Genomic DNA, 141,379 nt, shown 5'->3' on the forward strand with positions numbered 1-141,379 from the left:
CTCTCTGGAGGTGAAAGTCATCAGTGCGGGGTGCAAAGGGAAGTGGCCGTCGAAGGAGAATGCAAGGCATGTGGTGGGCAGGCCAGGGATTTCTTTGTCCCCCCTTCAAAAGGGGTCACCCTCCCCATCAGGGAATCAAACCCCGGTCTCCCACGTGACAGGCGGGGATACTCACCACTATACTAACGAGGAAAGGGGCACGGTGAATGGCCCCAGCTCCCTCAGACCAGCTACGGTCAGCGTACACCTACACCGTCGCATGGGCCCCAGAAGGCATCAACACCCCTGGCCCTCTTCTGCTTCCCAAAGGCTTTGGCCGCAGCAACAGCCCTGGGAAAAGCCCTGGCCCTCCTCACCTGCCCTTGCCCAGCACGACGCCTTTCCGGGCCTACACAGCTCCTCACACAACACCCGCCTGGGGCCTTGCCCTCCCCTACCAGCTCAGCAGCACCTTTTTTCCTCTCAAAACCTCCTCTTGACACCGTCCCCCTTCCACACTTCACACTCACCTCATCACAAACTCACCCACGGCCCCTTTGGCTTCTCAAGCGCCTCTGGAGGGACGCAGCTTCCCAGGCATGCAGATCCGGCTGATGGCTCCCAAGTGTGCAAGTCCGTCCCCGCAGAGCTGCCCCATAGGGTGACATTGAAGAAACTGGAAAACGGGACAGGGTGGGGGGTAATAGGCTCCTATATAAGAAAAAGTCCTCCCAGACCGGCCTGTCCCTTTAAACATGGGACATCTGGTCACCCTGGAGCAGCCCCGCACTCCTGCTCCCCGGTCGGTGCCTTTGTAACCCGGGGGCTGAAGCCGACGTGAGAAAGGGAAGTGAGCGAGCTCGGAGCTCTCCGGCGCCACCTGCTGGGAGCAGAGGGCAATGACTGAGCGACGTCCTGGCTAATTTAAATATCACCTGGTTCTCTGCTGTGTGGCTCCACTGGAGAGCTGGGGCGTGGCCTGAGCGTGGCAGCACATTATTTGCATATATTAAAAGCGGCAGTTTGCGGCCATTGGGGTAAAATATGAGTAAGTTTTGGGGTTGGGCCCCACATGTTTAGTGCAGGCTGTGGGGAGCCGGGCTGAGCAGAGCCTGCCCCGACGGGGAGTGTGTGGTCACCCTGAGCTGGGACCGTGTGGCCAGACATGGGGAAGGGGCTGCGCGTCAGGGAGTTGGGGGGGGGGGGTTGTGGAAAGCAGAAAGGGTGTCCCTCTTTTTGGGTGTCTGGGCGGGGTTCTCGTTACCTAAGGAAGAGCAGCAGTGGGGGAGGGGAATTGAGACTCTGCTTTGGAGGTTGCTGTGGGGCGCGACAGGAGCCACCCGGTGCTGGCTGCTGCTGTGGGGCATAGGACAGGTCGGGGCGGGGCTGTCTGGGTGCTTGAGATGAGGGGCGGTTCCTGGTTGGCTGATGCTGGCCTGCCTAGTGTTTTCTGACAGCTGGTCTCCCATTGGCCCTCGTTCGGGGCGGGTCTCTGAAAGCTGGTCTCCCATTGGCCCTCGTGCGGGGCTGGTATCTGAAAGCTGGTCTCCCATTGGGCCCTCCCCAACTGACGGTTCTGACAGGCTCATCTCCCATTGGTGACGTTGTCGGACAGCGATGCGGGGCGGAGCCGCCAGGGCCTTGTGCGCTCAGAGCTCAGCGCCGCCCGCGAGAAGCGGCGCACGGGGCCGGGTCCTGCTGCCGGGCGGAGGAACCGAGACCGCCTGGCGAGAAGCCGCAGCACCGGGGGGGGGTCACAGGGCGTGAGGCGCTTCCGCGCGCGGCTGTTTCCTGCCGGTCGCGGGGTGACGGGTCCTGCGCGGGGCGGCCGGGGGGTCCCGATGGCAGCTGGGGGCTCTGGCGTCCGCCCGTGGCGGCTGGGAGCTGCGGGGCCACCTGCAATGGCCGGGGGCTGCGGCTTCTCCTCACCCCCCCCCGCCCCCGGTGACTGGGAGCTCCCGGCTCTGCCTGCGGTGTCTGAGCGCTGGGGGCTCCTCTCCTGCCTGGGGCGGCCGGGAGCTCCAGGGGCTTCGGCACTGCGGGGTCTGTTCGCAATGACGTGGGGCTGCAGGGTCCTCACGCCATCAAGGCCTGTTGGGAAACCCTGGGTCCATCCGCAGCAGCTGGGAGCTCTGGGGTCCACTCGTAGGAGCTGCAGGGTCCATACGCAGTGGGGTGGGGCTGTGGGGGCTCCCCGGCCACCCATGGCTGCTGGGAGCTCCAGGGTCTGCCTGTGGGAGCTGTGGGGAGATGAGGGGTTTGGGGTGGAGGAGGGGGCTCCAGGCTGCAGGGTGGGGCCGAGAGATTCAGAGTGCAGGAGGGGGCTGTGGGTTGAGACAGGGGGTCGGGGTCCAGGATGGGGTGATGGCTCTGGGGTGGAGACAGGGATGATCGGTTCCAGGTGTGGGAGGAAGCTCTGGGCTGGGGCACGGGGGTGAGGGCTCTGGGGTGCAAGAGGGGGCTCTGGGTTTGGGGGGGTTCAGGGCTGGAGCAGGGGGTTGGGGTGCAGACTTACCTCGGGCGGCTCCTGGTCAGCGGCGCAGCAGGGGGGACCTACTGGCCACTTCCAGGGCACAGTGCGGTGCCCTAGGACACGTAGGGACCAGCCTGCCTGAGCCCCGCAGCATGGCTGACCGGACTTTATAACCCAGTCACCCCACTGGGAGCTCTAGGGTCCCCCTGTCACATGTGGTGGCTGGGAGCTCTTGGATCCACCCACAGCAGCTGGGAGCTGTGGGGTCCATCCGTGGTGGCATGGGCCTGTGGGAGCCCCTTCCGGCACTGGTGGCTGATAGCTGTGAGGCCCCCACCGGCCGACAGCTCCAGTCTTGCTGCCCCAGGGCTGAGGTGGAAAATGTCACTGAGATCTCTGAAAGTCACAAATTCTGTGACCCCCTTTATATAATCTTAGCCTTAATCATTGTTGACTGTCTCTCTCAATCTAGTGGTCTGCTCTAGGGCACATGGGACAGGGAAGACAGACGCTCACCCCCCAGCACAGGTTTGGGCAGAAATGGCTCTTGGGCTATTTGCTGTGCATGCAGAGGACTTGTCCAGGCCGGTGGAGCAGCTCTGCCAGATGAGAGCTGGAAGAAGGAGACCTGAGCAGCCTGGACAGCCCACTTTTTCTCCACAGCCACTGCCTGTCAGCAGGATTCCTCCTTCTCCTCAGTGAGACCAAATCTAAGCACCTAGATAGCTGGTCTGGCTGCAGCACCCCAATCCCTCATGCCTGAGCCTCCCTGCCAAGTCCTGTACCTGGCTCCAGAGAATTGTCTCACATCTCGCTGGGAACTCGACTTCTTGTGCCCAGAGAGTCTCGGCCACACTCAGTAGAGGACCTGAGAAACACAGTGTCTGCCTTTTCCAAAGAAGTGCTTGGAGAGGTTTTGTTCCTGTGACCACGTGGCCTAACGGATAAGGTGTCTGACTTTGGATCAGGCGATTGAGGGGTCGAGTCCCTTCGTGGTTGTGTTTGTGCAGTTTTAGCTTTGTGCTGAACGTCCTGCTCCCTTCAGGGCTGGAACCTCTTCTTGGCCACTCAGGCCAGTGCTCTGGCTTCAGCTAGAGCCCCGGGAAGGAGTTGGGGGTTGGGTGTCACACAGGCTGGGGCATGAGCCCCAGGTGCTTCCAGTCTCGCCTTTGCCCTTCCTGACTTGCCAAAGAAAATGGGCGGCTGCCCGGGCTAGCGTGTGGAGCAGTTTCCCTCTTCCAAGTGTGCGCCTGTCCCTGTGCTGGAGGGGGTTGCTACATAGCACCTTTGGAGCCTGGGTGTTTCTCTGCTTCTCGACAGCTGGGGAAAAGCCTCTTGGGGTAAAATCTCCTGCCCCACTGCCAAAGTGAGCACAGAGAGTGGGAACGGTCAGAGGCCCCACCAGGGGGCTGGCCCTGCTTTCCTGCCATCTTCTGATGTTGGCCACAGAGCATCAGCAGCCACCCCGCATGAACGAATGCTGGTCTGTGGGTGGCCTTCAGTGGGGGTTTGGCATGGAAGGGAGCAGGGAGCAGGCTGGCCGGGTGTCTTTGTGCCCATCTGCTGGCCACACATAGGCATGGTCCTGCCCTCCTCTTGCCCTGACCTCAATTGTTCTGTGGCTTTTAAGCCATCCCTTGGAGCCATCTAGGTGCCCAGAGGAGGAGAGGTGCTGGGCTCCATGTGGGAAGAGGAAGAGTGTGGCAGCTACAGGGACCAAAGTTGTGGGTATCAGGTGAAGCAGCAAGAAACCCAACCATCAGGTCAACCCGCAGGAATCTCTAGCCAGACTGTTAAGTTCTAGGACCCCACCCTCTAGCGGCTAGTTGGACCAAAGACCTATCTCCAATGGGCACCAGTGACCCATGAGGAGGAGTAAAAAAACATCACTCTAGTTCAGCCAGGGAGAGAGTAACAAAGCACATTAAGCTCCAGGGCTTGGCAGCAAACTAATATATCTCCAGGAGGTCCCAGGAAAATTTGAACTCAGATTCCAGGAATCAAAGTCCTGAGCGCTGCCCATGGGACCTGCTGTTGTTTTATTTTCTAGATCCCTGTGACTCTTGGCTGGTTTGCACTCTGCACTTATTGCTTCCCACCAGCAGCTTCCTCTCACAGGACTCTCTCTCCTCCTCCAGCAACTGTGGTCCTGCACTACCGGATCCGTGGGTCCTGCCCTGAGTCCCCGCATGCCCCTGCTTTGTCTCCATTCCCTGCAGGCTGCAAAAATGTCAGGGGAGGCCGCCCCTCCCTTCACTTGGTGCTCCCGCTCATATCGGCCAGCTGCAGCCTCATCTCCTGGAACTCGGCCAGCTGTCGCTTGATCCGATCGTACAGTCACACGCTGACTGGCTCCCCTGCCTGGATGCTCTTGTGGAAATCCCACAGGCGACGCTGCAGGACTTGGCACTGCTGGTTTCTTTAATGTTGTGGTGTTTGCCCGACTGCTGGAACAAAGCCGCCAACTCCTCCCTCACCGACTCCCACCAATCCCCCTGGTTGTCATAGAACCCTCTGATGCTTTCCCGTTCTGCCAACACCGCCAGGCCTCACCCCCTGCTCCTTTGTCTTGCAAGCTCTGGATGTTCAGCTTCCAATATCCTCTGCCCTGGGTCAGGGACAGGGGCGGCTCCAGGCACCAGCGCAGCAAGCTGCGGAGGGCGGCCTGCCGATCGCTGTGAGGGTGGCAGTCAGGCTGCCTTCAGGAGGTCCCCTGGTAATGCGGATTAGGCGGCATGCCTGCGGGAGCTCTGCCAGTCCCGCAGCTTCAGCGGCAATTCGGTGGTGGTTACGCCGAAGGCGCGGGACCGGCAGACCTCCCGCAGGCATGCCACCGAATCCACCTTACCAGAGGACCTCCGGCAGGTGTTGGGATAGATCTGTATTACATTATATACTAATGTTAGATGTGTAGAAAGTGTGACTAGAAAGGAGCAGTGTGACGGTGCTGCCCGTGGGAGCAAGCTGAGGTCACTCAATCAGGGTGAACTGCAAACAAAACGGGGCAGACACACCCCAAACGCTGGTGGTTATTCTAAAACTTAGATTTACCAACCAGCACAAAACAGCTTCTGTAGCACCTCACTGGTTACTCAGAAGTCCAAACCACGCAGTTCCCTTAAAGTGCCCAGCCTCAGGCCTCCGTCCAGACACACATGTCAGATATGATGATAATCCCTGAAAATCTGATCTCATCATATCAAAGAAAAGGTTCTTCCAATCCCAAAGGATCAGCCACATACCCAGGTTCAATTATAACTTAGATCTTACCCCAAATACACGCTACAGCCAATTCTTATTAACTAAGCTAAAATTTATTTAAAAAGAAAAGAGACAGAGAGAGTGTTGGTTAAAAGATCAATATACAGACAGACTTGAATTCAATTCTTGAGGTTCAGATGCATAGATGAGGTGAGCTTGTAGTTGCCAAAAGTCCTTTTAGAACTGGTTGAGAGGTTATAGTCCAATCTCCATATTCAGGGTGACTCCAGTCACTGACGCGGGATCTCAATCCTTATGGCTTAAGGTTTCCCCCTCTTGAAACCCAAAGCAGATCTGAGATGAAGCAGGATCATGTCCCAGGGTTCTTATACATTTCCAGCAGCCTTTTGGCCTGTCATAAACAGTTAGTTAAGGGTTAAGGTTTTTGTCTACCTGTAAAGGGTTAACAAGCAGTACCTGTGGACACCTGACCAGAGGACCAATGAGGGACAAGATATTTTCAAATCCCTGTGGAGGGAAGTTTTTTTTTCCTGTTCTTTGTTTTAGAGAGTCTCTCTTGGGAATTAAGAGAGTCCAGACATCTTAATCAAGTCCTCCCAGGTTTCTGCAATAAATTCTTCTATTCAAGCTAGTGAGTATTAGCAAGGAACTAGTATTCTTATACTTTTATTTCTGTATTTGCAATTCTGTGTTTTGCTATAGAATTTCTTTAATTCTGTACTGTTATTGCTTTTACTGAGAAAGAAAGGAGGGGGACTTCTCTCCAGAGATTGATAAGTTTAGACCCTGTATATTGTTCCATCTTGGTTACAGAGACAGTGACTTTCTTTTTATTCTTTAATAAATCTTTTCTATAAAGGACTTGGTTGATCTTTCCTTGGGTGGATTCTCAGGGAAAGGGGAGGAGGGAGGCATCCCTCTGTAGTTAGATCCCGGTATCTCTCCTAGGAAAAGGGAGGGGGAGGAAGCAGGGGGGAATGGTTTATTTCTCCTGGGTGTAAGAACTCCATGGATTTGGGGCTCTTGGGATCCCCAAGGATTTGGGGGAAGGACTGTGTCCCAATACACGTACCTTATTGGGTGGTGGCAGCTTTTACCAGATCTAAACTAGGATTTGAGTTTAGAGGGAAACCAAGGCAGGTCCCCATTTTGGAACCCAACAGCTCTAAGTGGGGGTGAGACCTATGACATGGCCTGATAAAACAATGGGCTTAACTCCTTCTCCCAAACATCCTGGCAATTAGCACAGGGTAATTTATCCATTAATCAGTTCAGATCCAGGTTAGCACAACCTTCAAAGAGACACAGAGACAATAATACTATTTCACTCAAGTATCATCATAAATATTAATATTCCTTTTCTGATCTTTGAATTAAAACTACAGCAATAGACAAGACTTGTTTGCTGACACTACAAGTCCTGAGCAAACATCTCCCCTTCTACCTCTAACAATGCAGACTTGCATTTCAAAGCTCTGTTCATTTATAGATCTTCCTAACCAGTCCTTAAGGTTCACCCATGGGTCAGGTCAGTGGGTGAGGTGAGTTGATTAACTCTTTCTGGCCCTGTCACCTTTCAATGAAATATTATATTATACTCATACCGTCACAGGAGGTCAGGAATGGGATGGCAGGGGCTGCAGGTCGGGAGTGAGGGGCACTGGTAGAGCTGGGGGAAGCCCAGGGAGCTGCGGGTCGGGAGTGAGGGGCACCGCTAGAGATGGGGGAGCTCAGGGAGCTGTGGGTCGGGAGTGAGGGGCATCAGCAGATCTGTGAGTCTGGAGGTCAGGGCTGTGATAGCAGGGGCTGCGGGTCAGGAGTGAGGAACACCACCAGAGCTGGAGGGAGCCCAGAGGGCTGCTGGTCGGGAGTGAGGGGCACTGTCAGAACTGGAAGGAGCGCAGGGGGCTGCAGGTCAGGAGTGAGGGGCACTGGCATCGCAGTGACTGGGGAGCTCAGCGGGGAGCCTAGGGGGCTGTGGGTCAGGAGTGAGGGGCACCAGCGGACCTGTGAGTCTGGAGATCAGGACTTGGATAGAAGGGGCTGCGGGTCGAGAGTGAGGGGCACCATCAGAGCTGGAGGTAGCCCAGAGGGCTGCGGGTCGGGAGTGAGGGGCACTGGTAGAGCTGGGGGAAACCCAGGGGGCTGCGGGTCAGGAGTGAGGGGCACCAGCAGAGATGTGAGTCTGGAGGTCAGGACTGGGATAGCAGGGGCTGCAGGTCGGGAGTGAGGGGCACCGTCAGAGCTGGAGGGAGCCCAGGGGGCTGCGGGTTGGGAGTGAGGGGCACCAGCGGACCTGTGAGTCTGGAGATCAGGACTTGGATAGCAGGGGCTGCGGGTCGGGAGTGAGGGGCACCATCAGAGCTGGAGGTAGCCCAGAGGGCTGCGGGTCGGGAGTGAGGGGCACTGGTAGAGCTGGGGGAAACCCAGGGGGCTGCGGGTCAGGAGTGAGGGGCACCAGCAGAGATGTGAGTCTGGAGGTCAGGACTGGGATGGCAGGGGCTGCAGGTCGGGAGTGAGGGGCACCGTCAGAGCTGGAGGGAGCCCAGGGGGCTGCGGGTTGGGAGTGAGGGGCACCAGCAGAGCTGTGAGTCTGGAGGTCAGGACTGGGATAGCAGGGGCTGCGGGTCGGGAGTGAGGGGCACCATCAGAGCTGCAGGGAGCACAGGGGGCTGCGGGTCGGGAGTGAGGGGCACCACTAGAGCTGGAGGGAGCACAGGGGGCTGCGGGTCGGGAGTGAGGGGCACCAGCAGAGCTGTGAGTCTGGAGGTTAGGACTGGGATAGCAGGGGCTGCGGGTTGGCAGTGAGGGGCACCGGCAGCACAGTGACTGGGGAACTCAGCAGGGAGTCCAGGGGGCTGCAGGTCGGGAGTGAGGGGCATCAGCAGAGCTGTGAGTCTGGAGGTCAGGACTGGGATGGCAGGGGCTGCGAGTCGGGAGTGAGGGGCACCAGCAGCGCAGTGACTGGGGAGCTCAGCGGGGAGGCCAGGGGGCTGCAGGTCGGGAGTGAGGGGCACCAGCAGAGCTGTGAATCTGGAGGTCAGGACTGGGATAGCAGGGGCTGCGGTCGGGAGTGAGGGGTATCACAGAGTCCGCGGGCGATGCTCTGGAACTGCTCCCCACAAAGCCAGGCAGGACTCTGGGGAGCCTCCTCTCCCTTGGAGCAGACTGTCTGCAGGGTAAGAAGCTCCCACGGCTTCACCTCCTGGGTCTCTCCTTGGAGCATTCAGCATCCTCTGCCCCTCCGTGCGCTTCCCACAGTGAGTCCGCCCAGGCGGAGTCCTGGGGAAGCCAGAGGTTCCTGCCCCCCACCACTGCGCAGTCAGACGTGACTCTCAGCCAGCCAGTAACACAGAGGTTTATTTAGATGACAGGAACACTGTCCAAACCAGGTCTTGCCGGTACAGACAACAGGACCCCCCTTAGCTAGGTCCATCTGGGGCCCCAGGGAGGCCACAGCCCCGTTGGGAGGCCCGAGCCCCATGGGGGCTCCCCTCCATTTCCCAGCCAGCTTCCAAAACTGCCAACCCCCCTCCAGCCCCTCCTCTCTGGGCTCTGTCTCCTTCCCAGGCCAGGAGGTCACCTGATCTCTTTGTTCTCCCCCCCCCCTTTAGCATCCCCCTGCAGGGGGGAAGGGCCTGGCCATTAGTTGCCATGGAGACTTCGTCACATGACCCACTCTAGATGAAGTGAGGCAGAGTTTGGGCAAACGTCAGTTTGGAACAGCCCGTCTGAGCCCGGCAGTTTTCTCAAAGTATCTGCTGCCGTAAACCGCATGTAGTGTGGACGTGCGAACCCCAAAGGTATCAAACATGAAAGACACATAAGGCCAGTTACGGGGAGGTTTCCATGGCCAGGCCTGAGGGTTAAGCAGCTGGGCTCTAACAGCTGCCTCCTCAAAAGGAAAAGGGACCTCAGCACCCATAAAAATAACTGGTTGCAAAAATCAATCGTCCTGCATCCATCACCACTTTAAATTCTGACGTCTCCTGCCCGACGTGTCTTTGTTTAGCAAACAAGCGAATTGGGGAACTCTGTGGCTGTTACCCTCTAACTCAGTAGAAGGTTACACATCTTGACTCAAGCAATTTTCCTCTTGAAAAAAAATATTTTAAAGTTTATCAAAATAAATTCCATTTGATATAGAAATAATTACAGTCTACACTGGGGCTCTAGTTTCATACATGCTATTTCTCTCCCATGTTCCCCCACTCTAATTCCTTTGGAGTGAGGTTTTACTTTTCAAGATTAGCCACCATTTCCGATATAGTAGGAGGGGCAGGGAGAGAACTAGAAGAAAACCTGAATTATATTGTAACACTGAAAGTTATCACATAATCAGCCTCTTACTTTACACTAATTAACTTCATGTTTAATTTCATTGTTGTTGGTAACAATTTATTCAAAGATTATAAAATACAAACCTATAGGGCAGCTTTCTCTTAATTCCGATTTCCACCAGTGAGCTTTGTGTGAAATCACATTCTACAATAACCTAGGAGCCTTCCATTTCTGTGAGTTCATTTCGTCCTGGGTCTTCTCCCATGAGTGTGGGTGGAAGGGCTCTCACGCTACGTGGGTAGGTTGCATCACGAGAAAACCACCTGTGCTCTATTTCCACACTTTCTAATCTTTCAAAGTAGCAGGAGGTGGAGAAGTGATACAAATGCTTAAGACTTAATAGCAAAACTAAGAGACGAAACCATGGAGTCAAGACTCAGCATTCATATATCCTGTGGTCTGAACTTGGAATCTGATACATTCCCTCATTGGCTACCATCATTTGCCCAGCATGGAGCTGCTTCTTGTCCAGCAAGTCAGCCAGATAGGGACCCACAGGCATGGAATGGCTCGGAAGGAATCAGCTGTTTCTCTCTGTGCTTCATGAAACTTTGGATCCAAATGGTAAAAGACAGTTGTTCCCAATTTAATCATGGCATCCTTTAGGAGTGTGATCAATGCCACTTAACTAGGGAGCAGCGTTCTAAAAATAGTTTACCTGGGCCACAGGTCACCATAGCTTCCATCTCTGGGGTGAAAATCAAAATCTGCAGTTTCTCCCTGAGTTCTTGTTGAATCTTTGACCTTTCTTGGAGTAATTTTACACGTCTCTGGTGTAGAATTCTTCACCAACCACACAATGTATCAATACCGATAGTGAGGTACAACTCCCCCAAATATGCCCTTTCATTTCTTTAATCTGGTGGCACAGATTTAAGTTAGGGACTAAATTCAGGTGAGGCTTAGAATCCTTGTAAAACACCAAATGTCAGGTCTCTATGGAAAACAGGTCTCTTTCTGCAGCTATGTCACATTCAACACGGATTTCATTTTCTGCATATTTGCAGCATCTCCCAGGGGTGAACTGAACAGAAACATCACTTCCATTTTCCCCATCCCTACCTAGACAGGAATTGCATTTCCCAAATAATCGGCAACACGCACCTGATTAGGAAGGCGATATCCTCAGGAGTCACCTCCTGCAGGGCCCGGGCCACAACTGCTTTGGTAGCCAAATGCAGGGGTATCGTGCTTAGTTCCAAGCCATTTGCTAGGGACTCGTCTTCCCAGCCCTTTAGAAAAAATACTGACCTAACGAGCTGAACAACAGGGGGATTGGGACGGTGATGGGGAGTAAAGAACAGGGAGCTGCAAAAGGCAGAAGCAGGCAACTCATCTAGGGGAGCTGAGAGACCACGGGGAACATGGTGCAAAGGTCGCTCTGTGAGAATTCGCAATTGTGATTTTTTTAAAAACAATCTTTGTCCAGCCGGAATCAAGGCATTTCTTACAGGTCTCTCATATGTGGATTTTCTGATGTCTAACAAGGTTTGAGCTCTGATTGAAACTTTTCCCACACTCAGAGCACGTGTAGGACGTCTCTCCACTGTGGATTCTCTGATAAGAGACGAGGGCTGAGCTATAACTGAAGCGTTCCCCACACTCAGAGCATGTGTAGGGCACCTCCCCTGTGTGGATTCTCTGATGTGTGATCAGGGCAGAGCTCTGCTTAAAACTCTTCCCGCACTCAGAGCACGTGTAGGACTTCTCTCCCCTGTGGATTCTCTGATGTGTGAGAAGGTCTGAGCTCCCATTGAAGCTTTTCCCGCACTCATGCCATGTGTAGTGTGTCTCTTCCAAGTTGATGCTCTCGCGTGTAATAAGGGCTGAGTGGCTACTGAAGTTTTCCTCTGGACTCTGCTGAGTCTCACAGGCTTTTGCTTTTTCTGGGAGTGCACAACTCCCGGAAACATTTCCTTTGGATCTTTCTGATAACGTCCCATGTGGTTCTACTTGCTCAGCATCTTCCTGCTGGGGTGTCTCCTCGTTCCCACTCGCCATCCCATCACCTGATGGGAGACAGAGAGAATCCAGACATAGGTCACTCCCTGTGCCGGAGAGAAAAGAAATCTCAGAGAGAGGAATGGAAAAAGGTGTGAACAAACCAAAATACGTGCGGGAGAGATCAAAGCTATCAGGAGCTGATTTTCCCCAAACCATTCCCCAGAGCAGAGAGAGGAAGGGATCCGTTCTGGGTCTGCATCTCACCAGAACTCTCAGGGGAAAGTGAGATTGGGGAGGGACCTGCTGCCAACTGTCAGTCAGGATAGGAGGGAAGCCATGAGTGACATCTGCCTAATGATTCCACATCTGCAGGGAACAATCCTGAACTTGGAGCGCTTACAACTTGCAGAGTCTGTGTAGGGCATCCCAAAGGTTTCCTGTATTCACAGACAGTTGTTGAGATGGTTCACCCAATTCCTCACCTGTGCACACAGCTCTCGGGAGCACTTTTTTCTAGAGCCATAGAGGTCTGAGACCCACGGCTCTTCCCCTCATTCCAGCTGCGAGATCACATCAGGTTTGGAAACTGGAAACCCTGGGAAGGGAAAGAAAACAAGGGAGGTCAGTGGAATTTGTGGGATACTTGTCACAAGGAATATTCCACGGTTTTAACCCCAGCTCATTTTTAAGACGTAACACCCCAAGGCCGGCTTCCTTGACTCAAAGTGGCAGGAGAGTTATTATTATAACTCACATTCATGACCTTAGTGCCTAAGATCCAACAAACCATGGGCCCCTGTTGTGCTGGGCACAGCACAAACCCAGAATAGAAGATGGCCCATGCCCTGAAGAATTTACAGTCTAACTAGACAAGACAGACACAGATGAGGGAAGAGGTGGAACCCACCAGCAGAGTGAACTATGTGAAGGCAGAGGGACAGATCTGATGAACACAGGTATAGATCTTGAGACTATTGTATTTAATGTTATGACTAGGGCCAGTGTTTTCCGGAAATTGCTGCTATTCCTCTGGCTTCAACACTCCTATTTCCACCTGTGAGCTCTGCCAACAGGCCCAGCTGAACGACACTCCTGTTCAGAGACTGTTCCTCAGTCAATGCACAGAGCAAGTTTGTGCTGTGACACTGGGCAGACTGTTAAAACAGAGCAGGGTTTATTAGTCAACTGAAACACAGCATGGAAAGTCCTTAGATTAGCACAGAGAAGCAAAGACGACAATATAGTCCATACAATATAGTCCATGTGTGTGTGTGGCTGGATACATATTTGTTTCTGTATGTTTGCAATTGTGTGTGCGTGTATGTGTGTGCGAATGCTCAGCTGCCCTCTGCCGGTGCAACAACCGTTTCTCTGTATGTCACAGCCCCCATACCGTCGACCCCAGTGGTGATTTCCCCATCTTACAAGGGCTGGCTGGCCTGACCCTTCTCCCCTCTGCGGAGTGTGGCGGCGGCTGCAGCTCACCCCCTGTGGGGCAGGAGGGCCCAGGTGCGGGGCACTGGGCTGCGATGCACCTGGAGAGCAGTTCAGGTGAGGTGGGGCAGGACCTGTGGTTTACATTCTGCGTTGCCTGGTGCTGGGCCATTGCACAATCCCCAGCCACGCCGCACAGCGCGCCCCGAGAGGGGGCAGGGGGCCAAGCAGATGATCCAGCACGAGGGGGGAGAGGATGTGTGGCTGGGGGGAGGAAAAGCCTTGGGCTGCACTGGGGGAGTGCAGAGCAGGGGTGACACCCCAAAAACCTGCAGCAAAGGGATGGACAGGTGGGGTGGGTGGATAGAAGAGGCAGCGGGACTAAAATCTAAAAGGGGAGTGTGGGGTCTAGTGGTCAGAGCGGGGGAGGGGGGCTGGTGGTCAGAATTCCTGGGTTCTATCTCCAGCCCTGGGAGGGGAGTGGGGTCCAGTGGTTAGAGTGTGTGTCGGGGGGGAGCCAGGACTCCTGGGTTCTCTCCCTGGCTCTGACTCTCTCTTGTGCAATCCCTCGGCAGTTACCCAACTCGCCAGCATGTGGGAGCGAGGGGCTGGGGCCGGGTTGTGACACGGCCCAGAGTCCTGTACTGCCCCTTTGTTACCCAACCGGGGCAGGGTGGGGGATGGCCTGGGAGACCCGCTAAGAAAGGCACTTCTGGTGGGTTTGTGTGTGGGTCACGCTGCCCCGGCTGGATAGACCCCTCTAGGTAAGAACCAGTCTCAGCCCCGGTCAGACCCTGGGAGCCAGCCCCCTCTGTCGCCACGGCCATGTCTATTGGTCTCCTGGAAAGGTCCATTCTCACGGGTAGCAGTCCAGTGGCAGTGAGTTCCACAGGCCTCGGCACACGCTGTGTGGGGCAGGAGGTCCTTGTGTTGGGAGCAGTGGGAGTGAACTGTGTGCGGTTGTGTCTCTGAGCACAATTGCGAATATTCTGGTGTGTGTGTGTCTGTGTGTGATTGTGAGTGTGGCTGGGGGTGTGATTGTTTCTCTCTTTGCGGGTTGGGCTAGCATGCCCCTCAGGGTGTGTTGTGTGTGAGTGTTCTTGGGATTGCGTGAGTCCCTTTGTGCATCAATGTGTCTGTGTGTGTGTGTCACTTGCTGCAGGATACAAAATCCTGCAAAGCCACCACACACACAGCGGGGCTCAGCCCCACCAGCAGGGGGCAGCAGGGACACACACGTCTCTCCTGGGCCAGCTTGGACAATTTCCCATCACGACCCGGCACAGTGCTGGTGCCCCCACACGGGGGTGGGCAGTGACCGGGGGCGGGGGGGGGGCCAATGTGCTGGATTCAGAAGGAAGCACTTTGGGAAAATCAGCCAAGGCCCTTAGCAGAGCTGGGACACAGACCCGCCTCAATTCTCTTTTTCCTGGCCTTGTTCCAGAGCCCTCACAGCCCAATTCTCTGCCCTAACGTTGAGCCCTCTACTGCACCCTGAACCTCTCATTCCAACCCCACCCCAAAGCCTGCACCCCCAGAGCCAGTGCTCTCATCCCCCTGCACTCCAACTCTCTGTCCCATGTAGCCTGATTTAGGGTGTACTAATAATATTAATTTGGAAAATATGATGAAAATTTAATTTATTAGTTTACATTTTATTTAATTTAATTGAGTTATAAAGTTACAGTTGCATTACTGCTATTCAAAAGATACATATGGCATTATATGCAACACAGTTTTGGTTAATATACTCACACCCTTCCTTGATAACCTGGTGGTAAGAGACACAGAACCAGCCTTGCAGTTCAGGTTTCTCAATTCTTGAGTGAAAGATGCAGTGCTTAGAAAAAGCTAATGTTACTTTGGGTTTACTTGAATAAGTTAAACTTAAAATCAAATCCTAATAAACAAAGAATAAAAACTTAGGGAAACCGAGCTTAGCCGAGTTACTTTGAAACTTAAAGTTTAAGAACAAGTACAGCCTACTGATATTAGATAGAGAGAGAGTGGAGGAAGTAAGACAGAATGATAGAGCGATGTGCTCTAGCGAGGTGGGTTACCTCTTTTATAGGGCACAAGTGCCGGAAATCCTTCCTCCTATGCCCAAATTTCATTCCTTACCCACAAAACGTTAGGGTACGCTTACTTCATAGGCTAGTATGTTTGTGCGTGTTGATGACATGTACATATGCACATAAGTTCCCTTGTGGTGTACATGTTAATTCTGTGGTGTTGTGGAAAAATCGACCACACCTTTGAATTTTGGATCAGGCAGCCGGAGGCACTTTTATTATAGTACAAGCATGCATGCAGGGAGAGGGTTAAGCTCCCCTCTGCCTGTTACAAATTTTACCAAGCTTATAAAGGTTAAAACCGCAAATTAGCATTTACTTAAAAGTTCCTTATTTGGGAGTATCAATTGTACCATTAGCAAGCTACTTCAGTTTTCTCCCATATATGGTGTTTCCTTTTATTGTTTCTGGGCAGTTTTCGTTGGTGGTCTGCCAGTCTTAAGACCCTTTCTTTGTGGTTACATTATACAGGCTAAAATTCATAAAGCAATCTAAAAACAAGCTGAACACTCCTTTCTTATTTCCTTCTTTTGGTTCCTCATTTTCCCTGAATGCCCTCTGTACAGATAAACATATTAAAAGCAGAAATGCAAACCTTGGCTTTATATATAACAGTTGTCTAGACTATAGGCCTTTGGGCCTAATACAATAAATGCTGCAAGCAAATAATAACCTAGGCTGGACAGGTGGGGCAAATTTTCCCTATCATTCCCTCCTTTTTGATGCCAATATTTCCTTTGGCATCAACATATTAAATTTGGATTTGCATTAATTCCTGAATTTCGGAATCAACGACTTCGGTTTCCCGGGGGTTTTCTAAGGAGTTACATTTATTAACGGAAGGCATGTTTAGGTAATTATAAAAATGGGAGTCAGGAGAACAGGGGTCTACATCTAATCCTCTTAATGGGACAAGGGCTATTTGATGAGGGGGTTTTAAGGGCCATAAAATTCATTAACAATCATAAGCTTCACTTGCTCTTATACATTAAAGCTAACAGGTTTAGGACTAGGCAAGCAATAATAAATGCATCCATTACAAAAGCAACAATAACATAACCCCATACCAAACAATAATAATAAAACAATAACATTCCTATGGCAATTAAAACGAGACACAAAACATCATATTTTGTATATAAAATAAAACCCTATAGGCTATATAAAAAGCATTATTTTTAATTTGATATATAGTCTAAAATATATAAATTTGCCATTGAAGTTCAGAAATTTTGTACTTTTGGTAAGACTACAAACAAATTCTGGAACCAGTCAGGCACTAGGGTAATCCAGCTAAAGGGCATTTAAGGATCTAAGGGTATCTAAAGGATTAGTTACAAAATTACTCTTTTTAGGCCAAATACAATATATGACTGCCTGCAGCAGTGATAAGATTAAATGTATGTCTTGTAAATGGTGGTCTCTACAAGCACACAACTATCATTAGCTTAGAGAAGCAGGTGTCCTGTCAGGATAGTTTCTTGTTCTATACCCTTCCAACAAAAGTTATCATTAACTGTGACAACTTCTCCTGGCTTCAGTTTACATACACACTAAAGCTGTGGGGGTTCTAATGGCGAGAGCGTCCATTGGTTTCCTATCCTAATCCAAATATTGTTATTTTACGAGCACTGACTATGAATTGGCTAGGCATATCAGGTGGCTTGATTTCCCAAATGTCTTGGTGAATCACCCAATCTTACATGCATCCTTCCCACGGGCCTGGCAGGATTTGGTATGTGGAAGCCCACACTTCCTTTAACCGGTCCATATGCTTGGAAGGAGCACTGTGAATGCACACACTTTTACCCAGAAAATTTCCAATTATGTCTCTATGACCACAGGTCAGATGGTACTCCTGAGATGTCTGTAAGGGCCGTGGGCCAAGCCTGGTGCTCAAGATCACTCTGAATGGCCATGAGCTGGTCATTCAGGAAATCCCGAACTTCTGAGCATGCCTGATCCCACTGCAATGCCTTCCCAGCATCAGAGACACGCTGGATCATACGGCTAAACACGCTTTGGGTGATGACACTAAGGGCGGAGATTAAATGCAGTTCTCCAACCCCAGCCCCGACCCCAGTGATCTGTGCCTCGGAAATAAATCCTGCCGCTTGTTCCAATTGTCCCAATCTGCTTTCATATTGATGGGGCTTATAAACACTCCAAGCGGAGGCAACACTAACTGCCCCTTTCCACAATGTGTTAGCAAGATCCCTCCTTTTTGTAGACTTACGAATCCAAACGCGTTGTAACAATAGTGGGACGGCCTCCCCCCCGGGAACAATTAGGATAAATGGCGGCAAATTGAAAATGAGTTAAAGGCAATATAAACCTAATAGTCCCTAATGTGGCATTAAGTATAGTCCATTTAAATCCCTCGGGGTCAATAGTTTCTAAGGTTTCATACCACAACTGCTGGGGGTGGACTTGGACACCCTGCTTGGATGTGGTCTTGTTAATAGTATGTGTGGGGGTCAACTGGATAAAAGTACATGTAATAAAATGGATATGTACAGTTCCCAAAGGTTCCCACTCCACTATCCGTTGATAGAGGTGGCCTTAAGCGAAAAAAAATAATTTGGTTGAACAATAAGAGAATAAATTGTTAATAAGACAGGGCCTAGGCCATGTAAAATTGTCAAAGGTCATTTTCTTTTCCCGGTGGGGATGGGGATGGAGTGTAGGAACAATTTTTCTAGTTGGGGCTGATGGAAGAGAAGGTTTAGGTTCTGACAACAATTCGGGGATAGTTTGATATGGGTATGGTACTTGGCCAATTTTTTATATCATTAATGGTCAAAGGCTTAGTTCCCTTCTTTACCTCAGCCGACCGCGCTATCCTTTTCTTTTTTCTAGGGCTGGGCATGGCTTCGTGGGTGGGGTTGGTTTTGTTTTGCACAAGGTTGGTTTGGTCTTCCGTAGGGGGGACCTAAAGATGTTATAGGGATCGGGGTGACGGGAGCACTAGCTTTCCCTGGTATCAAAAAAACCATAAGGGTATCATGAAAATTTAAAAGCAACAAAAAAAAAAACATGGTTACACAGATAAACCAAAGGGACGGCATAAGCTACTTTCGCACCATGGCTAATTCTTTGATTTTTGCTCTGGGATCAGCCATTGCAATAAGTCTTTTAACAGATCGGAAATAAGTCTTTTCCTAGTTTTCCTTTAGAGTCTTTTTCTGAGGTTATATCTTGGCTCCTTTTCCTGAGGCTCAGGTGTTAAAGGGTTTTCTACTAGATTATAGTCCCTTTTAGTGAATTGGTCTTGAACCTCAGGAACGAAGGGTGCCGTAGTGGGATCCAAAGGTGGGGTAACCTTTTTACAGTGAGAGGCGTGGACCCAACGTGGGAATCCCTGGTACTTGACCGCCATGTGAGTAACCAACAGCACCTGGTGAGGGCCCTTCCACCGAGGTTCCAGGGAGGATTTCCGCTGGTGCACCTTAAGGTAGACCCAATCTCCTGGCTGCAACGGGTGGCATGAAGTATCCGCAGGTTCAGGCAGGGTGTCTTTAACAAGTTTCATTTTCAGGTAGTTTTGGCTAGCTTCCGCAAGCTATTCTTCGAGATTTCGTAGTCTTAATTCACTTAGCTGTCCGGCAGTGAGGCGGCAAGGGAGAGGTTACTAGCACAATCACCTTGCTTGCTTGGAGGCTTTATTATGTCCTTAGGTGGAGAGGTTGTTTTCTCAGCAAGATTCAAAGGCTCAGTGGGTCTGTCAGCCGACAAAGGAAAGGTTGCCACATTTTTACCTTGTCCTTCACTCCTGCTGTTTAGAAGGAGCAACAACGCCAGAAGGAAGGATAGACCGATCATCAGTCGGAGAGCCATTACAGTGAGAAACATGGGCAGGTAGTCAGTTCTCGACACTTCACAGCGGTGTTGGCAATTAACAGGATTTGATAAGGGTCTTTCAGAATGAGGCCAGAGTAGTTTCTCACTGGTGGACCTCCATGTAGATTCAGCCTTCTGGTTTCAGCAAGCAGCAGAGCTACTGTATATAAAAAGCCTAACACATTTAATTAGTCTCTGGCAATAATTAAACATTGTGTTATGTATTAAATAAATGTCCATCTAAATCAAAGCCAGCAGGGCGCTGTTGATAGTTGCATTAGGTGCCCTGGTACAAATTGTAGAAAAGCTTAATTAGGCCTTTCAATTGGGAGTGGCCTTCAAAAGGCATGTTACCATACTAGATCTGTGAAGCTGCACATAACTTATTACAATTTGTCCAATATATTAAGTTCACAATCACTGTTGCAACTCACAGGTATGCCAAAGTTTTACAGCAGTTTTGGCATTTGTCTTTTTACAGAAAATACTTTACTAAAATTAACACATACTTACAATTACAACATTTAAACATATAATTAATCTAAATAATTTTCCTTTATAAATACCCTTACTGATTGTAGGCAAAACTGAGGAATTACTCAAATTACTCCCCATATTTCCTGTATTTGTTTTATAGACAGGTCAGGTTTTAATGGTTTTTATCTTTTAACTTCTGTTTTTAAATACATGTTGATTTTTAAATGGAAAACACAATCCATTTTGGCTTTCCCTTGACAACGTAACCGTTGATTGCATAGAGCCACCTTAAGGCTTAGTGTGGGGTACTTACTACAGCTTTTATTTGCTATTTGTTACCAAAACAGATTTAAAATCTTTTACCAAAATTTTATAACACATTACATTACCTTAAGGATTAAATACTAAATTCCAAAATTAACACTAGTTTCTGTTTGTTTGTTTTTACAACCCAAAACAACACCAATTTATTATAAAACACAGGTTGTACCTACCATACGTGGTTTTAACAAAATTTACTATCTTTTACAGTCAAATGATTTTACTTAAATAACCTCTTGCCTGGATTATTCACAGACACTCCCAAAGGAATGACTGCAAACAAACCAAGATTTTTCTTTTCATAACACCTTCTTTTAATAATTGTATATAGTTTTATTGCTTAATTTCCTCCAATAACTACAGAGTTAAGTTCCAACTTTCCTTCTTTTAACTTCCTCAAACTACGGTTGCCTGCTTGTATGGGCCCGATCCTTTTTTTTTTTTGCTACGTTAGTTCTTTTCATGGGCACAGGCATTGTTTCACTACCAATTTAGCAAGGAGGGTGGGCCTTTTGACTGAACCCCCATTTATCTATTTATATACAGCTATTTACATACCCACATTACATCTTGATGCATTTTATTTAATAACAACATTTTTCTATGTCCGGACTTGATACAATCCTCTTTTGAGGCGATAACAACACCTCAGCACCGGTACATTATAAGAAAGAATAATAGCAGGGCTACAAACAATGGGAAAGGTAAAAAAAACAACAGCATCAACAGCATAGTAAAATTCCCTTCTCGGTCTACTTTGAGAGAGGGTTCTACTACACTTTGGGAAGTGGTCTTGCTGGGTTTAGGCAAAATTTCAGCCAGTTGGGCAGCCCCAATGTGCCCAACCTGGTTGGCATGATCAGCTCACAATGCCCGCAGGGAGGGAGAGACCTTCACCAGCTGTTCCTGTTGCAACGAGGAAGGGCCGGGGTCGGTCTGCTCCTGTAGAGTATCCTTCTGAAAACCTGCCAGGACCTCATTGTGAGCGGGATCAGACACATCCAGATATACACCATTTGGTGATTACAGAATTTAATTCACAAAACAAATCTTTTTGATATTTCTTACCCTCGGGGCCTGTGGGGGCTGGGCAGCAGCTTCCTATCTACTTCCTAGGACCATAATTTGGGTATATATACGTGGCAGGAGTGCCCTTCTCTGGCATGGGAATCTGCTTAGATTCCCCCATGCCCCCATTATGGATACCGGGCAGACAATTACAACCCAGCTGACAGGCATCCCTAAAGGGCTAAATATAAAACACCTAACAGACATGCTAGCACAGTAGACAAAACACACAATAAAACATACCACATTTACCATGTGCCCTTCCGCCCCTGTCACCATCAGTCAGGGTGTAACTCTTAATTATTTCAGGATTCACTGACACACCTACGGGCTTTTAGCTCCAATTACTGGCAGCTAGTTTTACGGCCCCTCCACTGTCTGCCTATTACTGACGAGAGCCTTGGCCAACCTTATCTCTAGGGCCACTCTGGGGTTACTCACTTCCCAGGGTCCATAGTGGCTTCTACCTCGGAGGGGGTTCTAACCCCAAACCTATAACCAACACAAAACAACCTTCACAACACAGGCATGGCGTTGACAAGGAGTGCACCCCTGAGGTGTACAATCTTGTCAAGGTCAAAACTTCCCTCCAGGGGAAACTGCAGGGTTGGATCATCTCTGGTATACCAATTCCATTTCTTTAAGTATTTAACAGTCGACTGATTATAATTTAAATACCTATATGCAGCAGGCGTGCCTTTGGGTGGGAGCGGAAGGTCTTTTGACCCTCGGTTCCCCATACTCACTCCAGCTCGGTTTCACGCAAGCCAATCACACAAGGAATGCTTATTAGGACTGCCCCGGTTCTATCACCAGTGGCCCACTGACCTGCCCATGGCAGGAACACAAGGGAGCAGGTTCCGAGGCTCGGCATACCGCCTCTGCCAAACCTACAGGGCAAGCGGGTAATGGGGGCGGGCTAACAGAAAAGCCCGTGGTCTCCGCACGTCTCTCTTCAGCCCTGAGCACCAGCCTTCAAGCCAACGGTGCTGCAGCAGCTTCCGAGCCGACGGTGCAGTTTCCCTGGGGCTTCCCTCCTCTCCGAGAAGGGAAGGGAGCTTATAGCTCCGGGGAGGAAACAAAGGGACCCTGCGGCCTTCGGTGAAGGCAGTGCTCAAAGAGCGGTCACAGGATCATGGGGACGTGGAGAGGGAAAAGGGTAACGGGACGGGGGACGTACATGCACCTCGACTGGTTAGCCACTCACCAAGGCCTGCCAGTCGGGGAAGCTTCCACAGTCTCTCTTCAAGCAGGGTTGTGGGGCTTGCTTTCGAGACACTCCCGGTCATGAGCTTTCGCTTCGCAGAAGGTTCGGGGCATCTTCCCACAACCGACAATCACACTGGCCGCATGGCCTTCACACATACAGGCATGTTCCTGGCACAGTCGCCAGGGCGAATACTGCTCTGGTCCCTCCCGACCTGGCGGCTCCGGGACCCCCGAACCCCTAAAAAGGCGATCAGTTCCCTCGGACGAAAAGGAGCGCGGGTCCGAGGCTTGAGCTTGCCGGCACTTCCAAACAACCAAACAACCAACCAACTCCGGACCCGTTACCACACCGGGAATTACACGGGTCAAACCAACCTCAAGAAAAGGCGTCCGGCCTGCCTGATGTTAAAAGTTCAGATCCAGCTTGTGACTTACCCCAAGCCGGAGCCTACGGATCAGTCCTCCTCCAGACCCCTCCAGAGATTTCAAAAGGTCTCTTACCTTTCAGATGGGCCCGGGGTCTGGAAGGGAACCGCCCGCGGTCCTCCGATTCAGGGATGCCATCTGTGGATCCCGGACGAGCCCCCAAATTGTTGTGGAAAAATTGACCACACCTTTGAATTTTGGATCAGGCAGCCGGAGGCACTTTTATTATAGTACAAGCATGCATGCAGGGAGAGGGTTAAGCTCCCCTCTGCCTGTTACAAATTTTACCAAGCTTATAAAGGTTAAAACCGCAAATTAGCATTTACTTAAAAGTTCCTTATTTGGGAGTATCAATTGTACCATTAGCAAGCTACTTCAGTTTTCTCCCATATATGGTGTTTCCTTTTATTGTTTCTGGGCAGTTTTCGTTGGTGGTCTGCCAGTCTTAAGACCCTTTCTTTGTGGTTACATTATACAGGCTAAAATTCATAAAGCAATCTAAAAACAAGCTGAACACTCCTTTCTTATTTCCTTCTTTTGGTTCCTCATTTTCCCTGAATGCCCTCTGTACAGATAAACATATTAAAAGCAGAAATGCAAACCTTGGCTTTATATATAACAGTTGTCTAGACTATAGGCCTTTGGGCCTAATACAATAAATGCTGCAAGCAAATAATAACCTAGGCTGGACAGGTGGGGCAAATTTTCCCTATCAGTGGGTACAACACTGAAAAACCCCTTATGCCATTCTCCATTGTCGATTGGTCTAGGTAAAGGTCTTAGACAGGCGTGGGTACTTCTCTCTGTAATTAACAAGATAAAGGTCAATTTTCCTTTCTGAGTAAAAGGTCACACTATAGAGATGCTAACTTTGCCTTAGCTTAACATACAGGATATGGCCTGTAGGTCCTCTTAAGTCATGTGCCCCAGTCCCCTAATCATTTTTATTGCCCTCTGCTGGACTCTCTCCAGTTTGTGCACATCCCTTCTCATGTGGGTCCCAACCCCAAAAGTACTCACATTTAACCCCAATGGCTCCAAAATGTACATAGGGTGCTGCCATGGTCAAGTCACTCCCGAGCTCTCCAGTGGAGCCTGCTGGCAGAGAACAAGGTGAAAATTAGCCAGGATGTTGTTCAGTCAATTCCCTCTGCTCCCAGCAGGTGGTATCGGAAACCTCCAAGATCACTCACTTCCCTTTCTCTCATCAGCTTCAGGCCCCAGGGTTACAAATGCACAAACCAGTTGAGATTCTCCCCTGGGCTCAGGGTGTGGGGCTGCTCTGAGAGGATGGACTTGCAGATTTGGGATATTAGTGCAAAGATACAATTTCAATTTCTCATAGAGAAAACTGAGGGCATTGGGAAAAGTTTTCAACTAGCAATAATCACGCCTCGGATTAACCTCATTGGCTATGATACTGCCACTTCTTATTTAGTGAAAGGAAAGCTGCAGTGACAGCCTGGTTACTGAGATGCAAAACACTTTCCTCCTGGGAGAAACAAGAAGTTAGAATTAGAAATTTACATCGTTTGTTCCAATGTTGGCACATGTTTAATTTTGCTTCTGTGTAGGTTTGTTTCAGGCTGTGACTGTTTTGGTTTATTGGGTTGTTTTGTTTTTTTTAATTGGAATGGAACTTTTAATTGACATTTTCTGGATTCGAATGGCTGACCTGCAACACCAATTTTGACATAGTTCTGCATATTTTATACAGATTTGGCCAGTATTCAAGGATTTGATTCCTTTATAGGAGGTTTTAGTGGTCAGGCTTGTTTATTTTATGTTCTTTTATCATCCTGCTGTAGCACACCTTTTTGATAAAATGTTGAAATTATTAATTTATGGTATTTGTTAGTTTTTATTTTTAAAAACAAAGTTTTTCTTAATGTTTGGGTTTTAAATTAAGCATTGTTTTTTGTTTCAATTTTTCATGTTGGTTTTGGTTATTGATGGGATCTTTAAGAACTTTGAATTTAATACTAAAATTTGGACAGATTTAGATTATTTAAAGTAAACCCTGTTTACTACTTTATTTTAATAAAGGTTTTATTGCTCTAACCCCTGGCCGGGGGGGGAGAGGCGATGAGCTTGGCTTTTAACTGGGAAGGAGCAGAGGCATGGGAGGCATGGCCCCCCGTGAAGGGTGGGGCAGGTGGTGGGGGGGCACAGCCCCTCCAATTTTTTTCTCTAGCCCCCCTCAGTCCCCCACCCAACCGAGAAGAGTCTGATGCCACCTGCTGGTCACTGGGTGTCACTGCTGCTCCATGGGAAACATGCTCTGTGCATTACCCAGATTGGTGGGAAACACACTCTGTGCATTACCGTGACTGGTCCGTGGGAGTCACTGCTCCTAGAAGGCAGACACGCGCTGTGCATTACGCCACCTGGCCACTGGGTGTCACTGCTGTATCAAGGGAAACACCTTCTGTGCATTACCCTGAATCACCACGTGGTGTCACTGCTGCTCCAAGGGAAACACCTTCTGTGCATTACTCTGACTGCCCACTGGGTGTCACTGCTGTGCCAAGGGAGACGTAAGAACGGCCAGACTGGTTCAGACGCAAAGTCCATCTCACCCAGTATCCTCCTGTCTTCTGCCAGCGGCCAGTGCCAGGTGCTCCAGGGGAATGACCAGACCCAGGAATCAGCAAGTGATCCATCCCCTGTCGCCCATTCCCAGCTTCTGGCAAACAGAGGCTACAGGCACCATCCCTGTCCACTCTGGCTAATAGCCCTTGATGGACCTGTCCTCTATTAATTTAGCCAGTTCTTTTTTTTTTTAACCCTGTTATAGTCTTGGCCTTCACAACATCCTGTGGCAAGGAGTTCCACAGGTTAACTATGCAACTGCCCTGAGTTTACCCTCCTCACATACCCCGGGTTGTATATGGAAAAGAGGATGAGGCTGAGGAGAGCCATGATGTGTCTGTCACTGGCTGGTGCCTCAGTTTCCTCTAGGCAGCAGTGCTGCAGGCTCCTTTGGTCAGTTCCCATGCAGCTGTGTCGGGGGAAGGGGGAGTAGAGGCTCATGCTCCCCAGCCCCATGCCCCTCCCCCAGCAGCTGGGGAATCCAGGCCAAATTTAACCCTGGTAGCTGGGCCGGGGTTAGCCTGGGCCGGGGTAGGGCTGGGGAGGAATTGCGGGGGAGACAGATGCACCTGCTGTGAGGGGAGATCCTCCCATTCCCTGCCAACCCCCCTCACTCCTTGCAGCACGGCGCCCCCTAGCACTTCTTTCTCTGTCGTGGAGGCTGTCTGCTGCCTGCTTCTCCCTTAGCATCATCTCTCCCCACCCTGGGGCACTGGCATCGCCCGTCCTGTGCAAACAGGCAGGTCCCGGTGTGCCCCATGGCGCTGCCGTGCAATTGGGGGAGCAGCTGTTGAATGGAATATGGGAGTGGGCAAGGCTGGGGACCAGGACTCCTGGGTTCTCCCCCCAACTCTGGGAGTGGAGGTTAGTGGGTAGAGTGAGGGAGGGGCAGGGCTGGGATCCAGGGCTCCTGCTTTTTCTGGTTTTCTCCACCTCCTGCAGCTGCCTTGGTCCTTTCGGTGCATTTCCTGTTCCAAATTCATTTGCTGACTTGTGTAACTCACCCCAGAGGTGGCTGCATCTCAGTTTTGGGTGAGGCATCCTTGGCTGCATCACCCCCTAACCACGTATCTCTCCCCCCTGCAGGTGACCCTGCAGCACTCGGCAAACATCCGCAAGATCTTGGGGCGCTTTGAGCATTGGGCAGGGAGGGGCCAGGAGCCCTGCCCCCCCTGAGAATGGGACCCAGCCCCCCCTACTTTTTACAGGGATTAAAGAGGGGCAAAGGGGGTCAAATCAGAGGAGGGGGGTGGCCAGGGTCTGAGCAGGGGGTGGAAATTGACTGGTCGGGGGGGTCAAGCAGCTGGAGGCAGAGTTAGGAGAGGGGCTGAAGGGCAAAGTCAGGGAGGGGGGAAGGAGCCGGAGTTCAGCCCAGGGGGAGGCGCTGCCAGAGGGTTAAACCCCGGCACAGGCAGGGGCAGAGGGGTAACAGTTACCCCGGGGGGCTGAGACTCCAGTGTTTGCAAAAACAGGGTGGGGGGAGCAGAGGGGCTTTTCTATTTCCCCTCCCACAGGCAGCACCTCTCAGCATGGGCTTCCCAGGGCTGGGCTCTTAAAGGCACAGGCATCCCACTGCCTAGACACTGCAGCTCCTCTCTGATGTGACCTACTGAGGTGCTGCAGTAGGAGACTCAATTCAGTGAAACCGGCATTCCCTATACGCCCCCCAGCCAGGGGGCTGTGCACCCCTTCCCCGAATTTCCCCAACACCCCCCAGTGGTCAGGTAGTTACATGCAGCGCTGCCAATGTTGTCACTGGTTGCAAATCTGAATGGAAATTGAAACGTTAACACACAGTTTAAAAGCAGATCCAATGTATGAAAAATACTTTTACCTGAGAAAGTAAAATAGGTTTGAAAAGTCTGGACAAAGTCGGGTTTCCTCACCCAGCTGTTGTGTTTGCTGACAATGTCGGTGCATTGGCTTCGGCAATGTTGGCCAACCTCAGAATTTCAAATGTTGATTTGGAGGCAAGGTGTGAATGAGCTCTGCCCTGACAGCTAGTGACGAGCCAGGGTTGGGGGAGGCTTTGGGATCAGACTGTATTTACATCAACTCACCTACTCTGCCGAGGTGTCCAGCAGACAGAGCTGGGCTGCCTGTGCTCTAGGTGCCCAGAGGAGGAGGGAAGGTGTGTGAGGCTCCAGCCTGGGAATCTTCTTCCCTCCTGCCAAGCCCTGACTATCAATCCCGGCCCTGACCCTCCTTTCTTCAAGCGCCATGTGGGCCCCAGGAAAAGTGTGGCAGGAAGCACCAGGGCCAAACTTGTGGGCACCAAGTGAAGCACCAAGAATCCCAACCATCAGGGTAGCAAGTTCTAGAGCCCCAACCTATTGTGGCCACCCCAGCCAGAGACCCAGCTCTAGGAGGTGGGAGTCACCCAGCAGGAGGGGAAAGACTGGCTCTTGCACAGCTGGAGACAGGGAAGTTGAGTACTGTGAGCTCCAGGGCTTTACCACAAGCCAGCACAAGGTCCCACTGAGATTTGAACTCAGATTGCAGGATTCAGAGTCCTGAGTGCTGCCTGTTACACCATGGGACCAGCTCATGCTACCTTCTCTGCACATCAGTGACGCTCATGGGGCTGGTTTGTGTAAGGGGGCTCTTGGCCCTTTACTAAAACTTAGTGTGTGTGTGGGGGGGGGAGTTTGGTTGCCTAGTTCCCAGCACCAATAGAGGGGGGAAGGGCCAATGGGAAATCAGGCCCCTGAGACTGACAGTCCCCAGGGGCAATGGGGAGAGGCCAAAGCTCCAAGTTAGCTGCACTGACAGACCAGGCAGTGTAATGAGGGAGTCACCAGGCCAGGGGGTCCCGTCCAGGGAGCTGGAGCTGCCTGGGCCAGAGTGGGGCAGAGCTAAGGAGAGAGCAGGAGCCTGAGAAGAGCCGGGGAGCAGAGCTGAGCAGGTGTAGTGCCAGAAACTGCTCCCTGTAGGACTTTGCTACCTGTAGCAGTTACTGAGACCTGAGGTTGTTCTTCTTTGCTGCCTTGTCCTAATTGGCTAAAACTTGACAGTGGTTTCTCTAGCAAAGGCCAGTCCCTGGCCCCTTGGTCCAGACATCCTCACTCACATCAGGCTGCAAGTTAAGAATCATTTCCCCTTCCCGCTCTGTGGGAGGGGAGACTGTTAAACACGCTCTCTGTGCGACTGCACATGGCTAAGCAAAGAGAACAAACCCCCAATCCCCCCCTGTGCTTTGGGTGCCAGGTTTGCGGTGGGAATTCTGTAGTTCAGATGACTTCAGGCCTGGGCGTTGTGATTCTTTACCAGTTTCTCTGGCGTTGGGGTAGTTTTGTGCTCACAGCTGTGATGGCCGAGTGGTTAAGGTGTTGGCGTTTAACTCCAATAGGGATCCCCTGCTCAGGTTCAAATCCTACTCACAGTGAGGCCTGTGTTTTAGCCAGTCTCTCACCCGGGCAATACCTCTGTCCAACCCCCTGAGACACTCTCAATTCTCTCCCCACCCCAAGTAAATCCTGTTCTGCTCCTTTCACTGAGATACCTGGGACACCCCCTCACACTGTGTCCCTGAGGTGTCATGCAAACTCTCAGCGCTTGAAGCCTCTGCCACTTACCTAGTGCCCCATGCCTCATAGGTTAGCCATATTGATGTGCTCTCCTTCACGTAAATCCGCTCAGTGCGACTCCTGGCCTGTCCCTGCAGAAAGGTTTATCCCCTCTGCAGCTGCTGTGAGCTCGGGTCAGAGGACTAGGAGGCTACCGCCCACCCTCCACTGGTTCTGCTATGGAGAAACAAGTCCTCTAAGCCAACCTCGCTACAGACCTGCGCCAGGTAGTGCTCATTGTAAAAACGTTTCCTCTCACAGTCGAGAAAACGGGACCAGCGGTTCTCAGGCTGGCTGAGACAATTAAAATCCGCCCCAACACTAAACACTGTGTGGTCCAGAGGAAGGGAGCCAGTTCCTACCATAGATCTTTCTTTTCACACCTTAACATCAAGTGCCTCCTCTTGGGCCTCTGAATCCCTGCCACATTCCACGTGCCAGATGCCCCTTCCCCAGCACTGTCGTCACTCAGCTTTGCAAAGGAGCTTTCCTCACAAGTCCCTGCCCCCTCTGGCACCATCTCCGAGGGCCGTCCTGCCTAACTCTGTTCCCGCCATTTTGGGTCGACAAATAAGTCATGTGGGAAAGACAGCTCCCATCTCTCATCCTTATAGGTCAGGAGGGCCAACTAGGGGGAGAAGCCCCTGCTCTCTGTTGTCCTGCTAGGGAGCTCAAAATCAGGTACTTGCCCCAGATAAAGGTGCTGCTGCCACCCTCCCAGAAAACAAGCCCCCCCTGCACAAAGAAGGATCAAAGGGCCTGCCAAAGCCTGAGATTGAACCAGAGACCTTCAGATCTTCAGTCCAACACTCTCCCAACTGAGCTACTTTGGCAGTTGGGTAGCAGTGTTTTGGCCTGTTGATTCTCTGTTCGGGATGTTTTTGCAGCAGTTGCACACAAAAAGGACGTCATTGTGAGCGGCCCATGAAGACAAGACTTGCTTTTGCCTGCCTTGCTCAGCTTGACTTGCTGCCTCACCCCGTTCCTGCCCTAGTGCCCGGGTTGACCTGGTGGTGGAAGGGGACTGGGGGCCAGTGGTGCGGGGAGGAAGTTGAGCTGGACCCTGAGCTAGACTAGACCCTGGCGGGGAGAGTCTGGCCACCACCTGCCGCCCACCCTGTTGTCCTGGCTTTCCCCACTGGGCGTCATGTCGGGAGGGAAGTGGGGCTTCTGCCTCCCCTCCCCGATTTTCACACCGCAGAGGAGTGCGAACAGGAAAACGAACGGCTGCTCCACACCCCCACCGGAGGAACCCAACGCCCTTAGCTGCTCCCCCTGCTCCCCCCCAGCTATGCTACTGAGTGGAAGCGTCCTGTGCCCATCACACAGAGGTCGATTAATCAAAACCCTCTTCTGCCAGCACCGTGCCTCCTGCTTCTTACACTGGGCCTGCAAGCGAGGGGGCGGCTGGCACAGCGCCAAGAGTCTAACCTGTGTGGGAGGAGGAGGCTGACGCCCGCAGCCTGCTGGGGAGCTCCCAGAAGTTATTAAGGGACAGAGGCTCCTCAATGCCCTTAGTAACAAGGGTTTGGGGTCACCAAAGCCAGTATGGGGGTCACTATTTCGGCCTTATAACCCTGGGTGTCAGGTCGCTGTGCAGCTTTGATCTAGAGCTCGGATCCCAACAACCAACCAGCAACCCACAGCCTCCCCCTGGGTCTGCCCCATCTGGTTACTCCTTACAGGCCGACCTTACCCCCATTCCAGCCCCGGATTTGCCCCCAATCATCCTACTGCCACTCAGAGCCACAGACGTGGAGGTGCTGAAGGAGGGAGGGGTGACTCTAGGGTGGGGTTCTTCTCTAAAGATGGCTGGCAGAAAGGTGGTGCTTAGCTCTGTCAGTGACCTGCCCAGTTGCCTCGCTGCCAGGGGATGCAGACGTTTCTGTAAGGCGATTAATTGGGGTATTTGGCTTCTGAATGAATGTGAGGAATGTGCAATCCTGAGAGGGAATTTCCATCCCTCTTTCTATTGGCTTTCAGGGCCCCAGTGGCCTAATGGATAAGGCATTGGCTTCCTAAGCCAGAGATTGTGGGTTCAAGTCCCATCTGGGGTGAAAAACTCTTTTCTTCTTGTACATTGCAAAGAAGCCTTGGTGCTATTTTCACCAAGGAAGCTGGGAGACGTTTGAACCCAAAGTACTGGATCTTGGGAGCAATCCCCCAGAAACGGTATCTTCCACTTGACAAATGCTTTCTAGACCCATCAGTAGCAAACACTTAATACTAGTGTTTGTCTGAGAATAGAAGGAAGGGGAGTGTTTACTCCCACACCTCAGTGAGTGAAACAGACAGAAAGAGCAAGGCTGTCCTGAAAGAGAATGGATCTGTCTGGAGACAAAGCAGAACCTGAGAATGAGCAACAGTGTGAAAAGAAGAACTTCAAATGTGTGTTAGGTGTCAGTTAGGTTGGTCTGACAAATTTCAAGAAAATACCAATGCTCGCAGACTGATGCGGACACTGGCTGCTTCTGATGTTTTACTGAGAGGTCATTGAGAAATATTTTCCTTAATTATGTTATGGAATATTGGGTGGGCTATGAAGGCACCATTCCTCCTGCTTTCACCCTTGGAGACAACACGGCTACATGGCATGCGGCCAATGCTCACCTTCCAGTCAATTGCTAGAGAAGACAACACAGACAGGGATGGCAGCAGGGCAGCCTGGAGCTCCATGGCGATGGTGGGACCAGGTGTCATCAACAGGGAGGTGGCCACCCCACCATGCACAAGGCTGAGCCAGCAAGTGTGGTGTGTGCTTCACTGTGTCCCTACTCACTGCACATGGTGGTGGAGGGCTGTCCTGCCTGGCTGATGTCAGCATCTCTCTGTGAGGTCACCAGCTCCCCACCACCTTTGACCAATAGGCTGAGGTCCTGCAAAAGGCCTTTGTGATGTCACTGCCACACCCCTCCCTTGCTGTGCTAATATCCTGCCCCTGCCCAGGCACTTTGGAGGTTTGAGCTACTCCCTGTGGATCACCCCACTCAAGGAGCGTTCGTTCTAGGCAGCAAGCCGGCTAGACAGGAAAACATCAGATGCTGCTCCCAATGCTACACTCAGTATGATGACTTTCACCTCCAGAGAGACAATTACCTCGCAAGGACACGCTCACCCTAGCCAAAGCCTCCCCTGGGGCCTGCACGTGGGGGCACGTTTCAGAGCGGCAAAGGGAAATAGGCTGGCCAGGGGCATGAGGACAATGGCACAGACAAACGGGGAGGGACTTGGTCCAGCGGTGGAGGAAGACAGAAAAAGGGACAGGCATGGGATTGGCTTCCTGTCTTTTTTCCTTTGCTCAGCATTTGACCTGTGACTGTAATGGGGAGACTTGAGAAATACCTGTGGCCGCCGGCGAGGTAGGTGGCTGCCCCGAGAGCGCAGAGCTGAGCATTTTCCACTGGGTTGCTGCCTGCGCCCCCAGCGCCTGGCCGTGATCGTATAGTGGTTAGTACTCTGCGCCGTGGCCGCAGCAACCTCGGTTCGAATTCGGGTCACAGCATTGCTTTTTGGTGGGGAGGGGCTATCCTGCAGCGCGCCTCGTGGCTCAGTCTGATGGCGTCCGTTTGCAAAGAGAGCCATCAGCCGGTCCTTAGTTTCTGCTTGGTAAAGGCAAGTCAGTGGGGTCCATCCATCAGAAAAAGAGTCCCAGGACTTCTTGCTGGGCGCCAGGGTCCAAAAGCGGCACATTCCCTCCTGGAAAGGGCTGTGTTTCGAATGTCCGTCCAGTGCGTGTTGAAGGGAAGGATCTGCGTGCCTGGGAAGCTGCGTCCCTCCAGAGGCGCTTGAGAAGCCAAAGGGGCCGTGGGTGAGTTTGTGATGAGGTGAGTGTGAAGTGTGGAAGGGGGAGGGTGTCAAGAGGAGGTTTTGAGAGGAAAAAAGGTGCTGCTGAGCTGGTAGGGGAGGGCAAGGTCCCAGGCGGGTGTTGTGTGAGGAGCTGTGTAGGCCCGAAAAGGCGTCCTGCCGGGCAAGGGCAGGTGAGGAGGGCCAGGGCTTTTCCCAGGGCTGTTGCTGCGGCCAAAGCCTTTGGGAAGCAGAAGAGGGCCAGGGGTGCTGTTGCCTGCTGGGGCCCATGCGACGGTGTAGGTGTACGCTGACCATAGCTGGTCTGTGGGAGCTGGGGCCCCTCCCCTGCCCCTTTCCTCGTTAGTATAGTGGTGAGTATCCTCGCCTGTCACGTGGGAGACTGGGGTTCCATTCCCCAATGGGGAGGGTGACCCCTTTTCAAGGGGGAAACAAAGAAATCCCTGGCCTGCTCACCACATGCCTTGCATTCTCCTTCTACGGGCACTTCCCTTCGCACCCCGAACTGATGACTTTCACCTCCAGAGAGACAATTACCTCGCAAGGACACGCTGGCCCTAGCCAAAGCCTCTCCCTGGTGGCCCAGCTTCGGGGCCTGCACGTGGGGGCACGTTTCAGAGCGGCAAAGGGAAATAGGCTGGCCAGGGGCATGAGGACAATGGCCCAGACGAACGGGGAGGGACTTGGTCCAGGGGTGGAGGAAGACAGAAAAAGGGACAGGCATGGGATTGGCTTCCTGTCTTTTTTCCTTTGCTCAGCATTTGACCTGTGACTGTAATGGGGAAACTTGAGAAATACCTGTGGCCGCCGGTGAGGTAGGTGGCCGCCCCGAGAGCGCAGAGCTGAGCATTTTGCGCTAAACTGCTGCCTGCGCCCCCAGTGCCTGGCCGTTATCGTATAGTGGTTAGTACTCTGCGCCGTGGCCGCAGCAACCTCGGTTCGAATCCGGGTCACGGCATTAATTTTTGGTGGGGAAGGGCTATCCTGCAGCACGCCTCATGGCTCAGTCTGATGGCGTCTGTTTGTAAAGAGAGCCATCAGCCGGTCCTCTCAACACTGCTATTATAAGTCCTGTGCACTAACCCATTGCACCTCTGGTGCCCACCTGAGGGTCTTGTCTCCTTGATTCATGGATGGATTAGCGGAGTGGGGGGGTTGCATTAGCTAAAACAAATTCATATTAAAGGCTGCAGGATGGCAGCAGCAGAGGTGAGGAGCCTCCTTCCATGTGCTAGAGCTGGTTCCCCTTCCGTTGCTCAGGGGAAGGTTGGTGCTTTGAGCCCACCCGGTGCTGGAATGTCTCATGGGTGAGATTAACAAGACTCTTGAGAAGAGAAGAGAAGGGAGGGGAACTCTTTTCTATCCCTGCCTAGCTCCATTGGTCTCCTGTGGCCCTTTCGGCTCTCTGCTCCCCTGTTGGGGAGATGCAGAGACAAGCCCCCATCTGGGTGAGTCACCGAGAGGCTGTGTCCCATGGCGTGTGTGGGGGAGAGGGGGAGGGTTGAATGGGGCTCAAGGGGAGAAGGTTGTGTGTGACAGTGTGTGCGGGAGGGGGAGGGTGTGTTCCTTAGGATAGAAATGGTAGAAAACACAGGGGCAGTGACAGTGAAGCCCCGTGTCTGAGTGTTATGACCCTGTGTGGTGCTGCCGTTCACCACATGCCTCAGCTACTGAGTGTCCCTCTTAGAGATGCCAACCAGAACTGATTTCAGCTGCTGGACAGCTCTGCTAGGTCTTTATTCATTTGTACAGGAAAATGCTGAGTGTTTAAATTCATTTCAAGCCCCCTGCCCCCATTCGGCGAACTCCTGAACATACTGGAGAAAATCCTGCCCCCTGCTATTGGAACGATGTGCTGGAGATTTGACTAGGAAAGGGACTGTCTGAATTGTCAGAGTGGGGAATGAACAACAATCTACAGCAATGTCGTTCACACAAACACCCTCTAATCATGCTCCAACCGGAAGGGAAATGGGCAGGAATTCTCACTGTTCAGCCATTGACACACTTACACTAATGCACATCCATGAGTATGCTGGGGAAGTTGGTCTGAGCAAACAATTTGAAGTGACAATTCAGTGAGAACAAAATCATCATGCAGTAAAATGAATACACGTCAAGTAGTTGTGGCCGAGTGGTTAAGGCGATGGACTAGAAATCCATTGGTGTCTCCCTGCGCAGGTTTGAATCCTGCCAACTACGCAAGCGCTGTGCTGCTGTTGTTATTATTGCAGTCTTAGTGCCTGAGCATCCACAGTGCGAACTGGAGATAAATCTAGTTTCACTCTGTCTACACTTAAAACGCTGCTGTGGCACTGCTATAGCACTTTGGAGTAGACAGTGACTGGAGGGATTTTCCCATCCCTCTAATAGCTGCATGGACAGAACAATTCTTCCTTTTCTTTAGCACTATCTAACCCGGTCTTAGGTCACCTTAACTATATGGGATGGGATGGGATCGGTGGGGTGGGGGTCACACCCTGAGAGATGTCGCTTTGCCAGTTCAGTGCCCAGCATACACCAGCCCTTAGATCCCTCTGGGTATTTCAGTGCAGGCACTGACATGTGAGAGGAAAACATCAGCTCACAGAGACTGAATTCCCCACATTTAATCTCACTGCACTTTCCAGAAAGTCACAAAATTCAATTCATTCTTGCTAGGAGAGAGAAAAAATAAGTGATACTAAGTTTTTGGCTTGGTTAAATAAAATTAAGTGTTTAATTAATATAGTAAAAATCTGTACTGCTTCCTCTAACTAACACCACAGCGTGAAATAGGAACAGAGACAAAGCTTGTCAGTGACGACTAATTTCACAAATGATCTTCCCATTATTAATTTCCACATTGCCCCTATTGGAGGTCTGGGCACCTCCAGTGTCATTGCTCTGCGTTCACCTTCCCCTAGAATTGTTCTCGGACATTCGCTTTCCTCTGCAGCCTGGGGCTCGGGTCACTTGCTGGAGGATTCCCTGCACCTTGAGGTCTTAAAGCCACAATTTGAGGACTTCAATACCTCAGACATAGGTCAGGGGTTTGTTACAGGAGTGGGTGGGTGAGATTCCGTGGCCTGCATTGTGCAGGAGGTCAGACTAGATGATCATAATGGTCCCTTCTGACCTTAAGTCTATGAATCTATGAATCTAGTCCCAAATTTGGAAAATTGTGCAGTTCAGCATGAGAATAGTGACCCCGGCTCCTTCCTGCACCTGCTCTACATTGCTCCACAGCAGCTTCTCCCCCTGCAGAGTCACCCCAGCACGGCAGTGCAGCCGCCCAGGGTTTAGCAGGGGCCCCTGGCAAGGACAGTGGGTGCAGCTAACAGCCCAGTGTGCCTGGCCCTGAAGCAGCTGTAAAAAAGCAACCCCCCCCCACAGAAGTACAGAGACTGAATTCCTTAACTTTAACATCATGACCCCCTGTAGAAAGCCACACGTGTCAGTTGTATTTTCACAGGGAGATGCAAAAATCAAGTGACACCAATTTTTAAGTTGAGTAAATAAAGTTGAGGAGAGAGTTATTAACCTCACAAAAATATACTAAAGATCCCTCAACATAACACCTGAAGGTGAACTATGAACAGAGACAAACCTTGTCAGCAAAGGCTCATTTCCCAAACGATCCTCAAAATGTTACTAATTCCCACCCCTCCTCCACAGGAGCTCTGGGCAGTGTAACTGTTCTGCAGGCAGCTTCCCATTCAATGCTGTTGTGGGACATTCCCAGGCCTGGAAATGTACCAACGACAGAATTTGAAGAGCAAACCTGGCTCCCCGCACCAGGCGGGATTTGAGTGTTTTGTCCCTGTCACTTAGTCTTTGTCAATAGTACAGACGCCAGGGGCAGGACTCCAGGCTCTGCTTGAGGGATCCTGGCCCAGGGGCTGTGGGGGGAGAAAGGATTGTAGATTCTGACCTGTGCTCTTGAGAGGAGGTAATAAGTGAAGGGGCATTTCTGACTCCTCCCTTCCCTCAGTGTCCCCAGGGCTGGAATTCTACATTCCACAGGGCCAAACAAGGGGGTGATGCCACTTGGCTAATGAAAACCAGCGCTCCAGGTGAGGTTTGAACTCACAACCTCAGCATAGCTCATCTCAGCACTGCCCTATAAGTACTGTGCGCTAACCAATTGCGCCACTGGAGCACCTGTTAATTGCTCTTCTCCCAGTTCCCTAGGCTGATAAAGGCGAGGAGTGACCCCAAAACATTCTCAGTGGTGTTGAGAGCAGGTAACGACAAGTGTTGTACTCGGTGGGGTGGATTCTTCTTAAGGGTTCCAGGCCCCATTTGACCCTTTTGTTCTTCCCTGTGTAATAACAGAGCTGGTTAAGACTCAATGGAGCGTCCTGCTGCAGACCAACAGATCTCAAATCACTGATAACCAGCTCTAAGCGTTAGTCCTGCTTTGGGACAGTGTCTCTCATGCAACAAACTGCCCAATCTGCGCTAGCAGTGAGGCTCCCTCACTAACAGCTGAAATCAGGGAGAGCTGTGTGAAGTGCAGGGACCCAGGGTTGCCTGAACAGGGGAGAACAACACCCCAGGACTTTTAAAAATGGGAGGGCTCTGCCTTACCACTTTGTAATGACCGTAAGGGCATGAGGAAGGGGCAGCATAGGAGTCTATGTAGCTCTGATTTTTGTCTTCTGACAGTAGCCAATACCAGGTGCCCTAAAAGCCACTCCCCAACACACCACTGGGAGTTGAACCCAGGATCTTCTGTTTACAAAACAGGTGTTTTAACCAGCTAAGCCATGGTGCCTGCTGTTACTTAAAGTACCGTGTCTGTGCACACCTGACTCTGTGCCAATCCCCACTGGGCCCTGACAAGTGTTGCTCGTGTTTGGATTCTGTAAAGCAGAGGAGCAGGTGAAGTTTTGCTCCCAAGGTGGGTGTGTGATTCTTTGGACAGGTCTACACTACAAAATTAGGTTGGTGTAATTACATTAAGGTGTTGGAGTTGAAATCCACTAGAGTTCCCCTGCGCAGGTTCAAATTCTCATCACAGCGAGGCCTGTGTTTTAGCCAGTCTCGAACCCGGGCAACACCTCTGTAAAGCCCCCTGAGACACTTCTCACCCCAAGGAAATCCTGTTCTGCTCCTTTCATAGAGATGCCTGGGACACCACCTCACACTGTGTCCCTGAGGGGTCAGGCAAATTCTCAGCACCTGAACCGTCTGCCACTCACGTGGTGCCCCATAGATCAGCCATAGCCCTGGTTCCTCTCCTCTCTAGAGTGCGAAAGGAGCCAAGTCAGCGACTCCATGGGAGCTACGGGGCTGCAGAACCAACAGAGAAAAAATAGGTGCTCAGCCCCCACTGGCAGCCAGCTCCCCCCCCCCACTACAGGCCTTGCCGACAAGCTCCTCCTCTTCCCCTTCAGTGACTTCCACCTGCCAGTGATCAGCTGTTCAGTGGGGTGCAGGAGGCGCTGGGCGGGGAGCAGGGCCGGCTCCAGACCCCAGCACGCCAAGCGCGCGCTTGGGGTGGCATTTTGCCAGGAGGCCGGCAGGCGGCTCCGGTAGACCTTCCGCAGTCATGCATGCGGAAGCTCCACCAGAGCCGCGGGACCAGCGGACCCTCCGCAGGCACGTCTGCAAGAGGTCCCCCGGAGCCGCCCCCTGCAGCGTGCCGCCGTGCTTGGGGCGGCCAAATTCCTAGAGCCGCCCCTGGCGGGGAGGGGGAGGAGCAGGGACAAAAAGAGGTGGGAGAAGGAGAGGAATGGGGCAGGAAGGTGCAAGCTGGGAAGAGATGGGACAGGGGTGGGGGCTTGGGGGAAGGGGTGGAGTAGGGGCAGGGCCTAGGGTGGAAAGGGGAGGATTTGTCCTGGACCCCAGACCCCTCTAGGGCTGGCCCTGAAGGGAAGCACCGACTATCACAGTGACAATACAACTGACCAGCCTTGCGGGGGAGGCTGAGGGAGATCCGCACTCACCAGGTCTCTTCTCTCCCCCACGGTGAGCCAGACACTGCTCTCCCCTGCCTCTCACTCTAGCAGCTGGACGCCAAGGAGCCATTTCCCCACAGGAAGTGCATTGAGTGCCCCTGTGCTACTGGGGGGCTGGTGCTGCTGCTGCTGCTTCCCGAAATGACGCCCAGTGGGGGAAGCCAGGACAACAGGGTGGGGCGGCAAGCGGTGGCCAGACTCTCACCGCCAGGGTCTAGTCTTGCTCAGGGTCCAGCTCAACTTCCTCCCCGCGCCACTGGCCCCCAGTCCCCTTCCACCACCAGGTCAACCCGGGCACTAGGGCAGGAACAGGGTGAGGCAGCAAGTCAAGCTGAGCAAGGCAGGCAAAAGCGAGTCTTGTCTTCATGGGCCGCTCACAATGACGTCCTTTTTGTGTGCAACTGCTGCAAAAACATCCCGGGCAGAGGAGCAACAGGCCAAAACACTACAATGCAGCTGCCAAAGTAGCTCAGTTGGGTGAGCGTTAGACTGAAGATCTAAAGGTCCCTGGTTCAATCCCAGGCTTTGGCAGGCCCTTTTATACCTCTTTGTACAGGGATGGCTTGTTTTCTGGGAGCACAGAGGTGCCTGCACCCAAGGTGAGTCCCTGAGCTTGGGCTCTGCAATAGGAAAAAAAAACCTGTGGGCTTCTGCCCCTAGTTGGCTGGCCTGACCCTTAACAATGAAGGATGGGAGCTGTCTCTCCTATGTGAGTTATTGGTGGACCCAATATGGCAGGAACAGAGTGAGGCAGGGTGGCCCCCAGGAATGGTGCCAGAGGGGGTGCTGGGTAGTGACAGGCAGGAATAGGGGATGAAAACTCCTCTGTGCAGCTGAGTAAGGGCAGTGCCCTGGAACGGGCATCTGTGAAAATGGGAAGGTGGCAGGGATTTGGGGGCCCAGGAGGAGATGCTAGGTGTTCATTGCCTTGGAGCAGCTGGACTTGGACATGGTGGGTGTTGAGGAAATGCACATTAACAACTCTAGGGTAGCTTGATGGGCAGAGAATGATTGGTGGAAGGGCCCATCTCTCTGGTCCTCCAGGCCAGTGAAGAATGATGGGGTTGGAGTCTTGCTCTTCACATTCATGGTGTGAGTACAGAAGGGGCTGGAGCTCCCACCAGGGAGAGCATTACTGGTGGGCTTTGTGCTCTGCAGCACTGGTTATGGCTATATTAGTGTGTATGGTCCCCAGTTAAGGTGTAAAAGGAAAGTTCTATAAAGGAACTGGCTCCCTTCCTCTGGACCGCACTGTTTTTGGTGTTGGGGGGGATTTCAATTGTTGCAGCCGGCCTGAGGACTGCTGGTCCTGTTTTCCCGACCGTCAGAGGAAACTCATCTATGGTGAGCACTACCTGGTGCAGGTCTGTAGCAAGGTTGGCTTAGAGGACGTGTTTCTCCACAGTGGAACCAGTGGAGGGCAGGCGGTAGCCTCCTATTCCTCTGATCTGAGCTCACACCAGCTGCAGAGGGGATACACCTTTCTGTGGGGACAGGCCAGGAGTCGCACTGACCGGATTTACATGAAGGAGAGCACGTCGACAGCCCAGTGCAGGGTGGTGCCAATGGACTGTTTGGATCATGCAGCTCTCACCGTGTGCTCAATGTGGGCAATTCCCTGATCCAGGGCAGAGGATATTGGAAGCTGAACATCCAGAGCTTGCAAGATAAAGGGGCAGGACGGCAAGTCCTGGCGGTGTTGGCAGAACGGGAAAGCATCAGAAGGTTCAATGGCAACCAGGGGGATTGGTGGGAGTCGGTGAGGGAGGAGTTGGCGGCTTTGTTCCGGCAGTTGGGCAAACACCACAACATTAAAGAAACCAGTGGTTCCAAGTCCTGCAGCATCGCCTGTGAGTTTTTTTTCCCTCACGCTGGGTGACTGATGCCCACTGGAGACAGGTCTTTGGTCTGGCTGGATCAATGGGCTGGCGGCTATAGGTTGGGGTCCTAGAACTTAACAGTCTGGCTAGAGAGTCCTGTGGTTTGACCATATGGTTTTTTCTCGCTGCTTCACCTGATGCCCACAACTTTGGTCCCTGCAGCTGCCACACTCTTCCTCTTGCCCACATGGCATTTAAAGGAAGCAGGGCCAGGGCCAGGCTTCATAGTCAGGGCTAGGCAGGAGGGAGGCAGAGTCCCAGGCTGGAGCCCAGCACCTCTCCTCCTCTGGGCACCTGGAGCAGAGGCAGCAGGTGCTGACAGCTCCAAGGGAAGGCTTAAAAGCCACAGAGCAACCGAGGGCAGGGCAAGAGGAGGGGAGAACCATGCCTATGTGTGGCCAGCAGACAGCCACAGAGACACCCGGCCAGCCTGCTCTCTGCTCCCTGCCATGCCGAACCCCCACTGAAGGCCACTCACAGACCAGCATTCGTTCTGCGGCCGGCCAGCATCACAAGGTGGTTGGAAAGCAGGTGGGGCCTCTGACCGTTCCCACTCAATGGGCTCCTTTTGGCAGTGGGGCAGGAGATATTTCCCCCAAGAGGCTCTTTCCCAGCTGCTGAGAAGCACAGAAGTACCCGGTGTTTGCTCTTGCGGTGAAAGGGGTTAATACATTTAGGCGGCCTGGCTAGCTCAGCTGGCAGCACCTCTGGCTCTTACTCTGAAGGTTGAAGTTACAATTCCCTGTTTGGGTGCTTGGGGCTCCTCTTCAACAATACAACACACAATCTGCTTAAGCCCCCACCCAGTAACCTGGGGAAACTAACCCTGGCCACTGGGTGCCTCTAAGAGGCGATACTTTCCCCACTCACATGCACTGAGTGTAGAAAAGAAACTTTAAGAAAAAGGAGGAAAATCACCTTGTATTAACTTGGGAAAACACCACAATCAGGATTCATAACACAACACTATGAGCAAAACACCCACCCACAGCGCGCTGGGAAGTGGCCTTTTGCCTCAGGCTCCTAAATCCAGACACCAGAAGCTCTGTGGATGTGCCCCTCCCTTCACTGCACCTCACCCACAGCTGCTGTCCTGAGTCAGTGAAAACCCAGAGTTCACCTCTCACCTCCTGGGGGGAAAGCCCCTTTCTCCCTCCGCTGTCTGGCCACATTGCCGGCCACTTGCCGTTCCCCCCTGTCACCGCTCTGCTGGCCACCCTCTCTGCTCTGGGGCGTCTTGTGGTCCTACCAGGAGCGGAACAGGCTCCCTAAAAGCAGCGCCGCCCAGAGGATTCGGGGGTCTGGGGCAAAGCGGGGGAGCGGACATAAAAAAAGGCGCCACCTGCTGCAGTGCTTGTACTCACTGGGCGGCATCCGAGTCTTCAGTGGCAGCGGGTCCTTCACTCGCTCCGCATCTTCAGCAGTACCGAAGACCCAGACTGCTGCCGGGTGAGTAAAAATTAAAAAGGTGCCTCTAGCCAGGGAAGGGATTCTAGGCCAGGGCTCACGGGGGCCCTGCGGGGTCGGGGCCTGGGGCAAATTGCCCCATTTGTGTCCCCCCCGGCAGCCCTGCCTAAAAGTAACATCCACCAGAGCCCGAGCAGTAGCCCCACCCCTTCCACTCGAGGCAACACCCCTGCCCCACCCCTCTCCCCAAGGACCCGCTCCTACGCTGCCTCTTCCCCCCAGACCCCTCCTCCCGCTCACTGCTCTCCGTCCCCTCCCCCCCTCACTCGCCCTTACGGTCATTACAAAGTGGCAAGGCAGAGCCCTCCCATGTTTAAAAGCCCTGGGGTGTTGTTCCCCCCTGTTCAGGCACCCCTGGGTCCCTGCACTTCACACAGCTCTCCCTGATTTCAGCTGTTAGTGAAGGAGCCTCACTGCTAGCGCAGACTGGGCAGTTTCTTGCATGAGAGACACTGTCCCAAAGCAGGACTAATGCGTAGAGCTGGTTATCAGTGATTTGAGATCTGTTGGTCTGCAGCAAGACTCTGCATTGAGTCTTAACCAGCTCTGTTATTACACAGGGAAGAACAAAAGGGTCAAATGGGGCCTGGAAACCTTAAGAAGAATCCACCCCACCAAGTACAACACTTGTCGCTACCTGCTCTCAACCCCATGGAGAATGTTTTGGGGTCACAACTTGGCTTTATCAGCCTAGGGGTCTCAGAGAATCACAATTAGCAGGTGCTCCAGTGGCGCAATGGGTTAGCGCACAGTACTTATAGAGCAGTGCTGAGAGGAGCTATGCTGAGGTTGTGAGTTCAAACCTCACCTGGAGCACTGGTTTTCATTAACCAAGTGGCATCACCCCCTCATTTGGCTCTGTGGAATATAGAATTCCAGCCCAGGAGAACCTGAGGAGGAGTCAATAAAGGCCCCCTTCAATTATTACCTCCTCTCCAGAGCTCAGGTCAGAATCTACAATCCTTTCTCTGCCACCAGCCCCTGTGCCAGGATCCCTCAAGCAGAGCCTGGAGTCCTGCCCAGGGCGTCTGTACTATTGACAAACACTAAGTGACAGGGACAAATCCCGCCTGGTGCGGGGAGGCAGGTTTGCTCTTCAAATTCTGTCTTTGGTACATTTCCAGGTCTGGGAATGTCCCACAACAGCATTGAATGGGAAGCTGCCTGCAGAACAGTTACACTGCACAGAGCTCCTCTGGAGGAAGGGTGGGAATTAGTAACATTTTGAGGATCGTTTGGGAAATGAGCCTTTGCTGACAAGGTTTGTCTCTGTTCATATTTCACCTTCAGGTGTTATGTTGAGGGATCTTTAGTATATTTTTGTGAGGTTAATAACTATCTCCTCAACTTTATTTACTCAACTTAAAAAATGGTGTCACTTGATTTTTGTATCTCCCTGTGACAATACAACTGACACGTGTGGGTTTCTACAGGGGGTCATGATGTTAAAGTTGGGGAATTCAGTCTCTGTACTTGTGTGGGGGGAGTGTTGCTTTTTCACAGCTGCCTCAGGGCCAGGCACACCGGGCTGTTAGCTGCACCCACTGTCCTTGCCAGGGGCCCCTGCTGAACCCTGGGCGGCTGCACTGCAGTGCTGGGGTGACTCTGCAGGTGGCGAAGCTGCTGTGGAGCAATGTAGAGCAGGTGCAGGAAGGAGACGGGGGTCACTATTCTCATGCTGAACTGCACAGTTTTCCAAATTTGGGACTAGATTCATAGATTCATAGACTTAAGGTCAGAAGGGACCATTATGATCATCTAATCTGACCGCCTGCACAATGCAGGCCACAGAATCTCACCCACCCACTCCTGTAACAAACCCCTATCCTATGTCTGAGTTATTGAAGTCCTCAAATCGTGGCTTAGAGACCTCAAGGTGCAGGGAATCCTCCAGCAAGTGACCCCGTGCCCCATGCTGCAGAGGAAGGCGAATGTCCGAGAACAATTCTAGGGGAAGGTGAATGCAGAGCAATGACACTGGAGATGCCCAGACCTCCAGTGGGGGCAGCGTGGAAATTAATAATGGGAAGATCATTTGTGAAATTAGTCGTCACTGACAAGATTTGTCTGTTCCTATTACACGCCTTCGTGTTAGTTAGAGGAATCAGTACAGATTTTTACTATATTGCTTAAACACTTACTTTTATTTACCCAAGCCAAAAACTTTAGTGTCACTTATTTTTTTCTCTGTCCTAGAAAGAATCAATTGAATTTTGTGACTTTCTGGAAAGTGCAGCGAGATTAAATGTGGGGAATTCAGTCTCTGTGTTTGCGAGCTGATGTTTCCCTCTCACAGGTCAGTGCCTGCATTGAAATACCAAGAGGGATCTAAGGGCTGGTGTACGCTGGGCACTGAACTGGCAGAGCGACGTCTCTCAGGGTGTGAAACCCCCCCAAACCCATAGAGTTAAGGTGACCTAAGCCCGGGTTAGATAGTGCTAAAGAAAAGGAAGAATTGTTCTGTCAATGCAGCTATTACAGGGATGGGAAAACCCCTCCAGTCACTGTCTACTCCAGAGTGCTATAGCAGTGCCACAGCAGCATTTTAAGTGTAGACAGAGTGAAAGTAGATGTGGCTCCAGTTTGCACTCTGGATGCTCAGGCACTAAGTCTACAGTAATAATAACAACAACACAGTACTTGCATAGTTGGCAGGATTTGAACATGCGCGGGTAGACCCCAATGGATTCCTAGCCCATCGCCTTAACCACTTGGCCACAGCTATTGGATGTACAGCTGTATCATTTCATGATGATTCTGTTCTCACTGAATTGTCACTTCAAATTGTTTGCTCAGACCAGCTTCCCCAGCACACTCACTGCTGCACATCAGTGTAAGTGTGTCCTTAGGTGAACAGCAAGAATTCCTGCCCATTTCCCTTCCGGCTGGAGCAAGATGAGAGTGTGTTTGTGTTAATGACATTGCTGTAGATTGTTGTTCATTCCCCACTCTGACAATTCAGACAGTCCCTTTCCCATTCAAATCTCCAGCACATCGTTCCAATAGCAGGGGGCAGGATTTCTCTGGGGCACTGAAATTTTTTCAGGGGGCTGGTGCATGAACTCAGCCTTGCATTCCACCCTTGATGTTTCATGGACTAACAACAGGAGCAGAAAGAAAGAGCCGAGCCAACATCTCCCTGGCAGGGATGCAGGTGCCACGTCCCCTCTGTCTGACCATCGCCATTGCAGGAGAGAAGGGGTCACTGGAATCGAAGGCCCTGGCTCAGACCAGAGACACAGGGAGGTTTTGCTGTTCACGGATCTGTGCAAAGGAAATTGTGTCTCTGTGGGAAATTGAGGCAGGAAATGAAACACCCATTGTCCTAAGGAATGTGGGTGAAGGACTCGGGCTGAGCAATGATTTAACAGGGGTTTGTTTCAATGTATTGGCCTGATTAAAACTATGGCTAAAAGCCCCCTGTACCAGGGGCTGCGGGACAGGACAGGCAGTTCTGTGCAGAGTGTTCAGAGCTGCCCCGTATCTGCCCTTTGTCTGCACCGCCCCTGCTCCCAGAATGCACCAGGCCCTGGACTGAACTCTTCCCCTGCCGGCCGAGGTGGTTTCGTTTGCTGTGATCCTGTTGGCTTGGCAGGGGGGGAAGTGACAGTCCCACCCCAGAGCCAATGCCCCCCTGTCACCCAGCCCCCTGACCCCCAGCAGTGCAGGTCAGCCAGGAGCTGGGCCCTGCCAGGCACTCAGGGGCGTCTCCCCTGCAGCTGGGGTCTCTCCCCAGCGTGGTCTGTGGGAGCTCGCGCACTAACAGGGCAGCGGCAGCAGCCGCGTGGTGGGTTGGGCTGGTGACCCGGGTCCATCTCCTGGGGTCGGCTGGGTTCATGCACAGGTGACTGGCCCCAGCCACCGGCCGAGCCCCACGGCCACGCTGCTGCTGTTACCGCACTAGCCCCTCACGCCCCCATTCCCTCACTGAAGCCAGGAGAAGGTTTGCAGCGAGGAGGTTGGGGGGAGGGGTTGACCCCAGTATCCCAGAGCTGATTCTCCTCACAAAGGGGTGTGTGCATGTGGTGGGTGCCGTGTGCAACGCCCTGTGCCCATGAGGAGGGGACCGGAGCTCTGCCAGCAGGAAGATTTATCCTGCAGGAGCCCTGCCTCCCTCCCCCAGGGGTTCCCCTGGAGCAGAGAAGCTTTGAATCCTTGCTGGAGACTAGAGACGCCCGAGCAGCACAAGCTGCCTGGCAGAGGTTCTGGATCAGGGCCTCACGGGCACATTGGGTTCATTCCCTCAGGGCTGCCCTGCCCAGTGCCAGGGCTGCTCTCACTCCCCAGCACAGAGGGGGCTGCAGGCTCTTTGCCAAGCTGGGTCCCAGCTCAAGGCAGATTTAACACTAGCAGGGGGCCCAGGCATGTGCTGGTGCCGCTCAGGGAGGGAATCTGGGCCAAAGACTGATTAGAAATTGGGTAACGCTAAAGTGGGACTAGAAAGACCCTTGCTGGGACGTGGCGGGTAGGTAGCCCCCATTGTGTACCCTGCCCTCGCCGAGAAGTCTCTGGGAGAGTGGATTCTTCTTAATGGGCCACCAGCACGTCTCGTTGGGCCTGATGTCGGCTGCTCCTTTGCTGATACTGACAAGCTAGTTGTGGGCCTTCCCCACTCACCCCATAGCTCCGGGATGCACAGACAGCAACACTGGTGTGGAAGAAACGAACGCCACTCTCAGGTTTCAAGATCCTTAAGATCACTGACTTGCCCACACAAATGTCAGGGAGTAGAACTCAGTGGTAGAGTGTTTGACTGCAAATCAAGTAGTCCTTGGTTCAAACCCAAGTATCCCCTTGAAAACCTGGTCCTTCAACAAAAACAATTATTTCCATTTTCATTATGTTCAGGAGCTCCACTGACTAGGGATGCCTGAAATGAACAGAAACACTCAACATTTTCCTGTGCAAATGCATAAAAACCTAGCAAACATGTCCCTCCAATGAAATCAATTCCAATCCTCTAAGTGTCTAGGTTTGTTTTCATCAATGAAACAAAGGCACATGAAGACACATTTGCAGGTCCTTGGCCTCCATGGGCTACAATGTGCAGAAGAACAAGAACCACGTCCACTTGGGAGGCATGGACTAGTCTGTGTTACATTTGGTAAGTAAGTTGCCATTGCGACTGAAAACTCTACTGGGGGTGGACAGGAGCCTGTTGCAAAACTAAAATAACCAAGATTTACCAAATTCCCTGTTACACATTCAATCCTCTCTTTTTTCTATTCTATTAAACTGGGAGCAAGTTACCAGTGACCCAGGGCTGGGGCGGAAGGAGGGTGCAAGTGGGGGGAGGAGCCCAGGGCTGGGGCAGCAGGGGGTGTGTGAGTGGGGGATCACTGGTAGTGGGGAAGGGGAGAGTCGAGAGCTGGGGCAGCACGGGGTGTGTGGGGGGGAGAGCCCAGGACTGGGTTGGCAGGGGGGTGAGGGTCAGGAGGTAGAGCCCAGGGCTGGGGCAGCAGGGGGGTGCGAGTGGAGGGAGGTCCAGAGCTGGGGAGGCAGGGGGTGCAGGTGTGGGGAGGGGAGAGCCCAGGGCTCAGGCAGCAAGGAGATGCGGGGGACAGACAAAAATTTTTTTGCTTGGGGAGGCAAAAAACCTAGAGCCAGCCCTGCCTCCACATACCGTGATGTAGGTAGGAGCCAGGGGTGGCTCTAGGAATTTCGCCGCCCCAAGCATGGCAGCACTCCACGGGGGGGCGCTCTGGCGGTCGCCGGTCCCACGGCTCTGGTGGACCTCCTGCAGACGTGCCTGCGGAGGGTCCGCTGGTCCCGCGGCTCCGGTGGAGCATCCGCAGGCACGCCTCGGGAGGTCAACTGGAGCCGCCTGCCGCCCTCCCACCAACCAGTGGAGCGCCCCCTGCGGCATGCTGCCCAAAGCATGTGCTTGGCATGTTGGGGCCTGGAGCCGGCCCTGGTAGGAGCGGATCATTAGTATCCCTACTTGAAAGAGGGACAAGCTAAGGCTGAGAAAGGAGAATTGACTTGTCTTAGGTCACACAGCCAGTCAGTGGAAGAGTTGGGAGTAGGACACAAGAGCCCTGATTTTCAAACTAACCATCAGATCTTGACTTTCAGACGTTGAATGACCTGAATAAAGTGCTCTCAGTTGAGCTCCAGACCAACAACAGTGCACAGTAATTAGTCAGCAAGTATTTGAGGAGAACTGCAATGTTAGAGAGAATCATGAACTGCTCAGAGACCATTAATGCAGCGAAGCAGCAAAATTCATCAAACATAGAACAGGTTATGACTTATTTCCTTGGTCTTAAAAGAGAACAACAAGGACCTGAGTCTCCTCCCTGTCAATAACCCCCTGCTCAGCCAATCAGGGTAGAGACTGAGGACGGGAGGCTGAGGGTTCTCACCAGAGAGCCCAAAGGATGGCCCAGGCCACCAGTGGGTATCACTGCCCGAGCACTATTTCAGCCCCACATTTTTGGGTGGGCCTCCCAGAGTGGGAGCTGCCGAGCACTCCCCCGCAACACACACACACACACACACACACACACACACACACACACACCTCGCTCCTGGTGTTGGGAGGGGAACAGGAGAAAGGACAAAAGAAGCAAGAGACAAAGAGAAAGGAGGGAGGGATGGATGGAGGAAAAGGTGAAACAAAAAGGACAAACCCTAATGTCCCCACTGATTCTATGGGACAAAATCCCAAGTGTGAAATAAAATTCTGCCTCCTTAAGCTCGTGTTTTCCATGCCTAGAATTCAACTGTCACCAGATGGATCAGACCGAAAAGGTTTCAGACCTCGAGGAGGCTCTTACCTTCTAAACAGGGACGGCTGTTTTCTAGTAAAATCACTAAAAGGGAAGGAGAAAAGTCGAAAGAGGTTCCTCCTGGCGCTCACGTCCGTGAACCCGAATACTCTCTCAGCCCTCAAAGAGAGACCTGGAGAAGGAGACTTGCTGAAGCAAAGCCACAGGGGTCTCTGAGGTTTCCCTGGCCCCTCGCCCCTGTCCTGCCTGGCTGATGTCAGCATCTCTCTGTGAGGTCACCACCTCCCCACCACCTTTGACCAATAGTCTGAGGTCCTGCAAAAGGCCTTTGTGCTGTCACTGCCACATCCCTCCCTTGCTGTGCTAATGTCCTGCCCCTGCCCAGGCACTTTGGAGGTTTGAGCTACTCCCTGTGGATCACCCCACTCAAGGAGCGTTCGTTCTAGGAAGCAAGCCGCCTAGACAAGAAAACATCAGACGCTGCTCCCAATGCTACACTCAGTTTTTCAGAAATTAGTCAACTTTATGGCCAGAAGAGACGATTAGAGCATCTAATCTGACCACTTGAGGATCACTTAAGCTGCAGTTAAGCACTCTACCACTGAGCTATACAGCCACAATGACCTGAGAAGGACAAACCCTGCTTCATTGAGGTCCTTTGCCATTCCCAGACCACAGGTGGTTTTAAAAATGGGGTTTGATTAAACTTCTTAAATGTGGCAAACACCACAGCTTGCGCACCCACCGATATAGCTTCTCCCACTGACACAGCTGCCACCTCTTGCAAAGTGGCTTAACTACACCCACAGGAAAACTCTCTCCCCTCAGCACAGAGCAGTGGTTCTCAAACTGTGAGTCAGGACCCCAAAGTGGGACGTGACTCTGATTTAATAGGGTCGCCAGGGCTGGCATTAGACTTGTTGGGGCCTGGAGCTGAAGCCAAAAGTCTGAGCCCCACCACCCAGGTCTGAATCCCTCAAGCTCTGGTTTTGCCCTCCCCTCACTGGGGCAGGGCTCAGGCTTTGTTTCCCCTGCCTCTGCCCAGTGTGGAGGGGCTTGTAGTAAGTTGAGGGTTTTTTTTGGCAGAAGGGGGATGCAGTGAAAGGAAGTTTGAGAAACCCTGGCATAGAGCCTCTGAATATGTCTAGACTTGGCTCCCTGTGGCAGATCAGACACTGAAAGTACAGCCATGGAGACACCACACACCACACTTGCCTAGCAGGCAAGAATCAAACCTCCACAGAAAGATGCCTGTTGCTTTCTAACCCATCTCCCTAAGCCCTCAGCCACCACCACTTAACAAAGGGCCTTTTCTACACTATGGTTCTGGTCTCACTGAAGGGTCATTTCCAATGGTTTGCTCAGACCAGCGTTAGGGGAAATGGTGCCCTGGGCAAAGCTTGTACTTTGGCACTTCCCCATTGCCCCTGGACGATCCCCACTCCCCCTTTACCGCTAGCTCCTGCACTCCCAACCCTTGCACCTCCTTCACCCCTAACTCCTGCCCGCTCCTGTGCCCTTAACTCCCTGGGCCACCAGCCATTGCCCCTCTCCTGCAGCCCCTTCACATGGCTCCAGTGCTGGGGCCCCGCACTTGTTCTCCCTTTCCCTGGGCTTTGGCATCACTAGCCCCTGCTTAGCGAGTAGGGTTCAGTGGTTCCCAAATTGTGGGGCATGACTCCTAGGGGGACACAGAGGAACATTCATGGGGGCACCTCAGGGCCTGAGCCAGCCCCCATGGAGGGAGCAGCACTCAGCCCCACTCTGTCCCAGCTCTTCCCCAACCCCACCCTCAGCCTGGGGCTCTGGCTCCCAGCTCGGCCTCCACCCCCTTACCTCTGTCTGCACCTCTCTCCCCAGCAAGCAACAGACCATCTCCCAACCCGAGATCTTGATCGCACCTTCTGAGGGTCCACAGCCATGGATAAGAGGGCACAGTGTGAAATGTTTGGGGACCACTGGCTTAGGGTGATGTTCTCAATCACATCTATGCAGTCCAATAAAAGCTATTCCTCACCCACCCAGCCCTCCATCAGGACGGACTAGGTGTGTTCTGCTGCCCTTCACTCATGCAGGAAGGATAATAACATTTCATTCTATTCACTCCTAAAGTGATTTGTAACCCGCCACCAGCCAAAAGTGGTCATTTTGGGAAAGCGGCCCCATCATGCTGCATAGCTAGGCAGAGTAGGTGTGTCTGTGCAAACACGGTCTGTTCCTGAAGTCTTTCCCCCAGCTCCTCACTAGATGTGAGGGGGGAGCTCATTCAGCCCCTGCTTCCGCTTAGTATTTAAAAACTCCTTATTGTCCCGAGCTCTGCTGGCCTTAGATTTCTCCTCCTGTCCAGTTTTCTAACAGCTCAGATGAGGTGGCCGAGTGGTTAAGGTGATGGACTGCTAATCCATTGTGCTCTACACGCATGGGTTCAAATCCCATCCTCATCGGATGCGTTTAGTTTTCACCCCTCCTTTGTAGACAACCATCTCCCCCTTTGGTACAATGACAGCTCAAACAATGTTGCTTCTTGCAAACAAAAACCTTCTCAGAAACTCAGAACTCCCTTGCTTTAAATAAAATGTCTAAATCCCAGATTTCTTTAAAAAAGAAATTCTCTAGTGCTGTATTTCTTAGTTTTTATCTCAAAAGGGAACATCCTCATCATCTCCCCCAAACACCCTGGGACCTGCCCAAATTATTAAAATACCCTCAACCCGAGCAAGGCCAGAGCAGTGAACCAGAGCTAGTGTCTAGGCCAAGCTGTTCTGAAGGAGGCAACTCCAACATTTTCTCCCTGCTTCCCTTGGCAAGGTCTGACTGAGAAAACAAAATTCCCCAAACTGAAAATTTTCTGCTGAAAAACTAATACTAGTCTGTTTGGGGACTTTGGTTTGAAAGTATTATTGTTATTATTCTCTTCTGATTTCTGAATCAGTTCAGTCTTTGTCCTCCAGGTGTGTTTCCACCTGCTGAGTTGTGGGGGAGAGAGGCCAAGTCATGATGTCTCTTCCCCTCTTTCATAGTTTCTTCCAACTTGCTAGGAAGCTCCTTTGTTACCATGTGAGTCAAGCAGTGTCCATTGTCTCTGTGCTATCTCGGAGAAGTCTGCATTGTACATGGTTCCTGGGATAGTCTTTGGGAGTGTGGATCCCTTCAATGGGCCAGCAGCGAGTCTGGCTCCTCCCTTGTCACACCTGAAAGGCTGGTGGGGGGCATTTCTCAACCTCATAACATATCTCAGTAACGCACACAGAGCAAAACTTCATAACTTCCCAACCAATGCGAGCACACACAATCCAACACGATATTAATGTTCAACAGATCAAGACTTTTGAAATGATACGTCACAAGGCAGACTTTGAACAAACCATGTCATCATTATATGAGAGTGGTGAATATGGGGCTTCCCGGTGCTGCTCTGAGCACAGCATGCCACACCTGGGCTTACACTGCAATGGAGACGTACCCTTAGAGTCCATCTCTCCTGGGATAAAGATGGCCCACACCTGACTCTCTGCCAATCCCCACTGGGCCCTGAGAAGTGTTGTTCATGTTTGTATTCTATAAAGCAGAGAAGCAGATGAAGTTTTGCTCCCAAGTTGTGTGTGTGATTCTTTGGACAGGTCTACACTACAAAATTAGGTTGGTGTAATTACATTACTTAGGCTGGCAATGCAGTTCAATCAAGCTAATCCCGGTATAGATAGTGGCTCAGCTGTCAGAACTTTCTGGAGCTATGAAAGGGGAGGGACCCAGCCTCTGTAGCAGGAATGCAGGGCAGGTGAGTTCACGGCAGGCATGGTGGAATACTGGTGGAGGCCAGTTATGGTGATATAATGACCAGCAGCATTTACACTGACATTTGTCACTTTAAGTTTGCTGCAAAAAGCACTAGGCCTCTCGTCGAGGTAGTTTTATTTTGTCACCAAAACAGGGCAATTTTGTCGCCAGACGTGGTATTGCAGTGTGTGCACCAGCCAAAAACTGCTGACCGAGGGAGCGTTGTGTGTTTTTCACACATCTGAGCAATATAATGATGCTGAAGTAACCTTGTAGTGCAGACCTGGCCAAAGATTCACACACACAAACACACACACAGCTTGCAAGGAAAACCTCACCTGCTCCTTTGCTTTGCAGAATCCAAACACAAGCAAAGCTTTTCAGGCCCCAGTGGGGATGGCAGGGAGTCAGGTGTGGGCAGACACAGTGTTGTTGCCACAGGCAAGCACCATGGCTTAGCTGGTTAAAGCACCTGTCTTGTGAACAGGAGATCCTGGGTTCAATTGCTAGTGGTGCCTTGTTGACTAACTATTGGGCAACCTAGTATTGGCTACTGTGGGAGGACAAAACACTGTGCTCTTTGGTCCAGCCCAGTATAGTTGTTTAAAATATATTCACAGGCACTGATAACAGACTTACTGAAAGTTTGGGAGTTAAGAGCTGATAGGTCAGTGTTCCAGCCTTTCACAGATGATCCTGCTTCCTCTGGGACAGGGGCAGATCTGGGCTCTCACACTGAATGGCTCGTTGTGGCTGCCAGAACCTGTGGGCAGCTCATTTAGTTTACACCGAGGGTTGAGTCCTGCTTTGTGCACCGTGTGTGAGAATGAAAATCCTAAACCGCCCTTTGAAATAACGAATGCAGCAGGACGTGTTATTGTCCCTGCCCCAAAGCAGACAGACCAATGGAGAAATGCCATTGAGTCCAGGGTAATACTCCACTGCCATTTTACCTTGTTTGCTTGCTAAACTCCCTCCCAACCTTGAGGGCTCCCAGAGCCCGGTATTGAGCCTGAGCCGAGATATCTACAGTGCAAATTTCCACCCCACAGCCCTAGCCTGGGAGCCTGCACTGGCACGGGACAGCCGTGGGTGTTTCATTGCAGTGTGGACATAGCCTAGCATTATGTCTACACTGCCATTAACACACCCAAGTCACTATTCTCAAACCCTGGGTCAGTTGATTCAGGCTTGTGAGGCTTGTGCTGCAGGGTTATAAAATTACAGCATAGACACTTGGGCTTCAGCCCAGCCTCCGAGACCCCACGAGGGGTGAGGGTCTCCGAGCCTGGGCTCCAGTCTGAGCCCAGATGTCTATGCTGTAGTTTTTAGCTCCACAACCTGAGCCCCAGGAGCCCAAATCAGACCATCCAGGCCAGCGGGATTTTGTCACAGTATAGATGCCCTCTCAGGATATGTCTACACTGCAATGTAAGCCCAGGGTTAGCAGAAGTCATGTCAGCAGCCCCAACACATAAACATAAACCACGAGGGAAAGACCCACCCCCCAGATAAGCTGGGCAGTGTCCTTCTCCCTATGGTTCGTAAGTCCAGCAACCAAACGTCCTTTAACATGAGCCATCCCCTCTCTGCACCCCACTCACAGCTGTTGTCCTTAGTCAGTGCAAGCCCAGAGGTGCCTCTGTACAGTTCACGCCCCATCCTGGGTGGAAAAGGGGGAAAATAAGAAGGCTCCGTACTCACTATGTTGTCTAGGGACTCACTCATCCCTCCACTGCCACCCTGTGTTAGGGTTGGTCTAACACCTAAATTTTAGTATTAGGACCCAGGACACAACCCCCTTGGCTTTGGAACCCCTGTCCCCTGCCTAGCAAGTGTTATTGAATTGAGGGTGAGTCCCTCCATCAGGGTCTGCCAAGCCCAGTTCTGCTGCCCTCGAGTCACACAACAAGGATAACAACCCTTTATTTTACTCCTGCCCCTGTAACATGGAGACTGGGAATCCAACACCAGCCACAAGTGATCATTTCGGCAAGCAACCCAACCTATTTCCAACATACTGTAAAATCCACATGCAGACTCATACACGAAATCTTGCAAGAAAATCTTCCTGAGGGGGTCTGAAGCACCTGCTGCTGGAGGGATGGAGGGAGCTGTGGGTTGGGATTGAGAAGCAGCGTGAGGAGGGGGGCCTGTGGGTTGGGATTGAGGGGCACTGGGAATAGGAAGGGGCTGTGGGTTGGGATTGAGGGGCACTGGTAATAGGAGGGGGCTGTGGGTTGGGACAGAGGAGAAGTGTGAAGAGGAGCAGGCTCTGGTTGGGAGTGAGGAGCAGTGAGCATAGGAGGGACTGAGGGTTGGGATTGAGGGGCACTGGGAAAAGAGGGGACATGAGTTTAGGCTGAAGAGCATTCTCGTTTGGGGATCCAGCAGGACAGGGGAAGGCAGCAGGTGATTCTAATTCCTTAGGGGTATTCTGTGTGTTTGTGTGTGTGTGTGTGTGTGTGTGTGAGTGTGCAGGGAAGGAACATGCTCTATGCACAGAGACCTTTATTCCTCCAGGCTGCAAGGACAGAGGGGCTGTCAGGAAGTTGCCCCTTCAAACCCACACACAAAAAGGCCCTTCTGAGGAAAGGGAAAATCCTGAAGAGAAAAAGTAACATCAAAGAGGACTCCAGCAAGACAGCTGAAGATCTTGGTGAATAGTTTATTACCTGACCAGGGACTTGAACCCTGGACCCTCAGATTAAAAGTCTGATGTTCTGCCAACTGACCTAGCCAGGTTCCCAAAGCAAAAGAGCAAGTTGGTGCAGAGGAGAAACTAGTCAAGAAAACAAGAGCAGGAAACAATATGGGAAACCTGCTGCTCTCTCTGGCCCAGTCAGGGGGCTGTGCCGATCGGGTTTCCACAGTAAGTTTGACATCAATATGGTGATCCCAGGGAAGCTTGGGGTCCCCAGGTTGCCTAAGGAGGGGTGAACCGGCCCAGGTCAGAAACGGAGCAGGTCAAAACTCCCGTGCTGATCAGTAGTGGGATCGCGCCTGTGAATAGCCCCTGCAACATAGCCTGGGCAAGGCAGTGAGACACGGTCTCTTTTTAGACACCTCCCCTCCCCCGCAGAGACTGTATGGGGGGATGGTAGCACCCACTGTGGGGATCCTGAACTGGTGGGAGGGAGGCACCATGGACCAGGGATCCTGAAATGCAGAACAGGGACACCCACACACCAGGTGTCTTGCAGCAAGAGCTGCAGTCTTGATTTACAAACTGCAAGTGATGGGGAATTTACCACCTCCCTTACGGAGCTTGTTCCACTAGATAATTAGCCTCACGGTTAAAAAATGGTCATTTCCAGTTGGGATTTTCTGGCATCGACTGCAAGCCAAGGGGGTCTTGTTCAGTCTTTGTCTGGTGAATTAAAGAACCCTTCAAATCACATATTCCCCCCTCTGGGAATTTGTAAAACGTATTTAAACCAGTGATTAAATCGCCTCTTAACCTCCAGTCAATGAAATCAATTGAGCTTCCTCAGTCTCTCGCTGCAGACATTTCCCTTGTTTTTAAAGGCAAAAATCCTGATCTTTCCAATGGGAGCTGCTGCTTCAATGTTCAGTTTGGGGAGGGAGTTGGCTGCACTCAGAGATCTGCCCGCGGGTTACAATCTGGGATCCGAAGGGTCGAACGCAAACAGCGTTTAGATGGGACCGTTAGTGCCGCCCCCGTGTGGCCAAAGATTAGAACTGACCAGCAGAGTTTACAGCTGGAGCCTGGGACGCTCCTGAACAAACTGGGCACGAAGCCTCTCGCGTGGGACCCTCGCTGTGCAGCAGGAGGCGGAGGGAAGCTGATTGTCAGGGCTCAGGGCAGCTCCCTGCCATGCTGAGCCGGTGTCTGTGCTAAGCTCGGCATCAATCAGGTGATTCTGGGCAGTTCGGGGTCCCCGGGCTCCCACAGGAGGGTGAAGCAGGTCACCCCTGGAGCAGGTTAAAGCTGCAGGGTGACAGTGGGGTTGCTGCCCCTGTGAACAGCTGCTGTAGCACCGCCTGGGCAGGACAGGGAGAGCCAGTTATACCCCCCCCCAGCCTGTAACGGGGGCTGGGAGCACTCACACCCTGGGGACCCACCCGCCAGGGATCTACTGGGGGGGAGAGTGGCACCCACACACCCAGGATCTTGTAGGGGGGGACAAGGGCATCCACACTCTGGGATCCTCTGCAGAGGGATGGACACCCACACATCCAGGATTCTGTATGGGGGGGAGAGGTACCCGGACACCTGGGCGGGGGAAGGGGGCACCGAAACATCCGGGATCTTACCTGGGAGGACAGCAGTGCCTGCACCCCGACATGAGACAGGGGCGGGGGAAGCAGGAGCATTTCCCAGTTCCAGGCTGTCCCCGTCTGGCCAAGGCACAGAGCTCACAAGCAGAGTTTAAAGCTCCAGCTGCCAGGCTGCAAAACAAGCTGGGCTCTGTGGCTGGTGCCTGTGATCCCAGCACCTGGGGAGGCTGAGGCTAGCGGATCGCTTGAGCTCAGGAGTTCTGGGCTCTAGGGGGCTGTGCCGATCGGGTGTCCGCACTAAGTTCGGCATCAATATGGTGAGCTTGGGGTCCCCAGATTGCCTAAGGAGGGGTGAACTGGCCCAGGTCAGAAACAGAGCAGGTCAAAACTCCCATGCTGATCAGTAGTGGGATCATGCCTGTGAATAGCCCCTGCAGCATAGCCTGGCCAAGACAGTGAGACACGGTCTCTTTTTATACAGACACCCCCCACAGAGCCTGGAGGGGGGGATGGGAGCACCCACACGATGGGGAGTCTGACTTGGGGGTAGGGACGCCCCCCTGCAACACGGATCTTGAAAAGGGGAACAGAGACACTCACAGATCCCGGATGGGGGCAGGCGGTGGAAACCACACAGTGGAGCTAGTTCATGGGGTGGGGGACAGAGACACCCACCAGAGATCCTGGATGGGAGCACCCACATGATGGGGATCTTGAACTGGGAGCAGGGAAGCACCATGTACCAGAGGTTCTGAAGGGGGAACAGGGACACCCACACACCAGGTGTCTTGCAGCAAGAGCTGCGGTCTTCATTTACACAGGGCAGTGAGGGGGAATTAACCACGTCCCTTGCAGAGCTTGTTCCACTAGATGATTAGCCTCATTGTCAGGGCGGCTTCAGGAAGTGCGGGGCCCAATTCGAAAAGTTTTGATGAGGCCCCGGAAGGGATGACTAAAACAAAAAAAACCCTTTAAAAACCCCTTTCATTTCTTCCATGTATTATTTACTTTCCATGACTATATAAATAATAACACAATTATCTATTACATACATTGCATCATATATTAATTAGCTGATTTGCACTTTCATATTAGGAAAATAATTTGTTTTGATAGTTCTCCAACTGATTTTCTTCACTGTTTATTTTATTAAAATTTATAAATATTTCCTTATTAATATAAAATTGCCCCCTCCCCCCCCCCAGTGCCACCCGGCCCCGTGGAAACAAACCCTCCTTCCCCAGCTCCGCCCCATTGAAACAAGGTTCGGTGGGGGCGGGGGGCAGGAAGAAACAGCACACATGGGGTGACCAGATCACAGCAGTAAAATAGGACCTGTCCCCTCCCTGCTCAGCCCCACCATCACACCCCTCTTCACCCCCTAGCCCCCCGCTGGCTTGCTGCATCCCTCCTAGTCAGTCCCCCACCCACCACTTGCCTCCTTTCACCTTCTCCCTCCCCTGCCAGAAACCCCCATGCCCACCCCTAGAGCCCCTGCTGCCTCACTGCTCGCCTCTGTGCCTACCCGCCACTTGCCCCCTCACCCTCCCCATCAAGTATAATGCCTCATTCAAAGCCCCAGGGTCACTATATTACTGCACACTGCAGTCAATCAATGCAGTTATAGATAAATCTCTGCATTATGCATTTTTGTGTAACTTTTATATGACTTTGTAGTGAACCTTGGTAATATGTTATAGCAGGCCCCAAATGTAGTGTAATTAAGGTAAAAGAAAAATGTCTTTTTGCTTGGAGTAGAATAAGATCTTCCCCCCACTTTGTAATCAATTGCCCTGTTGAATGGATGAGGTGTGAATTAGGAAGGTGTGGAAGGCAGCACTTCCAGACAGCTGCAACCCTTGGAGAGGGGCTGGGAGCCAGACGGAGGAGAGCTTTGCCCAGGCTGAGTGGGATGGAGTTTGGGTGCTGGGTGCAGGCTCTGGGCTGGGGCACGGGGTGGGGTGCAGGAAGGGTGGAGGGGTGCAGGCTCTGGGAGGGAGTGCGGAGGGCTGGGTGCAGGCTCTGGGCTGGGGCACGGGGTGGGGTGCAGGAAGGGTGGAGGGGTGCAGGCTCTGGGAGGGAGTGCGGAGGGCTGGGTGCAGGCTCTGGGACAGAGTTTGGGGGCCGGAGAGGGGGTGCTGGGTGCGGGAGGGGGAGGGGAGGGGACTGCCATCACATGTGGCTTCCTTCCTCCTCTGCTGCCCCTCACCACAGCCTCGGTGGGGAACGGGGCTGCCCCTTGCCCAGTGTTTGCAGGAGTGGTGGCTGGGGGGAAACCCAGTCAAACTCTGGTTTTACTCTTTCATTGATGGGTCACTTTAACCCATTACACACCCTTTCCCGCCTCTCTCACCCCGCTTTTCTACTGGGCTTGTTTGCTCTTTTCGGTGGAGCCAGATGAAAACCACAAACCTCAGTGAGAGCAACAGGCTGGAAGACTAGACTGAACCCACCACCCAGCCTAGTCCATCCCAGAGCCCAGGACTGAGGGCAAATGTCCCCCCACCCCCAGGCCACCTGTTTCCACTCCTGGCCTCTCCCAGCGCTGCCAGCGATTCTGTATGGCTGCATCAGGCGGGATTTCAACCGGACTCCCCCCGCTAAATTCACCCCTGTTTTGCAACCACTCTGCACCAAGAGCACCTTCCTTCCCTGCCTAGAGCTGCTGGATGGCTAGAAAGCTGAGCTGGGCATTTGATTGGTCTGGAATATTATCATGCCCCCCTCAAAAAAACCTTAATATCCACACAGCTTTGGGGGGGGATAGCCCCCCCCAAGACGGTCTAATTTATTGATGTAGGGCAAACAAAGGAGCCATAGTTTTATGGAAATATTCAGCCCCTACAGCGGTCTTGCAGCAGGGAAAGCAGAGTTGATGGGAAGGGAACTGGTCTGGATAGAAGCCCCAGTCCCCTTCCTGTGCAAAATAATTTGGAGAGGGGAATCAGATCACTCCGTGCCTCAGTTTCCCCTCTTGCCGGGGGGGGGGGGGGCGGGGGAGAGAAGTCTCAGTCTGCCGTGTTGCAGACCTTTTGCATTCTCCCCTCTTGATGTATTTGGTTTCCTCCTCCAAACCTCCCTCTCTCTCTCACCTGGAGTTCACAGCACTAAGTACCGGCTCGGGGCTTTTTTCCTGGGTTACATGATCCCGGCTTTAGTTTGGAACCAGACACAGACAGGCACCAACTCATCCTCAAACAGCAACACCACGAAAACCACAAAACCAGCCCAATATTACAAACCTGCGGGGAATCACAGGGTCAAACACTCACGGCTGGAAGCCCCAGCAGCTGCTCAGGTGAGTGAGGTCACGGCAGAGATTCCTGTCTCCCACCGGACCGGAAGCTCCCTCGGCGTCTCCTCCAGGTGAGTGCTGGGGGGAGGGGAGGGAAAGGAAGGCTGCAAAGCACATGTGCCTTCTCCCCCCTCCCCCCTCCTGACCTGCAACACCCACGCGGCTGCCTCTGCCTCAGCCCTCAGCCGGCCAGTGTCTCTGTGATTCCCTTTAAAAACTTTTCGAATGAAAATTGATTTCCAGACCCATCTCCAGTATGTTCAGGAGTTCGCTGAATGGGGGCGGGGGGCTGAAATGAATTTAAACTCTCAGCATTTTCCTGTGCAAATGAATAAAGTCCTAGCAGAGCTGTCCAGCAGCTGAAATCAGTTCCAGTCCTCGGCGTCTCTAAGAGGGACACTCAGTAGCTGAGGCATGTGGGACACTTCTGTGGTGAGGACAGGTGAAAAAATGCTGGATTCAATGAAAGCTGAGCCCATAGGAGGGGAAGGTGAACGGCAGCACCACACAGGGTCATAACACTCAGACACGGGGCTTCACTGTCACTGCCCGTGTTTTCCATCATTTATATCCTAAGGAACACACCCTCCTCCTCCCCCACACACTGTCACACACAACCTTCTCCCCTTGACCCCATCCCACCCCTCCCCCTCTCCCCCACACGCCATGGGACACAGCCTCTCGGTGACTCACCCAGATGGGGGCTTGTCTCTGCATCTCCCCAACAGGGGAGCAGAGAGCCGAAAGGGCCACAGGAGACCAATGGAGCTAGGCAGGAATAGAAAAGACTTCCCCTCCCTTCCCAAGAGTCCCGTTAATCTCACCCATGTGACATTCCAGCACTGGGTGGGCTCAAAGCACCAACCTTCCCCTCAGCAACGGAAGGGGGAACCAGCTCTAGCACATGGAAGGAGGCTCCCCACCTCTGCTGATGCCATCCTGCAGCCTTTAATATGGATTTGTTTTAGCTAATGCAACCCCCCCACACTCCACTAATCCATCCATGAAACATGGAGCCAAACTCCTGAAAACAAGGTCCAGTGGTGCAATGGGTTAGTGCCCAGGACTTACAGAGCAGTGCTGAATGGAGTCATGCTGAGGTTGTGAGTTCAAATCTCATCTACACCCCTTGTTCCATTTAAGCAAATGGCTTCTGCCAATCATTTTGCCCTGCAGAAAATACAATTGCAGCTCAGAAGACACCGAGGTCCCCTTGCTTTACAGAGAGCAGGGCAGATTCCACAGATCTACCAGGCTCTGCTCTCCACCAGCCGCCTGTGTCAGGAGGGGTCAGGCAGAGCCCAGAGCACTGCCCCCGAATCCCCCTCAGTCTTTGCTCCCCAAACCACCTGTGTGCTCATCCTCTTCGCTGTGAGACTCAAACCCTGCCTGGCTTTCTGTATGTTGGGGTTTTGTTGTCTGTCGTGTTGATGTGCATGTGGGTCCTGTGTGATTTTGTGGATGCCTTGCATAGTTTTGTGTGTGTGTGTGTGTCTGTGTGTGTGTGTGACTTTTGCATGCAGATTGTTTTTTGCTAAGTATTCTTTTGGTATGTGGTTTTTGTGCTTTCTTGTTGTGAGCTTTTGCTGTATTTTTTGGTGTGGATTTGTTCTATGTTTTGTGTGGCTTTCCCTTATGTGTCTATGGCTCTGTGTGCTGGGCGGGTTTGGTTTTTGTTTATGTCTGTGTGGGCCTGTGCAGTCTGTGATGTTCTCATTCTCTCTGTGTGTGTTTGTCTCTCTGTTTGTATCTTCATGTGTAAATTCACTGGAACTTTTCAAACTCTCCACAGCTTTGCCAATTTTCACCAGGAATTTTACTCATTAACAAATTCTCACTTGTTCCCTACCAGTTGGTGACCATTGCCCCAGGGGCCTGTCAGTCTCAGGGGCCTGATTTCCCATTGACCCTTCCCCCTTCTATTGGGACTGGGAACTAACCAACCTAAAAAACCCCACTCAGTTTTAGTAAAGGGCCAACAGTCCCCTTACACAAGCTGGCCCTGTGAGGGAGGGAGAGCTCAGTGGTTTGAGTATTGGTCTGCTAAACCCAGGTTTGTGAGCTCAGTCCCTGAGGGGGCCATTTAGGGATCTGGGACAAAAGTCTTTCTGTAGATTTGCCTTGCTTTGAGCAGGGGATTGGACTAGATACCTCCTGAGGTCCCTTCCAACCCTGGTATTCTATGATAGGGTCACCAATGTTCAGAGAAACTAGCACAAGCTGGGCCCATGGTGTAATGGTTGGCATGCTGAAATCTGAGTTCAAATCTGAGTGAGACCTTGTGGTAAATCCCTGGAGATCCAAGTGCTTTCCTGTCTACAGCTGTCTAAGAATGAGTTGTTTACCTTGTGCTGAGTGACTCATACCCACTGGAGCCAGGTCTTTGGTTGGAATGGGGTCTAGAAGTGACTATGGTTTGACTGGGTGTTTGGGATTTCTGATGCCCACAAGTTTGGCCCTTGTGCTTTCTACCACACTTTTCCTCTTGCCCACATGGCGCTTGAAGGAAGGAGTGCCAGGGCCAGGTTTCATAGTCAGGGAAAGGCAGGAGGGAGGAAGAGTCCCAGGCTGGAGCCCAGCACCTCTCCTCCTCTGGGCACCTAGGACAGAGGTGGCTGGTGCTGACAGCTCCAAGGGAAGGCTTAAAAGCCACAGAGCAACCAAGGGCAGGGCAAGAGGAGGGGAGAACCATGCCTATGCGTGGCCAGCAGCAGCCACAGAGACGCCCAGACAGGCTGCTCCCTGGCATGGCAAACACCCACTGAAAACCACCCACAGCCAGCTGCTGATGCTTTGTGGCCAACATCAGAAGATGGTAGGAAAGCAGGGCCAGCCCCCCTGGTGGGGCCTCTGACCGTTCCCACTCACGGTGCTCACTTTGGCAGTGGGGCAGGAGATTTTACCTCAAGAGGCTTTTCCCCAGCTGGTGAGAAGCAGAGAAACACCCAGGCTCCCAAGGTGCTATTTAGCAAGTACCCTCCAGCACAGGGACAGGCGCACACTTGGAAGAGGGAAACTGCTCCACACGCTAGCCCGGGTAGCCACCCATTTTCTTTGGCAAGTCAGGAACAGCAAAGGTGAGACTGGAAGCACCTGGGGCTCATGCCCCAGCCTTTGTGACACCCACCCCCCAACTCCTTCCCGGGGCTCTAGCTGAAGCCAGAGCATTGGCCTGAGCGGCCAAGAAGAGGTTCCAGCCCTGAAGGGAGCAGGACGTTCAGCACAAAGGTAAAACTGCACAAGCACAACCACGAAGGGACTCGAACCCTCAATTGCCTGATCCGAAGTCAGACGCCTTATCCGTTAGGCCACGTGGTCATAGGAACAAAACCTTTCCAAGCACTTATTTGGAAAAGGCAGATACTGTGTTTCTCAGGTCCTCTGCTGAGTGGGGCCGAGACTCTCTGGGCACAAGAAGTCGAGTTCCCAGCGAGATGTGAGACAATTCTCTGGAGCCAGGTACAGGACTTTGGCAGGGAGGCTCTGGCATGAGGGATTGGGGTGCAGCGGACGGACCGGCTGTCTAGGTGCTTAGATTTGGTCTCACTGAGGAGGAGAAGGAGGAATCCTGCTGACAGGCAGTGGCTGTGGAGAAAAAGTGGGATGTCCAGGCTGCTCAGGTCTCCTTCTTCCAGCTCCTCATCTGGTTGAGCTGCTCCACCGGCCTGGACAAGTCCTCTGCATGCACAGCAAATAGCTCAAGAGCCATTTCTGCCCAAACCTGTGCTGGGGGGTGAGCTTCTGTCTTCCCTGTCCCATCCGCGCTAGAGCAGACCACTAGATTGAGAGAGACAGTCAACAACTATTAAGGCTAAGATTATATAAAGGGGGGTCACAGAATTTGTGACTTTCAGAGATCTCAGCGACATTTTCCACCTCTGCCCTGGGGCAGCAAGACTGGAGCTGTCAGCTGGTGGGGGCCCCACAGCTATCAGCCACCAGTGTCGGAAGGGGCTCCCACAGGCCCATGCCACCACGGATGGACCCCACAGCTCTCAGCTGCTGTGGGTGGATCCCAGAGCTCCCAGCCACCACATGGGACAGGGGGACCCTGGAGCTCCCAGTGGGGTGACGGGGTTATAAGTCCGGTCAGCGGTGCTGCGGGTCTCAGGCAGGCTGGTCCCTACGTGTCCTAGGGCACCGCGCTGCGCCCTGGAACTGGCCAGTAGCTCCCCCCTGCTGCGCCGCTGAGCAGGAGCCGCCCGAGGTAAGTCTGCACCCCAATCCCCTGCCCCAGCCCTGAACCCCCCCAAACCCAGAGTCCCCTCTTGCACCCCAGAGCCCTCACCCCCGTGCCCCAGCCCAGAGCTTTCTCCCACACCTGGAACCCCTCATCCCTGTCCTCACCCCAGAGCCATCACCCCGTCCTGGACCCCGACCCCCTGCCTCAACCCACAGCCCCCTCCTACACTCTGAATCCCTCAGCCCCACCCTGCAGCCTGGAGCCCCCTCCTCCATCCCAAACCCCTCATCGCCCCACAGCTCCCACAGGCAGACCCTGGAGCTCCCAGCAGCCATGGGTGGCGGGGGAGCCCCCACAGCTCCACCCCACTGCCTATGGACCCTGCAGCTCCTACGAGTGGACCCCAGAGCTCCCAGCCACTGCGGATGGACCCAGGATTTCCCAACAGGCCTTGATGGCGGGAGGACCCCGCAGCCCCACATCATTGCTCACAGACCCTGCAGCGCCGAAGCCCCTGGAGCTCCCGGCCGCGCCAGGCAGGAGAGGAGCCCCCAGCGCTCAGACACCGCAGGCAGAGCCTGGAGCTCCCAGTCACCGGGGCGGGGGGGTGAGGAGAAGCCGCAGCCCCCGGCCATTGCAGGTGGCCCCGTAGCTCCCAGCCGCCGCGGGCGGACGCCAGAGCCCCCAGCTGCCATCGGGACCCCCCGGCCGCCCCGGGCAGGACCCGTCACCCCGTGACCGGCAGAAAACAGCCGTGCCCGGAAGCGCCTCGCACCCTGTGACCCCCCCCCCGGCGCTGCGGCTTCTCGCCAGGCGGGAGGCGGCGCCGCTGCTGCAGTCTCGGTTCCTCCGCCCGGCAGCGGGACCCGGCCCCGCGCGGCCTCGCGCAGCTTCTCGCGGGCGGCGCTGAGCTCTGAGCGCACATGGCCCTGGCGGCTCCGCCCTGCATCGCTGTCAGACAACGTCACCAATGGGAGCTGAGCCTGTCAGAAACGTCAGTTGGGGAGGGCCCAATGGGAGACCAGCTTTCAGAGACCCGCCCCACGCAAGGGCCAATGGGTGATTAGCTGTCAAAAAACACTAGGCAGGCTGGCACCAGCCAACCAGGAACTGCACCTCATCTCAAGCCCCCAAACAGCCCCCCCACCCCCCACCTGTCCTATGCCCCACAGCAGCAGCCAGCACCGGGTGGCTCGTGTCACACCCCACAGCAACCCCCAAAGCAGAGTCTCAATTCCCCTCCCCGACCACTGCTCTTCATTAGGTAATAAAAACCTCACCAAAAAAGACACTTTCTGCTTCCTACAACCAAGCTTCTCCCGCAGCCCCTTCCCCATGTCTGGCCACACGCTCCCAGCTCAGGGTGACCACACACCCCGTCGGGGCAGGCTCTGCTCAGCCCGGCTCCCCACAGCCTGCACTAAACATGTGGGTCCCAACCCCAAAACTTACTCATATTTTACCCCAATGGCCCCAAACTGCCGCTTTTAATATGCAAATAAGGTGCTGCCACACTCAGGCCACACCCGAGCTCTGCCGTGGAGCCACCCAGCAGAGAACCAGGTGATATTTAAATTAGCCAGGACGCCGCTCAGTCATTTCCCTCTGCTCCCAACAGGTGGCGCCGGAGAGCTCCGAGCTCGCTCAATTCCCTTTCTCGCGTCGGCTTCAGCCCCCGGGTTACAAACGCACTAACCGGGGAGCAGGAGTGTGGGGCTGCTCCAGGGTGACCAGATGTCCCATGTTTAAAGGGACAGGCAGGTCCGGGAGGACTTTTTCTTATATAGGAGCCTATTACCCCCCCACACCCCTGTCCCGTTTTCCACAGTTTCTTCAATGTCACCCTATGGGGCAGCTCTGCGGGAACGGACTTGCACACTTGGGAGCCATCAGCCGGATCTGCGTGCCTGGGAAGCTGCGTCCCTCCAGAGGCGCTTGGGAAGCCAAAGGGGCCGTGGGTGAGTCTGTGATGAGGTGAGTGTGAAGTGTGGAAGGGGGAGGGTGTCAAGAGGAGGTTTTGAGAGGAAGAAAGGTGCTGCTGAGCTGGTAGGGGAGGGCAAGGTCCCAGGCGGGTGTTGTGTGAGGAGCGGTGTAGGCCCGGAAAGGCGTCGTGCTGGGCAAGGGCAGGTGAGGAGGGCCAGGGCTTTTCCCAGGGCTGTTGCTGCGGCCAACGCCTTTGGGAAGCAGAAGAGGGCCAGGGGTGCTGTTGCCTGCTGGGGCCCATGCGACGGTGTAGGTGTACGCTGACCAAGGCTGGTCTGTGGGAGCTGGGGCCACTCACCATTCCCCTTTCCTCATTAGTATAGTGGTGAGTATCCCCGCCTGTCACGCGGGAGACCGGGGTTCGATTCCCCGATGGGGAGGGTGACCCCTTTTGAAGGGGGGACAAAGAAATCCCTGGCCTGCCCACCACATGCCTTGCATTCTCCTTCGACGGCCACTTCCCTTCACACCCCGCACTGATGACTTTCACCTCCAGAGAGACAATTACCTCACAAGGACATGCTGGCCCTAGCAAAAGCCTCTCCCTGGCCTTCCGCCCCCGGGCCCAGCTTCGGGGCCTGCCCGTGGGGGCACGTTTCAGAGCGGCAAAGGGAAATAGGCTGGCCAGGGGCATGAGGACAATGACCCAGACAAACGGGGAGGGACTTGGTCCAGGGGTGGAGGAAGACAGAAAAAGGGACAGGCATGGGATTGGCTTCCTGTCTTTTTTCCTTTGCTCAGCATTTGACCTGTGACTGTAATGGGGAGACTTGAGAAAGACCTGTGGCCGCCGGCGAGGTAGGTGGCCGCCCCGAGAGCACAGAGCTGAGCATTTTCCAGTGTGCTGCTTTCTGTACCCCCAGCGCCTGGCCATGATCGTATAGTGGTTAGTACTCTGCGCCGTGGCCGCAGCAACCTCGGTTCGAATCCGGGTCACGGCATTGCTTTTTGGTGGGGAGGGGCTATCCTGCAGCACGCCTCGTGGTTTTTCCATCCTGGTGTTACAGAGATAGTGTACTTTCTTTCTTTCTTTTAATAAAATCATTTTCTTTTTAGAACCTGATTGATTTCTTCCCTTGTTTGGATTTTCAGGGGAAGTGGAGGGGGAAAAGTGAATCCCTCTTGGTTTGATTCAAGGAGTTTGAATCAAGGTATCTTTCCCAACAACTAGGAGAGGGGGAAGAAGGTGGGGGAATGGTTTATTTCCCTTAGGGTTACGAGTCAAGGAGTTTGGATCTGTGTTCCCCAGGGAAGGTTTGGGGGAACAGGGCGTGTGCTAGACACTGGAACTTCTAGAGGGTGGCAGCTTTACCAGATCTAAACTAGGATTTAAGTTGAGAGGGGCCCATGCAGGTCCCCATCTTGTGGATGCTAAAGTTCGAAGTGGGGAATAAACATATGACGGGGCGATGCCCGCATTCTCCCAGCCTGTCGACTAAGGGCTCCTGATGAGCGTGGTGGACGGGAAATTCGGCCATCTGACTTTTGGCCTTGCTGTCCGTAGCGGTCAGGCCGAAAAATCAAAAGCCATCCTCCCCAGGCCCACAGCCACCCAGGGGCTCCTCTGCACCATCTTGCCTCCACGAGTGCCGCACTCTGACCAGCTGAACCAGGCAAGCCACGGGAAACTTCTCAAGGTCTTCCCCTGGTGTGGGCTTGGATGCGAAAAGCACCTGGCCGTTCACCAGCTGTTGCAAGAAGTGTGCAGAGTAGGAGTAGCGATGGGGCTGTAGCTTTCCACAGCATCTCAATTTGGGCAGCTTTCCATTCCCCTTTTCTGTGTAATGTCCCTCCCATGGGTTTCACTTGCGGAGCTGTCCGACTCTGGCAGGGTGGCCATTTAGAAATCTTTTCCTTGCTTTTCTTTTTCACCTGGCCCCAGCGTTAGGACCGTTTGGGTGTTTCAGTGTGTGTGTTTTCCCATTGGGAGGCATTTGGAAGTTTGGAAGGGGAGCCGAAAGAGGAGTCTTTTTCACAAGCAAGTTGGCTTTCTGCACAGGTAGGGCCCTTGGCCGTAAAGCTTAGCTCCGTCAGTGCGTCTGCATGGGGTTCCTCCAGTGCCTCAAGAGCCCGTGCTAAACTCTCGGTGTGGGCGTTTGGCTTGCGCCAGTCAGAGTGCCGTGCCTGCGTCTTCCCAGGGCCGGCTCCCATGAGGCGCGCATAACTTGTAAGGAAAGGGGTAGAAGAGAAAGCAAGTGAAGCTGACTTCAAGTGGTGGTGCCCCTGGGCGGAGTGGTCCTCCTGCTCCTTCCTGTCGGAGGGGTGGGCTTGGGGGGTCTGGCTGTGGGCGGTGGGAGGATGGTGTCCAGGGGAGTCCCAAAGGGGACACTGCGCCGGCGGAGTGTGAAGCCTCTCCCCTAGGTTGGGGTGCCGAGTATTAAGCCTTCCTCTGTGGCTTGGGCTGGGGAGCGTGATCCGGCGTCGGGTACATTTGGGTGGAGCTGGCGACCGGCAAGAATTCGGGCCATCAGGTCAACCCTCTGTGGACAATGGGGGCGAGCCGGCAGGCCTACGATTTTGGCTTCGCGGGCGGGCAGCTCAAGCCTGGCCTCCTATGAGCCTGGAAGGCAGCCGGCGGGGCCCACCCGTCTCCAAGTTCCTTTCAGGCAGCAGGTGGAGCGAGGAGCCCAGGGAGGGGAGCCCAAGGAGGTGTCAGGAGCTTGGTCCTGCCCGGCGCCTGCGCCCAGCAGGGCTCTTGCCCGCTCCCGGCCCACCTGGTTTTGGCCTCTGCCACCCCTAGCAGTCAGCCAAAAGAGCAGAAGCCACCCTCTCCCTCCTGAAGTGGCCAGCATGGGGCTTGAACCCATAACCTTGGCATTATTAGCACCACGCTCTAACCAACTGAGCTAGCCGGCCAACGGTGAAGGCTGCCTTGCCTGACCCTTTTGGAAGGAGTCACTGGCTGGCGCGGGGAACGATGTGGCCTCCGTTATCGAATGGATGGATCGAGACGCCACCTGCCAAGGTAGGGGAATTAGCTCAAGTGGTAGAGCGCTTGCTTTGCATGCGAGAGGTAGTGGGGGGCGATGCCCGCATTCTCCGAGCCTGTCGACTAAGGGCTCCTGATGAGCGTGGTGGACGGGAGAGTCGGCCATCTGACTTTTGGCCTTGCTGCCCGTAGCGGTCAGGCCAAAAAATCAAAAGCCATCCTCCCCAGGCCCACAGCCACCCAGGGGCTCCTCTGCACCATCTGGCCTCCACGAGTGCCGCACTCTGACCAGCTGAACCAGGCAAGCCACGGGAAGCTTCTCAAGGTCTTTCCCTGGTGTGGGCTTGGATGCGAAAAGCACCTGGCCGTTCATCAGCTGTTGCAAGAAGTGTGCAGAGTAGGAGTAGCGATGGGGCTGTAGCTTTCCACAGCATCTCAATTTGGGCAGCTTTCCATTCCCCTTTTCTGTGTAATGTCCCTCCCATGGGTTTCACTTGCGGAACTGTACGACTCTGGCAGGGTGGCCATTTAGAAATCTTTTCCTTGCTTTTCTTTTTCGCCTGGCCCCAGCGTTAGGACCGTTTGGGTGTTTCAGTGTGTGTGTTTTCCCATTGGGAGGCATTTGGAAGTTTGGAAGGGGAGCCGAAAGAGGCGTCTTTTTCACAAGCAAGTTGGCTTTCTGCACAGGTAGTGCCCTTGGCCGTAAAGCTTAGCTCCGTCAGTGCGTCTGCATGGGGTTCCTCCAGTGCCTCAAGAGCCCGTGCTAAACTCTCGGTGTGGGCGTTTGGCTTGCGCCAGTCAGAGTGCGGTGCCTGCGTCTTCCCAGGGCCGGCTCCCGTGAGGCGCGCATAACTTGGGAGGAAAGGGGTAGAAGAGAAAGCAAGGGAAGCTGACTTCGAGTGGTGGTGCCCCTGGGCGGAGTGGTCCTCCTGCTCCTTCCTGTCGGAGGGGTGGGCTTGGGGGGTCTGGCTGTGGGCGGTGGGAGGATGGTGTCCAGGGAAGTCCCAAAGGTCAACCTGCGCCGGCGGAGTGTGAAGCCTCTCCCCTAGGTTGGGGTGCCGAGTATTAAGCCTTCCTCTGTGGCTTGGGCTGGGGAGCGTGATCCGGCGTCGGGTCCATTTGGGTGGAGCTGGCGGCCGGCAAGAATTCGGGCCATCAGGTCAACCCTCTGTGGACACTGGGGGCGAGCCGGCAGGCCTGCGATTTTGGCTTCGTGGGCGGGCAGCTCAAGCCTGGCCTCCTATGAGCCTGGAAGGCAGCCGGCCGGGCTCACCCGTCTCCAAGTTCCTTTCAGGCAGCAGGTGGAGCGAGGTGCCCAGGGAGGGGAGCCCAAGGAAGTGTCAGGAGCTTGGTCCTGCCCGGCGCCTGCGCCCAGCAGGGCTCTTGCCCGCTCCAGGCCCACCTGGTTTTGGCCTCTGCCACCCCTAGCAGTCAGCCAAAAGAGCAGAAGCCACCCTCTCCCTCCCGGAGTGGCCAGCATGGGGCTTGAACCCATGACCTTGGCGTTATTAGCACCACGCTCTAACCAACTGAGCTAGCCGGCCAACGGCAAAGCCTGCCTTGCCTGACCCTTTTGGAAGGAGTCACTGGCTGGCGCGGGGAACGATGTGGCCTCCGTTATCGAATGGATGGATCGAGACGCTACCTGCCAAGGTAGAGGCATTAGCTCAAGTGGTAGAGCGCTCGCTTTGCATGCGAGAGGCAGCGGGATCAATGCCCGCATTCTCCAGCGCCAAGGCAGCCCCAGGAGCTTCTCTTGCCCTTCTTTTAGAAGCCATGGACAGTCAGCCGGCTCAGCTCCTCCAGTGGCCTCCATCCCTCTCCCCGCTTGGCTTCCCAGAAAGCCAGCCCTTGCGGAGCACAAAGCTCTTCCTCCCCGGCCCTTCTCCCCCTTGCGCTGACTGGGAGGCTGGAGACAGCTGGGGGAAGTTAGCTCAAATGGAAGAGCAGGGGAGAAGTAGTCAGACCCATACACACATTCTCCAGCCTGCTCTGCTCTGCTTTGCTCTGCTGGGCTGGGCTCTAGTGGGGGACCTGCACCTTTCTTTCTGAGCTCTCACTGGAGCACAATCCCTTTCCTCCTCCCTCCCTGCTAGTCACCGCCAAGCTCATTGGCCGGGAGGGAGAGCCACTCAAATACAGAATTACTCACATCCCAGGGGTCCATGAAGGGAATGAGGAGATGGGCGGGGTGGCACGCGATACCAGCTCAGCTGAGACCGTGAGACCTCGCAGCCTCCTGATCTCAGGCAGCATGGCAGCCGTGGAGCAGAGCAGAGCAGAGCACGCAGACAGCTTGGAGACAGGCAAAGCGGGGAAGGGCTGCGTTGGTCTGGAAGAGGGAGTTGGTGGCTGTCTATCCTGGCGGAGGCAGGGTCGCTTTGCTGTATGCTGGGCCAGGGGCCAGGGAGTCTGCTAGAGTTGCTGAGCTGGGCCTGCTCCTGGCTTTGCTTGGGTTAGAGGAAAGTGGTGAAGATAGGAACGGCCCTCCTGGGTGAGACCGATGGTCCATCTAGGCCACTATCCCGTCTTCTGACAGTAACCGATGCCAGGCGCTTCAGAGGCAATGGCCAGAGCAGGCAATCGTCAAGTGATCTATCCCTGTGTTGTCTTCTGAAGCTTGGTGCTTGTTTCAGGGGCTAACTCTCAGCCCAGACACACTCCAGGGAGGGAGCGTTGGTGTTTGTGCCGAGGAGCGTGGCTGGGACTCGGACTCCCTTCCCCAGCTCTGGGTAGCGCCCCCCTCTCCCCCATTTCAGGCTGTGTTCTGCTTAAGGCCACAGAGCTCTTGCCTTTTTTTGCCCGGTGCCTGAGAGTCAGGCCAGCTGCAGGGAATTAGCTCAAGCGGCAGAGCGCTCGCTTTGCATGCGAGAGGTAGTGGGGGACGCTGCCCGCATTCTCCGAGCCTGTCGACTAAGGGCTCCTGATGAGCGTGGTGGACGGGAGAGTCGGCCATCTGACTTTTGGCCTTGCTGCCCGTAGCGGTACGGCCGAAAAATCAAAAGCCACCCTCCCCAGGCCCACAGCCACCCAGGGGCTCCTCTGCACCATCTTGCATGAGCCGGTGGAAGTGGAGCCTGGAACTGAGCTGATGCGCTGAGGGTTATTTGCACTGTGCGCTTCACATGGAGGTGAAAACACGGGGAACAGATCTTTGAGCACAACCCTCATCCTGAGGAATGGTGGCGGGGGGGGGTGGGGCTGCATAAAGAGAGACCGGCTCTCCCTGGCGGGGCTGCAGTGGCTCTTCACAGGGGCAGTCCCACGGCCAATTGGTACCAGAGTTTTGCTAGCCTCCTTTCGTGGGCTGACCTGGCTCCTCTCTCTTTAGGGAGACTGGTAACCCCAAACTTTCCAGAAACCATCATAGCAAGGCCAACCTGAGCACAGACACCTGCTCAGCACCCCGGGTTGCAGCCCTGAACCCTGGCAATCAGCTACGCCCAGCTGCCCACCCAACAAGTGTTACACGCAGGAGCCTTCGTGCCCCGTGTGTTCAGGTCCTTCCCAGCGCCAGCTTTAAACTCCGCTGCTCAGATCTAAGCTTTGGCCACACGGGGGCAGCCTGGAGCTCAGCCAACGCCTCCCGTTGCTGGTTGCGTTTCCCGCTCCTCGTGGCAGGTTCACACCCCGCAGGCAGATCTCTGAATCGGAGCCGAACAGTTCCCCAAATCCAGCGCTTTAGCAGCAGCTTTGCTAGGAAAGCGCTGACGTCCCCAAGTAAAGTAAGAGCCAGAGCGCTGTGTCCAGGATCTTCTATTGGGCCCCTCACCGTGGTGTCTGTCAGGCGCAAGGAGAAACCAGGGAAATGTTTTCATGGCGTTTAAGGGCAGAAGGGGCCATTAGCTCAGCTAGTCTGACCCCCGAATAACACAGAATTACACCATGACACGTATTGATCCCACAGACCTTAGACAGATCAGAGCGTTTCAGCCCTCAGGAAGGAGGCTAAACTGGGTACCAGAGGCAGCGAACAAGGGGCCCCCAAGGCAATGGCAGGGAGATGACGAGGTGAAATATGCCCAGATGATCCCAGCAGGCGACCCACCCCCATGCTACAGAGGTGGGAGTCCCTGTTCCTCCTGCCCTTAAGAATCTCTGGTGGTAAGTGGGTCCCCCCAGTTCCCCAGGTAAGAATCCTCCATGTGATTTCCCTGGCTTCACCTCCAAATAAGAACATTGTGTGGAGGGGGTGGGAGGCAGGTTGTCTGGCAGATCTGTAAAGGGGAATTGTGTCTCCCTGTCTGGCCCATGCTCCTGGGAGGAAGTGATCTCAGTGTGTCTGGCTGTCTCCATTCCTCCCACCCATAAGAATCCCTGGTGTGTGGGTGCACCCTAGACCATTAAGGATCTCTGGGGGGTGGGTGTCTCTCTCCCCTAGTCAGGATCTCTGGGGCGTGCCTGTATAAAAAGAGACTTTGACTCACCCAGGCTGGGCTGCCATCATGGAACAGACCAGGTCCTTCTGTGGAGGGTTTACGTTCCTTCAAGGCCGTGATCTCAGTGTGTGTGGGTGTCCCTGTCCCTTCAACCCTTAACAATCCCCAGTGCGTGGGTGCGCCGGGCCCCATTACAATCCCTTCTGTCTTACTCCCCATGAGGGATCTGGTGGATGTCGGTGTTCCCCATGTTACTGGGGGTGTCTGGTGCCCCTGTCCCTCCTGGTTAATAGTGGAGTGTGTGGGTGACCCCCCGCCCGTTAAGGATCCGTGTTGTGTGGATGCCCCCGTTCTTCTCATTAAGAATGGTGCAACGGAGCATAAGGGTGTGTCCCCCACCCCATGAACTAGCTCCTGTGTGTGGTTCCCCTGACCCCATCCAGGATCTGTGGTGTGTGGGTGTCGCTGTTTCTATTTTCAAGATCTGTGTTGCAGGGGGTGTCCCTCCCCCCAAGTCAGAATCCCCATCCTGTGGGTGCTCCCATCCCCCCAGCCAGGCTCTGCGGGGTAGGGGTGTCTATGCATCCGAAGAAGTGAGCTGCAGCTCACGAAAGCTCATGCTAAAATAAATTTGTTAGTCTTTAAGGTGCCACAAGTACTCCTGTTCTTTTTGCGGATACAGACTAACACGGCTGCTACTCTGAAACCTGTAAAAAGAGACTGTATCTCACTGTCTTGCCCAGGCTACGCTGCAGGGGTTATTCACAGGTGCGATCCCACTACTGATCAGCACAGGAGTTTTGACCTGCTCCGTTTCCGACCTGGGCCGGTTCACCCCTCTTTAGGCAACCTGGGGAACCCAAGCTTCCCCAGGATCACCATATTGATGCTGAACTTAGTGCGGACACCTGATCAGCACAGCCCCTTACAGCCCAGAACTCCTGAGCTCAAGCAATCCGCCGACCTCAGCCTCCCCAGGAGCTGGGATGACAGGCACCAGCCACAGAGCCCGGCTTGTTTTGTGGTCTGGCAGCTGGAGCTTTAAACTCTGCTTGTGAGCTCTGTGCCTTGGCCAGACGGGGACAGCCTGGGACTGGGAAATGCTCCTGCTTCCCCCGCCCCCGTCTCATGTCGAGCTGCAGGTGTCGCTGTCCTGCCAGGTAAGATCCCGGCTGTTTCGGTGCCCCCTTCCCCCACCCAGGTGTCCGGGTACCTCTGCCCCCCATACAGAATCCTGGCTGTGTGGGTGTCCGTCCCTCTGCAGAGGATCCCGGAGTGTGGATGCCCTTGTCCCTCCCCCACAACATCCTGGGTGTGTGGGTGCCACTCTCCCCCCCAGTAGATCTCTGGTGGGTGGGTCCCCAGGGTGTGAGTGCTCCCATCCCCCGATACAGGCTGGGTGGGGTATGACTGGCTCTCCCTGTCCTGCCCAGGTGGTGCTACAGCAGCTGTTCCCAGGGGCAGCAACCCCACTGTCACCCTGCAGCTTTTACCTGCTCCAGGGGTGACCTGCTTCACCCTCCTGTGGGAGCCCGGGGACCCCGAACTGCCCAGAATCACCTGATTGATGCCGAGCTTAGCACAGACACCGGCTCAGCATGGCAGGGTGCAGCCCTGAGCCCTGACAATCAGCTTCCCTCCGCCTCCTACCGCACAGCGAGGGTCCCACGCGAGAGGCTTTGGGCCCAGTTTGTTCAGGAGCATCCCAGGCTCCAGCTGTAAACTCTGCTGGTCAGTTCTAACCTTTGGCCACACGGGGGCGGCACTGATGCTCCCATCTAAACGCTGTTTGCGTTCGACCCTTCGGATCGCAGATTGTAACCCGCGGGCAGATCTCTGAGTGCAGCCAAATCCCTCCCCAAACTGAACATTGAAGCAGCAGCTCCCGTTGGAAAGATCAGGATTTTTCCCTTTAAAAACAAGGGAAATGTCTCCAGCGAGAGACTGAAGAAGCTCAACTGATTTCATTGACTCCATAAATGTTCCTCTGTGTCCCCCTAGGAGTCATGCCCCACATTTTGGGAACCACTGAACCCTACTCGCTAAGCAGGGGCTAGTGATGCCAAAGCCCAGGGAAAGGGAGAACAAGTGCGGGGCCCCCAGCACTGGAGCCATGTGAAGGGGCTGCAGGAGAGGGGCAATGGCTGGTGGCCCAGGGAGTTAAGGGCAAAGGGGGCACAGGAGGGGGCAGGAGTTAGGGGTGAAGGAGGTGCAAGGGTTGGGAGTGCAGGAGCTAGCGGTAAAGGGGGAGTGGGGATCGTCCAGGGGCAGTGGGGAAGTGCCAAAGTACAAGCTTTGCCCAGGGCACCATTTTCCCTAATGCTGGTCTGAGCAAACAATTGGAAATGACCCTTCAGTGAGAACAGAACCATCGTGTAGAAAAGCCCCTTTGTTAAGTGGTGGTGGCTGAGGGCTTAGGGAGATGGGTTACAAAGCAACAGGCATCTTCCTGTGGAGGTTTGATTTTTGCCTGCTAGGCAAGGCTGGTGTGTGGTGTCTCCATGGCTGAACTTTCATTTTCTGATCTGCCACAAGGAGCCAAGTCTAGACATATTCAGAGGCTCTATGCCAGGGTTTCTCAAACTTCCTTTCACTATAACCCCTTTTTGCAAAAAAAAATTACTACATGACCCTAGAAAGACGCACCAAGCCCCTCTACACTGGGCAGAGGCAGGGGAGACAAAGCCTGAGCCCTGCCCCAGTTAGGGGAGGGCAAAACCAGAGCTTGAGGGATTCAGCCCTGGGTGGTGGGGCTCAGACTTTTGGTTTCAGCCCCAGGCACCAACAAGTCTAATGGCAGCCGTGGCGACCCCATTAAAACAGGGTCACATCCCACTTTGGGGTCCTGACTCTCAGTTTGAGAACCACTGCTCTATGCTGAGGGGAGAGAGTTTTCCTGTGGGTGTAGTTAATCCACTTCCCAAGAGGTGGCAGCTATGTCGGTGGGAGAAGCTATATCGGTGGGTGCGCAAGCTGTGGTGTTTGCCATATTTAAGAAGTTTAATCAAACCCCATTTTTAAAACCACCTGTGGTCTGGGAATGGCAAAGGAGCTCGATGAATCTGGGTTTGTCCTTCAAAGTCCTGGAGATCACAATTCCACACTCTTAGTGTCATGGGGATATTGCTCAGTGGTAGAGTGCTTAACTGCAGTTCAAATAGTCCTCAGTTCAAACCCCAGTGTTCTCTTATAACCCTCTTTCTTTTTTTAAAAAAAAGGAAAACATTTTCATTTCCATTGTCCATTATGTTCAGGGGCTCCTCTATACAGGAGTGCTTGATATCAATGTAAACACTCAACATTTCACTGTCCAAATGCATAAAAACCTAGCAAAGCTGTCCATCAGCTGAAATCAGTTCCAGTCCTCTAAGTGTCTAGTTTATGTTTTCATCAGTTAAACAAAGGTATCATATGAATGTACATTTGCAGATCCCTCTTCTCCAGGAGCTGTGCTGTGCAGAAGAACAAGAGCCACATCCAGCTGCAGTTCAGGAGTCTGATGACCAAAAAGCCACAAAGTGTTCTGAGGGCTGGAGAAAAATGCCTTCTAGTGAGCTATTGAATGAGCTCAACCTGTTTAGCTTATCAAAAGAAGATTGAAAGGTGACTTCATTGAAGTGTTGAAGGGCCTTAATGGAGACAAAAGATTGGGTATTAAAGGGCTCTTTAATCTAGCAGAGAAAGGCATAACAAGACCCAGTGGCTGGAAGGTGAAAAGAGACAAATTCATATTAGAAATAAGACACAAATATTCAACAACCAGGATGATTCACCACAGGAACAAGCTACCAAGGAAAGTGGTGGATTTGCCATCTCCTGGTGTCATCTAATGGAGACTAGATGCCTTTCTGGAATGTGTTTGCCCCAAAAGTAGCTCTTGTGTCATACAGGAGGCCTGTGATATGCAGGGGGTCAGATTAGATGCTCTAATGGTCTCTTCTGGCCATAAAGTCGACTAATTTCTGAAAAACTGAGGCCTGGTCTACACTAGGCGTTTAAATCGGTTTTAGGAGCATAAAACCGATTTAACGCCACAACCGTCCACACTAGGAGGCACCTTATATCGATTTTAATGGCTCTTTAAATCGGTTTCTGTACTCCTGCCCGACGAGAGGAGTAGCGCTAAAATCGGTATTAACATATCGGAATAGGGTTAGTGTGGCCGCAATCGACGGTATTGGCCTCCGGGAGCTATCCCACAGTGCACCACTGACCGCTCTGGACAGCATTCTCAACTCGGATGCACTGGCCAGGTAGACAGGAAAAGCCCCGCGAACTTTTGAAATTCATTTCCTGCTTCGACAGCGTGGAGAGCTCATCATCACAGGTGACCACGCACAGCTCATCAGCACAGTTAACAATGCAGTCTCCTGAGAATCGAAAAAGAGTCCCAGCATGGACCGCTCGGGAGGTACTGGATCTGATCGCTATATGGGGAGAGGATTCAGTGCTAACAGAACTGTGTTCCAAAAGACGAAATGAAAAAGTATTTGAAAGAATTTCTAAGGCTATGACGGCTAAAGGCCACAGCAGGGACTCCGTGCAGTGCAGAGTGAAAGTTAAGGAGCTCAGACAAGCCTACCAGAAAACCAAAGAAGCAAACGGAAGGTCCGGGGCAGGTCGAAAAACATGCCGCTTCTATGATGAGCTGCATGCAATTTTAGGGGGCTGCGCCACAAGTACCCCACCCCTGACCGTGGATTCCGAGGTGGGGGTTGTAATCTCTGCCATGTCTGAGGATTATGCAGACGGGGAAGATGAAGAGGAAGAAGAAGAGGAAGACCTCGCAGAGAGCACACAGCACTCCGTGACCCCCAGCAGCCAGGAGCTTTTTATCACCCTGACGGAATTACCCTGCTCCCAGCCCTCACAAGCAACTATTCCAGAGAATGATGCCCTGGAAGGGAGCTCTGGTGAGTGTACCTTTGCAAATAGCAAACAGTGTTTTTTAAGCAAGCCTTTTTTAATGATTGATTTGCCCTGAGGACTTGGGATGCATTCGCAGACAGTATAGTTACTTAGAAAAGTTTGTTAACATGTCCGGGGATTGAGAGGAAATCCTCCAGGGACATCTCGATGAAGCGCTCCTGTAGGTACTCCAGAAGCCTTTGCAGAAGGTTTCTGGGCAAGGCATCCTTGTTCCGCCCACCATGGTAGGACACTTTACCATGCCATGCATGTAGCAAGTAATCAGGGATCATTGCGTGGCAAAGCATAGCAGCGTATGGTCCCGGTGACTGCTGGCATTCAAGAAGCATCCGCTCTTTATCTTGTTCTGTTATCCTCAGCAAAGTGATATCGTTCAGGATAACCTGGTTAAAAATCAGGAATTTAAGTAAGGGGGGTGGCCATTTTTCTACTGGGTTCGTGGAATGCAGCAGCTTAAAAAAAACACTTTCCTGCACGTAGCGAAGCGGGGGGAGGGGAGGAGTGAAATGCCGATGATCTTTTCTGTTTGGTCACCGGCGAGGCGATCTTCCCCAAGCTACCGGACAAGCAGTGGGTGGGGGGGAGGGGGAAGGTTGTTGATTAGCAGGGAGCTAGCGTGGTATTAGCCATGCGTTGGGGGGGAGGGGTAAATCACTGAGACAGTGGCTTACCATGGCCGCATGCAAGCTGAATCCTGATGCCTGGACCTGTGTCTGAGATCTGTAACCCCAGAGATGCAAGCAGTCACTATTAAGATGAAAAATGCGACCTTGTAGGGAAATCACATGTGCTATGTAACGTGAATAGTGCTTTTCACTGTGAAAGAGTATAACCATTGTTCTGTAAAATGTATCTTTCTAAATATTTATCTCCCTCATGCAGCTGCAAATTTTTCAAGCGTCCCTCCTCCATCCCAAAGGCTAGCACAGATAAGGCGGAGGAAAAAGAAGACGCGAGATGAGATGTTCTCGGATATTATGGAAGTTACACGCAATGAAAGAGCTCATCTGAATGAGTGGAAGGACGTGGTTTCAAATTACAGGAAAGAGGCCAGTGAACGTGAGGACAGGAGGGATGAACGTGAGGACAGGAGGGACAACCGAGATGAGAGGTGGCGGCAGGAAGACCGGCAGGAAAATCAGCGGTGGCGGCAGGAAGATCAGCGGTGGCGGGATGCAACTCTGGGGCTGCTGCGTGATCAAACTGACATGCTCCGGCGTCTTGTGGAGCTTCAGGAACGGCAGCAGGATCACAGAGTGCCGCTGCAGCCCCTGTATAACCACCCTCCCCCCTCACCATGTTCCTTAGCCTCCTCACCCAGACGTGTAAGAACGCGTGGGGGGAGGCTCCGTGCACCCGCCCACTCCACCCCCGTGGACAGCCCAACCAGAAGGATGCCGTTACTCTGAATTTTTTTTAATGGCCTTCTCCATCCCTCCTTTCCTCCTCCCAAAGCACACCCTTACTTCTCTCCCTCTTTTTATAATGAATCAATAAAGAATTCATGCTTTTTAAATGAGAGTGACTTTATTTGCATAAGTAAGCTGTACTCGAAGGGGGAGGGGGAGTTGCTTACAGGGACTGAGTCAATCAAGGGGGTTGGGTGTTCATCAACAAACACAGCAGTCACACTGTACCCTGGCCATTGATGAAGCTCGTTTTCAAAGCTTCTCTGATGCGCACCGCTTCCTGGTGTGCTCTTCTAATCTCCCTGGTGTCTGGCTGCGCGTAATCAGCGGCCAGGTGATTTGCCTCAGCCTCCCACCCCGCCATAAAGGTCTCCCCCTTACTCTCACAGAGATTGTGGAGAATACAGCAAGCAGCAATAACATAGGGGACATTGGTTTGGCTGAGGTCTGAGCGAGTCAGTAATGTGCGCCAGCGCGCCTTTAAACGGCCAAATGCACATTCCACCACCATTCTGCACTTGCTCAGCCTGTAATTGAACAGATCCTGACCACTGTCCAGGCTGCCTGTGTATGGCTTCATGAGCCATGGCATCAAGGGGTAGGCTGGGTCCCCCAGGATAACGACAGGCATTTCAACATCCCCAACTGTTATTTTCTGGTCTGGGAAGTAAGTCCCTTGCTGCAGCCGTTTAAACAGAGTAGTGCTTCTGAATACGCGAGCGTCATGAACCCTCCCTGGCCATCCCGCGTGGATGTTTGTGAAACGTCCCTTGTGATCCACCAGTGCTTGCAGCACCATTGAAAAGTACCCCTTCCGGTTTACGTACTGGGTGCCCTGGTGCTGCGGTGCCAAGATAGGGATATGGGTTCCATCTATCGCCCCCCCACAGTTAGGGAATCCCATTGCAGCAAAGCCATCCACTATGGCCTGCACGTTTCCCAGAGTCACAACCTTTCGTAGCAGCAGCTTAGTGATTGCTTTGGCTACTTGCATCACAGCAGCCCCCACAGTAGATTTTCCAACTCCAAATTGATTCCCGACTGACCGGTAGCTGTCTGGCATTGCAAGCTTCCACAGGGCTATCGCCACTCGCTTCTCTACTGTGAGGGCTGCTCTCATCTTGGTATTCTGGCGTTTCAGGGCAGGGGCAAGCAAGTCACAAAGTTCCATGAAAGTGCCCTTACGCATGCGAAAGTTTCGCAGCCACTGGGAATCGTCCCACACCTGCAACACAATGCGGTCCCACCAGTAAGTGCTTGTTTCCCGGGCCCAAAATCGGCGTTCAATGGATAGAATCTGCCCCATTACCATCAGGATCTCCAAAGCGCCGGGGCCCGCGGTTTGAGATAATTCTGTGTCCACGTCCTCATCACTGTCATCGCCGCGCTGCCGTATCCGCCTCTTACTCGCCTCGGTTCGAAGGTCCTGGTTCAGCATATACTGCACGAGAGTGCGCGAGGTGTTTAAAACATCCACGATTGCGGTATGGAGCTGAGCAGGGTCCATGCTTGCTGTGCTATGGCGTCTGCATGGTTCACCAAGCAAAAAAGGCGCGAAACGGTTGTCTGCTGCTGTCAGGGAGGGAGGGAGGGAGGGAGGGGTGAGGCTGTACCCAGAACCACGCACGAAAATGATTTTTGCCCCATCAGGCACTGGGATCTCAACCCGGAAATGCCAAGGGGCGGGGAAGGCTGCGGGAACTATGGGATAGCTACGGGATAGCTACCCACAGTGCAACGCTCCAGAAATCGACGCTAGCCTCGGACCATGGACGCACACCACCGATTTAATGTGTTTAGTGTGGCCGCGTGCACTCGATTTTATAAAATCTGTTTTACAAAACCGGTTTATGCAAATTTGGAATAGTCCCGTAGTGTAAACGTACCATGAGTGTAGCATTGGGAGCAGCGTCTGATGTTTTCCTGTCTAGCCGGCTTGCTTCCTAGAACGAACGCTCCTTGAGTGGGGTGATCCACAGGGAGTAGCTCAAACCTCCAAAGTGCCTGGCCAGGGGCAGGACATTAGCCCAGCAAGGGAGGGGTGTGGCAGTGACATCACAAAGGCCTTTTGCAGGACCTCAGACTATTGGTCAAAGATGGTGGGGAGGTGGTGACCTCACAGGGAGATGCTGACATCAGCCAGGCAGGACAGGGGCGAGGGGCCAGGGAAACCTCAGAGACCCCTGTGGCTTTGCTTCAGCAAGTCTCCTTCTCCAGGTCTCTCTTTGAGGACTGAGAGAGTATTCGGGTTCACGGACGTGAGCGCCAGGAGGAACCTCTTTCGAGTTTTCTCCTTCCCTTTTAGTGAGTTTACTAGAGACCAGCCGTCCCTGTTTAGAAGGTAAGAGCCCCCCTCCACTGTAAAGAAGCTCCTGCTGCCGGCTCTGTGTTCGCAGTGCGGGAGAGAGCAGCATCCACGGCAGTGATTTGCTCCTGGCTGCCGGAGCAGAGCAGCAGGCTCAGCTGTCAGAACTTCCCAGAGCGATGAAAGGGGAGGGGCCCATGGCTCTGTAGCAGGAATGCAGGGCAGGCAAGTTCACGGCAGGCATTGTGGGATACTGGAGGAGGCCCGTTATGGTGATATGATATGTGTAAGATATGGCATCCTTCCACCTCCCTTCCCAGGGACCACGTAGTAAGTTTTTTGGCAGAAGGACTAATGCTTAGAGCTGGTTATCAGTGATTTCAGATCTGTTGGTCTGCAGCAAGACTCTCCATTGAGTCTTAACCAGCTCTGTTATTACACAGGAAAGAACAAAAGGGCCAAATGGTGCCTGGAACCCTTAAGAAGAATCCACCCCAACAAGTACAACACTTGTCACTACCTGCTCTCAACCCCATTGAGAATGGTTTGGGGTCACTCCTTGGCTTTATCAACCTAGGGAAGTGGGAGAATAGCAATTAACAGGTGCTCTAGTAGCACAATTGGTTAGTGCACAGTACTTATAAAGCAGTGCTGAGAGGAGCTATGCTGAGGTTGTGAGCTCAAGCCTCACCTGGAGCACTAGTTTTCATTAACGAAGTGGCACCACCCCCTCATTTGGCTCTGTGGAATGTAGAATTCCAGCCCAGGGACACTAAGGAGTCAAAAATGCCCCCTTCACTTATTACCTCCTCTGTAGAGCACAGGTCATTTTGAGGATTGGTTGGGAAATGAGCCTTTGCTGACAAGGTTTGTCTCTGTTCATATTTCACCTTCACGTGTTATGTTGAGGGATCTTTAGTGTATTTTTGGGAGGTTAATAACTATCTCCTCAACTTTATTTACTCAACTTAAAAATTGGTGTCACTTGATTTTTGCATCTCCCTGTGAAAATACAACTGACACATCTGGCTTTCTACAGGGGGTCATGATGTTAAAGTTGGGGAATTCAGTCTCTGTACTTCTGGGGGGGGTTGCTTTTTTACAGCTGCCTACGGCCAGGCACACTGGGCTGTTAGCTGCACCCACGGTCCTTGCCAGGGGCCCCTGCTGAACCCTGGGTGGCTGCACTGCCGTGCTGGGGTGACTCTGCACGGGAGAAGATGCTGTGGAGCAATGTAGAGCAGGTGCAGGAAGGAGATGGGGTCACTATTCACATTCTGAACTGCACCATTTTCCAAATTTGGGAATAGATTCATAGACTTAAGGTCAGAAGGGACCATTATGATCATCTAGTCTGAACTCCTGCACAATGCAGGCCACAGAATCTCACCCACCCACTCCTGTAACAAACCCCTAACCTATGTCTGATTTATTGAAGGCCTCAAATCGTGGCTTAAAGACCTCAATGTGCAGGGAATCCTCCAGTGAGTGACCCGAGCCCCACGCTGCAGAGGAAGGTGAATGTCCGAGAACAAGTCTAAGGAGAAGGTGAATGCAGAGCAATGACACTGGAGATGCCCAGACCTCCAATGGGGGCAGCGTGGAAATTAATAATGGGAAGATCATTTGTGAAATTAGTCGTCACTGACAAGCTTTGTCTCTGTTCCTATTTCACGCCTTGGTGTTAGTTAGAGGAATCAGTACAGATTTTTACTATATTAATTAAACACTTAATTTTATTTAACCAAGCCAAAAACTTAGTGTCACTTATTTTTTCACTGTCCTAGCAAGAATGAATTGAATTTTGTGACTTTCTGGAAAGTGCAGCGAGATTAAATGTGGGGAATTCAGTCTGTGTGTTTGTGAGCTGATGTTTTCCTCTCACAGGTCAGTGCCTGCATTGAAATACCCAGAGGGATCTAAGGGCTGGTGTACGCTGGGCACTTAACTGGCAGAGCGACGTCTCTCAGGGTGTGAAACCCCCCCAAACCCATAGAGTTAAGGTGACCTAAGCCCGGGTTAGATAGTGCTAAAGAAAAGGAAGAATTGTTCTGTCCATGTAGCTATTACAAAGATGGGAAAAACCCTCCCGTCACTGTTTACTCCAAAGTGCCATAGCAGTTTTTTAACTGTAGACAGAGTGAAACTAGATCTGGCTCCAGTTCACACTGTGGATGCTCACATACTAAGACTACAATAAAAGCAACAGGACAGTGCTTGCGTAGTTGGCAGGATTTGAACTTGCACAGGGAGACCTCAATGGATTTCTAGTCCATCACCTTAACCACTGGGCTACAACTACTTGCTGTGCACATGTTTCACTACATGATAATTCTGTTCTCACTGAATTGTCACTTCAAATTGTTTGCTCAGACCAGCTTCCCCAACACACACTCAGCTGTGCATCAGTGTAAGTGTGTCCTGGGCTGAACAGCGAGAATTCCTGCCCATTTCCCTTCTGGTTGGAGCATGATTAGAGTGTGTTTGTGTGAACGACATTGCTGTAGATTGTTGTTCATTCCCCACTCTGACAATTCAGACAGTCCCTTTCCTAGTCAAATCTCCAGCACATCGATCCAATAGCAGGGGGCAGGATTTCTCTGGGGCACTGAGGGCTGGTGCGTGAACTCAGCCTTGCATTCCACCCTTGATGTTTCATGGACTAACAACAGCAGCAGAAAGAAAGAGCCGAGTCAACATCTCCCTGGCAGGGATGCAGGTGCCACGTCCCCTCTGTCTGACCATCGCCATTGCAGGAGAGAAGGGGTCACTGGAATCGAATGCCCTGGCTCAGACCAGAGACACAGGAAGATTTTGCTCTTCAAGGATCTGTGCAAAGGAAATTTTGTCTCTGTGTGAAACTGAGGTCAGAAATGAAATGTCCACATGGTGGCCCAATGCTCTAGGGAATGTGGGTGAAGGACTCGGGCTGAGAAATGATTTAACAGGGGTTTGTATTTATTGCCCTGATTAAAATCTATGGCTAAAAGGCAGTCACTGTTGTTAGTACTTGTACCTGTGTAGGGACACCCCAGTGGGTGTCAAGTCCACTGCCTTCACCAGAGGCAGTCGATTATTTTATCAAGATACAAATTTCTTGGCCAAGGTCTAGACTCCAGAGAAAACAATACACTGCTGATAACAGGAAGTACATCAAAAGATTTTGCAGCCACCGTGGGCATAACTATGATGTGTCGTGTTTCACTCTTTATACCTGGTGCCACCTCCTTTCCCTTTAGCCTTGTAGTTGACCAAGGGCAAAGCTGAACATCTCCTCAGATACCAGGGAGTGTTTATGTCCATTCCTGTGAGCTACACAGGGGTTTGATGTTGCTGCTTTCAGTTCTCCGGCTCTGGCGGGATAAGGAACAATTCAGGGTGTCACTGAACTGAAGGAGGAAGATCAGTTTTTGACAGGGAGAGGGACGCCTCCTCTTAAAGGTGTTTGTCTGGCTGGCAGTCCTGGTTCCCAGGTCTCGCCCGTGGGGCTCCAGCAGTTTTGGGACCGGGTCACTACCTTGGCCCCACCTGCCACCCCCAGGCACTTCCCCCCAGGGGCCCTGTCAGTGCAGCGGAGCTGAGCAGTGTCTGCCTGCTCGCTCCAGTGGCTGCCGGCCCCTCCCCATGGCAGGGCGGGGTGGGTCTGTGCCTCCGCACGCTGCCTCTGCCTGATCACCCCTGTGGCCAATGGGACGATGTGGGGGTGATGCCTGGGGACAGCAGCATGCGGAGGACCCCCAGCCCACCCTGCCTTGGAGACCCAGGTAAGCGCCACACTCCTGACCCCCTTCCTGAGCCTGCAGCCCCACCCCCTCCTCACATATTCCCTCCCACCACCAAACTCCCTCCCAGAGCCTGCACCCCCTCCCTCCCTCCCTCCCTCCATACCCCCCAGCCCCCAAACTCCCTCCCAGAGCCTGCACCCCAATCCCCAGCCCCAACCCAGGGCCTGCACCCTAGACCTCCTCCCCCCACCCAAACTCCCTCCCAGAGCCTTAGGCAGGTGAGGGGCAGAGTTTTGGGGGGCGGGTTCTGGGCAGTATGAGTGACATTATTGGCCCACTGGGAGGACTGGAGGACTGGCACTGGCCCTAAGGTAAATTGTGGTTGAGACCCTGCTTTAAGGGATTGGAGCAATGCTGGAGAGACTGACGGGCAGGGAGCTGGGGAGCTGTGTGTGCCCCAAGGAGAGTTGTTGTTGTGCTCCGGTGACACAGAGCGGGGGTGGGGAGTTTGTAAGCTGTGGTGTTTGTACAGAGATAAAGTTTACTAACTGTAGCCCTGAGGATTAATCTGTTGGTCTGTATAAAATGTCTTTTTGATAAAAGTGTGTAGGCTGCATAGATTAATAGAATTTGCAATAGCTGTAAACGCAAGATACCTAGAAGCTTCTAAACCAGACATCCTGGCCTATTTCCTCTGTGACGCTGAAAGCAACCTTTAAGACCCTTACTCAGAAAAGTGATAATAGGAAACAAACCTACGCAAATTGTCTAGGGACTTTCTGAATATCTGCTAACCTTTCACCTAGTTAGGTGCAAAAGGACCTAACAAGTACACCACAAGATACGTAGATAGTTGTCATTAATACGTATACAAAGGTCAGCCTATGAAAACAGGTACCCTCACCTTTCCATGGGGAAAGCCAAATTTGGGCGTAAGAGGAAGGAGTTCTCCCTATAAAAGGTGTGATAATCCACCATTAGAGCAGGCGATACACCCATCCTTCTATTCTCCATCGCCTCACCCTGCCTACACCTACGAAAGCTGTCAACTACTGATAAGTCGTAGTGTTCTGTCCTTTCACAGCTGTAAGTATGAAATAATTCTTAATTTCTACTTCACCTCTAAAGCATCTATGCTAAGAAGGGTTTAAATCATAACCAGTTTCTTTATAACTATACTTCCTCTAGCAAAGGTGTGAAATCTTCTGAGTGCTATTGCTGCAGAGTGCATTTAGAACTGTGTAAGATCATATCATATCTCTTAAAGAACTGTGATATTTTGTAACTTTGTAATCTCATACTGCTTTTAACATTTTACATTTACTTCTTGTTTTATTGGTTTTAAATAAAAGGTCTTGTTTGACTAAACTTTGTCTCAGTGTAAATTCCTGTTATACCCCAATCTCCTTGTATTAAATTCTGTGAAGCCTGATTCAAGACGAACTTTTATCTTCTGATCACACATATTGGCGAGCCATACCCATATTATTAATATCTATTAATTATTACTAACATTCTTAATTAATTAGAAAATTAATTATTACATACAACCAAATTAAGTGGATAAATTCCACTGTCCCTACTAACCCTCCCCAAATCAGGCAACAGACTGGCGAGCCAGCCAGGAGGAGATTTGAGGAGTGTGACAGGAATCCAGAGATATTTCTGGACGCTTTAGAGAATTTTTCTTTGAAACGTAAGTAAATAGTTAACTTCAGTACACTCTGGAACTCTTAAACCAGAGACACCTTCCTGTGATTATTGTTGCTGGCAGTACGCCCAGTATTTCCGTTTTGTATTGTGGTTATACATCCGAAAGGTTTTTACTTTCACTTTTGCCTAAAGGATTTTAACTGTATTAGCTAACTGAATATTAAAGTAATAAAGTTTAAAAGTGATATATGTGCACAGAAAGGGGTTTTTATATGTTGAAGAAGTTAATGAATGGTACCGAATAAAATAATTTGCAGCCGCACCTGGATCCGGTGACCCACACTAGTGGTGGCGGGGAGTTAATAAAGCAAGGTATTCATAGCCGCCAGAAAGGCCGCAATCAGTCAGAACTTGAATAGTTCAAAGATACCTTATCTTAGTCCCATTAACTCTTCCGGACTGCACCTCTGTTCCGTCTGCCTCAGTATTCCCCGATATTTGGCAGGTCCCGACAGAGGGGAAAGACCTCTCGATCTGCTATAAGTCATCGAGAGAAGAGAGAAGAGAGTATCCCCACTCCCTCTATTTACTTGGGACTTTTATGATATATAGTGCTTAAACCGGTGGTTAAGGGGTATTATCCTGTTGTTTTCTGTAAAAGGGACGCCTTTTTGTGTATCAGAAGTAAATCGACAGAGGTTTGATTCTAGTGAATATACTAGACTATACTAGATTCTAGTGAATATACTAGGAAAAGAAAGAGATGAATTCTCTATTTCGTAGTAAGAGTGTTAAAAGTGAAGATAGAACAGGAGTGGAGTGTGTTGGAATTTCTAGCAGTTTAGCTTTGGAAAACTTTGCTAGGAAATATATTCAAGAACATGGTGGAGATTTGGAGCAGCTGAGAAATATTGAAATGATTTCTGAGCAGAGAAACCCGTGGGGTTTTGTGAGTAATGTATTTGAGGATGAAACAGAGCAGAAAAAGAAAAAAGCTAAGGTGGTGAAGGGAATAGCTGTCGAATGCTTGCTTGTAGCTTGTAGTTCATTGGGAAAGAAATTGGATAAAAAGATGGAGTTACTCAGGGAAGTTCAGCAGATGCTAGTAGCCTATAGAGTAGACCGTGGTCGGCTGTTGGAAAAGATTAAAGAACTAGAAAAGGGAGAAAATATAGCAGAGGAGGTTGAAGAATTGATTCCCATCCCTATTGGTATGGTGGATCCGAGAGATGTAGAAAATCCTATTGGACCAGTGACTAGAAGTAAAACAAGAGAATTAGCTCAAGCAGACACAGTACCTTCAGAAGCGAATTTGCAAGTTGAATCTGTGGAGTCAGAGGAAATTGGCAGTGCAGCAGTCACTGACAGTCTGCTGGTAGAGGACGGAAGTTCTGAAGTGACAGTTCAGGAGGCGGAGACAAGTGTCACAGTCAGTGAAGTAGTTAGTGACACAAACAGAGAAGCAGAGAAAGAGGAAAAGATTTCTGCTTCTGTAGAGACAGCTTCTGTGAGTGCAGAAGCAGTACCTTTAGAATCGGTCATTGTTCAAGGGTTAGAGGAGGCCGTATCACAGGTAACACAGGTAGCTAATGCATGTGATGTAGTGATCTCTAAGTTACAAAGAGAGCTACAACAACAAGCAGGGAATAGAATTCCTGCTCCTCCACCCAATGTTACATTAGCACCATATAGAGTAGAAAATCCAGTCCCTTTGGGTGGACATTTATTGGCATTTGGGCAATCAACATTGCCTAGACCCCAGGAATTTCGTGGGTCCTCTACACCCCCGTGGTATATGCTGGTATCACCTAGTGTATCGATAGAACGCCCTACCACACCAGACTTTAGTGGACTAAGGGATGTCCTGCGTCAGTGTGGAGACACTTTGAATGTAACCCATAGACATTTCATGGAAAATTATCCTAGATACCCAGGATTATCTCCAGTGGAAAGTTTTGATGGTTCAGATGAGGAAAATGTGAATCCAGGTAGAAGGAGGCAAGGAATAGAAATTGTAGATTTAAGCTCAGATGAAAGTTCAGATGAAAGCTCAGATTCAGATCCAGAAGAAGGAACTGCAGGTTCCAATTCTGATTGTCCTGTAGCAGTTGTTACAGATATTAAAACCTTAGACCTGGTAGCTAAGCAAGTAGGAATGATGGAGGATTCTTCAGTTGCTATGCATGCACAACGTGTGCAGGAGACAGCAAAAGTGTTTGGCTTACCAAGGGAGGATTGGGTTAAAATCTTACAACTCACAGTGAATCGAGCATTGTGGAGTACTTTGCCACTTAAGTATAGAGTAGGAGAGAAAACTTTTCAAGAGACAGTAGCCCTATTGGAACATAACCAGCACCCAGGGCAAGCTGGAGTAGCAATTCTGTCTAATTTAAAGCAGAAACCTAATGAAACTCCACATCAGTTTCATTTGCGGTTAAGTGCAGCTTGGCGGAGTCATATCAAAGAAGAAACAGATGAACTGCCATATATCAGTCTGCTTGTTAATAATTCTCTTCCTCAGTTAAGAGAAATGGTTAATATGCATATTACTGATGATATTTCTTTAAAAAGAACATTAGCCTTGCTGGCTAAAGCACATGCACAGGGAGGCTCTAAATTAGGTCGGCGTGGAGCCCCGGTTGCAGTACTTCAGGAACCACAAACTAATCCTACGGTGAGGATTGAGGGACCTCAACCTCAGCCAGGATTAGGACGAGGAGTTCCTAAATTCCCTAAGTATCAACGTTGGCAAAATGACCCTAACCCACGTAATAACCCTGGACCTTCGAGTGGCCAGGCCCCTCGACAGGGTTATGCGTTTGGATCCTATGCAGGAGCCCGGGATCGTGTTCCTTTCTTTTCAGATGCTGCACAGAACAGTTCACATCTGCAGAGACCCAAATCACCGCCTTTGCACAAAACTGAGGACTCAGTTGTGAAAATGTTTAAAACAGTGCAACAGACGCTTGAGGCTCAACGACGGGCTATCCGAGAACTTCATGCCCGTGTGAATGAGCTGATGATGATGGAAGGCCAAGGCTCAGCAACCTTGAACCGTCCAGTGGCCTCCGTTGATCCATCCCCTTTTCCCCAGTGGACAGCCACTCCTCCAGACTTGGCTGCCTCTGAGGAGATAGAGGAGGAACCCCTTGATTATCTGACAGCATATGCTGCATGACTACAAACAACCCCGAGTGTAGTCATAACCCCTTTAGACAGAGATACAAGTGGAAGACCCACAATATCTGCAGTGATAGAGGGACTAGACAGGAATCTCATTATAGATACTGGAGCAGCAATCAGTATTCTCCATGTCGAGGATCCTAGATCCTCTCCTCTATCATCAGGATGTACCAAGACACTTGCAACTTTTGCAAGTAATCAGGTTACTACCACACTTTCTACACCCCTTGAAGTACAAATAGGTCACCTAAGAAAGAATCATACTTTTGCATTAATGAAGTTAGCAGACCCAAAGAATTCCTTATTGGGAACTGATTTCTTATACAAACAGGGATGTGTTCTTGATTTGTGTAACCAATTATTGTGTCTTTCAGTAGAACAGGAAAAGGATGACTCTCCAGTAGTCATACCTGAGTGTGGCATGGTATCTCCAGTGGAGGACTTTGAACCTGAAGGGTATGATTTGGACAAAATAGTGGCTAAACATGCAGACCAACCTGAGTTACAGGCATTACTGTACAAACATGCAGATGCCTTTGCTAAACACAAACATGACTGTGGATGCATGGCCGTCACTATTGTTCTGGAAGGAGGAGAAATTTCAGCCCAAAAACAGTATCCTTACCCAGAACAAGCAAATCCATACATAGAAAAGACTATTAAGTCTTTGTTGACACAGGGAGTACTACAAAAATGTACTTCCACTGCAAATTCACCTATTTGGCCTGTTAAGAAACCAAATGGTTCGTGGCGTCTCACAATAGACTACAGACGCCTAAACCAGGTCACACCAACTAAATTGGTACAACCCAATATACCAGATTTAAAAGACATGCAAAAATTAGATAAGGACATAATAAAAGTAATTCTAGAGCATTCCAAATTAGACAAAGAGGGATCACTAACAATAGACCCTTTGTACAAACAACATGAACAGCAGTTACAAGTCGTAGATGGAGTTCTCATGTATACAGGAGGTCCTTTCCCTGTGTGGGTAGTTCCAGCTCACCTACGGAGGGAAATGATGTACATGGTCCATGACACTCCTACAGGAGGACATCAGGGAGTGGACAAAACTGTCCAGTGTCTTGCATCTGTAGGGTGGTGGCCACTTCTTAGGATGGATGTGCAACAATATTGTGAAAATTGTCTGGCATGTGCCCAAGCTAATCCTACTCCATCCAAAAGAAATGCGCCACTAAGATCCCAGGTGTATGAAGGTCCGTGGATGGCTTTGCAGATTGACTTTGTAGGTCCTTTGCCAAGGACCCAAAGAGGTAACCAATATTTATTGGTGATTATCGATCCTTTCTCAAAGTGGATAGAGGCATTTCCTCTTAAGGCCAATACTGCAAAAGCCACTGCCAAGGTCTTGGTAGAATAAGTCTTCTCTCGCTGGGGGATCCCTGCAAAGGTAGAGTCAGACCAGGGATCACATTTCACAGGACAGTTCTTTAGGGATTGTCTTAAATTGATGGGAGTCCCGCAGAGACTACACATCCCATACAGACCACAGTCATCTGGGATGGTGGAACGAACCAATCGGACTATAAAAGTGATGTTGAGGAAACTGGTTGATGCCAATGGACGTAACTGGGACACCCTCATGCCTTTAATTTTAATGGCATTGAGGGCGACACCGGCTGCATCTACTGATAAAACACCTTTTGAAGTGATGACAGGCCGAACAATGAGATTACCAGAACATTTAATTTGGCAAGCTAGTGGCACTCAATTAGAGGGAATAAAAATGGATACCTACCTGCAAAATCTGAAAAAACATTTAAATCACATTCATTTGCAGGTAGCTGCTAAATTGGGAAAATCCAGACGTAAGGCAAAGGCTTACTTTGACAAAAGCCAGAGAGAGAATACTTGGGAGGTAGGAGACCAAGTAATGTTATTGTCATATAAGTCACCAGAACATGGGTTGTGTAATCGATGGATTGGACCTTTCCAAATCATTGATAAACTCAGTTCAGCAGTATATAAGATCAGAATAACAGGAGGAAAGCATAATAGAGACAAGATTTATCATGCTAACCAGTTAAAGCTGTATCGATCGTCCAGGTCGCAGGAGCAACTTCCTCCTCAGGACTTAAGTGATCAGACGAAATCGCAACAACTGGAGCCCAGCAGTTTGCAACCATGAAATTGACATTGACATTTTTGACTTATTACACCCTTATTGTTGCTCTAAGGGTAGGACTATGCCAAAATCTTAAGTCTGAAACCGAACTATTGCAACCCCAGGAAACCAGACGACCGGATCGCACTCAGTTGTCTGAGCCCAAGCAACAGAACATACCAACAAAGAAGGAACGGACTATTATACTTAATCCAGAACTGGTCAACAACCCGATTCAACAGGTTAAGGGAATTCGGGGGGAGGATGTGACTTTTGAATATCAATTAGTAGAAGTAACTTCACTACCCTCTAGTGGTTGGAAAAAGATGTGTTAATTGCTTTTAAAGTTAATTGCTTTAAACAATGATCAAAAAAGAGATCAGCATTTGGGGAAAGAAATTATATGTTCTGCATATGGGGAATATGTTGTAAGCACAATTACTGATGCATTGCGATCCTTAAAATTAGGAGAAGTCTCTGACTTAATTAAGGATGAACAACTAATGAGTTGGTATTGTCCTAAATGTTTTCAAAAGCTGGAAAAGGAAAGATCCACTTGTTTGGATGCATGCCAGCATTTGTCAGTGGGTGCTATGAGAGAGATAGGATCTGTGACACCTCACCCCAACCGAGACAGTTGTTCTCTTACAAAAGATTGTATGATGGCACGGTCTTTGTATGTTTCATTCACGGTCTCGTTACCAGTGTTTGACCCAGACAGAGATGTGTACAGGCAATTGGCTGCTATCCATTCTATAGGTCACCTCGAAGATGACATCTACAGGGAACGCGTTAATGCACCTCCCCTGGTAGTCTATCACACTCCAACTCAGACTTGGAAGGTACCACAGATGGCCTGTTGTTCTGAAAAAGGACCCCAGTATATCTGTAGGTGTATTGTGTTTGAAACAGACACTGTTTTGTGTGGACTACAGGGAGAGAAAGCACAGAATTCATCATCGTCATGCCTGGTGAGGCTGACCACATGGAAGACTCCGATGGAGAGGGTGACCTATGCTGGAAGGAACCAATTTTGCGTGGTTACCAACCAAAAGAGGTACCAGTATGGTCCCTTGGAGTGTCCTGTCACAGAGCCAAATTTCTGTTTTACCCCAAAGCAACCCACGGTAATAGGAAATCAAGTTATTTCCCCTATTCCTATTTTTGAGAACATTACCATTATTCAGTCTAACCCTGATTACCAGAATTTAACTATTCAAAGTACACCTACTTTTCTGGCTTATATTCCACCATTAGGGTTGCAACTGAAATCCTTAATGACTCGTAAAGAGACTCACCTCATTCAAATTACTAACAATATGGATGAAGCCCAACAAGTTATTACCCAATTAATGAATGAAGGGAATGAGCCTGCAACAACTTCTAAAGAAAAATTCGGATTAGAAGTATGGATAATTATCCAAGGAATTGGGATTGTGATTAATTTCCTTATGTTAGGTTATATGCTGTATAAACGCAACAAACCCAAGCCAAAAACTAGGCAGAGACCTAGACAGACACCCAAACAATCACCTAAACAAATGCACAGACGAGCACCATCTGGGGATAAAGATGAATATATATACATGGTGCCCATTCCTGATACCTACCAAAATTTGCCCAGGTATGAAACTAAAAAGGGCCCCACAGATGTTAAGTCCTAGGTGACGGGGTTTCTTTATGTAAACCACCCCGTCAAAGGGGGGCGTGTAGCCCTGAGGATTAATCTGTTGGTCTGTATAAAATGTCTTTTTGATAAAAGTGTGTAGGCTGCATAGATTAATAGAATTTGCAATAGCTGTAAACGCAAGATACCTAGAAGCTTCTAAACCAGACATCCTGGCCTATTTCCTCTGTGACGCTGAAAGCAACCTTTAAGACCCTTACTCAGAAAAGTGATAATAGGAAACAAACCTACGCAAATTGTCTAGGGACTTTCTGAATATCTGCTAACCTTTCACCTAGTTAGGTGCAAAAGGACCTAACAAGTACACCACAAGATACGTAGATAGTTGTCATTAATACGTATACAAAGGTCAGCCTATGAAAACAGGTACCCTCACCTTTCCATGGGGAAAGCCAAATTTGGGCGTAAGAGGAAGGAGTTCTCCCTATAAAAGGTGTGATAATCCACCATTAGAGCAGGCGATACACCCATCCTTCTATTCTCCATCGCCTCACCCTGCCTACACCTACGAAAGCTGTCAACTACTGATAAGTCGTAGTGTTCTGTCCTTTCACAGCTGTAAGTATGAAATAATTCTTAATTTCTACTTCACCTCTAAAGCATCTATGCTAAGAAGGGTTTAAATCATAACCAGTTTCTTTATAACTATTCTTCCTCTAGCAAAGGTGTGAAATCTTCTGAGTGCTATTGCTGCAGAGTGCATTTAGAACTGTGTAAGATCATATCATATCTCTTAAAGAACTGTGATATTTTGTAACTTTGTAATCTCATACTGCTTTTAACATTTTACATTTACTTCTTGTTTTATTGGTTTTAAATAAAAGGTCTTGTTTGACTAAACTTTGTCTCAGTGTAAATTCCTGTTATACCCCAATCTCCTTGTATTAAATTCTGTGAAGCCTGATTCAAGACGAACTTTTATCTTCTGATCACACATATTGGCGAGCCATACCCATATTATTAATATCTATTAATTATTACTAACATTCTTAATTAATTAGAAAATTAATTATTACATACAACCAAATTAAGTGGATAAATTCCACTGTCCCTACTAACCCTCCCCAAATCAGGCAACACTAACCCTCAGGTTAAAAACTGTTCCTGCTCTGGGCTATACAGGACACTCTCTGTTGTGAGTGTAGGTCAGTGGGTGAATGTTTCCTTCTGGGATAATAGGTTTGTAGTTCTAATCCAAGTGATTCCCTTCAAAATCTTTTTCGAATGAAAATCAATTCCCAGACCCATCTCCAGTATGTTCAGGAGTTCGCTGAATGGGGGCAGGGGGCTTGAAATGAATTTAAACATTCAGCATTTTCCTGTGCAAATGAATAAAGACCTAGCAGAGCTGTCCAGCAGCTGAAATCAGTTCCAGTCCTCGGCGTCTCTAAGAGGGACACTCGGTAGCTGAGGCATGTTGGACACCTCTGTGGTCAGAACAGGTGAAAAAATGCTGGATTCAATGAAAGCTGAGACCATAGTAGGGGAAGGTGAACGGCAGCACCACACAGGGTCATAACACTCAGACACGGGGCTTCACTGTCACTGCCCCTGTGTTTTCCATCATTTCTATCCTAAGGAACACACCCTCCCCCTCCCCCACACACTGTCACACACAACCTTCTCCCCTTGAGACCCATCCCACCCCTACCCCTCTCCCCCACACACGCCATGGGACACAGCCTCTCGGTGACTCACCCAGATGGGGGCTTGTCTCTGCATCTCCCCAACAGGGGAGCAGAAAGCCGAAAGGGCCACAGGAGGCCAATGGAGTTAGGCAGGGATAGAAAAGACTTCCCCTCCCTTCCCAAGAGTCCCGTTAATCTCACCCATGAGACATTCCAGCCCCGGGTGGGCTCAAAGCACCAACCTTCCCCTCAGCAACGGAAGGGGGAACCAGCTCTATCACATGGAAGGAGGCTCCCCACCTCTGCTGCTGCCATCCTGCAGCCTTTAATATGGATTTGTTTTAGCTAATGCAAGCCCCTCACCCACCCCTCTAATCCATCCATGAAACAAAGAGACAATTCCTGAGCTGGGCTCCAGTGGTGCAATGGGTTAGCGCAGTGCTGAGCTGGAGCTGGTTCTCCCCGGTTTGCAGGAACCGGTTGTTAAATTTAGAAGCCATTTTAGAACCGGTTGTCCCAGGACAAATGGTTCTAAAAGGGCCACCCCGCCCCTGGCCCCAGCTCACCTCTGCTTCCTGGGCTCCTCCCCTGAAGGCTCTGCCCCTCCCTTCTCCTCCTCCTCCCCTGCTTCCTGCAAATCAGATGTTCACGCGGGAAGCCTGGGACTCGGGGTCTCAGAAACAAGAAGCAGCTTGGCAAGGTTAGCTGGGGCGGGGAAGCGAGGACGGCTCCAGGGAGGCATGGCAGGGCCAGAGCCACTCAGATAGGGCCTGGGCCGGGGCCGGAGGTGCTCGGCCAGAGCCGGGGCGCTCGGCCGGAGCAGGACTGGGTGTGTGTGTGTGTGTGTGTATGTGTGTGTGTATTGATTGATTGATTTCTGCATGTGGTTTTGGGCAAGGGTTTTGTGTGTGCGGAGGGGGTGTTTGTGGCTATGCAAGTGTGTGTGTTCATGTGGCTGGATTTGTGCATGTGTTTGCATCTGTTAGCAGTTGTGTTGATGTTGGCTGCATTTGTGCGGATGTTTGTGTATATTAGCAATTGTGTGTGTGTGTGTGTGTGTGTGGCTGGATTCATGCATGTGTTTGTGTATGTTTGCAATTGTGTGTGTGTGTGCATGCTCTGCTGCCCTCTGCTGGTGTTCCTGTGGGGACTGGGTCACAAATACCTTGGGAACCAAATACCTGGGCATTTTGCCTAGTTCCAAGTCACTTACTGTGGAATTCTATCCCTGGATCATCTGAGACAATATTGACTTAAACAATTGAACCACCCTGTGACCATGTGCACTTACTTCCGTCGGAGACCCCTCCCGCTGGCCTCCCCCCACAACGGCACAGCCCCCTGCACGCCGTACCCCTGCCCAGCTCCCCCTGCCTAGAGACCCATCCTGCTGACCTCCCCCCACAACGGCACGGCCCCCTGCACGCCGTACCCCTGCCCAGCTCCCCCGCCTAGAGACCCCTCCCGCTGACCTCCCCCCGCAACGGCACAGCCCCCTGCACACCATACCCCCGCCCAGCTCCACATACCTAGACACCCCTCCCGCTGATCTCCCCCCGCAACGGCACAGCCCCCTGCACGCCGTACCCCTGCCCAGCTCCCCTGCCTAGAGACCCATCCTGCTGACCTACCCCCACAACGGCAAGGCCCCCTGCACACCGTACCCCTGCCCAGCTCCCCCTGCCTAGAGACCCCTCCCGCTGACCTCCCCCCACAACGGCACAGCCCCCTGCACGCCGTACCCCTGCCCAGCTCCCCCGCCTAGAGACCCCTCCCGCCGACCTCCCCCCACAACGGCACAGCCCCCTGCACGCCGTACCCCTGCCCAGTTCCCCTGCCTAGAGACCCCTCCCGCTGACCTCCCCCCGCAACGTCACAGCCCCCTGCACGCCGTACACCTGCCCAGCACCCCCTGCCTAGAGACCCCTCCCGCTGACGTCCCCCAACAACGGCACAGCCCCCTGCACACCGTACCCCTGCCCAGCTCCCCCGCCTAGAGACCCCTCCCACTGACCTCCCCCCGCAATTGCACAGCCCCCTGCACACCGTACCCCCGCCCAGCTCCCCCTACCTAGAGACCCCACCCGCTGATCTCCCCCCGCAATGGCACGGCCCTCTACACGCCGTACCCCTGCCCAGCTCCCCCTACCTAGAGACCCCACCCGCTGATCTCCCCCCGCAATGGCACGGCCCTCTACACGCCGTACCCCTGCCCAGCTCCCCCTACCTAGAGACCCCACCCGCTGATCTCCCCCCGCAATGGCACGGCCCTCTACACGCCGTACCCCTGCCCAGCTCCCCCTGCCTAGAGACCCCTCCCGCTGGCCTCCCCCCGCAACGGTACAGCCCCATGCCCAGCTCCCCCTGCCTAGAGACCCCTCCCGCTGATCTCCCCCCGCAACGGCACAGCCCCCTGCACGCCGTACGCCTGCCCAGCTCCCCTGCCTAGAGACCCCTCCCGCCGACTGTGATGGAATAGGGACTGTCTGTGTGGTTGATAGGTGAGAGCAGGGACTGTCTGTGTGCTTGGTAGGCAGAGACAGGTCTGCAGCTGTAACATGAGCCTGGCCTGGGGGAGGGGAGGTCTCACCTCTGGCTGTAGCTAGACAAAGGGAGGGGGGAAGTGGAATCAGTCTTCGGTGGGGAGCTGGGAGGTGGGTTTCAGGGTATCCTAGGCTGGGATCCAAGCACCCTGAACCCCCCAGAAAGGCCAGATTGAGGGGTCCTGGCTCTGAACCCAAGCTGGGCTGTATCCTGTGTTCCTGTTGTTCAATAAACCTTCTGTTTTACTCGCTGGCTGAGAGTCACTGTGAGCCCAGGAAGAGGGGTGCAGGGCCGGACTCCCCCACACTCCGTGACAACTGGTGGCAGAGGTGGGATCGACTGCACCCCGCGGACGGCGCTTCCTGCAGTAAGTGACTGGGGAGCAGTAAAACGAAGGGGCGATTCACCCCTGGGCGAGTGTGGCCAGAGAGAAGGACTTTGCAGTAACAGGGTCCCCCGGGGGATCACAGCGAGCGATCCCAGGGGCGGAGGAGTCTGCAGCTCGACCCTGGCAGAGAGGGGGTGACCTCAAGGACTGGCACACTAGGGGTCCCCCTGGAACCCGTGGGGAGCGGCGAGCACCCCGGCCTGCGAGCGGCCAGCAGGAAGATGTATGCCCAGCAGCGCAAGTGTGACCTGGTGGAGCAATGTAAGCAGAGGGGGCTGCACTATGGGAAGCTCACCAAGGCCCAGCTGATTGCCCGGCTGGAGGAGAGAGATCGAGTCAATGAACCGGACCCGGTCTCTGAGGGAAGCAGCCCGGCAGATGCAGCGCAGACACCAGTGTCTGTACCCGCTGGGAGTGGTCAGCCGGCTGCTGAGGGCTCCTCGAGACCCCCCACCCCTAGGCCTAGGGGAAGGGGGAGGAGGAGCCCAGCTACCGAGGGCACCGTGACCCCCCCGGCCGGCAGGGGATCGTCCCGGCGACGCTCGGCCTCCGTGGAACTCAGGCGGCTGGACTTGGAGAGAGAGATCAAACGGATGGAGATGGAGGAGCGTAAGGAGCTGAGGGAACATGAGGAAAGACAAAGCCAGCGTGAATTCGAGGAAAGGGAAAAGGAGAAGCAACGTGAATACGAGGCGAGAGAGAAGGAGAAGCAACGTGAATTCGAAGCGAGAGAGAAGGAGGAGCAGCGCAGACATGAACTGGCCCTGGCCCAGCAGAACAACAGTAAGACCCCGGCTGCGGTGAGTGAGGGGGGGCCCAAGCCTACAAAGAGCTTCGATACGAACTTCCTGGCCCCGCGTAAGGAGGGGGAGGACATAGACACCTTCCTGACGGCCTTTGAGAATGCCTGCGAGCTGCACCAGGTTGACCCTGCAGACAGGATCCGGCGCCTCACCCCCTTACTGGACTCCACCGCCGTGGAGGTGTACAGCCGAATGAGAGGGGCGGAGGCGCGGGACTACAACCTGTTCAAAGAGGCCCTGCTCCGCGAGTTTGGGCTGACCCCGGAGATGTACCGGAAGAGGTTCCGGAGTCAACGTAAGACCCGGGAGGGCACCTACCTGCAACTGGTCAACCGGGCGCAGGGGTATGCCCGCAAGTGGACAGCCGGGGCCCAAACCAGAGAGGACCTGCTTGACCTATTCGTACTGGAGCACCTGTATGCGCAGTGCCCATCCGACCTGAAGCGATGGTTGATGGACCAGAAGCCGGAGAACCCGCAGCATGCCGGCCAGCTGGCCGACCAATATGTGGACAGTCGGGCAGGGGATGGCAGGGAGGAGTCTCGAGGGGGCAGGTCTGCCTCAACGCAGAGAGAGAGTCACCACGGGACGTCCCAGCGGGGCCCTATGGAGAACCCCCACCAAAGGGGAACGTCCAGCGTCAGATCCACCCGACCCCCTCGAGGGGACCCACGAGACATGGGCTGCTTTCACTGTGGCCAACAAGGCCACATACGGGCCCAGTGCCCCAAGCTCAGAGACAGACCGAGCAGACCTAACCCGCCGAGGGTTGACTGGGTACAGACCCAATCGGAGGAGGGGCAACATGCCCAAGAGAGGGGGGCTGGCAGCGTCCCACCTGGGGAGGAGGGAGGAGGGCCCCCGGTCAGCGCCTCTGGGGGGCTGGATGCTCCGGTCCCAAGGGGCTGCTACAGGGTGGCCATGGGGCTGCCCCTCCGGAAACAGTGCCTGGTTCCCCTGGAGGTGGATGGGAAGAAGGTCACTGGGTACTGGGACACAGGTGCAGAGGTGACGCTGGCCCGGCCCGAGGTGGTGGGCCTAAATCGGATGGTGCCTGATACCTACCTGACCCTGATGGGCGTGAGCGGGACCCCATTCAAGGTGCCCGTGGTGAGGGTGCACCTGAAGTGGGGGGTCAAGGAGGGCCCCAAGGATGTGGGAGTGCACTCCCATTTGCCCACAGAGGTGCTAATGGGGGGGGACCTCGAGACCTGGCCCGGCAATACCCGGGGTACCCTGATTGTGACCCGTAGTCAGAGTCGGCGCAGGGCTCTGCACCCTGACAACGGGGAAAGTACTCTGCCCGAGTGCCTGGTGGGGAGGGAATGCCCAGAGACACGACCCAGAGAGGCTGCGGCCTCAGACCCAGCCGGTGAGAGAGAGCAGGGCCCCATCCCTGTCCCAGCTGCTGAGTTCCAGGCCGAGGTGCAGAAGGATCCCTCCTTGCAGAAGCCCAGGGAACGGGCTGACCTCAATGCAGCGCAGACCATGAGGAGAGGTTGCAAGGAGAGGTTCCTGTGGGAGAAGGGGTTCCTGTACCGGGAATGGGCTCCCCCCGGGGAGGTGGAGTCATGGGGGATTAGGAGGCAGCTGGTGGTTCCTCAGAAGTTTCGCCACAAGCTGCTGTACCTGGCCCATGACATCCCCCTCGCAGGGCACCAGGGAATCCGGCGCACCAGGCAGAGGCTGCTACAGAACTTTTACTGGCCTGGGGTCTTTACCCATGTCCGGCAGTACTGCCAATCCTGTGACCCCTGCCAGCGGGTGGGGAAGGCCCGGGACAAGGGGAAAGCAGCTCTGAGGCCTTTGCCCATCATAGAAGAGCCTTTCCAGAAGGTGGCCATGGACATGGTGGGGCCTCTCAGCAAGGCGACCCGGTCAGGAAAGAAATACATCTTGGTGGTGGTAGATTTCGCCACTCGATACCCCGAGGCGGTGGCCTTGTCCTCTACCGAAGCAGCCACCGTGGCGGATGCGCTGATGACCATTTTCAGCCGGGTGGGATTCCCCCAGGAAGTCTTAACGGACCAGGGGTCCAACTTCATGTCAGACCTGCTCCAGTCCCTGTGGGAGAAATGTGGGGTCCGACCCAGCTGGGCCTCAGCGTACCACCCCCAGACCAACGGGCTGGTGGAGAGGTTCAACGGGACGCTAAAGATGATGCTAAAAACATTCATGCACCAGCCCCCACAGGACTGGGACAAGTACTTACCTCACCTGCTGTTTGCGTACAGGGAGGTACCCCAGGAGTCTACTGGGTTTTCGCCTTTCGAACTGCTATATGGAAGGCGGGTAAGGGGGCCCCTGGACCTGCTGAGAGACGAATGGGAGGGGAAGGCCGCTCCCGATGGCGAGTCGGTGGTGGAGTATGTCCTGACCTTCCGGGAAAGACTTACCGAGCTCATGGGCCTGGCCAGGGAGAATCTGGCCCGAGCCCAGAGGAAGCAGAAGGTCTGGTACGACCGCACGGCGCGGGCCCGCGCCTTCGCCACCGGGGACCAAGTGATGGTTCTCATCCCCGTGAGGAAAAACAAACTCCAGGCTGCCTGGGAAGGGCCCTTCAAGGTTGTCAAGCAGCTAAATGAGGTAAACTATGTGGTGGAGCTGTCTAACCGGGCGCACCACCGCCGGGTGTACCATGTGAATATGATGAAGCCATATTATGACCGGGGGAATATGGTGTTGGCCGTGTGTGGCCACTGGGAGGAGCCGGGGGATGACCCTCTAGTGGATCTATTCCCAGGGACAAAGGCTGGTTTCCCCCTGGAGGCGATTCCCCTCTCAGATCAGCTGACCCCAGCTCAGCATGCTGAGATCAGAGGGGTGCTCCAACTGTACCGACCGTTGTTTTCCAACCAGCCTGGGCGCACTAATTTGACTGTCCACCGGGTGGAGACTGGGGCACACACCCCGATACGATGCTCCCCTTTTCGGGTTACCGGGAAGACGGCCCAGGACCTGGAAAGGGAGGTCAGGGACATGCTGGCTTTAGGGGTGATCCAGCCGTCCGCCAGCCCCTGGGCCTCCCCAGTGGTGCTGGTCCCCAAGAAGGACGGGTCGATCCGGTTCTGCGTGGACTATCGAAAGCTTAATGCCATCACCGTATCTGATGCCTACCCCATGCCAAGGCCTGATGAGCTCCTAGACAAGCTAGGAGGTGCTCGGTACCTCACCACCATGGATCTTACAAAGGGCTACTGGCAAGTGCCGCTGGACGCAGATGCCAGGCTGAAATCGGCCTTCATCACTCCCCTGGGGCTCTACGAGTTTCTGACCCTGCCCTTCGGCCTCAAGGGAGCGCCGGCCACCTTCCAGCGCCTGGTGGATCAGCTACTGAGGGGGATGGAGAGTTTTGCTGTGGCGTATATTGATGACATCTGCGTCTTCAGCCAGACCTGGGAGGACCACGTGCTCCAGGTTAGACAAGTGCTGGACCGACTCCGGGAGGCGGGGTTAACCGTAAAGGCTGAGAAGTGCAAGGTGGGGATGGCTGAAGTATCTTACCTGGGCCATCGGGTGGGGAGCGGCTGCCTAAAGCCGGAACCAGCCAAGGTGGAGGCGATCAGAGACTGGCCCGCTCCCCAGACCAAAAAGCAGGTCCAGGCCTTTATTGGGATGGCGGGGTACTATCGGAGGTTCGTGCCCCACTTTAGTGCCATAGCTGCCCCCATCACTGAGCTGTGCAAGAAGGGGAAGCCAGACAAGGTGGTCTGGACCGAGCAGTGCCAGGAGGCTCTCCAGGCACTGAAGGAGGCTCTGCTCAAAGGCCCAGTTCAGGCAAACCCAAACTTTGACAACCCCTTTATGGTGTTTACCGACGCCTCCGACATGGGCCTGGGGGCGGTGTTGATGCAGGAGGATGAAAAGGGGGAGAGACACCCCATCGTGTACCTGAGCAAGAAGTTGCTACCCCGGGAGCAGAACTACGCGGCCATCGAGAAGGAATGCCTGGCCATGGTGTGGGCCCTGAAGAAACTGGAGCCATATCTCTTTGGGCGCCACTTCACCGTGTACACCGACCACTCTCCCCTGACCTGGCTGCACCAGATGAAAGGAGCCAACGCCAAGCTCCTGAGGTGGAGCCTGCTCCTGCAGGACTATGACATGGACGTGGTCCACGTGAAGGGAAGCGCCAACCTGATAGCGGATGCGCTGTCCCGGAGAGGAGGCCCTGAACTTCCCCAGGTCACTGGGCAGAGTGACCCCGCTCAGTTCAGTCTCGGAGGGGGGAGAGGTGTGATGGAATAGGGACTGTCTGTGTGGTTGATAGGTGAGAGCAGGGACTGTCTGTGTGCTTGGTAGGCAGAGACAGGTCTGCAGCTGTAACATGAGCCTGGCCTGGGGGAGGGGAGGTCTCACCTCTGGCTGTAGCTAGACAAAGGGAGGGGGGAAGTGGAATCAGTCTTCGGTGGAGTTGTCACGGAGTGTGGGGGAGTCCGGCCCTGCACCCCTCTTCCTGGCCTCACAGTGACTCTCAGCCAGAGAGTAAAACAGAAGGTTTATTGAACAACAGGAACACAGGATACAGCCCAGCTTGGGTTCAGAGCCAGGAACCCTCAAACTGGCCTTTCTGGGGGGTTCAGGGTGCTTGGATCCCAGCCTAGGATCCCCTGAAACCCACCTCCCAGCTCCCCACCGAAGACTGATTCCACTTCCCCCCCAGCTCCCCCTACCTAGGGACCCCTTCCCCCCAGCTCCCCCTACCTAGGGACCCCTTCCCCGCCCAGCTCCCCCTACCTAGGGACCCCTCCCGCAGATCTCCCCCCGCAACGGCACAGCCCCCTGCACGCCGTACCCCTGCCCAGCTCCCCCTGCCTAGAGACCCCTCCCGCTGGCCTCCCCCCGCAACGGCAGAGCCCCCTGCACACCGTACCCCCGCCCAGCTCCCCCCGCATAGAGACCCCTCCCGCTGACCTCCCCCCGCAACGGCACAGCCCCGTGCCCAGCTCCACCTGCCTAGAGACCCCTCCCGCTGGGCTCCCCCCGCAACGGCACAGCCCCCTGCACGCCGTACCCCCGCCCGGCTCCCCCGCCTAGAGACCCCTCCCGCTGACCTCCCCCCACAACGGCAGAGCCCCCTGCACGCCGTACCCCTGCCCGGCTCCCCCCGCCTAGAGACCCCTCCCGCCGGCCTCCCCCCGCAACGGCACAGCCCCCTGCCCACCGTACCCCTGCCCCGGTCCCCCTGCCTAGAGACCCCTCCCGCTGACCTCCCCCCACAACGGCACAGCCCCCTGCACGCCGTACCCCTGCCCAGCTCCCCCCGCCTAGAGACCCCTCCCGCTGACCTACTCCCGTAACGGCACAGCCCCCTGCACGCTGTACCCCTGCCCAGCTCCCCCCGCCAAGAGACCCCTCCCGCTGATCTCCCCCCGCAACGGCACAGCCCCCTGCATGTCGTACCCCCGCCCAGCTCCCCCTACCTAGAGACCCCTCCCGCTGATCTCCCCCCGCAACGGCAAAGCCCCCTGCACACCGTACCCCCGCCCAGCTCCCCCCGCCTAGAGACCCCTCCCGCTGACCTCCCCCCGCAACGGCACAGCCCCCTGCCCAGCTCCCCCTGGCTAGAGACCCCTCCCGCTGGCCTCCCCCCACAACAGCACAGCCCCCTGCACGCCGTACCCCTGCCCAGCTCCCCCTGCCTAGAGACTCATCCCGCTGATCTCCCCCCGCAACTGCACAGCCCCCTGCACGCCGTACCCCTGCCCAGCTCCACCTGCCTAGAGACCCCTCCCGCTGGCCTCCCCCCGCAACGGCAGAGCCCCCTGCACGCCGTACCCCTGCCCAGCTCCCCCCGCCTAGAGACCCCTCCCGCTGACGTCCCCCCGCAACGGCACAGCCCCCTGCACGCCGTACCCCCGCCCAGCTCCCCCTGCCTAGAGACCCCTCCCGCCGGCCTCCCTCCGCAACGGCACAGCCCCCTGCACGCCGTACCCCTGCCCAGCTCCCCCCGCCTAGAGACCCTCCCGCTGACGTCCCCCGCAATGGCACAGCCCCCTGCTCACCGTACCCCCGCCCAGCTCCCCCCGCCAAGAGACCCCTCCCGCTGACCTCCCCCCGCAATGGCACAGCCACCTGCACACCGTACCCCTGCCCAGCTCCCCCTGCCTAGAGACCCCTCCCGCCGACCTCCCCCCTCGACGGCACGGCCCCCTTCGCGCCGTACCCCTGCCCAGCTCTCCCCGCCTAGAGACCCCTCCCGCTGACCTCCCCCCACGACGTCACGGCCCCCTGCACACCGTACCCCCGCCCAGCTCCCCCCGCCAAGAGACCCCTCCCGCTGACCTCCCCCGCAACGGCACAGACCCCTGCCCAGCTCCCCCTGCCTAGAGACCCCTCCCGCTGGCCTCACCCCACAACAGCACAGCCCCCTGCACGCCGTACCCCTGCCCAGCTCCCCCTGCCTAGAGACCCATCCCGCTGAACTCCCCCCGCAACTGCACAGCCCCCTGCACGCCGTACCCCTGCCCAGCTCCCCCTGCCTAGAGACCCCTCCCGCTGACCTCCCGCAACGGCACAGCCCCCTGCACGCCGAACCCCTGCCCAGCTCCCCCTGCCTAGAGACCCATCCCGCTGAACTCCCCCCGCAACGGCAGAGCCCCCTGCACACCGTACCCCCGCCCAGCTCCCCCCGCCTAGAGACCCCTCCCGCTGACCTCCCCCGCAACGGCACAGCCCCCTGCCCAGCTCCCCCTGCCTAGAGACCCCTCCCGCTGGCCTCCCCCCGCAACGGCACAGCCCCCTGCACGCCGTACCCCTGCCCAGCTCCCCCTACCTAGAGACCCCTCCCGCTGATCTCCCCCCGCAACGGCAGAGCCCCCTGCACGCCGTACCCCTGCCCAGCTCCCCCCGCCTAGAGACCCCTCCCGCTGACCTCCCCCCACAACGGCACAGCCCCCTGCACGCCGTACCCCTGCCCAGCTCCCCCGGCCTAGAGACCCCTCCCGCCGACCTCCCCCCACGACGGCACGGCCCCCTGCGCGCCGTACCCCTGCCCAGCTCCCCCCGCCTAGAGACCCCTCCCGCTGACCTCCCCCCACGACGGCACGGCCCCCTGCACGTCGTACCCGTGCCCCGCTCCCCCCGCCTAGAGACCCCTCCCGCTGATCTCCCCCCGCAACGGCACAGCCCCCTGCACGCCGTACCCCTGCCCAGCTCCCCCTGCCTAGAGACCCCTCCCGCTGGCCTCCCCCCGCAATGGCAGAGCCCCCTGCACGTCGTACCCCTGCCCAGCTCCCCCCGCCTAGAGACCCCTCCCGCTGGCCTCCCCCCGCAATGGCACAGCCCACTGCACGCCGTACCCCCGCCCAGCTCCCCCCGCCTAGAGACCCCTCCCGCTAACCTCCCCCGCAACGGCACAGCCCCCTGCACACCGTACCCCTGCCCAGCTCCCCCTTCCTAGAGACCCCTCCCGCTAACCTCCCCCGCAACGGCACAGCCCCCTGCACGCCGTACCCCTGCCCAGCTCCCCCTGCCTAGAGACCCCTCCCGCTAACCTCCCCCCGCAACGGCACAGCCCCTTGTACACCGTACCCCTGCCCAGCTCCCCCTACCTAGGGACCCCTCCCGGTGATCTCCCCCCGCAACGGCACAGCCCCCTGCCCAGCTCCCCCTGCCTAGAGACCCCTCCCGCTGATCTCCCCCCGCAACGGCACAGCCCCCTGCCCAGCTCCACCTGCCTAGAGATCCCTACCGCTGGCCTCCCCCCGCAACGGCACAGCCCCCTGCACGCCGTACCCCCGCCCGGCTCCCCCCGCCTAGAGACCCCTCCCGCTGACCTCCCCCACAACGGCACAGCCCCCTGTACGCTGTACCCCTGCCCAGCTCCCCACGTCTAGAGACCCCTCCCGCTGACCTCCCCCCACAACGGCACAGCCCCCTGCACGCCGTACCCCTGCCCGGCTCCCCCCGCCTAGAGACCCCTCCCGCTGACCTCCCCCCGCAACGGCAGAGCCCCCTGCACACCGTACCCCCGCCCAGCTCCCCCCGCATAGAGACCCCTCCCGCTGACCTCCCCCCGCAACGGCACAGCCCCCTGCCCAGCTCCACCTGCCTAGAGACCCCTCCCGCTGGGCTCCCCCCGCAACGGCACAGCCCCCTGCACGCCGTACCCCCGCCCGGCTCCCCCCGCCTAGAGACCCCTCCCGCTGACCTCCCCCCACAACGGCACAGCCCCCTGCACGCCGTACCCCTGCCCGGCTCCCCCCGCCTAGAGACCCCTCCCGCCGGCCTCCCCCCGCAACGGCACAGCCCCCTGCCCACCGTACCCCTGCCCAGCTCCCCCCGCCTAGAGACCCCTACCGCTGACCTCCCCCCAGAACGGCACAGCCCCCTGCACGCCGTACCCCTGCCCAGCTCCCCCTGCCTAGAGACCCCTCCCGCTGACCTACTCCCGCAACGGCACAGCCCCCTGCACGCCGTACCCCTGCCCAGTTCCCCCTGCCTAGAGACCCCTCCCGCTGACCTCCCCCCGCAACGGCACAGCCCCCTGCACGCCGTACCCCTGCCCAGCTCCCCCCGCCTAGAGACCCCTCCCGCTGACCTCCCCCCACAACAGCAGAGCGCCCTGCATGCCGTACCTCCGCCCAGCTCCCCCTACCTAGAGACCCCTCCCGCTGATCTCCCCCCGCAACGGCAAAGCCCCCTGCACACCGTACCCCCGCCCAGCTCCCCCCGCCTAGAGACCCCTCCCGCTGACCTCCCCCCGCAACGGCACAGCCCCCTGCCCAGCTCCCCCTGGCTAGAGACCCCTCCCGCTGGCCTCCCCCCACAACAGCACAGCCCCCTGCACGCCGTACCCCTGCCCAGCTCCCCCTGCCTAGAGACCCCTCCCGCTGGCCTCCCCCCGCAATGGCACAGCCCCCTGCACACCGTACCCCCGCCCAGCTCCCTCCGCCTAGAGACCCCTCCTGCTGACCTCCCCCGCAACGGCACAGCCCCCTGCCCAGCTCCCCCTGCCTAGAGACCCCTCCCGCTGGCCTCCCGCCGCAACGGCAGAGCCCCCTGCACGCCGTACCCCTGCCCAGCTCCCCTGCCTAGAGACCCCTCCCGCCGACCTCCCCCCGCAACGGCACGGCCCCCTGCACACCGTACCCCTGCCCAGCTCCCCCCGCCTAGAGACCCCTCCCGCTGACCTCCCCCCCCAACGGCACAGCCCCCTGCACGCCGTACCCCTGCCCAGCTCCCCCCGCCTAGAGACCCCTCCCGCTGACCTCGCCCCGCAATGGCACAGCCCCCTGCTCACCATACCCCTGCCCAGCTCCCCCGGCCTAGAGACCCCTCCCGCCGACCTCCCCCCACGACGGCAGGGCACCCTGCGCTCCGTACCCCTGCCCAGCTCCCCCCGCCTAGAGACCCCTCCCGCTGACCTCCCCCCACGACGGCACGGCCCCCTGCACGTCGTACCCCTGCCCAGCTCCCCCGCCTAGAGACCCCTCCCGCTGACCTCCCCCCACAACGGCACAGCCCGCTGCACGCCGTACCCCTGCCCAGCTCCCCCTGCCTAGAGACCCCTCCCGTTGGCCTCCCCCCGCAATGGCAGAGCCCCCTGCACACCGTACCCCCGCCCAGCTCCCCCCGCATAGAGACCCCTCCCGCTGACCTCCCCCCGCAACGGCACGGCCCCCTGCACGTCGTACCCCCGCCCAGCTCCCCCCGCCTAGAGACCCCTCCCGCTGACCTCCCCCCGCAACGGCACGGCCCCCTGCACGCCGTACCCCCGCCCAGCTCCCCCCGCCTAGAGACCCCTCCCGCTGGCCTCCCCCCGCAATGGCAGAGCCCCCTGCACCCCGTCCCCCCGCCCAGCTCCCCCCCGTTAGAGACCCCTCCCGCTGACCTCCCCCCGCAACGGCACGGCCCCCTGCACGTCGTACCCCTGCCCAGCTCCCCCCGCCTAGAGACCCCTCCCGCTGACCTCCCCCGCAACGGCACAGCCCCCTGCACGCCGTACCACTGCCCAGCTCCCCCTGCCTAGAGACCCCTCCCGCTAACCTCCCCCCGCAACGGCACAGCCCCCTGCACACTGTACCCCTGCCCAGCTCCCCCTACCTAGGGACCCCTCCCGCTGATCTCCCCCCGCAACGGCACAGCCCCCTGCATGTCGTACCCCCGCCCATCTCCCCCTACCTAGAGACCCCTCCCGCTGATCTCCCCCCGCAACGGCATAGCCCCCTGCACACCGTACCCCCGCCCAGCTCCCCCCGCCTAGAGACCCCTCCCGCTGACCTCCCCCCGCAACGGCACAGACCCCTGCCCAGCTCCCCCTGGCTAGAGACCCCTCCCGCTGGCCTCCCCCCTCAACTGCACAGCCCCCTGCACACCGTACCCCCGCCCAGCTCCCCCCGCCTAGAGACCCCTCCCGCTGACCTCCCCCCGCAACGGCACAGCCTCCTGCCCAGCTACCCCTGCCTAGAGACCCCTCCCGCTAACCTCCCCCGCAACGGCACAGCCCCCTGCACGCCGTACCCCTGCCCAGCTCCCCCTTCCTAGAGACCCCTCCCGCTAACCTCCCCCGCAACGGCACAGCCCCCTGCACGCCGTACCACTGCCCAGCTCCCCCTGCCTAGAGACCCCTCCCGCTAACCTCCCCCCGCAACGGCACAGCCCCCTGCACACTGTACCCCTGCCCAGCTCCCCCTACCTAGGGACCCCTCCCGCTGATCTCCCCCCGCAACGGCACAGCCCCCTGCCCAGCTCCCCCTGCCTAGAGACCCCTCCCGCTGATCTCCCCCGGTACCGGCACAGCCCCCTGCCCAGCTCCCCCTGCCTAGAGACCCCTCCCGCTGATCTCCCCCCGCAACGCACAGCGCCCTGCCCAGCTCCACCTGCCTAGAGACCCCTCCCGCTGGCCTCCCCCCGCAACGGCACAGCCCCCTGCACGCCGTACCCCCGCCCGGCTCCCCCCGCCTAGAGACCCCTCCCGCTGAGCTCCCCCACAACGGCACAGCCCCCTGTACGCTGTACCCCTGCCCAGCTCCCCCCGTCTAGAGACCCCTCCCGCTGACCTCCCCCCACAACGGCACAGCCCCCTGCACGCCGTACCCCTGCCCGGCTCCCCCCGCCTAGAGACCCCTCCCGCTGACCTCCCCCCACAACGGCACAGCCCCCTGCACGCCGTACCCCTGCCCAGCTCCCCCTGCCTAGAGACCCCTCTTGCTGACCTCCCCCCGCAACGGCACAGGCCCCTGCACGCCGTACCCCAGCCCAGCTCCCCTGCCTAGAGACCCATCCTGCTGACCTCCCCCCGCAACGGCACAGCCCCCTGCACGCCGTACCCCTGCCCGGCTCCCCCCGCCTAGAGACCCCTCCCGCTGACCTCCTCCCGCAACGGCACAGCCCCCTGCACGCCGTACCCCTGCCCAGCTCCCCCCGCCTAGAGACCCCTCCCGCTGACCTCCCCCCGCAACGGCACAGCCCCCTGCACGCCGTACCCCTGCCCAGCTCCCCCCGCCTAGAGACCCCTCCCGCTGACCTCCCCCCAGAACGGCACAGCCCCCTGCACACCGTACCCCTGCCCAGCTTCCCCTGCCTAGAGACCCCTCCCGCTGACCTCCTCCCGCAACGGCACAGCCCCCTGCACACCGTACCCCTGCCCAGTTCCCCCTGCCTAGAGACCCCTCCCGCTGACCTCCCCCCGCAACGGTGTAGCCTTCTGCACGCCGTACCCCTGCCCAGCTCCCCCCGCCTAGAGACCCCTCCCGCTGACCTACCCCCACAACGGCACAGCCCCCTGCACGCCGTACCCCTGCCCAGCTCCCCCTGCCTAGAGAGACCTCCCGCTGGCCTCTGCCCGCAAGGGCACAGCCCCCTGCACACCGTACCCCCGCCCAGCTCCCCCCGCCTAGAGACCTCTCCCGCTGACCTCCCCCGCAACGGCACAGCCCCCGGCCCAGCTCCCCCTGCCTAGAGACCCCTCCCGCTGTCCTCCCCCCACAACAGCGCAGCCCCCTGCACGCCGTACCCCTGCCCAGCTCCCCCTACCTAGAGACCCCTCCCGCTGATCTCCCCCCGCAACGGCAGAGCCCCATGCACGCCATACCCCTGCCCAGCTCCCCTGCCTAGAGACCCCTCCCGCCGACCTCCCCGCGCAACGGCACGGCCCCCTGCACGCCGTACCCCTGCCCAGCTCCCCCCACCTAGAGACCCCTCCCGCTGACCTCCCCCCACAACCGCACAGCCCCCTGCACGCCGTTACCCCTGCCCAGCTCCCCCCGCCTGGAGACCCCTCCCGCTGACCTCCCCCCGCAATGGCACAGCCCCCTGCACCCCGTACCCCTGCCCAGCTCCCCCTTCCTAGAGACCCCTCCCACCGACCTCCCCCCACGACGGCACGGCCCCCTGCACGCCGTACCCCTGCCCAGCTCCCCCCGCCTAGAGACCCCTCCCGCTGACCTCCCCCCGCAACGGCACGGCCCCCTGCACGCCGTACCCCTGCCCAGCTCACCCTGCCTAGAGACCCCTCCCGCTGGCCTCCACCCGCAACGGCAGAGCCCCCTGCACACCGTACCCCCGCCCAGCTCCCCCCGCATAGAGACCCCTCCCGCTGACCTCCCCCCGCAACGGCACAGCCCCCTGCCCAGCTCCACCTGCCTAGAGACCCCTCCCGCTGGCCTCCCGCCGCAACGGCACAGCCCCCTGCACGCCGTACCCCCGCCCGGCTCCCCCCGCCTAGAGACCCCTCCCGCCGACCTCCCCCCGCAACCGCACAGCCCCCTGCACGCCGTACCCCTGCCCAGCTCCCCCTGCCTAGAGACCCCTCCCGCTGACCTCCCCCCGCAACGGCACAGCCCCCTGCACGCCATACCCCTGCCCAGCTCCCCCTGCCTAGAGACCCCTCCCGCTGGCCTCCAGCCGCAACGGCACAGCCCCCTGCACTCCATACCCCCGCCCAGCTCCCCCCGCCTAGAGACCCCTCCTGCTGACCTCCCCCTGCAACGGCACAGCCCCCTGCACGCCGTACCCCTGCCCAGCTCCCCCTGCCTAGAGACCCCTCCCGCTGACCTCCCCCCGCAACGGCACAGCCCCCTGCCCAGCTCCCCCTGCCTAGAGACCCCTCCCGCTGATCTCCCCCCGCAACGGCACAGCCCCCTGCACGCTGTACCCCTGCCCGGCTCCACCCGCCTAGAGACCCCTCCCGCTGACCTCCCCCCACAACGGCACTGTGACAGAGCGATTCTGGCGGGACCCAACTGAGAGTGCCAAATCAGGACCAGTTGCTTAAACTGGGCAGTCACAGCCCTAGGCTGGGGTTTTTCCACCTCTAAGGCAAACCAAACCAGCCAGACAAAAAGGACTTTGGTCTCACCCCACTGGCTAACCACAAGTCACACAAGCAATTTCCTTAGACACTCCAGTCTCCCAGTATCACCACCAGTGCACTCGTCCTGGGGATGAATGGTTATGAAAACCAACACCCCAATAAAAGAAAAAGGTTCCCTCGATCCCAAAGGACCAAGCCCCAGACCCAGGTCAATATACACATCAGATCTTACCCACAAATCACGCTGTTGCCAATCCTTTAGAATCTAAAATCTAAAGGTTTATTTACAAAGGGAAAAAGGTAGAGATGAGAGGTAGAATTGGTTAAATGGAATCAATTACATACAGTAATGGCAAAGTTCTTAGTTCAGGCTTGCAGCAGTGCTGGAGTAAACTGCAGGTTCAGATTAAGTCTCTGGAACACCCCCCGCTGGGATGGGTCAACAGTCCTTCGTGCAGAGCTTCAGTTTGTAGCAAAGTCCTTCCAGAGGTCAGAAGCAGGATTGAAGACCAGATGGAGATGATGCATCAGCCTTATATAGACTTTTCCAGGTGTAAGAATCCCTTTGTCCTCACGGTGGAAACTTACAGCAAAAAATATGGAGTCTGGAGTTACATGGGCCAGTCCCTGCATACTTTGCTGAGTCACAAGGCGTGTCTGCCTTCTCTCCATGGGTCAATTGTGTAGCTGATGGCCCTTTAATGGGCCATCAAGCCAGCTATGCCGGGCTAACATCAGCTTTGTCTGGGACACTTCCCAGAGGCAGAGCATAATATAAAATATAGACAGTATAGAGCCAATACTTATACTTAAACTACAAAATGATACACAGACATACAGACAGCATAATCATAACCAGCAACCCAGAACCTGGTCTTAGACACCTTATATGACCCCCTTTACTTAGGATTTGGTGCCACCACAGAACCTTGGTTGCAACCCATGTTCTATATGGTTCCCATTTATATCAATAACGTCACACCCCCAACGCAAAATTGATGCAGGAAGGGATGACAAAACATCGCTGACTGCATCCCAAGAGCCCCCTTTCCTTGGGTCTGTCTCACTACAGCTAGTGTTGGGCTAGAGGCCGCACCAGTGTATAACCGAAATGGTTTATCAAAGTCATGTTCAATAACATGAATGGATCTCTTTACAAACTTAAGGTATAACTTGGTTAGCTTCTGCAGCATGGTTCCTATATGTTTCATGTGATCTTGCCAAGAGCTAAAGAAAACAGCTACTTTATCCATACCAGCTTTGGCCAATGTTTTGAACCCAATTAACATTAAACCAATGTAGATATTGATGTTGTTCATAGTACAGGAATCTTGGCATTTAGCCATGAAAGCACTATGGTAGTGTGCCTCAGTTTCCCCTTTCATACAGCACATCAGGTCTGGAATGTATTTTCCCCTGTGAAAAGTTCCAACCCTGTTTACAGGCATTAACTGTGAAACATCAGTATAGCAAGACCCTTTAACATAAAGTGTGTTTTCATGTATTCCTTTCAACATGTTCAAGGGATTTTCCAAAAGATTAGGCACATTGTACATTGTTACAGTTCTTGGCAATAGCAACACATTAGTTACAAAAATTAGCATTAGCAATAACAACAAATTCATTGCAAGTGTCCATTTACAATCATGTTTGTCCTGCCACACCCTTGGCTCAATACCATTGGAGTTTGTGCATTTTAGGGTTAACCTGTGGCTTCCCTTTGCAAAATTCAGTCTTCTCTTTCCTTCTTGTTCTTCAGGATTAAACCCTGATTTCTCTTGCTTAACAGAATTCACTGGCTGATGGGGTGGGCTCTCTGTGCTAACAGCTATTAGCAAGGTTTCAGAGTAGCAGCCGTGTTAGTCTGTATCCGCAAAAAAAAAACAAAAAACCAGGAGTACTTGTGGCACCTTAAAGACTAACAAATTTATTGTAGCATGAGCTTTCGTGAGCTAAAGCTCACTTCTCCGAAGAAGTGAGCTTTAGCTCACGAAAGCTCATGCTACAATAAATTTGTTAGTCTTTAAGGTGCCACTAGCTATTAGCAAGTCTTTCTTCTCCCTGCCAGCCAAGTAATTTGCATCAACACAGACACTAGCTTTTAACTTCTTAGCTGCTATGGATTCCAAGGCTGGACTTTGTCTTACCGAGATACCACACCAATTCAAAGGGTCTGAGGGTGAGAGCTGGCTTGCTCTCCCCTGCCTCCTCAAGCATTCAGCCATAAAACTGTTCTGCTTTGAAACACCAGTAACTGAATCTGTCCTCAGATCCTGAAGCACAGACTGCTCACTTACAGATTCAGCATGGAGACATTCCTGCCCCAACACCATTGTCTCCCCAACAAGCTGGCCACACACAGCCAGGTGCTTATAGGGCTGCTCAACTTCCTTAACAGCTTCTACTCCACCTGAGACCTTTTCAAAGCTGCCCACACCGGATCTCTCAAAAGGAAAGTCAGTGGATCCATTCACAACCGAAAATTTCTGGCTGTTAGGAACTGAAACTTTCTTGATTAAATCACTTTTACACCCTTCAGTTGCAGTAAACTGCTTGCACAGGCTACCATGAGGATTCCTTTCCCTAGGAGCTTCTCTAAGCAGCAATTCACCCCTCTCAGAAATTCTGCCCTTCCCCTCTTCACCTAGGGCTTGCTCTAAAGGAACACTTCCCTGAGCAACCACAGACGCTTTCTGGGTCTCACTTACATTTAGAATCACTTCAGGCCCAACAGGCGGATTTCTACACAATCCCCTTTTAGGCACACCTACAGACTTTCTAGATAACAGGTAAGAAGCAGTCTCCTTTCCTTGGCCATGAACAAGTTCAGGAATCTTTTCCTTCTTGCTACAAGTTGTCAAACCGTCAGTAGGTAACACCATTAAATCACCTTCATGCTCGCCTTGTGCCCTGGCTAGGGTATCACCCTGATCAGACAGAGTTGCTACACCCTTTTCCAACCACACATTAGCAACTGGCAAACTACAAGCACCAGAATTGTCTGTTCTCTGGGATTTTGCTAAGACACTAACTGGATGCAACCTAGTCACAGTGCCATTTTCCCCAGCAGACACAAACTCAGGACCATTCCCTTCCTGGCCTTTAGCTGTATTTACAACCAACTCCGAGACAACTGAATCACCCTCAACCATCACAGGCTGACAGGCACCTTCTGTCTGCTCCACAGACACAGAAGAGCCGGAGACACATTCTCCTTCACCAGACACACAGCTTGGGATTTCACTTCCCTTGTCCCAGCACACAGGGCTGTTCACAGACAACTGCTTGGAGACTGGGGTAGCTTCCTTCATAGGCAAGTCAATACTCCTGACAGACACAGGCACATTCCCTCCACTGTCACTTTTCTCCACACAGGAAACAGGTAAGGGATATGGACACTCATTTTCCACTATCCCTGTCTTCCCAAACTGCTGATTAGACAAAGCCATCAGCTCACAAGGCTGCCTAGGCTCCTCCAAACTTTCCCTGCCAGGCACATTGCCTCTCCCAACAGATAAGCTGCTGCTTTTTTCACTACACTGAGCTACTTCCAGCAAATCACAGTTACCCATTTCAGGTTCACTTTTACAAGCTGCACTAGCCAACAATCCATTACCCATTACAAGTTTACCCTCTCCTTCCTCAGTTAGGGATTTAACCTGAGAAACATTTTCCTCCCCAATGAGATCTTTCTGCTCTTGATCTAACTCCAGATTTCCTTCTGAGACATCAGACAGACATTCAGAAACTTCATTCCCAGACACACTGCTTTTTTGCACAGACAAACCTTTGGAGCAACCCTCCTCAGGCAAATCATTGCTCACAATAGACACAGGTTTAAGATTATTCCTCTCCTGTGACTGGCTACCTGGACTGAACAAAGCTTTAACATTTTCCCCAATTAAAAGATCTTTAGGCAATAACTTCCTGACGCCAGCTATCACTTCATGCTGAGCCCCATTCCACTCAAGGTGGATTCTGGCTAAAGGCACACGGACAGTAAACTCACAGAGGATCACAACATTCACACTCTGATTTGGTAAATAATCTTCCTCTTTGACCAGATCTGCTTTAACAAGAGTGATGTTAGAAGCCATAATTTGCCCTAAACAGCTTTTACCATTGACTTTTACACACTCTATGAATTTTCCATTACCATTCCCATCCATAGCACTGGCACAATTTATGGGGCCACCCTCTACTGAACCCACAGTAACAGCATTGACATAAAAGGTGGCATTGTTGGGGTACATTTGGTTACCCCCAGACAACTGCTCAGAGTTATACAACATACCAACATTGTTACAAACTGGACTTTCAAGAGGATACAGTCTCTGCTGTTCTTCCATTGCTTTTTTGACTTGGAGTTGGAGTCTAGCCGTCTCCTGTTGCATCTGTCGAGTTTTCTCCTCAGCAGCCAGCAGCTCCAGACGCCTCTTACGAGCTTTTTCTTCTCTCTTAGCAACTTCTTTCTTTCTCTCATCAGACTCTTTCTCCATTCGAATTTCTGCCAGTTCTTGCTCATAATCAAACTGCAGGCTGTCTCTCAAGGCTTCCAGTTTCCTTGCTTTTCCTGATGCTTTCTGTCTCATGGTCACTGACCTTTAACCAACCAAACTCTCAATCCCAAAGTTAAAATTTGGATAGCGTGGGGTTCTGACCCAAAGCTTAATTGACCTGGTTCTGTGGATCCTGCCGACTACGCCACTGTGACGGAGCGGTTCTGGCGGGACCCAACTGAGAGTGCCAAATCAGGACCAATTGCTCAAATAGGGCAGTCACAGCCCTAGGCTGGGGTTTTTCCACCTCTAAGGCAAACCAAACCAGCCAGACAAAAAGGACTTTGGTCTCACCCCACTGGCTAACCACAAGTCACACAAGCAATTTCCTTAGACACTCCAGTCTCCCAGCATCACCACCAGTGCACTCGTCCTGGGGATGAATGGTTATGAAAACCAATACCCCAATAAAAGAAAACGGTTCCCTCGATCCCAAAGGACCAAGCCCCAGACCCAGGTCAATATACACATCAGATCTTACCCACAAATCACGCTGTCGCCAATCCTTTAGAATCTAAAATCTAAAGGTTTATTTACAAAGGGAAAAAGGTAGAGAAGAGAGGTAGAATTGGTTAAATGGAATCAATTACATACAGTAATGGCAAAGTTCTTAGTTCAGGCTTGCAGCAGTGCTGGAGTAAACTGCAGGTTCAGATTAAGTCTCTGGAACATCCCCTACTGGGATGGGTCAACAGTCCTTCGTGCAGAGCTTCAGTTTGTAGCAAAGTCCTTCCAGAGGTCAGAAGCAGGATTGAAGACAAGATGGAGATGATGCATCAGCCTTATATAGACTTTTCAAGGTGTAAGAATCCCTTTGTCCTCACGGTGGAAACTTACAGCAAAAATGGAGTTTGCAGTCACATGGACAAGTTTCTGCATACTTTGCTGAGTCACAAGGCTTCTCTCCAAGGGGTCAATTGTGTAGCTGATGGCCCTTGATGGGCCATCAAGCCAGCTATGCAGGGCTGACATCAGCTTGTCTGGGACACTTCCCAGAGGCAGAGCATAATACAAAATACAGACAGTACAGAGCCAATACTTATAACTTCAACTACAAAATGATACACAGACATACAGACCGCATAATCATAACCAGCAACCCCTAACCTGGTCTTAGACACCTTAGATGACCCCCTTTACCTAAGGTTTGGTGCCACTACAGGACCTTGGTTGCAACCCATGTTCTATATGGTCCCCATTTATATCAATAACGTCACACCCCCCAAGCCCACACTCGAGCCCACACCTCCGACAGGAAGGAGCAGGAGGACCACTCCGCCCAGGGGCACCACCACTCAAAGTCAGCTTCACTTGCTTCCTCTTCTACCCCTTTCCTCCCAAGTTAGGCGCGCCTCACGGGAGCCGGCCCTGGGAAGACGTAGGCACGGCACTCTGACTGGCGCAAGCCAAACGCCCACACCGAGAGTTTAGCACGGGCTCTTGAGGCACTGGAGGAACCCCATGCAGACGCACTGACGGAGCTAAGCTTTACGGCTAAGGGCCCTACCTGTGCAGAAAGCCAACTTGCTTGTGAAAAAGACGCCTCTTTCGGCTCCCCTTCCAAACTTCCAAATGCCTCCAAATGGGAAAACACACACACTGAAACACCCAAACTGTCCTAACGCTGGGGCCAGGTGAAAAAGAAAAGCAAGGAAAAGATTTCTAAATGGCCACCCTGCCAGAGTCGTACAGCTCCGCAAGTGAAACCCGTGGGAGGGACATTACACAGAAAAGGGGAATGGAAAGCTGCCCAAATTGAGATGCTGTGGAAAGCTACAGCCCCATCGCTACTCCTACTCTGCACACTTCTTGCAACAGCTGATGAACGGCCAGGTGCTTTTCGCATCCAAGCCCACACCAGGGAAAGACCTTGAGAAGTTTCCGGTGGCTTGCCTGGTTCAGCTGGTCAGAGTGTGGCACTCGTGGAGGCAAGATGGTGCAGAGGAGCCCCTGGGTGGCTGTGGGCCTGGGGAGGATGGCTTTTGATTTTTCGGCTTGACCGCTACGGGCAGCAAGGCCAAAAGTCAGATGGCCGGCTTTCCCGTCCACCAGGCTCATCAGGAGCCCTTAGTCGACAGGCTCGGAGAATGCGGGCATCGCCCCCCACTACCTCTCGCATGCAAAGCGAGCGCTCTGCCGCTTGAGCTAATTCCCTGCAGCTGGCCTGACTCTCAGGCACCGGGCAAAAAAAGGCAAGGGCTCTGTGGCCTTAAGCAGAACACAGCCTGAAATGGGGGGGAGGGGGGCGTGCTACCCAGAGCTGGCGAAGGGGGTCCGAGTCCCAGCCACGCTCCTCGGCACAAACACCAACGCTCCCTCCCTGGAGTGTGTCTGGGCTGAGAGTTAGCCCCTGAAACAAGCACCAAGCTTCAGAAGACAATGCAGGGATAGATCACTTGACGATTGCCTGCTCTGGCCATTGCCTCTGAAGCGCCTGGCATCGGTTACTGTCAGAAGACGGGATAGTGGCCTAGCTGGACCATCGGTCTCACCCAGGAGGGCCGTTCCTATCTTCACCACTTTCCTCTAACCCAAGCAAAGCCCGGAGCAGGCCCAGCTCAGCAACTCTAGCAGACTCCCTGGCCTCTGGCCCAGCATACAGCAAAACGACCCTGCCTCCGCCAGGATAGACAGCCACCGACTCCCTCTTCCAGACCAACACAGCCCTTCCCTACTTTGGCTGTCTCCAAGCTGTCTGCGTGCTCTGCTCTGCTCCACGGCTGCCATGCTGCCTGAGATCAGGAGGCTGCGAGGTCTCACGGTCTCAGCTGAGCTGGTATCGCATGCCACCCCGCCCATCTCCTCATTCCCTTCATGGACCCCTGGGATGTGAGTAATTCTGTATTTGAGTGGCTCTCCCTCCCGGCCAATGAGCTTGGCGTAGAGTAGCAGGGAGGGAGGAGGAAAGGGATTGTGCTCCAGTGAGAGCTCAGAAAGAAAGGTGCAGGTCCCCCACTAGAGCCCAGCACAGCAGAGCAAAGCAGAGCAGAGCAGGCTGGAGAATGTGTGTCTGGGTCTGACTACTTCTCCCCTGCTCTTCCATTTGAGCTAACTTCCCCCAGCTGTCGCCAGCCTCCCAGTCAGCGCAAGGGGGAGAAGGGCCGGGGTGGAAGAGCTTTGTGCTCCGCAAGGGCTGGCCTTTTGGGAGGCCAAGCGGGGAGAGGGATGGAGGCCACTGGAGGAGCTAAGCCGGCTGACTGTCCATGGCTTCTAAAAGAAGGGCAAGAGAAGGTCCCGCGGCTGCCTTGCCGCTGGAGAATGCGGGCATTGATCCCGCTGCCTCTCACATGCGAAGCGAGCGCTCTACCACTTGAGCTAATTCCCCTACCTTGGCAAGTGCTGTCTTGATCCATTCATTCGATAATGGAGGCCACATCGTTCCCCGCGCCAGCCGGTGACTCCTTCCAAAAGGGTCAGGCAAGAGAGGGTACCCCGTAGGCCGGCTAGCTCAGCTGGTTAGAGCGTGGTGCTAATAACGCCAAGGTCATGGGTTCAAGCCCTATGCTGGCCAATCGGGGTGCAGGAGGGAGAGGGTGGCTTCTGGTCTTTTGGCTGACTGCTAGGGGTGGCAGAGGCCAAAACCAGGTGGGCCGGGAGCGGGCAAGAGCCCTGCTGGGCGCGGGCCCAGGCGCCGGGCAGGAGGAGGCTCCGGACACCTCCTTGGGCTCCCCTCCCTGGGCTCCTCGCTCCACCTGCTGCCTGAAAGGAACTTGGGCCCGGGGAGGAGACGGGTGAGCCCGGCCGGCTGCCTTCCAGGCTCATAGGAGGCCAGGCTTGAGCTGCCCACCCACGAAGCCAAAATCGCAGGCCTGCCGGCTCGCCCCCAGTATCCACAGAGGGTTGACCTGATGGCCCGAATTCTTGCCGGCCGCCAGCTCCACCCAAATGTACCCGACGCCGGATCACGCTCCCCAGCCCAAGCCACAGAGGAAGGCTTAATACTCGGCACCCCAACCTAGGGGAGAGGCTTCACACTCCGCCGGCGCAGGGTGACCTTTGGGACTTCCCTGGACACCATCCTCCCACCGCCCACAGCCAGACCCCCCAAGCCCACCCCTCCGACAGGAAGGAGCAGGAGGACCACTCCGCCCAGGGGCACCACCACTCAAAGTCAGCTTCACTTGCTTTCTCTTCTACCCCTTTCCTCCCAAGTTATGCGCGCCTCACGGAAGCCAGCCCTGGGAAGACATAGGCACTGCACTCTGACTGGCGCAAGACAAACGCCCACACCGAGAGTTTAGCACGGGCTCTTGAGGCACTGGAGGAACCCCATACAGACGCACTGACGGAGCTAAGCTTTACGGCCAAGGGCCCTACCTGTGCAGAAAGCCAACTTGCTTGTGAAAAAGACTCCTCTTTCGGCTCCCCTTCCAAACTTCCAAATGCCTCCAAATGGGAAAAAACACACACTGAAACACCCAAACGGTCCTAACACTGGGTTCAGGACCCGCCAATCAGAGTCTGGAGTTCTGCCCATGGTGTCTGTACTATTGACAAACACTAATTGCCACAATCTATTTGAAGCAGGGTCAGTATGAAGTCTACCCTGCCACCTGTTGGTGATCAGTTGTCAAGGCCTTTTGGGGCTGATGTCATTTTCATGGTTACACCCACCCCGGATTGCATGATGGGAGTGCTTTCCCAAATGGTCATTTCAGCTGCTGTGCGATGCCCAGTCTCTTTGTTATTAGGCCAGGAGTAATCCAGTGTATTTTCCTGTTGATTTTGGATCAAGGACAGAGAAACTGTACCTGGCATTTGAGGTCTGAGAGCGTCACCCTGGCCTGAAAAGTACTCACTATTAAGGGGTATGGGTTCCTAATGGCAAAATATAGTGGTAGTTTGGATTGGTTGTTTATTGGTCTTTTGTATGATTTGGGGTTGTTGATATTCTTGCTGGTGTGGAACTACAGAGGTGGTTTTGAAGTTCTTCAAATTGTTGTTAGTGTTGTAGTTGTTTATCCTAAGCTTATGCTACTAGATCTTTTTCATGGTGTATTTTGTTTCTGAGGGCTTGGCTACACTTGCAAGTTGCAGTGTTGTTGGAGGCTTTTCAGTACTGCAATTATTCTTTGTCCACACTTGCAAGGCACATCCAGCGCTGTATTTCCCTGGCTGCAGTGCTGGCTGTGCACCTGTTGGGGTATAAGGAATGCAGCGCTGGTGATCCAGTGCTGCTCATCAGGTGTGGACACACACCAGTGCTTTAATTGGCCTCCAGGGAATAAGGAGATATCCCAGAATTCCTGTTCAGCCACTCTGCTCATCAGTTTGCACTCTTCTGCTCTGGCCTCAGGTGACCTGCCCTTTAAGTGCCCCGGGAATTTTAAAAATCCCCTTCCTGTTTGCTGCAGCCAGGTGTGGAGTGCAATCAGTTAATCTTTCCAGGTGACCATGCCTCCACGCGGCAAACGAGCCCCAGCATGGAGCAATGGCGAGTTGCTGGACCTCATTAGTGTTTGGGGGGAGGAAGCTGTGCAGTCCCAGCTGCGCTCCAACGGTAGGAATTATGATATCTTTGAGCAGGTATCAAGGTCCATGCTGGATAGGGGCCATGATCGGGATGCGCTGCAATGCAGGGTTAAAGTAAAGGAGCTGCGGAGTGCCTATTAGAAAGCCCGCGAGGGGAACTGCCGATCCGGCGCTGCCCCCACGACCTGCCGTTTTTACAGGGAGATGGACGCGATACTTGGGGGTGACCCCACTGCCAATCCGAGGACCACGATGGACACTTCTGAGCAGGGTGGGGGACAGGAGCAGCAGGAGGAGGAGGAGGCGGGGGGGTGGAAACCGTGAGTGAAGCTACTGGCATAGGGGAAGACACCCCAGAGTCCCAGGAGGCATGTAGCCAGGAGCTCTTCTCAAGCCAGGAGGAAGGAAGCCAATCGCAGCAGCCAGCAGTTGCTGAAGGAGAAACAGAGGAGCGAGTTACCGGTAAGCGTCTTTTATTTTCAGGGTAGAAATGTTTCGGGAGAGGAGGGGGGGTTAGGGCTGCATACATGCATGCCTAGATGTGGAATAGCCCATTGATGTAGTCTATCACGTCGCGGTAATCGGCTGCAGTAATCTCCTCAAAAGTTTCAGCCAGAGCGTGGGCAATGTGCCTGCGCAGGTTTATAGGGAGAGCCACTGTGGTCCTTGTCCCAGTCAGGCTAACGCGTCCGTGCCACTGTGCCGCGAGGGGTGGGGGGACCATTGCTGCACACAGGCAAGCTGCATAGGGGCCAGGGCGGAATCCGCATTGCTGTAGAAGACCTTCCCGCTCTTCCCTAGTGACCCACAGCAGCGAGATATCTTCCAGGAGTAACTCCTGTGGAAAATGTTGGGAGACTGTTTAGTGCAGATCCCCCATGCAGCTGTTTGCTGTCCCCAACGCACAGAAACCCCTGCACAGCCCTGAAGCAATCTCAGTACCCCTTACTCACCATTTCCTGTCTCCTGTTGTGTTATGTGTGGTCTTATTTGGTATGGGAAAAGAATGCTAAAGTGAACACTGAAAACTCCTTCAGTGTGTGGGAATTACTGTTTGGATGAGATAATTAACAATGCTACCATGTTAAATGTTGCCATTTTTGCCTTCAAGAAGTGACCTTGACTGCTGGACTGCCCAGATCTACCACAGCACAGAGACTACAGAATCTGAGGAAAAAGCCTCGAAAAACCAGGGAAGACATGCTGAAAACAGTTATTGATCACTCTGCTTGAGAGAGTAAACAGCTGCAGGAGTGGAGAGAAAGGGAAAGCAGGATCCGCCAGAGGGACAGCAGGATCCACCAGAGACATTGGCGGAGAAACGCTGTGGCAAAGAGGAAAAGCACAGACCAGCTGCTAGGCATCCTGGCGCGCCAAGCAGACTCTCTCCAGGCACTCGTAGCCATGCAGGCAGAGCAGTCCCGTGCTGCCCCACAGCCCCCCCCCGTCCCAAATTTTATTCTTTTCTGCCCCAATGTTAGCTCCAAACCCCCTTCCACAGCATCCAGGTTCTTACCACCACCAGCTGCCTCCAACACCTGTACGTTCACCAACCAGCCCTGAGAACTACGACCCTTACCCTCTGCACTCAACCCCCATCACCATGCAGTATATGCACCCTGAAGTGCAGCAGCCATTGCACAGCACTGCAGACAGGACATATGCAAACTTGTGACTGTACAGTTCACCAACCCACCCCCCTGCCCTAGGATCCTGAAATGTTGTGTGTCTGTCAATGAAGTATTTTTCTTTTCAATAAAATAAATCTTGGCTTTGAAAACAGTCTTTATTATTGCAGATAGTGAAAGATACCTTATCCCAGTAAAGAAACAGTCACTGGAAATCATGTTAGGGATAATAGAATTCTAACAGTGTAACCACTGCACTTCAGTCCCATGCAAGGCAGCAAACATTACTCTTGGCTTTCAGCCTCAAATTCTTCCCTCAAGGCATCCCTAATCCTTGTAGCCCTGTGCTGGGCCTCTCTAATAGCCCTGCTCTCTGGCTGTGCAAATTCAGCCTCCAGGACTTGAACCTCGGTGGTCCATGCCTGACTGAATGTTTCACCCTTCCCTTCACAAATATTATGGAGGGTACAGCATGCGGATATAACCGCGGGGATGCTGCTTTCCCCCAAGTCTAGCTTCCCATACAGGGACCACCAGCGGGCTTTTAAACGCCCAAAAGCACACTCCACAGTCATTCGGCACCGGCTCAGCCTGTAGTTGAACCGGTCCTTGCTCCTGTCAAGCTTCCCTGTATAGGGTTTCATGAGCCAAGGCAGTAACGGGTAAGCGGGGTCTCCAAGGATCACAATGGGCATTTCGACGTCCCCTACTGTGATCTTCCTGTCTGGGAAATAAGTCCCTGCCTGCATCTTCCTGAACAGGCCACTGTTCCGAAAGATGCGTGCATCATGCACCTTTCCAGGCCAGCCTGTGTAAATGTCAATGAAACGCCCACGGTGATCCACAAGCGCCTGGAGAACCATAGAGAAATACGCCTTCCGATTAACGTACTCTGATGCTAGGTTGGGGGGGGTGCCAGAATAGGAATATGCGTCCCATCTATCGCCCCTCCACAGTTAGGGAAACCCATTTGTGCAAAGCCATCCACAATGTCCTGCATGTTCCCCAGAGTCACGGTCCTTCTTAGCAGGATGTGATTAATTGCCCTGCAAACTTGCATCAACACGATTCCAACTGTCGACTGTCCCACTCCAAACTGGTTCCCGACCGACCGGTAGCTGTCTGGAGTTGCCAGCTTCCAGATTGCAATAGCCATCCGCTTTTCCACTGTCAGGGCAGCTCTCAATCTTGTGTCCTTGCGCCGCAGGGTGGGGGCGAGCTCAGCACACAGTCCCATGAAAGTGGCTTTTCTCATACGAAAATTCTGCAGCCACTGCTCGTCATCCCATACTTCCATGACGATGTGATCCCACCACTCAGTGCTTGTTTCCCAAGCTCAAAAGCGGCGTTCAACGGTGCTGAGCATTTCCGTGAATGACACAAGCAATGTAGTGTCACACGCGGCAGGCGACTCGATATCGATATCATCGTCGGACTCCTCACTGTCACTTTGGAGCTGAAGGAATAGCTCAACAGCCAAACGTGTTGTGCTGGCGACACTCATCAGCACAGTCCTCAGCAGCTCGGGCTCCATTTCCCACAGAAATCGCGATTCACAGACAGAGAGTAAAAAACAGAAAGAGACTCACAATGGCGCCAAACGTGGCCGGAAAAACTGTGAATGCTGGAATGTGAAGCAATGTACCACGGGGCGTTGGGACAGGAAGCGGAATGACCCGCACCCTTCCGTCCCTTTCCCACAACCCACAGCGCCAAAATGGGACGAGGTGCTCTGTGGGATAGCTGCCCACAATGCACCTCTCAGTACAGCGCTGCAAATGCTGCAAGTGTGGCCACACTGCAGCGCTGGTAGCTGTCAGTGTGGCCACACACCAGCGCTGTCCCTACACGGCTGCACGACCAGCGCTGTAACTCCCAGCGCTGCAATTTTCAAGTGTAGCCAAGCCCTGAGAGGTAAAAGGCTGCTCTGTGTGTGGTGTTATGGAGTGAGATAGCAAACGTTAGTTGCAGAGGTGGTGCATGTGCTGCAAAAGTCATGCACTGCCCCCTGCCCTGCCCCGGTCTTAGAGTCCATAATTTGCATAAACCCACCCACTGATCTGTGACTAACAATCTTGCTCTGCTAACTCTTCCAGCAAAACTTTTCTGCAAAACTTTTCCAGCAAAACTTTTCCCCTCCCGCTGACCTCCCGCAACGGCACAGCCCCCTGCACGCCGAACCCCTGCCCAGCTCCCCCTGCCTAGAGACCCATCCCGCTGAACTCCCCCCGCAACGGCAGAGCCCCCTGCACACCGTACCCCCGCCCAGCTCCCCCCGCCTAGAGACCCCTCCCGCTGACCTCCCCCGCAACGGCACAGCCCCCTGCCCAGCTCCCCCTGCCTAGAGACCCCTCCCGCTGGCCTCCCCCCGCAACGGCACAGCCCCCTGCACGCCGTACCCCTGCCCAGCTCCCCCTTCCTAGAGACCCCTCCCGCTGATCTCCCCCCGCAACGGCAGAGCCCCCTGCACGCCGTACCCCTGCCCAGCTCCCCCTGCCTAGAGACCCCTCCCGCTGACCTCCCCCCACAACGGCACAGCCCCCTGCACGCCGTACCCCTGCCCAGCTCCCCCGGCCTAGAGACCCCTCCCGCCGACCTCCCCCCACGACGGCACGGCACCCTGCGCGCCGTACCCCTGCCCAGCTCCCCCCGCCTAGAGACCCCTCCCGCTGACCTCCCCCCACGACGGCACGGCCCCCTGCACGTCGTACCCGTGCCCAGCTCCCCCCGCCTAGAGACCCCTCCCGCTGACCTCCCCCCACAACGGTACAGCCCCCTGCACGGCGTACCCCTGCCCAGCTCCCCCTGCCTAGAGACCCCTCCCGCTGGCCTCCCCCCGCAATGGCAGAGCCCCCTGCACGTCGTACCCCTGCCCAGCTCCCCCCGCCTAGAGCACCCGACCGCTGAACTCCCCCCGCAACGGCACAGCCCCCTGCACGCCGTACCCCTGCCCAGCTCCCCCTGCCTAGAGACCCCTCCCGCTGGCCTCCCCCCCGCAATGGCAGAGCCCCCTGCACGTCGTACCCCTGCCCAGCTCCCCCCGCCTAGAGACCCCTCCCGCTGACCTCCCCCCGCAACGGCACAGCCCACTGCACGCCGTACCCCCGCCCAGCTCCCCCCGCCTAGAGACCCCTCCCGCTAACCTCCCCCGCAACGGCACAGCCCCCTGCACACCGTACCCCTGCCCAGCTCCCCCTTGCTTGAGACCCCTCCCGCTGGCCTCCCCCGCAACGGCACAGCCCCCTGCACGCCGTACCCCTGCCCAGCTCCCCCTGCCTAGAGACCCCTCCCGCTAACCTCCCCCCGCAACGGCACAGCCCCTTGTACACCGTACCCCTGCCCAGCTCCCCCTACCTAGGGACCCCTCCCGGTGATCTCCCCCCGCAACGGCACCGCCCCCTGCCCAGCTCCCCCTGCCTAGAGACCCCTCCCGCTGATCTCCCCCCGCAACGGCACAGCCCCCTGCCCAGCTCCACCTGCCTAGAGACCCCTACCGCTGGCCTCCCCCCGCAACGGCACAGCCCCCTGCACGCCGTACCCCCGCCCGGCTCCCCCCGCCTAGAGACCCCTCCCGCTGACCTCCCCCACAACGGCACAGCCCCCTGTACGCTGTACCCCTGCCCAGCTCCCCACGTCTAGAGACCCCTCCCGCTGACCTCCCCCCACAACGGCACAGCCCCCTGCACGCCGTACCCCTGCCCGGCTCCCCCCGCCTAGAGACCCCTCCCGCTGACCTCCCCCCGCAACGGCAGAGCCCCCTGCACACCGTACCCCCGCCCAGCCCAGCTCCCCCCGCATAGAGACCCCTCCCGCTGACCTCCCCCCGCAACGGCACAGCCCCCTGCCCAGCTCCACCTGCCTAGAGACCCCTCCCGCTGGGCTCCCCCCGCAACGGCACAGCCCCCTGCACGCCGTACCCCCGCCCGGCTCCCCCCGCCTAGAGACCCCTCCCGCTGACCTCCCCCCACAACGGCACAGCCCCCTGCACGCCGTACCCCTGCCCGGCTCCCCCCGCCTAGAGACCCCTCCCGCCGGCCTCCCCCCGCAACGGCACAGCCCCCTGCCCACCGTACCCCTGCCCAGCTCCCCCCGCCTAGAGACCCCTACCGCTGACCTCCCCCCAGAACGGCACAGCCCCCTGCACGCCGTACCCCTGCCCAGCTCCCCCTGCCTAGAGACCCCTCCCGCTGACCTACTCCCGCAACGGCACAGCCCTCTGCACGCCGTACCCCTGCCCAGTTCCCCCTGCCTAGAGACCCCTCCCGCTGACCTCCCCCCGCAACGGCACAGCCCCCTGCACGCCGTACCCCTGCCCAGCTCCCCCCGCCTAGAGACCCCTCCCGCTGACCTCCCCCCACAACAGCAGAGCCCCCTGCATGCCGTACCTCCGCCCAGCTCCCCCTACCTAGAGACCCCTCCCGCTGATCTCCCCCCGCAACGGCAAAGCCCCCTGCACACCGTACCCCCGCCCAGCTCCCCCCGCCTAGAGACCCCTCCCGCTGACCTCCCCCCGCAACGGCACAGCCCCCTGCCCAGCTCCCCCTGGCTAGAGACCCCTCCCGCTGGCCTCCCCCCACAACAGCACAGCCCCCTGCACGCCGTACCCCTGCCCAGCTCCCCCTGCCTAGAGACCCCTCCCGCTGGCCTCCCCCCGCAATGGCACAGCCCCCTGCACACCGTACCCCCGCCCAGCTCCCCCCGCCTAGAGACCCCTCCTGCTGACCTCCCCCGCAACGGCACAGCCCCCTGCCCAGCTCCCCCTGCCTAGAGACCCCTCCCGCTGGCCTCCCGCCGCAACGGCAGAGCCCCCTGCACGCCGTACCCCTGCCCAGCTCCCCTGCCTAGAGACCCCTCCCGCGGTCCTCCCCCCGCAACGGCACTGCCCCCTGCACACCGTACCCCTGCCCAGCTCCCCCCGCCTAGAGACCCCTCCCGCTGACCTCCCCCCACAACGGCACAGCCCCCTGCACGCCGTACCCCTGCCCAGCTCCCCCCGCCTAGAGACCCCTCCCGCTGACCTCGCCCCGCAATGGCACAGCCCCCTGCTCACCATACCCCTGCCCAGCTCCCCCGGCCTAGAGACCCCTCCCGCCGACCTCCCCCCACGACGGCAGGGCACCCTGCGCTCCGTACCCCTGCCCAGCTCCCCCCGCCTAGAGACCCCTCCCGCTGACCTCCCCCCACGACGGCACGGCCCCCTGCACGTCGTACCCCTGCCCAGCTCCCCCCGCCTAGAGACCCCTCCCGCTGACCTCCCCCCACAACGGCACAGCCCGCTGCACGCCGTACCCCTGCCCAGCTCCCCCTGCCTAGAGACCCCTCCCGTTGGCCTCCCCCCGCAATGGCAGAGCCCCCTGCACACCGTACCCCCGCCCAGCTCCCCCCGCATAGAGACCCCTCCCGCTGACCTCCCCCCGCAACGGCACGGCCCCCTGCACGTCGTACCCCTGCCCAGCTCCCCCCGCCTAGAGACCCCTCCCGCTGACCTCCCCCCGCAACGGCACGGCCCCCTGCACGCCGTACCCCCGCCCAGCTCCCCCCGCCTAGAGACCCCTCCCGCTGGCCTCCCCCCGCAATGGCAGAGCCCCCTGCACACCGTACCCCCGCCCAGCTCCCCCCGCATAGAGACCCCTCCCGCTGACCTCCCCCCGCAACGGCACGGCCCCCTGCACGTCGTACCCCTGCCCAGCTCCCCCCGCCTAGAGACCCCTCCCGCTGACCTCCCCACGCAACGGCACAGCCTCCTGCCCAGCTACCCCTGCCTAGAGACCCCTCCCGCTAACCTCCCCCGCAACGGCACAGCCCCCTGCACGCCGTACCCCTGCCCAGCTCCCCCTTCCTAGAGACCCCTCCCGCTAACCTCCCCCGCAACGGCACAGCCCCCTGCACGCCGTACCACTGCCCAGCTCCCCCTGCCTAGAGACCCCTCCCGCTAACCTCCCCCCGCAACGGCACAGCCCCCTGCACACTGTACCCCTGCCCAGCTCCCCCTACCTAGGGACCCCTCCCGCTGATCTCCCCCCGCAACGGCACAGCCCCCTGCCCAGCTCCCCCTGCCTAGAGACCCCTCCCGCTGATCTCCCCCGGTACCGGCACAGCCCCCTGCCCAGCTCCCCCTGCCTAGAGACCCCTCCCGCTGATCTCCCCCCGCAACGCACAGCGCCCTGCCCAGCTCCACCTGCCTAGAGACCCCTCCCGCTGGCCTCCCCCCGCAACGGCACAGCCCCCTGCACGCCGTACCCCCCCCCCGCGCCCCCGCCTAGAGACCCCTCCCGCTGAGCTCCCCCACAACGGCACAGCCCCCTGTACGCTGTACCCCTGCCCAGCTCCCCCCGTCTAGAGACCCCTCCCGCTGACCTCCCCCCACAACGGCACAGCCCCCTGCACGCCGTACCCCTGCCCGGCTCCCCCCGCCTAGAGACCCCTCCCGCTGACCTCCCCCCACAACGGCACAGCCCCCTGCACGCCGTACCCCTGCCCAGCTCCCCCTGCCTAGAGACCCCTCTTGCTGACCTCCCCCCGCAACGGCACAGGCCCCTGCACGCCGTACCCCAGCCCAGCTCCCCTGCCTAGAGACCCATCCTGCTGACCTCCCCCCGCAACGGCACAGCCCCCTGCCCAGCTCCCCCTGCCTAGAGACCCCTCCCGCTGACCTCCCCCCGCAACGGCACAGCCCCCTGCACCCCGTACCCCTGCCCGGCTCCCCCCGCCTAGAGACCCCTCCCGCTGACCTCCCCCCGCAACGGCACAGCCCCCTGCACGCCGTACCCCTGCCCAGCTCCCCCCGCCTAGAGACCCCTCCCGCCGACCTCCCCCCGCAACGGCACAGCCCCCTGCACGCCGTACCCCTGCCCAGCTCCCCCCGCCTAGAGACCCCTCCCGCCGGCCTCCCCCCGCAACGGCACAGCCTCCTGCCCCCCGTACCCCTGCCCAGCTCCCCCTGCCTAGAGACCCCTCCCGCTGACCTCCCCCCAGAACGGCACAGCCCCCTGCACACCGTACCCCTGCCCAGCTTCCCCTGCCTAGAGACCCCTCCCGCTGACCTCCTCCCGCAACGGCACAGCCCCCTGCACACCGTACCCCTGCCCAGTTCCCCCTGCCTAGAGACCCCTCCCGCTGACCTCCCCCCGCAACGGTGTAGCCTTCTGCACGCCGTACCCCTGCCCAGCTCCCCCCGCCTAGAGACCCCTCCCGCTGACCTACCCCCACAACGGCACAGCCCCCTGCACGCCGTACCCCCGCCCAGCTCCCCCCGCCTAGAGACCTCTCCCGCTGACCTCCCCCGCAACGGCACAGCCCCCGGCCCAGCTCCCCCTGCCTAGAGACCCCTCCCGCTGTCCTCCCCCCACAACAGCACAGCCCCCTGCACGCCGTACCCCTGCCCAGCTCCCCCTACCTAGAGACCCCTCCCGCTGATCTCCCCCCGCAACGGCAGAGCCCCATGCACGCCATACCCCTGCCCAGCTCCCCTGCCTAGAGACCCCTCCCGCCGACCTCCCCGCGCAACGGCACGGCCCCCTGCACGCCGTACCCCTGCCCAGCTCCCCCCACCTAGAGACCCCTCCCGCTGACCACCCCCCACAACAGCACAGCCCCCTGCACGCCGTACCCCTGCCCAGCTCCCCCCGCCTGGAGACCCCTCCCGCTGACCTCCCCCCGCAATGGCACAGCCCCCTGCACCCCGTACCCCTGCCCAGCTCCCCCTTCCTAGAGACCCCTCCCACCGACCTCCCCCCACGACGGCACGGCCCCCTGCACGCCGTACCCCTGCCCAGCTCCCCCCGCCTAGAGACCCCTCCCGCTGACCTCCCCCCGCAACGGCACGGCCCCCTGCACGCCGTACCCCTGCCCAGCTCACCCTGCCTAGAGACCCCTCCCGCTGGCCTCCACCCGCAACGGCAGAGCCCCCTGCACACCGTACCCCCGCCCAGCTCCCCCCGCATAGAGACCCCTCCCGCTGACCTCCCCCCGCAACGGCACAGCCCCCTGCCCAGCTCCACCTGCCTAGAGACCCCTCCCGCTGGCCTCCCGCCGCAACGGCACAGCCCCCTGCACGCCGTACCCCCGCCCGGCTCCCCCCGCCTAGAGACCCCTCCCGCCGACCTCCCCCCGCAACCGCACAGCCCCCTGCACGCCGTACCCCTGCCCAGCTCCCCCTGCCTAGAGACCCCTCCCGCTGACCTCCCCCCGCAACGGCACAGCCCCCTGCACGCCCTACCCCTGCCCAGCTCCCCCTGCCTAGAGACCCCTCCCGCTGGCCTCCAGCCGCAACGGCACAGCCCCCTGCACACCTTACCCCCGCCCAGCTCCCCCCGCCTAGAGACCCCTCCTGCTGACCTCCCCCTGCAACGGCACAGCCCCCTGCACGCCGTACCCCTGCCCAGCTCCCCCTGCCTAGAGACCCCTCCCGCTGACCTCCCCCCGCAACGGCACAGCCCCCTGCCCAGCTCCCCCTGCCTAGAGACCCCTCCCGCTGATCTCCCCCCGCAACGGCACAGCCCCCTGCACGCTGTACCCCTGCCCGGCTCCACCCGCCTAGAGACCCCTCCCGCTGACCTCCCCCCACAACGGCACTGTGACAGAGCGATTCTGGCGGGACCCAACTGAGAGTGCCAAATCAGGACCAGTTGCTTAAACTGGGCAGTCACAGCCCTAGGCTGGGGTTTTTCCACCTCTAAGGCAAACCAAACCAGCCAGACAAAAAGGACTTTGGTCTCACCCCACTGGCTAACCACAAGTCACACAAGCAATTTCCTTAGACACTCCAGTCTCCCAGTATCACCACCAGTGCACTCGTCCTGGGGATGAATGGTTATGAAAACCAACACCCCAATAAAAGAAAAAGGTTCCCTCGATCCCAAAGGACCAAGCCCCAGACCCAGGTCAATATACACATCAGATCTTACCCACAAATCACGCTGTTGCCAATCCTTTAGAATCTAAAATCTAAAGGTTTATTTACAAAGGGAAAAAGGTAGAGATGAGAGGTAGAATTGGTTAAATGGAATCAATTACATACAGTAATGGCAAAGTTCTTAGTTCAGGCTTGCAGCAGTGCTGGAGTAAACTGCAGGTTCAGATTAAGTCTCTGGAACACCCCCCGCTGGGATGGGTCAACAGTCCTTCGTGCAGAGCTTCAGTTTGTAGCAAAGTCCTTCCAGAGGTCAGAAGCAGGATTGAAGACCAGATGGAGATGATGCATCAGCCTTATATAGACTTTTCCAGGTGTAAGAATCCCTTTGTCCTCACGGTGGAAACTTACAGCAAAAAATATGGAGTCTGGAGTTACATGGGCCAGTCCCTGCATACTTTGCTGAGTCACAAGGCGTGTCTGCCTTCTCTCCATGGGTCAATTGTGTAGCTGATGGCCCTTTAATGGGCCATCAAGCCAGCTATGCCGGGCTAACATCAGCTTTGTCTGGGACACTTCCCAGAGGCAGAGCATAATATAAAATATAGACAGTATAGAGCCAATACTTATACTTAAACTACAAAATGATACACAGACATACAGACAGCATAATCATAACCAGCAACCCAGAACCTGGTCTTAGACACCTTATATGACCCCCTTTACTTAGGATTTGGTGCCACCACAGAACCTTGGTTGCAACCCATGTTCTATATGGTTCCCATTTATATCAATAACGTCACACCCCCAACGCAAAATTGATGCAGGAAGGGATGACAAAACATCGCTGACTGCATCCCAAGAGCCCCCTTTCCTTGGGTCTGTCTCACTACAGCTAGTGTTGGGCTAGAGGCCGCACCAGTGTATAACCGAAATGGTTTATCAAAGTCATGTTCAATAACATGAATGGATCTCTTTACAAACTTAAGGTATAACTTGGTTAGCTTCTGCAGCATGGTTCCTATATGTTTCATGTGATCTTGCCAAGAGCTAAAGAAAACAGCTACTTTATCCATACCAGCTTTGGCCAATGTTTTGAACCCAATTAACATTAAACCAATGTAGATATTGATGTTGTTCATAGTACAGGAATCTTGGCATTTAGCCATGAAAGCACTATGGTAGTGTGCCTCAGTTTCCCCTTTCATACAGCACATCAGGTCTGGAATGTATTTTCCCCTGTGAAAAGTTCCAACCCTGTTTACAGGCATTAACTGTGAAACATCAGTATAGCAAGACCCTTTAACATAAAGTGTGTTTTCATGTATTCCTTTCAACATGTTCAAGGGATTTTCCAAAAGATTAGGCACATTGTACATTGTTACAGTTCTTGGCAATAGCAACACATTAGTTACAAAAATTAGCATTAGCAATAACAACAAATTCATTGCAAGTGTCCATTTACAATCATGTTTGTCCTGCCACACCCTTGGCTCAATACCATTGGAGTTTGTGCATTTTAGGGTTAACCTGTGGCTTCCCTTTGCAAAATTCAGTCTTCTCTTTCCTTCTTGTTCTTCAGGATTAAACCCTGATTTCTCTTGCTTAACAGAATTCACTGGCTGATGGGGTGGGCTCTCTGTGCTAACAGCTATTAGCAAGGTTTCAGAGTAGCAGCCGTGTTAGTCTGTATCCGCAAAAAAAAAACAAAAAACCAGGAGTACTTGTGGCACCTTAAAGACTAACAAATTTATTGTAGCATGAGCTTTCGTGAGCTAAAGCTCACTTCTCCGAAGAAGTGAGCTTTAGCTCACGAAAGCTCATGCTACAATAAATTTGTTAGTCTTTAAGGTGCCACTAGCTATTAGCAAGTCTTTCTTCTCCCTGCCAGCCAAGTAATTTGCATCAACACAGACACTAGCTTTTAACTTCTTAGCTGCTATGGATTCCAAGGCTGGACTTTGTCTTACCGAGATACCACACCAATTCAAAGGGTCTGAGGGTGAGAGCTGGCTTGCTCTCCCCTGCCTCCTCAAGCATTCAGCCATAAAACTGTTCTGCTTTGAAACACCAGTAACTGAATCTGTCCTCAGATCCTGAAGCACAGACTGCTCACTTACAGATTCAGCATGGAGACATTCCTGCCCCAACACCATTGTCTCCCCAACAAGCTGGCCACACACAGCCAGGTGCTTATAGGGCTGCTCAACTTCCTTAACAGCTTCTACTCCACCTGAGACCTTTTCAAAGCTGCCCACACCGGATCTCTCAAAAGGAAAGTCAGTGGATCCATTCACAACCGAAAATTTCTGGCTGTTAGGAACTGAAACTTTCTTGATTAAATCACTTTTACACCCTTCAGTTGCAGTAAACTGCTTGCACAGGCTACCATGAGGATTCCTTTCCCTAGGAGCTTCTCTAAGCAGCAATTCACCCCTCTCAGAAATTCTGCCCTTCCCCTCTTCACCTAGGGCTTGCTCTAAAGGAACACTTCCCTGAGCAACCACAGACGCTTTCTGGGTCTCACTTACATTTAGAATCACTTCAGGCCCAACAGGCGGATTTCTACACAATCCCCTTTTAGGCACACCTACAGACTTTCTAGATAACAGGTAAGAAGCAGTCTCCTTTCCTTGGCCATGAACAAGTTCAGGAATCTTTTCCTTCTTGCTACAAGTTGTCAAACCGTCAGTAGGTAACACCATTAAATCACCTTCATGCTCGCCTTGTGCCCTGGCTAGGGTATCACCCTGATCAGACAGAGTTGCTACACCCTTTTCCAACCACACATTAGCAACTGGCAAACTACAAGCACCAGAATTGTCTGTTCTCTGGGATTTTGCTAAGACACTAACTGGATGCAACCTAGTCACAGTGCCATTTTCCCCAGCAGACACAAACTCAGGACCATTCCCTTCCTGGCCTTTAGCTGTATTTACAACCAACTCCGAGACAACTGAATCACCCTCAACCATCACAGGCTGACAGGCACCTTCTGTCTGCTCCACAGACACAGAAGAGCCGGAGACACATTCTCCTTCACCAGACACACAGCTTGGGATTTCACTTCCCTTGTCCCAGCACACAGGGCTGTTCACAGACAACTGCTTGGAGACTGGGGTAGCTTCCTTCATAGGCAAGTCAATACTCCTGACAGACACAGGCACATTCCCTCCACTGTCACTTTTCTCCACACAGGAAACAGGTAAGGGATATGGACACTCATTTTCCACTATCCCTGTCTTCCCAAACTGCTGATTAGACAAAGCCATCAGCTCACAAGGCTGCCTAGGCTCCTCCAAACTTTCCCTGCCAGGCACATTGCCTCTCCCAACAGATAAGCTGCTGCTTTTTTCACTACACTGAGCTACTTCCAGCAAATCACAGTTACCCATTTCAGGTTCACTTTTACAAGCTGCACTAGCCAACAATCCATTACCCATTACAAGTTTACCCTCTCCTTCCTCAGTTAGGGATTTAACCTGAGAAACATTTTCCTCCCCAATGAGAACTTTCTGCTCTTGATCTAACTCCAGATTTCCTTCTGAGACATCAGACAGACATTCAGAAACTTCATTCCCAGACACACTGCTTTTTTGCACAGACAAACCTTTGGAGCAACCCTCCTCAGGCAAATCATTGCTCACAATAGACACAGGTTTAAGATTATTCCTCTCCTGTGACTGGCTACCTGGACTGAACAAAGCTTTAACATTTTCCCCAATTAAAAGATCTTTAGGCAATAACTTCCTGACGCCAGCTATCACTTCATGCTGAGCCCCATTCCACTCAAGGTGGATTCTGGCTAAAGGCACACGGACAGTAAACTCACAGAGGATCACAACATTCACACTCTGATTTGGTAAATAATCTTCCTCTTTGACCAGATCTGCTTTAACAAGAGTGATGTTAGAAGCCATAATTTGCCCTAAACAGCTTTTACCATTGACTTTTACACACTCTATGAATTTTCCATTACCATTCCCATCCATAGCACTGGCACAATTTATGGGGCCACCCTCTACTGAACCCACAGTAACAGCATTGACATAAAAGGTGGCATTGTTGGGGTACATTTGGTTACCCCCAGACAACTGCTCAGAGTTATACAACATACCAACATTGTTACAAACTGGACTTTCAAGAGGATACAGTCTCTGCTGTTCTTCCATTGCTTTTTTGACTTGGAGTTGGAGTCTAGCCGTCTCCTGTTGCATCTGTCGAGTTTTCTCCTCAGCAGCCAGCAGCTCCAGACGCCTCTTACGAGCTTTTTCTTCTCTCTTAGCAACTTCTTTCTTTCTCTCATCAGACTCTTTCTCCATTCGAATTTCTGCCAGTTCTTGCTCATAATCAAACTGCAGGCTGTCTCTCAAGGCTTCCAGTTTCCTTGCTTTTCCTGATGCTTTCTGTCTCATGGTCACTGACCTTTAACCAACCAAACTCTCAATCCCAAAGTTAAAATTTGGATAGCGTGGGGTTCTGACCCAAAGCTTAATTGACCTGGTTCTGTGGATCCTGCCGACTACGCCACTGTGACGGAGCGGTTCTGGCGGGACCCAACTGAGAGTGCCAAATCAGGACCAATTGCTCAAATAGGGCAGTCACAGCCCTAGGCTGGGGTTTTTCCACCTCTAAGGCAAACCAAACCAGCCAGACAAAAAGGACTTTGGTCTCACCCCACTGGCTAACCACAAGTCACACAAGCAATTTCCTTAGAAACTCCAGTCTCCCAGCATCACCACCAGTGCACTCGTCCTGGGGATGAATGGTTATGAAAACCAATACCCCAATAAAAGAAAACGGTTCCCTCGATCCCAAAGGACCAAGCCCCAGACCCAGGTCAATATACACATCAGATCTTACCCACAAATCACGCTGTCGCCAATCCTTTAGAATCTAAAATCTAAAGGTTTATTTACAAAGGGAAAAAGGTAGAGAAGAGAGGTAGAATTGGTTAAATGGAATCAATTACATACAGTAATGGCAAAGTTCTTAGTTCAGGCTTGCAGCAGTGCTGGAGTAAACTGCAGGTTCAGATTAAGTCTCTGGAACATCCCCTACTGGGATGGGTCAACAGTCCTTCGTGCAGAGCTTCAGTTTGTAGCAAAGTCCTTCCAGAGGTCAGAAGCAGGATTGAAGACAAGATGGAGATGATGCATCAGCCTTATATAGACTTTTCAAGGTGTAAGAATCCCTTTGTCCTCACGGTGGAAACTTACAGCAAAAATGGAGTTTGCAGTCACATGGACAAGTTTCTGCATACTTTGCTGAGTCACAAGGCTTCTCTCCAAGGGGTCAATTGTGTAGCTGATGGCCCTTGATGGGCCATCAAGCCAGCTATGCAGGGCTGACATCAGCTTGTCTGGGACACTTCCCAGAGGCAGAGCATAATACAAAATACAGACAGTACAGAGCCAATACTTATAACTTCAACTACAAAATGATACACAGACATACAGACTGCATAATCATAACCAGCAACCCCTAACCTGGTCTTAGACACCTTAGATGACCCCCTTTACCTAAGGTTTGGTGCCACTACAGGACCTTGGTTGCAACCCATGTTCTATATGGTCCCCATTTATATCAATAACGTCACACCCCCCAAGCCCACACTCGAGCCCACACCTCCGACAGGAAGGAGCAGGAGGACCACTCCGCCCAGGGGCACCACCACTCAAAGTCAGCTTCACTTGCTTCCTCTTCTACCCCTTTCCTCCCAAGTTAGGCGCGCCTCACGGGAGCCGGCCCTGGGAAGACGTAGGCACGGCACTCTGACTGGCGCAAGCCAAACGCCCACACCGAGAGTTTAGCACGGGCTCTTGAGGCACTGGAGGAACCCCATGCAGACGCACTGACGGAGCTAAGCTTTACGGCTAAGGGCCCTACCTGTGCAGAAAGCCAACTTGCTTGTGAAAAAGACGCCTCTTTCGGCTCCCCTTCCAAACTTCCAAATGCCTCCAAATGGGAAAACACACACACTGAAACACCCAAACTGTCCTAACGCTGGGGCCAGGTGAAAAAGAAAAGCAAGGAAAAGATTTCTAAATGGCCACCCTGCCAGAGTCGTACAGCTCCGCAAGTGAAACCCGTGGGAGGGACATTACACAGAAAAGGGGAATGGAAAGCTGCCCAAATTGAGATGCTGTGGAAAGCTACAGCCCCATCGCTACTCCTACTCTGCACACTTCTTGCAACAGCTGATGAACGGCCAGGTGCTTTTCGCATCCAAGCCCACACCAGGGAAAGACCTTGAGAAGTTTCCGGTGGCTTGCCTGGTTCAGCTGGTCAGAGTGTGGCACTCGTGGAGGCAAGATGGTGCAGAGGAGCCCCTGGGTGGCTGTGGGCCTGGGGAGGATGGCTTTTGATTTTTCGGCTTGACCGCTACGGGCAGCAAGGCCAAAAGTCAGATGGCCGGCTTTCCCGTCCACCAGGCTCATCAGGAGCCCTTAGTCGACAGGCTCGGAGAATGCGGGCATCGCCCCCCACTACCTCTCGCATGCAAAGCGAGCGCTCTGCCGCTTGAGCTAATTCCCTGCAGCTGGCCTGACTCTCAGGCACCGGGCAAAAAAAGGCAAGGGCTCTGTGGCCTTAAGCAGAACACAGCCTGAAATGGGGGGGAGGGGGGCGTGCTACCCAGAGCTGGCGAAGGGGGTCCGAGTCCCAGCCACGCTCCTCGGCACAAACACCAACGCTCCCTCCCTGGAGTGTGTCTGGGCTGAGAGTTAGCCCCTGAAACAAGCACCAAGCTTCAGAAGACAATGCAGGGATAGATCACTTGACGATTGCCTGCTCTGGCCATTGCCTCTGAAGCGCCTGGCATCGGTTACTGTCAGAAGACGGGATAGTGGCCTAGCTGGACCATCGGTCTCACCCAGGAGGGCCGTTCCTATCTTCACCACTTTCCTCTAACCCAAGCAAAGCCCGGAGCAGGCCCAGCTCAGCAACTCTAGCAGACTCCCTGGCCTCTGGCCCAGCATACAGCAAAACGACCCTGCCTCCGCCAGGATAGACAGCCACCGACTCCCTCTTCCAGACCAACACAGCCCTTCCCTACTTTGGCTGTCTCCAAGCTGTCTGCGTGCTCTGCTCTGCTCCACGGCTGCCATGCTGCCTGAGATCAGGAGGCTGCGAGGTCTCACGGTCTCAGCTGAGCTGGTATCGCATGCCACCCCGCCCATCTCCTCATTCCCTTCATGGACCCCTGGGATGTGAGTAATTCTGTATTTGAGTGGCTCTCCCTCCCGGCCAATGAGCTTGGCGTAGAGTAGCAGGGAGGGAGGAGGAAAGGGATTGTGCTCCAGTGAGAGCTCAGAAAGAAAGGTGCAGGTCCCCCACTAGAGCCCAGCACAGCAGAGCAAAGCAGAGCAGAGCAGGCTGGAGAATGTGTGTCTGGGTCTGACTACTTCTCCCCTGCTCTTCCATTTGAGCTAACTTCCCCCAGCTGTCGCCAGCCTCCCAGTCAGCGCAAGGGGGAGAAGGGCCGGGGTGGAAGAGCTTTGTGCTCCGCAAGGGCTGGCCTTTTGGGAGGCCAAGCGGGGAGAGGGATGGAGGCCACTGGAGGAGCTAAGCCGGCTGACTGTCCATGGCTTCTAAAAGAAGGGCAAGAGAAGGTCCCGCGGCTGCCTTGCCGCTGGAGAATGCGGGCAT

General features: G+C 54.4%; 13 non-coding genes and 1 pseudogene across 13 annotated transcripts; 8 read left to right on the plus strand and 6 right to left on the minus strand.

Moving 5' to 3' along the window:
- Nucleotides 1–24,122: 24,122 nt before the first annotated feature.
- On the minus strand, nucleotides 24,123–24,244 carry LOC123360679 (annotated as a pseudogene).
- Nucleotides 24,245–27,868: 3,624 nt separating this feature from the next.
- On the minus strand, nucleotides 27,869–27,940 carry TRNAQ-CUG. Its single transcript has one exon. It is a non-coding gene; the product is annotated as a tRNA-Gln (tRNA).
- Nucleotides 27,941–30,948: 3,008 nt separating this feature from the next.
- Nucleotides 30,949–31,021, plus strand: TRNAR-CCU. The gene has a single exon. It is a non-coding gene; the product is annotated as a tRNA-Arg (tRNA).
- Nucleotides 31,022–34,888: 3,867 nt separating this feature from the next.
- TRNAS-AGA lies at nucleotides 34,889–34,970 on the plus strand. The gene has a single exon. It is a non-coding gene; the product is annotated as a tRNA-Ser (tRNA).
- A 1,845-nt stretch (nucleotides 34,971–36,815) lies between these two features.
- Nucleotides 36,816–36,909, minus strand: TRNAI-UAU. Its single transcript has 2 exons — nucleotides 36,872–36,909; nucleotides 36,816–36,851 (listed from the first exon to the last, which is right to left on the minus strand). It is a non-coding gene; the product is annotated as a tRNA-Ile (tRNA).
- A 2,262-nt stretch (nucleotides 36,910–39,171) lies between these two features.
- TRNAF-GAA lies at nucleotides 39,172–39,244 on the plus strand. The gene has a single exon. It is a non-coding gene; the product is annotated as a tRNA-Phe (tRNA).
- A 3,538-nt stretch (nucleotides 39,245–42,782) lies between these two features.
- On the plus strand, nucleotides 42,783–42,876 carry TRNAI-UAU. The gene is made up of 2 exons: nucleotides 42,783–42,820; nucleotides 42,841–42,876. It is a non-coding gene; the product is annotated as a tRNA-Ile (tRNA).
- A 1,827-nt stretch (nucleotides 42,877–44,703) lies between these two features.
- TRNAP-AGG lies at nucleotides 44,704–44,785 on the minus strand. The gene has a single exon. It is a non-coding gene; the product is annotated as a tRNA-Pro (tRNA).
- Nucleotides 44,786–51,153: 6,368 nt separating this feature from the next.
- TRNAS-GCU lies at nucleotides 51,154–51,235 on the plus strand. The gene has a single exon. It is a non-coding gene; the product is annotated as a tRNA-Ser (tRNA).
- Nucleotides 51,236–66,579: 15,344 nt separating this feature from the next.
- On the plus strand, nucleotides 66,580–66,651 carry TRNAD-GUC. The gene has a single exon. It is a non-coding gene; the product is annotated as a tRNA-Asp (tRNA).
- Nucleotides 66,652–69,053: 2,402 nt separating this feature from the next.
- Nucleotides 69,054–69,127, minus strand: TRNAI-AAU. Its single transcript has one exon. It is a non-coding gene; the product is annotated as a tRNA-Ile (tRNA).
- A 1,543-nt stretch (nucleotides 69,128–70,670) lies between these two features.
- On the minus strand, nucleotides 70,671–70,744 carry TRNAI-AAU. Its single transcript has one exon. It is a non-coding gene; the product is annotated as a tRNA-Ile (tRNA).
- Nucleotides 70,745–82,827: 12,083 nt separating this feature from the next.
- On the plus strand, nucleotides 82,828–82,921 carry TRNAI-UAU. Its single transcript has 2 exons — nucleotides 82,828–82,865; nucleotides 82,886–82,921. It is a non-coding gene; the product is annotated as a tRNA-Ile (tRNA).
- A 38,294-nt stretch (nucleotides 82,922–121,215) lies between these two features.
- TRNAI-AAU lies at nucleotides 121,216–121,289 on the plus strand. Its single transcript has one exon. It is a non-coding gene; the product is annotated as a tRNA-Ile (tRNA).
- Nucleotides 121,290–141,379: the final 20,090 nt, after the last annotated feature.

Source organism: Mauremys mutica, unplaced genomic scaffold (genome assembly GCF_020497125.1).
Source record: "Mauremys mutica isolate MM-2020 ecotype Southern unplaced genomic scaffold, ASM2049712v1 Super-Scaffold_100292, whole genome shotgun sequence".
In the NCBI taxonomy this organism is placed as follows: Eukaryota; Metazoa; Chordata; order Testudines; family Geoemydidae; genus Mauremys; species Mauremys mutica.